The following is a 140,307-nucleotide window of genomic DNA, read 5'->3' on the forward strand; positions in this document are numbered from 1 at the left end:
GAGGTGGTGCCAACCTGTAGCAGCACAAATTTTGCTCCCCACAACTTCTCAGCAGTGGTTTTGTATCCATAGTTAAGATGCCTGCTCCTACCACATAACTTGCTGTGTTACCTGCTAGTGACCCAAGTGTTTCATTTTTCTATCATGGAACCCAAGGATACCAGCATTATTTCTTACAAAAAAGTGCAAAACTGCATGTCAGGACTCAGAAATATGTAGGATTTGCCTCTAAGTTAGACCTGTATTAAAAAACTAAGGTGGACCACTTCACTGTGGTGTTGTTAGGGCTGTCATCATCCTGGCTGAATCTTAGAGCTAAGAAAGGCTGCTGTGCTTTATTGTACCCAGGTGGGTGGTAGCCTGCTTGCATTTTTGGAGAGTCTGGATGAGATGCTCACTTTGGTGAAAGATACTTGAACAGAATCACAGTGCCCATGAGCAGCAGAGTTAACACTCAGCTAGCAAAGGTCAAAACAACAGCAGGGAATATTAGAACTATAAGTAAGCAAAAGGGTGTTACTCTATTTTCTCCAGGATCTGGCAACATCGATCACAGGGGAATATCTTAACTTCAGAAAGGGGACTTTCTTTCTGCTGTTTTGCCCCCAACATGGTTTCTGAGCATTTAGGTAGCATCCCTGCTGTGCTATTGAAAGTGGGGTCTGTTCCCAGGGTTCTCTCTTGCATTTTCAAAGAGCTCTTGTTGGCTAATAGCTTTCTTTAGTAAATGGGCCTTACAGCTTGAGATCCTTTCAGGTGACCCTCTCTGGGCAGTGGGTATTTTTGCTTCTAGGAGATCTGGAAATGTGTTCAAGTGTCTGTTCCTTATTTTGTAGTACACTGCTCAGTGCCAAATGCTGCATGCTTTACTTGTCTCCAGCTGTTACATGTGCTCTCTAAGGGTTTGGACTAACAGTTTTTAATTCCCCCTCTTTTTTGCTTTTTCTCCTTTTTAAAAAACATGTTTTAACCTGGAAGCACAACAAAATGGCTGGAAGTATTCTAGACCTTTAAAAAATATTTACTCTGTCTCTACATGTAGTTCTTATGCAAAAGATTTTGAAATAATTGGTGATTAAGTCAAGAGCTTAGTTATACATTTAGCCATCCTGGCTAGACATTGGCAGCAGCAGCCTGACAAATATTATAGAGAGGTCATCTTCCTACTAAAATAAACTCAAATTATTGTAGAATCAAATAATGCAACTTCAGCTTACTTTCTTGACATGAATCCCACACTGGCTTAGTATTCATCTACTATTTGACTGGCTTTGTGCTTTCATCAATGGTTTATAACCTTTCTTCTCCTTCCTCAGATTACCTGCCATTTTTCCAGGACTGTAAAAGACCCTGAAAACTGCAGTGATTTTTTCTGTTCTGTTGGGTTTGGTTTTGTTTTTTTGTTTGTTTGTTTGTGGTTTTTTTTTTGTTTTTTTTTTTTTTAATGTTTTTAGAGTTGCCTGACTGTAGCTGTAGAATCTAGAGTCCAGACTCCTGTTTTCTCCAGGATGGTATAACCCCCTTTGACAAAAGTTTTTACAGGTAGCTCAACCCAAGATACAGAAACACAGAGAAGTTAATAGCTCAACATGTGGAACCATTCCTCAAGCGCTGCCCATGTGCACTTTCTTACCCTGTGGTAAGTGGGGTTGGTTTCCCTGCCTCTCAGTAGAGATGGGGCAGCTAACCTGGGTTGGCTGTGGGAAAGGCTCAGCCTGTGTGCAAGCCCTAATCAGAGAGCAGCTGACTGGCTGGAATTGCACACTCTAGTTTACATTGTGGTAACTATTGCTGTTCATGACCCCCTAGGTATTTTTGGGACTGCTTTTCCCTGGTTCCCGCTCGTTGTCCCCATGCAGTGCTCATTTGGCTGGGATTTGTTTCTTGGCCGGTTGTGGAGATCTGCTGCAGGGCTGAGCCTTCCCACCTCCTCCCCTCTTCACCAGCACCTCATCTGTGTTGACATCCTCGGACTCTTCTGTTTCTCCTGTGTCCCAGGCAGCTGACTTTCCTTGGTTTTCTTCCCACTCAGACCACTGTCTGCCTTCCTTGCCTTCCCTGCAGTGCAGTGCTGTAGTGTTTGCTCTCCCCTGCTCCTTGCCCTGGAGAGGTGGCGGTCTCTGCGGGAGCACTGTGGATGTCCTAGCACATCCTGGACCCTCTGCAGTTCCACTCCATCTTAGTGCCTTACAGCTGTACTGCTGCAGACTCAGGAAAATCCATACATCACTCCATCTTCCTCCTTTGTTCAAGCTGTTTTCTAACAGAAAAGCAACAGCTTTCTCTGCACTGTAAACCCACTGAATTAGCAATAACCTTTATAGTTTTGCTGCTGTTGCTTTTAACGGAGAAGTGTTAAGTGTCTGTGTATTCCTACTGGGCTACTGGCCACCCTTTCAATTTCTAGTGCAATTTTTCTCTCGACATTCAGAGCTGCTCATTATAAAAACAGACCAGGTATGTTGCAAACTTTGGGGTAGCCTTAAATCTTATTGTCACTTTTAGGATATTCCAGCCTTTGCTAATGGAGTTATTGTTTCTTTCCACTGCAGCTGATTCTTTCTAGTCTGACCCTGCCAGTTGCTAGTCAGCCCTGCGCAACTCTCAAGCAGGGATTTGTTAGGTGTCCTCTGCAAAGGACTGAGAGAGAAGCAGGAACGGGGGTGACAAGAGGGACAGGGTGAAAAGGACAGACAGGAAAACCTGAAGTAGGTGGGTGGCAAGGAAGCTGCCTCTGATGGCAGTTGTCTCGTGTGGGAGAGGAGCTATTTCCTTTGTTCATCTATGCTGCCTGCTGGCATTTCAGACATGTCAGTGGATATCTTCTCATGGTGGCAACATGGTATGTGGGCCTACATGTGGCAGAGAGTGTGGGGAGGCAGCTGACCTTTGAAATCAAGATCAGCAACTGGAGGAAAAACAAGACCACTCTACTATCTGCTAATGTGGACATAGAACCTTATTGGTCAACCCAGCCTTAGAGCTCCTTAAGACTGTCAGGTGGTTCTGGGGCCACCTGGGCCACCTTCTGCTGTCTTTGAGAGTATGGCTAGTATTATAGGATTGGAAGGGCCATAGGGAATGGCTAGAATAACCCTGTTTTGTGTAAGAAAAGCCTAGGCAGTTTAAGAACCTTTCAGCAAATGAGAAAGCCTGTTCAAAATCTTACAAGAAGGAAAGATGTTTTCAAAAGCCTTAAGGTAACTCTTGGCTGGGTGATCTATGGAGATCATGACATGCCCAGATGGCCATGATGCCCACCCCATTTAGCAGCCTGTTGACCAGAGACATAGGTATAGGAAGGGTTTAACTAAAAGAGGGGCAGGTTGTGTCGACAACAGGGTAACTCCCTCTCCCATGTCCCAGATCAGTTTGAAGCTCCAAGGACTTCAAAAGTGGTATTGGCTGACTACCCTGCTGTAGAGCTTTCATAAGACCGTAGGTGGGATTGGGCATCTCTAGTGAGCCACCTTGCAAAATCAACAGAAGAAACAATCTACTAATGTACTGCTTATAGCACTGTCCACTTCCCACTGTCCTATCCATCGTACAGGGAGCTTGTGGCAAGCAAGTGGGCTCTGGCAGGTGCCTCATATCCCAGTGGGCTAAACCAAACTGCCCTCAAGACTGCTGTGGGGGGGCTGCTGAGATGCTTCAGCTGCTCCCACTGGAAGGGTTTGGGTGAAGCAGCACTATGTTTTCACTTGCCAGCTAGCTTGTGAATCATTTATAGTCAGGTTTCACTTGTGTATTAGCCGGTTGTTTGGCTGGGCTGGCAGATAAGCAAGAAATAACTGAGTAGCGACACCCTCTTATGCACAAAATACTTGTCCATCTTTCTCAGGCTGATATGGCACAGAGGATGACAAGTTCTGTCATACCTCACCTAATGCTGTTCGTCCTTAGATGGCAAAGGGATATTTCTACTTATGCTGCTATGCAAAATCTCCCGCAGGAGATCAATGTTGGCTCTTATTGGCAGGGTTTACTATGAAAAGCGGATATTGCTTGCAGTAAGCTAAGATTTTTATTCTTTTGCTTTAATTACTTGTACTTATTTTAGACTCATATGTGTTAAGGAGATGCATATTGAGAATTTTGGTGGTGTTCAATATGCTCAGTTGCCACTAGCTATGCACGAATGTGGGTATCTGATACTTTTAAAGTTCACGCCTTAAAGGAGCATGCATGTAAACAAATGCATGCAACGATAAACAATGATAAAGTAGGATGTGAAAAGTGGCTTAATTTCTGCTCTCAAGGTCTGTATGCAGTGCAAGTGTTGACCTATCTAAAATTATTGGTACCTGGAAATCTCATGCAAGAGACCAACTGGGTGACTTTCCTGATCTCTCCTATTCCAAGATTAGACGCATTGGACTGTTGCACTGCAGGTGGATGTAATAAATTTGTGCGTCACTCTGACTAATTCTTCAGCCAGAAGGACGAAGGGACTTAGCATTTTAAACATGAGTCACCGAGATACAGTGATGTGCAGAACCGACTTCCTACTAGAAAACAAACATAGAAACCATAGATCTATAAGATGACATTTTTGCCAGTTCTAATGTCCGTACTTTTCCAGTACCAGGTGTTTTGATATTATTGCAATTATTCCAGTGTTTTTTGAATATTTGAAAAATGGTAGATTTCTAATATATTGAAACAGTTCTTGTATTACTGAAATTCAGTGAGTTGGGCTCCCAGCTTTAAAAAAAAAACAAACAACCCCCACCTTGGTTCCATCTAGTTCTTCCTAATCCAAGTTAATCTAATGGAAGTCACGCAGTGAACATGTTGTAAAATACAAATATCCCTTAATACTCCCCATGCGCCAGGACGAGGGAGGAGAAAGCATTCAACTGACCCAAGCTTTCACTGAGACTGCTCTTAAAGAACCAAGGTTGTAGTCAGGTATCATGAAATCAGAGGTCAGTTTGCTTCCCATTGCAGCGTTTTAGGGCTGGACAGGAAGATTACTCCCACAGTTCCTTTCAGGGTTGTTTGGCCCATGGACAAGACTTGTGTGATCCAAAGCCTGATGGTTGAGTTACTGGCACAGAGGAAATTTGGTTTCAAGTTCCTACCTTGCCCAAAGCAGACTTAATGTTTTTCATTCAAACCTTTACTGTGTTTGAATCTGGGTGACTTGAATTTAGGATTCCGCATGCCAAATGCAGTATCATGACCATCAGGGTATGGAGTATTTGTCTTGAAATGGAAATATTTCCATTAAAACCATAGCAAAGCAACCTACATGGATGAAATCATGTTCCTTGGCAAAAGTAATTTCTTAGATGAGATTACTTTTTTGAGAGTAGAGCCACTGTAGAGGTGGTGCTAGCTGAAATACAAATGCACTTGGGTCATGCCCTTTGCCCTTCTGGAAGCTGAGAAAAGTCAGTAAAGACCCAGGTGTGAAGAGCTTGTGACACCTGAGATTGTCCACGGCCCAGGACAATTTCTAAAAGAAGTAGCACCAAGCAGGTGCAAGCCAAGTGATCATCTGTCCCTTGGCCCAGTGCATTAACACAGTCCTTCCTTTGTGCAAAGGAACAGATCACCTCACCTTTTATGGTTGTGAAGACTGGCCAACATACTATGGATGGCCGACTGACAGACCAATCTGAAGCCAAGCTATTTTGTGATGAAATTCATCAGTATGAGTTGTCTGTCCTAAGAATAAATTATCTCTGGACAGATCCTGAAGTCCTCTCAGTCTGTTTTTGTTCACCTTTTAGTGAGGCAAAAATGCTGTTGAAGCCAAGATTTTTTTGGTTTTCTCCCAGTGGAAAACAGCAATGATGTCAGGATTTGGCCTGGTAAAATAATGGTAATTCCCTGCATTTTATAAGCTCTGTTTATGTGATGATCTCAATCTATTTAAAAGATGTTAATCAGGCTTCAGTACCTGTGTGTGAGCTGGATGGCAAGTGGATGTTTTGCAAGCTAAGGCAGAAGGAAGGTAAGGGCTGCGCCTGTGATCTTCTTGTATGCTGACAACCTTTCAGTCATTTTTGCAAATGGTCTATTGGCTTCAGTTGACTCTCCTCAATACTGACGAGCCAAAGAAGAAAGTACGAGGAGGTGTGTATATATATTACATTATATTTATACATAAAATGGTGGCTCAGCACATCCCTGTGCAGGCGGGTTTTAGAGAAAAATGTAATGATTCAAATGGCTAATTTGAACTTTGCTAAAAGCAGCTAAATGATGCCCCTGCCCTACATTAAACTATGCTGCTATCAAAAAGGGCAAATGCCAAGTACTTGTGGTTTTACAGCTTTCAAATAAATATTGCTCAACCTCATAAAAAAGAGCATGAGAACAGTGAGTGGATTTTTCCTTTTCTTGTTTGTTTATTTCCAATATGCTTTACAGGTAAAGGGGGCATTGCTGTTGCTCCTTCTCAGGGTGTCTACAGAGCATTCAGCTGTGAATGCTGCTTGACCTCAAATCCAGTTAATTTGGTTTGGCATGCTCTATCTCAAAAGGTTTTATGGGCTGGCAGATAGAGCACCCTGGCAGATCTGCCTTGGAGCTGCAAAGTTCCATACCCAGCTGAAACCTTCTTTAATTCAACACTGTCATTTTTAAATAACAGTGCAATTGCAAAACAAATTGGCAGGTACTTATGAACTGAACGCTGCCTGGGGCTCTGTCTTTTCATTTTGCTGACCAGTGCGCCTGGTCTTCAATTTAGAAAAGCACCCAGTAGTTAAAAAGCACTGGTGAAACCTTGTAATGCAGAGTTAACCTCACTGTTCATGGAGAGGCGGATGCTTGCTCTGACTTATTGATCCTTACAAACTACTCAGCTTCATGGTGGAGGGCAACTTTTAAAAATGAAAGTGCTCCAAACTGCCTGTTACAGCAACCACCTGGGCACGAACCTTCTTTCCAAGGTTTAAGCATTCTGCCCCATGTCCTGTGTGAAGCTTCAAGGGATTTTTGAATATTAAACTGGAAGTCCTTGTTGGGTCACCGAGTCCCAGTTCTCCGCTGTCTTGAGCAACCACCTCACGTGTTCTATTTCCTGGACAGTAGATTGCATCAGATACATGTGGGCCATCTCTTATAAATCAATATAATTCTGCTGAAGCTGATCTGTGAAGCTCCAGCTTTTGCTGTGTGGCTTTTTAAAAGTCCTTGCTGCTACACCTATACATCTGCATTGCTGTCTCCCTGAGCATAGTAACCAGAGGCTGAACAGGATCTTTAAAACAAGTAAAGGCATTCAGGTTATCTCACAAAGTCCTGCGTTGGCATTACATGAAGCCCTTAGGTTGTCAGTCTTCTATCAGTCCGTCTAAGAGTTAGTCAGTTTATCTGCCTGTAAGCCAAGGTGATTTGTAACGATATGGCCAAAAAGCCAGTAATTAAGTGCTGTGTTTGGAATGTTGCCTCACATGAGCTTTGATGACCCAATGGAAGATGGAGTTTTCACAGGTTGAAGTCTTCAGCTGGTTGTCTTGTAGGATAGAACTCAGAAATCCCAATTCTAGCATCTTTGCAGACATTTCAGTTGCCATGGGCCAGGATGATCCAAGTGTGGATCTACGAGAAGGAGCATCTCAAAACAATGTAATTCTCCAACATGGTCATGTGTCATATAGCGTGGGCCTGAACTGTGCTGTGTTTAATGGGCATCCTGTTTCACACAATTTACTCTGCAATGCAGCCGCAGAACAGAGGGTGCCTTGCAAACGCTGCGAACATCTCCAGTCACAGGACTTTGGGAGTTACACCACTGAGGGGTGATGTTGAGCTGTGGGGACAAGGGGAGTATATCTATACATTGTGGGTTTCCACTTACCTGTGAGCTCTCCAGACCTTAGCAGTCACTGTGGCCATGATAAATCCTGTTGTGGGTGCTTGAGGATGGTGTATTTTACTGCTTAGGTGATGCCATCACTTCCTTAAGGGAGATCTGCACAGGACATTTATGAAGACCTTTACTAGCTAGTTAACTGAAGTAAAAGCTATTGTAGTCTTTGGGCTACAAGTGATCTATTTCTGAACATTGTTTGGAAATGTATCTGCCATTATTCTCAATGGAGATGGGAGCATAATGAAATCTTCCTCAAAAAGTTTCACATAAAGCACTAGGAACTCTAGCACTGGACAGAAAAGGCAAGGATAACACAAAGGACTCTCCTTGCCTCTTTTCTACCAGCTAAGGCCACCGTTTGGAAAATGGCTTGAGAAGTCCCTTTTCCCAATTCACAGCATATATATAAGCAGTAAAGACTTCAGTCGGAATACTTCAGCTGGTTGTCTTGTAGGATAAACAGAACCCAGGAAGCCCAAAGGAGTCTCCAGAGTGTTTGAAAGTCCCTAGTACTTGCTGCTGGTACCTATATTTATCCCTAGAACTATATGGGATAAGATACTTTCCCTGTTCCAAAATAACCTCACTGTGTATTCATCTTGAGTGAATGTATCTTCAAGAGTACTGATTTTTCAGATGGCCTTTGTTCACTCTAAAGGACAATTGCATTTAAAAAATAAGAGAGAGACAGGCAGACTCGATAGTTCTTCCTCCAGAATAATGGCCTCTGTAGCTATGAGAAAAGGCACTCAGCTTGAAAGGAGACATAGAATTTCCTGACATAAAAATATATGTGAATAGGGGATATAACAAAAAAAGATTCTAGTTGTTGTCATTCAGCAGGACAGAAGTGTTTGTGAGAATATTTGTGCAAGAATTTTATGGCTAGGCATGTAGAATGTTGAGGTTTTGGTCACCTGGTGTGTACTTGTCGTTTTGCCAGCACTGAAAGAAATGTCTGGATATACTTCTTCATTAATTCAGTCATGTTGGTCCTTGTAATCATGAAAGTTCATGCAGTGTGTTATGACTCTGAGAAAAGTTGAGGAACCCACTGCTTTTTAAGGCAAAATCTTTTGTTTCATGGCTTTCTCAGAAATGTGAATCATCTAGCGTTGGGTGAGTGTTTTGGTCAGTTGTCTCTGCACATTGACCAATTCAGCTGATTTATGGCCACATGAAGTCTTCTTGAAATTTCTGGCTAAGTGCCATAAAAGTTCTAAAACAGTCTTCGAGGTTTTGAGTCCCTCTCTTTCTCCTCTAGGGAAGGGAAGCTTGTATAAATGTGGTTATTCTGGGAATGCCTATGGTTTTAATTTCTCTCTCAAGGGGGTATAGATGTCTTCCAAACCTAGTATTGAGAAAAAGAGCCATAGGAATATCTCATGAAAGAAGATACAGCTTGGGAGGCTAGTCTGCATTTTCTCTTTCTGAAGTTTTTTGAAGGAGAAGATATGAAGCTGTCTGGAAATCTGTCACCTGGACACTGTCTTTCATTTACAGGAACCTTTTTTGCAAATGAAATATTAGAAGATAGAGAATTCATTCCAGTGTACCCACACTGAGTGGGTGGAAGAGGTATGTGAAAATTAAATGTGTTGTTTGGAAGCTTCTCTGGATGCTCCTTGCTTTCCTGGGGGGAGGAAGGACCTAGAACTGTTTGGTCCTATCTTTTTTTTTTTTTCCCCTTAATTTGCCTCAGGAAGATCTATCTACCATTTCTGTCTAAGCAGCGTGCTAACATGTATCCAAAACCAGCTCTGTTCTGAGGGCAGGCTCGTACTTGCTGGCAGGTAGGATACAGAAACATTCCATAGCTCTCAGTTTTAGGCTCTATTCACACTACTTCAGTATTCCCTTTTGTGCATCTTACATGTCAGGCATATCAGCACACATCAAAATGATTTATTTTTGCAAGTATCTCCCTCAAAAACCTGCTACCACACACACTCATTGCTTTTCCCATCTGACAGTGTGAAGCTCTTCAGAAAGCCCAGCTTTGGAGCCAGGTGGTTCTCTTGCCTTGCCTTATCAGGCAGTGAAACTATTGCTTCCCTTTGCTTTGAGAAGAGCCAAAATGCCCCTGTGGCTGCTCCCCTGGTAGGCTCAAACCACCTCATACTGTGAGGAACTCTTTCCTTGTTGATGTTCTGAGTGTGACACCAACTGACATACTGAAGAAGAATGAGACTACTTGTGCTTTTGGGAACATTTCTCCAAAGGTTGATCAGTTTGCTGTTCTGGGGCTTTAGTCATAATGTGGAGACATGGGCTATCGTGTAAACAAGGGATCAGATTGCTCTAATGGAATATCATTTATGAACTGGAGAGCTTGGCTGCAGATGAAGAAAGTGAGAAACATAAGAGTAACAAATACCCAGGTCTTAACAAAACGCTGTTGTTACTGAGGTTGGCATGCTTAGCTATAAATTGGGTCAGCGATTCCCTCCTGGCCCAATCATGCAGAAGGAACTAAGGCACTAGGTAGATGGAGGTATTAGTCTCCTGCAGTCTTAATGCTGAAAGAAAATTGTACAGCCTGTGTTCTGCAGGGCAAATGATCCTGATTTTCTCTTCCATTCTTAAAATCCAAGGCACTGACCTTCTCAAATGCATGACTCATCTATTGCCAGGAAGGTGAAAGTCCAACTATTAATGACTTGCTTCATTGTATACAGTCTTCAAAGCCAGACCTCTGCAATCAGCTCAGCTGAATGCTTTGGATGTCTTCCCATCACTTGATCCTAATCGTGGGTCTGCACCTGGTCCAGCTTTCTGTTTGGGACAATATGGTAAAAATTTATTGTTGGACTTTTTTTTTTTTTTCTTTTAATTGACTTCTTCTTCCCCTCTGAGTTAAATGAATGCTTTATAGGATGAGAACTGAACAATGTCAATGCAATGAATTGTGCAGGAGAGCCACAGGAATGGCTCATATTCAGGAGAAAGCAGGAGTATCCAGCTGTGTCCTGCTTGCTTACTTAGATGTCTTTGGCTGGAGGCGTGATGTGTGATTCAGACCACCCACTCTAGGCTCTGGCTCCGTAGGTTGTCAAAGGGGAGAAGAAATCATGAACCCAGCACATCCCACCTGTAGAGTGCCTTGCGCATCCTGCTTCACTGACTACACAGGCGATAGGCATTTGGCTGTCCTGGGCACTACCTGGTTTTATGTGTTTGTCACTTTCTTGACCTTAAACACTTAAAACACCTGAGGTATGACAGGATGAAGTTGGAGTGCACCTTGCCATGAGCACTCCCTATTGGCGTTTGCCTTGCCATTTCTCAATTTTGTCAAGGGCAAACTCTACCTGGCCTTGAGGGACCATTTCTGGAGGTAAATCTGCCTGAGGCAAATCCAGGCAGCACTTCAACTTCCTGCACACTTTTTTGTCTTGGTTGGTTGGTTTTTCCATGTTTTGTTTTAAACTCACCTTGTTTGGTTTTTTGTTTCTCTCTTTTTTTTTTTTTTCAATTGGGAAAGGTATCAGGAGGCATGGGGAGACTGAGAAAGCACTTTGGAAGTGATCCCCACACTTTATTCTTTAGCCTGTGGAAGTAATGGGGACTTAGACCTCCATTGTAAGCATCCCTGTGCACTTGCAATTGAAGTGAGCAGCAGAGAAAACTGCTATAACAACTGTGGGCATGAAGGAAACCTGCAGTTAAAGGCAGCTTATCTGTTAGGGCTTGCCCAGCTGCTGGTTATCATCCATGTTGCATCTGGCTTTTCACAGTACATCTGTTTAGCATAAATAACAGGTTTTTTTATTGGAGTCCTATGGTACATCCAAACAATGAACAGAAGAAAAAAGAGAAACTGTAAATAAATTTTACAATGTCAGTAAGAGCATTCACACTAAGAGAAACTATTTTGAGTGAATGCCAGTTCTTAATAGATTGCTATTATTCTGGTGTTTTTACAAAGACCACAAGGAAAAAAAGAAGAAAAAGCCCAGAAACGGTTGAAAAATGGAAACACTGAGTGTCACTGCTCAATCACACCTTTTAATAATAAATACTTCTAGGATGTTCTCCTAGCAAATTGGTGCCAAGATCGTTTTTTATTTTTTCTTTGGGTGTCTATCTGAAAGCCAGTGGCATAAAAAATGACCATGAGTCAGCTGGCTGAGCTCCCTGTCCTGAGTGCTCCCTGGGCAACTGTGCTTCAACCCATATTACCAGAACTGGGTCTGAGCAAGCTTTCTGGCACTGTGAGGCTCACCTGCCCAGCCCAGCACTCAGCAGAGGTGCCCGCACCGACTCCAAACATACAGGCTCTGCCCTCAGAAGGAGGAGACCCCTGCTGCCATTGCTTACCTGATGTGCCACGCTAAGGACCAGCAACACTTCACAAGACAGCAGGTTTTGCTAAGGACTTTGCCCACAGTCTTAATTCCCGGTTATTGACACCTTGTTTGTTGTGATTTCTCAGAAATGGGATCTTACAGTCCAGTTTACCAAGAACTCTGCTCAACGATCCAAATCACCTTGGGGATAAAACTCACCCTTTCTCAAACATTATCTCCTGGCTACTCCTGGTTTACCTCCTTAGGGCCCCATGGACTTTGCAAGGAAATTTCTAAATCTCCGTCTCAGTGCAGCTGCGTGGCAAACCAAAGCTGTGGGCAGCACACTGCACAGTGAGAGCAGTCTTTTCCCACAGAGTCCCTGTTGCTGAGCATCATGGGGATAAGAGGTTCACCTTTCAGGGGTCCCAGAAAATCTTCTTCTTTTTTACCTATTTTGAAACTTTTTTAGTGATCAGTCTATTTTATCTGTGTCTGTTTTAGAGGCCCTGTGTGTTTACCTCAGTTAATTCCTGAGTGCAGGGATTCTGGGAAGCTGAAGTCTCTGTCTGGTATCTCCACACTTAGGGGAGACTTTCATTGCTAGAAAGCCCCCAGCACCGTAGGAGTGGGGTACGTAATGTGTGGCTGTCTTGGAAATCTTACATTAGAAATATGGATGCCCTATCTGGTGTTGGAAAATCAAGTGTTAGGCTGACCATGAGAGACGCTGATTGAAGGTCATGGCCCAACAGGCAGGCACAAATAGGGGTGTATTGGAAATAATGAGAGAGGAGGGGGCCCTCAAGCCACAGCATTGCCATCATTTGCCCTTCCAAGATTTGCAAGCCTTGCAGATACAATAATCACAAGGGGTATTGCTTCCTTGTTGGGCAGGATTTCCTGGGCAACACGGCTATGCTCCTGCATGGCGGTGCAGTTGGCATTAAGGTCTGGGGAGATCTGGTAACCACAGACGAGAAGTTGGGCTGTTTCCAGTGCCTATGTCACTGGTAGCTTGGGAGGACCTTGCCGTGCCATCCTCTCTCTTTCTGACATGGCGTCTGGAGTTGCACCTGGAAAGTCTGGGGTTTGTGCAGAAAAGGCGGGCTTGCCAACAGTGAGAGGGCTCATCCCCCAGGTTCATGAGGAAGCCAGCTCTCCTGGTCATGGTCTGCTGTACCCACCACAGTCTGCCAGCCAAGCAAGTGGGCCTGGGACCTGAACAAGCCCTTTTGCCTTTTTGCACACTCTAGAGGTGCTTTTAGAATAAAACAAGGCCAGAACCCAGTGAGCCAAAGGGAATTAGAGACGTTGTATGTGCTTGTATCTTGCTTTGCGGGGCAATTCTAATGAGTAATTGGTTGCTAATTATATGTGCTGCTTTGTGGTGAAACATCATGGTACTTTGATATTGACCAAGAACTGAAGGTTTCTGTTGTGCTTACTTTTGAAAAACTTTTGGCCTGCTGATCTGTATGGGGTATTTTGTGCCTGATTAATCTAATGTATTGTCTTTGGTGAGTGTTGATTTACTTGCTGAATTCAAGATTGATTTTAATGAAGCTCTTAGTGCATGCTGGTTTGGGGACACAGGGTGCCATGTTATTGGTTTGTCTAGATTGCTCACTGTTTTGTTAGACTTCAATAAGAAAACTTCTGGCATAGAGACAGCTTCCCACTTCCCTACAATTGAGTAGACAACAACAGAGCTTAAACAGACAACAAACTTTATTAAACTCACATGTACATACATAACAAGTAGAAACTTTAGAGCAAGCTAGTCTGACCCACGGGGCAATAGCAACAGAAAGTATGTTCTTCTTTAACTCCCAAACCAGGTGCAATCAGGGAAACAGCAACTACAGCTGAAGTGCCAAGCTGTACATCAAAAGGGAAAATGAAATGCAGACATCACTGAGGATATTAATATCTGCTCTGTTCTTCACCACCAGTGTTTCCCTACATCCTTTCTCTTTTCCTACATCTGGGGCAGGATGTTGCCATCATAGAAGTCTTCCTAGAAGAAGGATAGGGAAAAAGCTCAGAGTGCTGGAAAATTCCTCATGGAGCAAATTGTAACCAGGGCATAGACATAGGATGCTGCTAGACTTTCAGTGTGAAGCCAGCCATGGCTCTTCATGGTGCTACGAGTTTGCTGTGAAGTTACTGAAATCCAGAGGGCTTGCAATGGCATCACAACCATGACTACCTGTGGCGATGCAGCTGAAGCTCTGGTGTTTGTTTTTCTTTTCCCTCTTCAGCAGGATATGGCTGTGCCCCCTGGATCAGCAGCTGCATGTTTGGAAGAACATCCTGCTTGGACAGAGCAGAAGTTAACTAGGGCTTTTGGAGCTGGTAGTGGTTACGCTGGGAGTAGACCAAGGGGAATATTTACTTTCCAGTTCCAAACAGGAAACTATAAGTGGATCCAGCTTACAGGGAGTGTGGTGTGGGAGGACATACAGAGACATGAACAGGGAGAAACAAGAATGCTGGTGGAAGACTTTTCCGCCCTTGAAATGCATGGCCACAGTTAGCCCCCATTAGCAGTGAGGTAAATCACAGCTCCATACCTGGAGAGCACCTGTGAACTGCTCTTACCTTGGGAAATGGCATTTGGCCCTTCCAGGTTAGACAAGCGGGTGGTGCTGGCAGGAACGTGAGCATCAGTTCTTTCTCATTTTTCAGAGAAGACACACACTAACTTGTCATGCTCTCTTTAATTTGATTTTGTGTGACAAACAAGCCCAACTGTTTAATGTCCCGTGGACAAGAAAGAGAAAGCAATTGCTACGTTATTTGAGGGGAAAAAGCCATTTGCTTTGCTTCTGTAAGCAAAACATGAATTGACACTTCCAGGGTTCAAAGGACCACAGAATTTTCTACAGTATCAGTTTCCAGAATGCTAATGTTTCTTTTTTAGAGAGATTTAATAGCAGGATGAGACAAAAGGATACGCAGCAGGCCTGAAAGGTCCTTCCTCTCCTGAGTTGTCCCCATCAAGTCAATGGGTAAATGTCTGTGGAAGAGGACCACACTGAAGTTCTGTTGGTAGGTGAACAGCAATGCTTACCAAACAAGGCACCCTATTCAATCTGGTTTCAATGATTTAAAACTGAGTTAGAAAATGTGAATCCAGGCAGGAACTTGGCATTTAAATTGAACACTTGAGATGACTGAGCCTTTTTTTCTTAATGCAATTTAAAAAAAATTATAATCCTGAGGGATGTGAAAGGAGTTAGAGCATGGAGACGACATGAAAACAGAGTCCTTTCATATGCTGCTTGACATTTCAGTAATTCTTCAAGCAGCATTTTTGACTGTTTTAAATGCAGTTTTCTTAGCCAAGTTTGCAGCATGAGAAGACTGAAGTTTAATCTTTTCAACATACACAGTCTTGGTATAGAAATAGCTCTTTCCTATATGTTTGTGATGTCCTAGTGTACACATATGTACACCTGGCTTCAAGCCTAGATGATACTAGCATCAGAAAAGTTCCAGCTGATGCAGTAACTAAGGCATTTGGCTATGTCATGGCCTCAGGTGATCTTGAATGAAAGGGATATATATATAGAGAGAGAGAGATAAAAATGAAAGTGTAATTTACATATTGGATATTTACAAGCTATAGGATATATACATAGCATAGATAAAAAGTAAGTTCATTTAGGAGTGTTTCTAATGATAACCTGCTTCATGATTAACAAGATCAGCAAAAAATTCATGAAAATTTTCTTCTTAATAGTGCTAGGAAATAATGATTAATGTAATAAATCTGTATTAATAATAGAGATCTGACATAGGCATCAGGGGATTAACCTGGGCCTCGGAAGCTCTCTCTTCATTTCCCTGCACTCTTCGACGCTTCTTGACTGACTGCTGATAGTATCAATTCAGTATTTGGTTATCTGACTCTTGTTAAAATCAATGGTGGTAATGTTTGAGTGTGCTGCCAGCAAGTGCAGGAGTGAAAAATATTCAAGTGGCTTTTCAAAACTGTGGGCTGAGATACCTAAGAAACATTTAGCCCAGAGGAGCTGATGTTGCTGATCTTCAAGCACCTAAGTCTATGCATTCAGCAGTGGTGATGAAAAAGCCATCTTGCCACCACCCTCTTTCCCAGATACCTCTCCACTACCATCTGACCACTATAGGTGCACCAAGATCCTGTACAGCTCTCCCATGCTGCAGCTGGGGTTAACTTCACTCCCCAGTCCAAGCCGAAGTTCCTCAGTAGAAGTCTTGGTTTCACCACTCTAAATGGCTGCCATACATCTGTTATTACTGTTATCATTTGTTATTCAATTTCCCCTTGGTTACACCTCTTATTTTCCCACCTAAAAATGGTGACTTGGTAGGTTCCAAGTTTTGCTGAGAGCTTCCAGCTGCCTGGCTGTCAACACTGAGAGCCAGAAGGTGCTACTTCTTTTTCACTCATGGTCATAGCGTGGATAAACACAAAACCTTCTTGTGTTATGGGTTGAAATCATAGTTATGTTTTGTTTTACCTTCTGCACCAACTCCATAGAAGCTGTGTAGTGTATCTCCATCACTTCAGTGCGCAACGGATGGATCTAGTGCTTATGTTCTGTGTGTAAGCACTCCCTGCTGTCAGGCACAGAGTGGATGTTGAAGCAACTCCAGAATAATGTTGATAGCTCTAATATTGGTCAATGGCTCTGAGGTCATGTTCAAAACACAGAGCATGAAAAACATCTAGGGTGGGAGTGCAGATGTCTTACTCATACCCTGTGCAGCTTCTTGGGCCCAGGCATTCAACTCTGTTCCTCTGAGTCTCAGTTCATTTGCTTTCAAGGCCATCTCCCAGAGCCATCTAATTGTCCCCAGGCTCTCTGCAAGCAGCCTGTATGCCCAGGCTCTTGGGTCACAGCAGGAGGGAGCACACAAGCTCTCAGGGCCTCGAAGGGCTAGCTGTGACCACAAGGAGTGGCAAAATGCAAGAGTTTTGCTATGTGAGCAACATGCACGCACTGTACTGACTGTTCCTAGTCACCGAGGACAAAAATTTCCCCATCCTTGGCTTTCTCCTTTCCTCCGCACTGGAGTGCCCGTGTATCTCGGAACCTACAGCTTCAAGTAACACTCCCAAAGATCTCCACCAGTGAGCTGGGTGGTCAAAGCTGTTTACAAGAGTCATATTGTCTGGTTCTGCTCACATGCTTTAAGTCCAAGGCTATTCTTCTTCCTCTTATCTGATCACAGTTCCCCAGCTGTGCAGTATGTGCCACATACAAATTCAGAGAATGTAATTTGTTTTGTTGAAAAGCAACCCATGATACACTCATTGCCTCTTCCTCTTTCAATCCACACTTGCTCACAGTGCCTTCCTTGCCCCTTAATGCTCTCTGCTCCCTTGGCATGAGCATGCATCTTCATTTTTATCCCACTTTAGGTCCCACTAATAACTCTCTCACCAGTGCACCATGAACGCACTGGAGGAGAGCACAGGGGTGGTAATTCAGGGCTGTGGTGCAGCCCTGAATCCCTTTGCAGCTGCAAGGGGATGCTCAGATCATCCTGGCATGTCAGCATGCTGCTGGCAGCTGTGCACCATCTACCAAAAACAAGTAGCCCTGCTGGCATTCAGCTGTGCTGCTAGTGCTCTAACACAACAGTATCATCAAAATGGCTATTTGCAAGCTTTAGCCGCAGGCAGGTATCAGTTGTGCTGCAGTTGTTTGCCACTTGAAGCAGGATGGTGGGCTCAGAACTGCTGGTGTCCCAGCTAATCTTGCTGTGCTGTTATCAGTATCATATGTGGCTGATGGGAGCTCTTGTGAGAAGTCACCCTTGTGCAGCATGATCTAGTAACTCATAAAGTTACCATTGTATGAAGAAACGCATTTGAACTGAAGCTTCAGAAGGACTTGATAGTGAGCGGAACATCTGGCCATTAACTGTGATCAAGCCATTGAATTTACTAACTTTCTGCATCATGGAAGGATTTCTTTTGCAGTTTTTTGACATTTAGTACTAGAAAAATTACTTCCTTCTGGTGAACTTTTTAGGTGATGAAAATAGTGGGAAGCTTTTGTGAACTTTGAATCAGGTACTTAGTAAAGACAATGGTCATAGTAGTCATCTGCCCTTAAACTCAACTTCCTGACCTACTCACCTCTCTGTAAGACATACATTCCCTCATGCATGGAGGGCTGGATAGATATGGCTCAACTCTTCCCCTGTAGCATGACCCAGGCACATCCCAGCTGTTGGTAATAGGAAAACTCAGCTCATTCAGCCTCTTTGGTCATCTGCCTTAAATGCTACCCATGTGAGCCTGAAGTATCAGTGGGGTTTGTTTAGCTGGGGAACAAAAGCAGGGATTGACAAAAGTAAATTTTACCCCATTTGTAAATGCATATGCACTGGTGAGTGTGAAACTGGACTGGGGTGGATAAGCCCTTTTGTCTTTGTTTTTATCCACATGCCTTATCTTCCCCTGAATCCCACAAAGTCCTCTTTGTTGGCATGCCAACCATTGCTTCCTGACACACTTCTAGAAATCCCTGCTGAGTATATATTGTTGTCTTCCTAAGAAGGTACAAGTGCGGCACTGCAGTTAGAGTCAATGTGTACATATGCATGGCTACTCATTAACCAGGGCTATTTTAACAAAACTTTTAACTTCATCTTTGATTGCATCAGCTGAAAGGTCAAAAGAAGGTGCAGAGAAAATGAAAAGCATGTAAAAGGTGGAGTGGCTTTGTGTTGTATTAAGGGATCTTCTATGCCTTTCTTGTTATGTAAAACCCATCAGAAGGAGGGGGGAATAAACAAAAGAATTTTCTTCTCAGCATGTGCTGGGACCCAGCACAGCAAATAAATGCATTGTTAGTTGAAATCAGTGTTTTGGTTTCTCCCTTCCTTTGTGAGATGCTGTAGAGGAAGCAGATTAAAGATTGCCAGCTTTCTGGCAAAATATACTGGTGGCATCATAATGACTTCATTATGGCCTCTAAATGAGCTAACAGACTAATAATGTGCTCAGGAAAAATCCCACATTATGAACATGCAAACAGGTGTATGGTTAACCCCTTCTGTGGCACCCCTTGTTCTGAATACAGCTACTGCAGCTTAAGCCCCATTTCAGTGCACTACTAGCTGGGCAATAAAGGATTCAATTCAACAGCTGTGTGCCAACTAATTGCAGCTGTATTTTCTTCTGAGTTCATCTACAATGCAAACAACATGGCAGTTGTTTGTTTGTTTGCTTGGCTGGGCTGGCTGAGAATGCTTCTGCAAGGTGGAAATACCAGCACAATGGTGCAGAGGCTCTGCGAGGCCCTGCAGCTCAAACCTCCTTTTACTAAAAAGGCTTTCAAAGTGGTTTATATGACATACCCTTCCTTTGGGTTTCCCTTATTGCTTTACATGTTGCATAAAACATGTTCACTGGAGGAAACGAAGACTGAACAGTAGGCCAGATCCTTCTGCCCAAACTAATCCTCTTCCTGCCTTGCTGATGTCTCCTCCACCTCACCTTCGGCATCCCTGGGCTCTTATTGTTCTCATCACAAGTCCTGTAGCCCTCCTGCCCCCTCATCTCTGCCTTCACCATTTCTGCCTCTACTCGTCTCTTGCTTAAGTCTGTTCATAATTTTTAATTTCTGAATTATGTAAAGATGATCCAAAATGTCCTTGTTAGCTATATATAGCTCTTCCATGTTTTCTTTTGAGGTTTTTTTGCACATAGTAATGTGGACATTATGGTTACAGAATGAGAGCATGGAAGAACAGGATACACAGGATGTTCTGCACATGCTTGGCAAAGCCAACATTTCCAAAACATGTGGGACTTTTATTATGTGTGAAGACAAGCTATGAAACGTGTTCAGGCATCACTGATATGGCTCAGAAAACTGAGCTCTATCTGCCATTAATAATCTTGTACAAGTATCTATTGCTGTACAAGTAATCTTGTACAGTAATACTAGTCAGGACCTGTTAGTGTATGGTGGGGTGTACTCATATATTTGAAGTATCTAGGGTGTAAAACAGTCTCTTATATCTGTTGCCCAGGTCTCCCTGCATCTGTCAGAGGTCCAGAAATCCAAACAAACATAGGAAGTCCTGAAATATCCTAAAAAAGGGTGGAATTTCTAGGTGGAAGAAGAGCATGGGTTCAGAAAAACATGAGCACATTTGAACAAAGCCATCTTTAACGTAAGCCACCTTTAATATACAGGCATTTCTATCTTCTTCCATGAATATTTGAAGTTACGTATCCTGTTTTCTGACAGGTTTGTCTAACTTTGGTATGTGACAACATGCAGTATCCAATGGAAGCTCTTATGTCATTGGGATCATATATATGGCCTCTTTCTCTCCTGTATGATGTTTAATACGGAGTGCATTCATAATATGGATTATATGGTCAAGACAAAGACTCTTCTAAGGTCTCTGTCTTTTGCCTTCTATTTTCATGAACTATGTAGGAGTTTTGTATTTTGAGATGCCTGTTCACCTGACAGATGTGGCTGAACTTAGTCAATGGATACAAAAGTTATTAAACAGGACGAAATATGGACACTAACACATGGATTGTAGGACCATATGGGAATTATTTCCTTGGGAAATGGGACCAAAATCTGTTAGTCTTTTGTTCCTGCTCTTCTACCCCATGAAGTGCCACAACACCCTTTTCCCGACCTTACTCTACCCACCACCCTACCCAACAGTTTTTTATTGAGAATGTAGTCTAAGGAATATTGTGCTCACTCTGCCAACCCTCTCTGCTCAACCAATACACTGATTCTTATTCCCTATTATAAGCTCCTTGTCCACACTGCCCTGATGGAAAGATGCTTCTCTCCCTCACTGAGATTCTTGTGGTATCATGTTTGGTGATAATTCACCTCTCACCTGCCTTGTTATCAGCATCTAACGTCAGTGTTAGAACTTCAATCTGAGTTCTTTCTGTTCTCATATATAGTGCTCCTTTGCTCGGGAAGATTCCCAGGAAAACCTGCAAAGTTACTTCATTATGTGTTTTCAGATTCCCCTTCCCTGGTCTTCTGTGACAGCAGCCTGGCTGTGACAACAGTGGTACACTATGACTGCTGCTGACTGTGCCCTGCAGTATTTCCTCCTTACTTCTTGGCATCCCTAATCTACGCCCATTCATTGTCTTCAGTCACTGTCCATAACGCCTTTAGACCAGAGTTTAGCCAGAGGGTTTGCTGTTCCTAGCACAATGAGATGCTAACCTAAGGACTGAGTTTCTTAGGCAACATGGTATGACAGTAACTAATAACATCCCATGGATAACAGTAGTAACAAGTCCAGCCATTTCCCAGCAGAGGAATGGTACATCAGGATCCTTTGTGAATCAAGAACCACACCTGAAAAAGAGGGACCCATACCATGAGTTAAGCTTCTACAGCTATGCATTCAGCCCTCTTTCTGCATGTAGGGCAGTGGAAGTATCCAGGAAACTAAATGGTCAACAAACTGGTTGGAAGGACCATTGCTTAAATTGGCCTGCTGCTGGGAAAGTACAAGAGAATGGGGATGACATGTCTGAATACTAATTATTCTCCAAGGCCAAGATAACCAGGAGATGTCAGAGCAGTGCCTATCAATCTGATCCACTGAATGTCACCAACCCTTTCTTTAAGAAACAGCATCTGCTGATGTATTATTGCTGATGGCTTACACTTGCAATCAATTTAAAATTAAATTAAGAGAGGACTACTCTTGCAATTTTGATCCACTTTCCCCCTATTTCATAGAATCATAGAATGGTTTCGGTTGGAAGAGACCTTAAAGATCATCTCATTCCAAGCCCCCTGCCATGGGCAAGGACACCTTCCACTAGACCATCCAACCTGGCCTTGAACACTGTCAGGGATGGGTTAACTGTGGGGAACCTGTTCCAGTGTCTCACCACCCTCATAGTAAAGAATTTTTTCCAAATATCTGATCTAAATATCCCCTTTGTCAGCTTAAAGCCATTCCCCCTTCTCCTGTTGCTACACGCCCTTGTAAAAAGTCCCTCTCCAGCTTTTTTTTAGGCCCCCTTTAGGTACTGGAAGGCTGCTACAACCTCTGCCCTGAGCCTTCTCTTCTCCAACCTGAACAACCCTGGGTATCTCAGCCTGTCTTCACAGGAGAGGTGCTGCTGTCCCTTTATCATCTTCATGGCCCTCCTCTGGACTCTCTTGAGCAGGTCCATTTCCTTGGTTCTGTGGGTGGCATATATTAAAGACTAATTAGAAGCCTCTTGCACTCACTTTCTGAAACCTTATCACTAGTCTTTGATAAGCAGATTAAAACCACCTCCTTTGCAGAGCTAAACTGCAGAGCCCAGGAGTCTAGTTGGCATGCTTCAGAATGGACTAAACTTCTTAAATAGCAGAAGCATTGCTTCACTACTTTTATTGGTCAAAGCCATGACAACTAGCCCTCTGCAATGATAAATTCCAGGGTAGTCTGTGAGCCTGACTGATGCTGAGTTACCGTGCTCCATGCTGTCCTTGCCAAAACTGATGACTATATGCAGATGTACATGCAAGAAAAAGACATCTGGGACTCATTTATAAACAGCATATAACGAACAGTTCTTCTGTAAAACAAGCTATTGTTTATTTATAACTGTGTCATCACTTCATCTTTTTAGGGTTTCTGTAAGAAGTGGGCAGTTGCCTTCAGCAAGTACATAAGTGGCTTGGCTGTTCCATGTAAAGTGGAAAACAGAGAGAAAAGCTTTATGATTGAGGGTGAAATTTAAGGTGTGAGTGGCTATTATCCATATCTTCTACTTCTCTGAGTAGACTGAGGGGTAATAAAGTGGTTGACCTAGTATGAATGATTCTTTTGATGGTGTTCTACCTAAACATTCATTCCTTTCAATCTATTTTCTTACTTTAAAACTACTTTTTAATGTATGTAGCTTAGGAGCTATTTGTCACAAGCAGAGAACTCTGGCTACACACAGGTACCATTCATAAATAACAAAGTCACCTTGGAAGAGTGTATGGATTTTCTTTGGAGACACAAAGGAACTCTGTTTATTAAAACAGATAATGTGTATTAGAAGCAGAGAGTCATTTTCTTCTGCCACTGAAAATATTCAGGCTAGGATTTTCAGATTGATTCAGGTACTGGGCAGCCTTAAGTCACTTGGAAAATGGTGGCCTGTGTATACTGTTATTCAGGAAAATGACCTGAAGCAAGTCTGGGCTTAGGAGGCCTAAGGCCAGACTCGCAGTGATCCATACTAATTCTACTGGAGCAGCCTAAATTTATAGTGGATGGAGATATGGCTATGAAGGCTGAGGCCACAGCCATTAATTTTTTTGTTTTTCCCATTTACTGCCAGGTCTTCAAGAACCTGGTGAGCAGCTCCCGTTCTCAGTTCATGACTCCAACCTGGTTGCACTGCAGACTTAATGGACCATGTCTTCCTTCTTTTCTGACATTTTTCTCTGGAACATAGAGCCAAAAATATAGCACACAATGCACTGGCTTCCTGTCCCAATCCTATGAATGCCTTACGGAGATAAACCAGCTTTGCTCCCTGTAGTGTGTTTGCATAGGGTTTGGATGCAGTGTTCCTATACGGACAATGGATATATCACCTGGAAAAGCAGCTGTTTTGCATATGATCTCAGCTACTGAGACATTCAGTGCCAGAATTGAACAGTGTGGCACCCATAAAATCTTTCATTCATGCTAGTATAAAGCTAAGAAGCAGTTGAGTTTGCATGGTCCAACTACCTTTCTGTTTGCCTGCTCTAAAGGTAAAACTTGCCACCAGCATGGAGAACATATTCATGAGTGAAAGTTTATTGATAGGAAAACAATTGAAGGAACTGAGCACTTCCCAAAAACAATAAGTGGGCTTTAAGGAAGGTATATTTGAGGGCAAAAATTCTTGTTACTGTGCAACACCCCTTGTGAGGATACAACACCCAGCAGAAATATGCAGGAGTAAGTGGGAACAAGACTGTTCATGTAGAAGAAAACAAAATTATTCTGTAACAAGCTATACTGCAAGCCTATGTCCTTTGGAGGTGATAACAAAAACTTCCACTAATTCTGAATAAGGTTTGGATGAGGTTTGGACACTGCAGCAAGTACAAACTGAACACGACATGAAAGCCAGGTCCTAGCAGTAGGATCACCATTTTCATTCAAAAAAGTGGCTGGGAAATGATGTTCACTTTGGGGAAGGCTCTTTATTGGAGAGCTTTCATCATTACTGGACTAGTGTAGAAATGAGAACCATCATCCATACTGATAAGAATAGTACAGATTCTCAAGCACAAATACATGCTTACACTGAGACGGAAAAATGAAGTAATTCGAATTAAAACCATCTGTGATGGTATGAAGGAAAATAAGGGGGCTCTCAGAGAATAACTTGAAGGGAAAGAGAAACTGAAACATTGTTTGGAGAATGTAGGGCATCCGTGACAGCTTCCTGCCTATTACACACTGTAAACATGGCAATCCACTGGCTGCTTTCTGCGCTTGAGAGGAGAATCTGCATTTCATCTCTCAGCATTCTTTCCTGCCCCCCTTGGACTGGCTTCAGTCTGTAATGCACTCACAGGACATCATTTTAAGGAAAACAAATATTGAGGGCTTTTTGTTGGTTTTGTTGGACTATCTTTTTCTTCAGAAAGAGCCTAGCATTGACCTAAAGCTGATCCTGGTGAAGTCAGTGGTAAAGTTCCCACTGACATTTCATTAGTGAACAGTTGTAGTATCACAAAGGCTTTTTGAAAACGCTGCCCTATGCATACCAAACAATAAAGAGTAAACAATGCAAAACAGATCCTGCAGTTGAATCTGTTTCTGTCCCAGTTTCTAGCCCAGAAGCAATAAAAAGCATGTACAACCAAGTGAAGACTCTGGAAGTGATGGGGTGGGGAGGTGTGCAGTCAGTGTATTTTACGATCTCCTTCCAGTAGAGGTTCAGAATAGTCACATACTGACTTTAAAAGAGCTGTCACACCATGTAGGGATGATCTATCCATCCTTCAGGTTTATTTACCTGTATCTTCTGATTTGGGTTAGAATCATTCAGGCCACACTAAGGTAATCTTTTTTTCACCTCCTGCTTTTTTAGTACTTTAAATATTAGATATCCATAGCTCATTAACCTATCAGGAAACTATTTTTTCCGTAGTAGTTTTCTATTTGTATTATGAGGAATAAAACCCATGAGGAGAGCCTTCAACAGGTCAGCTGATATTTTGATAAATATTATGAGGTCATTTAGAGCAGTGTTTTTTCAATGTCTCCCAATTAGTGGACCCCTACAAAATTTATAGCAGAGGTGAAGCATGTCATAAGCACAGTGACAACACTTCTACTCAGTCACTTTTCCCAGATCCTTTGCAAATGGTTCACATGCTACCCATCAGCCTGCAGGCCAGAGGATGGTCATCACCAATTCAGAGGCTCTTTTAAGGCTTTTGCCCTTGGGCAGTGCAAAGAGACATCGAAAGAGACAACCGCTGTCCGAGACAAGTGGGAAGTTAAGCAGAAAAGATCTGAGTTATGAAACACAAAGAGGGAAGAGACTTTGAACTCTTTTTTTATTTTCTAATGATTGCCTGGAAATTGACATTTTTTAAAACAAGATTTGCAAAGAACAGTATCTGTAGTCTCTGTTAGTCCCTCAGACCACCTCAATCATTATTTGCCTCTAGGGAGGCCAATCTGTGGATATTAAAAATAGCCCATATTTTGTCAAAAACTTGTTTGTATGCAAAGTCTTTTTTTTTTTTTTCTGTATGAAAGGCATTTGTGTGCTCTGTTTCAAGTTCTTTGGTAGACAAACTCAGCTTCCTGTTCCAGAATGTTCCAAAAATAGGGTCTTGGTTTCCCTATTTGTGTAAATACCTGTCTCACATGAATGTTAGTGAGAAGTCACTAATTTATGCTGAGAGAACACTCTGAACATCTGAAACATTGTACGTGTCACATACTACTATTGCAATGGGCCAGATCCTTCAGATTTGGTACACTAGCGGGCTTTGAATAGACATAGAAATTCCATGTGCCCTGTTCTTAAGGGTCACATAGGCACAGCTAATTCATGTTTCTTTCTAAATACTCAGAGGGTGCATACATGGGAGGACTGGCCTCTTTCATCTGTGTTTAGACATGAACCCAAGTGCTCTGCGACTATCCCCTGGTGCAGCCACAAGAACCCAGAACTTCATGTCCTAGAGTGCTTCACATTTTGTTACACATGATGAGTCAAAAGACAGGTATGTACATTTCAGACCACTGACCGGGCAAAACAATACAGACAAAAAGTCAGAGGTAATGCATTTATAGTGCCTTGCTTCTTTAAGGTCTAATTCAAGAGCTTTTATGGGTTAAGATGTAAGGCATTTGTCCTAAATCAGTATGGATTTTGTTCATCATCAAGGCATGCTTTTTTCTAGTATGCCTGCCTCCCCCCACCCCCTGTGTTTCTGGCTATTACTGTATGATTTTCTCATGGCTCAGTCCAGGAGTTTTCAAGCATGTTCATTTTCCAAATGACATATTTTCTAGCCCAAATACTTAATGACTGTGGTGACCATGACACCAACACCTTCTTCTGTTTTACTTCACATCTTTTTGTGCAGTACTGTTGGTTTATTTCCTGCTGTTGTATGGATCCTCTGTCTTTTGCTTACTCCGCAGGCTCAGCAACCTCAAAGTGCTCTGCAAACCTGTGCTGTTCTTTCACAAACTACACTTTGGATAAGGTCGGCAGCTGCCTCTTCCTAGAAAGCCAAGGTGCTTCCTATTAGTTGAGTGACTGTAACTTCTTCCCAGGTGAGGCCAGAGGGTGTTGTTCTGGCTGAATTCTGGGCTTGCTGGAACGCAGGAGATGGAGTGCTGTGTTTTAACATGAGAACCGGTGACTTCCCATTTACAGCACCATACTGAACACAGGATTTGCCCCTGTGCCAGCTGTGCAACCCTCCCGTGGGTTTCCCTCTGGTGTTACACCCCCCTTTCTCAGGTGTGATCCCCAACTGTTCTGCAAGAAGCGAGTCATTGGAGATCACCTCACAAACTTGTACCTTATCTAGGGTCTATCAGGCCTCTGTAGCGGCTTTCCTGTGGGTGAATTCTGTGGGATCCAGATCAGGCACTTAGATAGGAAAAAAGATGTCCACCTGTTTTTGGGAGGAGGGGATTTGGTCTGAGCAAAGGGGAGCTGTTGGCTTTACATTTCCCCTTGAAGTGTTCAGGTCTGTGCTTGTGCAGGGTGAGAGGCCTGAGATGAGATCCCATCCACGGCTGTTCATTTTACAGTCCTATTAAAAAAAAATAACATGGGGGAATTTTCTAGATTCCATCCAATCCATAATAACTTTTGAAAAGTTAATTTGCTGCAGCTGCTTTATAACTTCTCCTAAGGCCACAACTCAACATGATTACACAACCGCAGTAACTTTTATGGCTGAGTGGAAACACTATCCTAGTTTTGTTGTTCTACAAAAGCCAATATTTGGTTTTAAGATTCCCTTGGATTTTTAATCCACTTTGCTAGGAAATCTCACTCACCACCAGTATTTTTAGAGCCATCACCTGCTTTTGTACCTGCTTCTTGCCACATAAATTGACAGGTCTACTGGCGTCCCCCCCCCCCCCCCCCCCCCCAGTCCTCAGTCTTTTTGGGTATGAAATACGTCATTGGTGTCTCCAGTTAGGCTTCACTTTGGAGGTCTTAATGAGAACTAAGATTAGATACCCTGCTTCTCTTCCTGATAACCCCCTCCGGTGTAAGAGCAGTGTGTTGAACACAGCAAGCAGCTGGCCAGCCTGTGGGTATGCTTCCCCAATCAACCAGCTTTGCCTGAGGAGTCTGTCAGCAAAAATAAGAAGAATATTTCTATTAAAATACCATACAGTGTCTGCACATTGAAAATATTTTTACCATGGTAGCATACATGCCACTGCCAATAAGGGTGTATTGTTGTTATAAGTTGGCTGTTAAAATTCAGCCAGCACTAAAAATTGCCACTGAAAGTCGCAGCCTAGAAGGTATTTGTTTATTTTGACAGGTTATTTAAAACAAGGAATGAAAAATAATTGGTGGGTTTGGACTTCTACCTTGCATTTTTCTGTTTAAAAAAGTACTAGATTGCATTTTCTGGTGATTGTATCCTGACAGAAGGCTTATATCTTGGGGGAGGTGGTGAGAACAAACAAGCAGGCAAATTCTGGGGTTCCTTTTTTAGGGGAAAAAAAAATCTAGTTAGTTTTCAGGATGAGAACAACTTGCTACGCCTTGCTGCCTAGCAAGTGTTGAGTTTTGCCCCGCTGAGAATACAAAAGGGATATTCAATGACTATCCAAATCAAGTATAACTGCAGGGGTATAATAAACACCAGTACAAACGATCGTTTTTTGCATTTCTTGGTCTGGATTAGGGAGTAGAGCGTTGCCACCTATGACATGCTGAGCCTCTGAAAGGCCTGAAGAGCTAGAAGTGTGGTCCTGGGTCCTCTTCATTTGTAGGTGAAAGTTCTTGGCTTAGACAGATGAAGCCCAACACGATCAGCCTTGTAAATGAAAGATGGGCACCTAAATTCAGATGTAGATAACTGGCCTGACATGAGCACTCCCCCCAGATTTGACAGGGGGTTTGGCTGGCTGTATAACATGGCCATATAGGTGCTGAATCTGAGACGCATGGGCTAAAGATTTTAAAAAAGTGGATGCCAAAAATAAGGGTCCTAAATCTATACTTACCCAAACAAACAAACACCTGATTTTCAAGCTGCTGAGCACCCAGTGGCTTGGCCCCAGGTTTGAATACTTTGGCTTACGTGACTTGTCCAAAGCCACACAGGAAATCTGCTGCAATTCCAGGAATAGAGCAAAGATCCTGTGCTTTAACCGCAAGCTGGCTATGTTTTATTTGTAAGCAGTCATTCCCACAAGGAAGCTAAACCAGGGATCTCACTGCATCTGAAGTCAGCAGGATTACCTACTGCTAATGAAGTTGAAAGACGTTCCTTGTTCTCTGAGGAAGTAAATTATGCATGAGACCCCAGAGCAGCAGCAGCTGGGTGCTTTGAAGAGCCAGTCTCCTTAAGACACACAAAATTAGATATCAGAGCTAAGGACAGTACACTCACTTCTGCGTTGACTACATTTCAGGCTGCTGCACAGGCTGAAACTGCGCAGACTGGAAGAGCTGTTGTAGGCACAGAGAGGAGAGGTGGAGCATCTGCTTCATTTTCTTTAGGGAGCTGCTTCTGGGGTACCCAGCAAGACAAAAGCTCCTCTTCCCACAGCTGATCTATTTCTCATTGATAGCTGTTAACATGCTGCTTTTCAGCCATGTGAGGTGGGCAGTCTAAGAGTACTTATGCCAGTCCTGGCCTTGGAGACATCACTCCTGGTCCCTACCTGCCATTGCCAATAAGGCTGCGGAGCCAGCATCAGCCTCTGTGTCACACTCTGGCTCTGAACCTGCTCTGAAGTCTAGGCTTGCCCCCACCACCATCCTGCCCTATTTGCATGCATTGTCAGAGGATTGGTGGCCAGGAGGGCTTCTGACTCTCTAAAGCAGAGGAATTTGGAGTTCAGTGGCCAGAGCCCTGGCTCCAACTTCTTAGGCAGAAGCTCTTCCCTGCAAGGGTGCTGAGTTGCTGGCACAGGGTGCCAAGAGAAGCTGTGGCTGCCCCATCCCTGGCAGTGTTCAAGGCCAGGTTGAACACAGGGGCTTGGAGCAAGCTACTCTACTGGAAGGTGTCCCTGCCCATATGACAGGGCTGGGAGGTGGAGCTGGATGAGCTTTAAGGTCCCTTCCAGCCCAAACCAGTCTGGGATTCTGTGATTCTGTGATTTTGTGATTTTGTTCAATACCTTTAATACTGGAGCTAATTCTTAAATGATGTGCAAAATGAACCACAAATGGGCTGTGTTCAGGAAGGATGAATGAGCCAATGGGCAGCAAAAGTGGGGTTCCTCCCAAGGAGGGCATGGATGTGTAGGTCATGTTGTATGGATGAGAAGTGTGCTTGAATCCAGCTTGTATGTCCACCTTACTTTGCAGTGTAGGGATGATCTTAGGCTGCTTTTAGAAGATCTCCACATAGACACAACTGTTCTTATGCTAGCAGGCTGTGTGTGGTGGATGATACCAAGCATTTTCTGACCAGCTGAGTCTGAAGTTGAGTCCTAAACTGATATAAGTAACTCTTCATTAATGATATATTGCTTTATGCTATCATGGAATTGAACTTTTATGAAAGACCTGGTTGCTGCCTCTCTAATTGCACTTAACATCATTTCCTATGAATACCAGAATGGATTAAAAAATTTATGACTTAAAAATCTGTTATTCCACGTTGAGGTTTATGCCCATGTTGTGGTTTAAGCCCAGCCAGTAACCCAGATCTTTAACTGTTTTATGCAGAACTGTTGTACAGGTGAGGAGGTGCTGCAGGAAAAAAGGGTTGAGCCACAGGTTTTGTAAAGAAAATGCTGAGAATCTCTTCAGGGTACATGCATTTGACATCATATATGCCAGACAGTGGTTTCTAAATGGCATCTTACGTAACTCCTGAGTCAAATAAGATAACAAAAAGTTCTGTGTTGCAGTCAACCAACCATAACTAGAAACTCTCTGAACATTATACTTATATACTTATTGCTAAACCAGTAAGAACAATTACAAATTACAATGTAGAAAATGTTTGAGCATTCATTACCATATTTCTTCTATCAAGGCAAACCACACATTCCTCTTAGACACATGTCAAATGTGCGGCTTTAAAGAAAACGTTCTGTGAGTTATCTGAGTATAAGGAGCATCTGAGTAAATTTCTTAATTGCTCGGATTGCTCAGTGCTAATCTGAATATATTTTCTTCTCTCTTAAGAGAAAATACATTGAATATTGAATCCTGGACTAAGACCAAACATGGAAAATTTCAGGCTATGCAGTAATATGAAGGAGGGGGAGGAATTGTAAGTGACAAGCGGGTTATATTGGAAGTCCCATCTTGGTTTCAACAATAGAGCTGGTATCTTGATACTTGTGTTTAAGAAATGTGGATTTCCACATACTAACCATCTTTCATGAATTACTGCAGATCTGACAAATTTGAGTTATTGTGCTCCTCCTGGGAGATTTTTAAAGCCAATTGTAACAACAGATTATATGAAACAGCTGGTCAAACAGAATGAGGAACCAGTTCATTGGCATTTGATGAATTAATAAAACCACGCACAATGCAAATTTCAGCAATAGCTAGCAATTCTCCAGGAGAATAGGAACCAAAAAGAAAGGAGCAGAAATCATACTACAGCAGCTGTTTGGCCAACAGGTAGGAGGTGATTATTTCTACATGGCTAAGGCTTGGAAAACTCTTGCAAGATTCCCTGGAAAAAAAATCCCTCTCCTTGCAACTTGTGCAAATGATAACAGAAGAACAGTGCTTAAATGAATTTCTGGCTATTCTTTTGAGAAAAAGCCAGTGAGAGAGAAAAAGGTTACACATCAGATTGTCTGCTAATGCAGGGACAGAGAAAAACAGGCTTGGGTGTCTTGTGGGGAATGAGTAGCTGTAGGGACAGCAATCCTTTTGCTGTTTGCCTTTACAGTTCCAGTGGCAAGTGGAGACCTTTGAGAATCAATGACATAACTGATTCACCCAAAGTTAAAGCATTAACATACCACCATATCAATCGTTTTGTTTTTTGGGATATTGTCTTCTTGAATTTTATACAACTCAGAGGATACAGCTGCTGTTCTTCCCGGAATAGGAAAATTCAGAACAATGCTAGAAATAGCTTCCTGAATCTTTGCAAATAAGGGTTTCCAATCTTCCTGAGGATCGTAATAGTCCCTAAGGTTGGCAGGAGGAGTTGTTTGAGAAGATTTAATTGCCTAGCAGCGATGGACATCTGATTCAAGGCAACAGTAGTTCCCAAAAAAAACCCTTTATTAACTCTAAATAATGATCCCCCAAAGCACGTGAATGTGTCTTGAATCATTCTTAAGAAAAGGAGTCAAGACAACTTCAGCATGTTCAATTAATTGTTCTATTTCAGGAAAGAAGTCATCAGGAAGTTTTTCAATACTATACAAGGATTGAATAATTACAGGATCCATATATAAATGAGAAATAATATTGATTTCAACATTATCACAAGGTACAACATAAAGCAACAGCAAATACAGTAGTAAATATACCCTGGTTCTGAGCTCCCACAGAGGTGCGAGTAATCTCCATGACTATCTGAAAAAATGGGTAGAAGTTTTTGGCAACAGCTATAGCAGTAAACTTTATTGTGCTAGCATTTTTCTATAACGGATCATACAGAAGTTCCCATGTAGGAGAATATCTTTACCAGGGAAAACCTGAGGAACTGTAGGAAGGTGAATCATCAGAAGGAGTTGAACAACCAAATGATGAAATTAATAATAACGAATTATCAGGACTATATGGCTTAGACACTAGAGTACAAAGGGAAAGCAAGTGGGTACAGTTGAACTGATGCTTACAATGCGTTCTCTGTCACCTGCATCAACTACTACCCTTCATGGAATAAAGAACCATGTGGATAACAGTGATTTTTGAAAAGCTTTTGATGAGGCCAGTCAGCATAGGCAGTTAAATAAATGAGCCATTGGATAAAATGGAAAGAGAAAACTGGGGGAACTCATCAGTGGGATCCCACAGGGATGTCAGCTGGAACCAGTGCTGCCCATCATGCTTAGCAATGACCACTAGTGAAATTCCAGAACCGTTCCTACTCAAACAGTACAAAAGTCATGTATGGCTTTACACACTCTAAAATGAACTACAAAGAGGTTCAGAAGGCACCGACAATACTGCATGACCAAGTGATAAAATAGCATACGAAGTCCAATATTCATACATGCATGATATTGCATACAGGGGGAAATAAACCACCCTAGCTATGAATGGAGTGAGGATCTGCTGAGCTGCTGCTGTTGAGAAAATAGGTCTGGGAGTGCACAATTCCCTGGAAAGCCAACTCAGTGTTCAGTGGTGGTCAAAATGAGAGAAAGACAGGTAGCAATGACTAGAAAAGAACTAAAACAAAACACAGAATAGATGATGCCTCTGTTCAGGTCCGTTATGGTTACCACAGCTAGAAAAAGATAGAAGGGAGGGAAATAAAGCTGCTGAGAAATATTGAATGATTTCTGTAGGGGAAGAGACTACTAGATTGGAAAAGAGATGAATGGTAATGTAGGTTCATAAAATTATAAAGAATGAGGAACAGGGAAGGATTACTCATTGTTCCTAGTAATAAAAGAAATAAGGAGAAACTAATAAAAGTATCAGACAGAGGTTTTGAAACAGACCAAATGAAGGACTTTTTAATTCAATGTGTAATGAAGTTGTGAAACTCTTAATCACAACATATTGTGGAGGCCAAAGTTTTAAATCAGTTGGAAGACAGATGAGACAAATTCATGTAGGATAGGTTTGTTTGTAGCTGATAAACACTGGCTACAGCCTCCGTCCTAAATGGTAAATCACTGATTGACAGAAACAGAAGGTGTGTCGGGGAAGAACTGTATTATATGCCCTGTTTCTTACACTCTTTCGACAGAAAGAACCTCTCACGTCTTTGGAGGTAGCAAGTTGCTCAGTTACAGCAAAACATATCTCTTCTTGGTGTAAAGAAGTGGTTGATGTGAGAGTTTTAGGAGGTGGTATTTTCCTTCTGTAGCTCTTGCAGACATCTATTTGACCTTCTGTATATATCAGTTTAAAGATATGTACAACTGAAACAGGAAATTAATGACTGTTTCAGTAGCTGCAGGTAGTCTGAATCTCTACCTTCCCATCATGGCCAGTTCCATGCAACGGAGAGACCTTCTGGGGGGCAAACTCTGAACAGTGTCTGTGTCACAAAAAGTAGCTGCAAGTCACGAGCAAACACGATCAGGTTTTCTGGGAGGGACACTTTCCCAAGACTGTCCTCAGGCTGTGGATATCTAGTGAGGAGATAGATCTTGAGCCCTGCTCTCGGCAAACAGTGACATGGCAGCTTTGTAAGAGGAAGCAGGCTCTACATTTGAAAAGTAGGTGTTTGAAAGGAAGGGTCAGGTGAATCCCTGAAGGAAACCTTCCATTCTTGAGGCCTCCACTACTGTTTGAGTGGTTGTGTGTTTGAGTATATGTGTCTGCAGGTATCTTGGATTGCCTTTTCTATCAATTCAGAACAGGTGAACCTATATCCATAACCTGTGTCCTAGTCTGTGTAGCAGGGAAGCTTGCTTTCATCTGTGGTTTGCATGAAATTAGCATGGAGCAAATTTGAAGCAATAAACACAATCCTTTCCCAGTTTTGATACTGGACAAGTTGATCATTAACTAAAGGTTTATCTACTTTACAGGAAATACATTTGGAGGTCTTGCAAATGGAGAAGGGGTTGTATTGAACCCCTCAGGGCAAACACAGCTTGTCATTGCTACTGTGGAGGTAGCCTTCATGACAATAAGACTGGCATTAAGACTTCCTCAGGTATTAACTGCAGTGCGTATCTTTATTACATACAAGATTTTCTGACAAGACTTACTCATGCTGTCATTTTTCTTTGCATCAAAGGAACAGCTGTGTCCATAGGAGCTCTACCTCATCAGACTATTTGCTGCCAGATGCTAAAGAATCCTTAAGGAATCACAATAATAAGGTTGAATGATGACAGGAGGGTTTGTGTTTGTTTCTGTGTGTTTCTGTCTTCTACAGCACTAGGGAGATCTTACCCCAGCTATGGACATATCCTTGTTCTCTGACAATAGCTTGTTGCCATTATACTGAATGCAGTTACTTAACGGCTTAAAAGCATAAAGACTACAGAGAAACACCTTGGAATTTCTGGTAACTTGTTAAAGTGCATTTAAAGGCAAGAAGATGTGTTTGACTGATAATATTGGAGACTTTCTTCAAACTGGCATGTTTTTTCAATCAGAACACAAGCTCCACCACAGCACTTCGGGTTCTTTAGCTCTCGCCAGAACAATCCAGAGTACTGCATTGTGCATGACATTTTGAGGCATAAGACTGTACTAGGAGAAATCATTAAAGACTCAACTCATTCTCCTGCAATAGGTTACATTATTGTTATTACCCAGATGGTAACAGTATGTGAAGGAGAACAGAGAGCCATATAGGACTTAAGGCAATTAAACTTCAAACTATTGGATCCTTTCGCTCTTTTAGTCTGTAGTAATTTTCAGGAGTGACCTGGAATAGTTTTTATGCGGTATCTCAGTGGAATAGCACTCCACCTCCCACCAGCAAACACTCTGAATAATTTAGATGTTCCGCACCCACGCAATGAGGATTTTCAAGCCAAGTTTTCAATGGATATTGCACATATTACTTTTTTGGGGAAAATGGGCTTTATATTTTTCACTAGATGTAATAGAGTTTCATTTTTTTAACTCAAGACTTCCTTAGACACATCTTTCCTCACCAAATCTAAATGATCTATTGGGATCTATTTGATGGACTCGGTTGTGACATTGTCCAATTCTCAATGTGAATTTATCTAGGATAGAAAACAGTAGTTAGTCTTGAGTCTGAACTCAGTTAACAATAAACACTCCATTGAAACATCCACAAGATTTTTTTTCATCATGAATAAGCCCAATAAATTCTCAGCTGTTCAAAATACGTGAGAATGTGTAAGAAAACGCTGCAAAAGCTATAGGTTGAGAACCTAAGTATTCAGTTACCATGCAGAAAGTCAATCAAGGATTTTCCCCAGGAGACTCTGCTAAGCTGTTTGGCTGGTTTACGGAATAGTAGTCAAATGTTTCAGGCCTTGAGCCTTTTCTAAAGTTATTTTAATAGATTAAATTGGAATAAGGGAAGCTATTAATTTTTCAGTCATATGATCTTATATTTACTCTTGTAATCAAATCACATTCTCGCCCCCTTAGTTTTACTGAAGAAATGTGAATCTCATACTCTGCCTACAGTTAAAAAAAAATTAAATTAGAGTGAGTTTACTTTATATGGAATAGATTAATCAAAATGCAGAATTCCACTAATGATATTTAAATATAGTCACTGTAAGCCAAACATTGACCTTAGGTTAAAAGATTTTTATGGATTACTTAATGGAGACCCATTTATAGAGCACTATAGAGAATTCTAAATCATGTAGATGCAGGGCAAAATGAGATGATTAGAAATGCAGCAATGAACTGCCACAACCATTGTCATGCCTTGGAAATGGTATTATTTTAAATTGTGCCAGCTGTAGAGCCTCTGTAAGCATAATAAAAATGGTGGTAAAAAGTAGGAAAATTACGACTTTTGGCTTCCAGACAGTAGAGATTTCCAGAAGGTAAACACAAAGTGTATTCCATACGCACCTCAGACCTTTATACATCCAGCATGCTCTTCTGGCCTTAAACTCAAGGTAGATGTGTGAAGGTAAAGATGCATGTGCGAAAGTGGCTGCCTGTCTTCATCTTCCTAATTTTCCTTCTTGTGGTAGTAGCAGTGTCAGTGATGTTTCTCAAAGGCACAAACAGATGGTTAGCTGTATAGCTAACAAAAAAATTACAGGGAATTAAATGTTTCCATGACAAGCCATGGCACTGAAATTCTCCCCAGAAAGTGATAGTATATCATGGCTACCATGATTTTATCTACCTTTGCTTACAGTAGGTGCAGCATTGATGTAATTTTAAGTCTGTGGCAGGTAGAACAAGAGTGGTTATTGGTATTCACAATGTAAAGTTGTAGTAAAGTATTCAGGTGAGAGGATGATCAGTGTGTACAGCATCAATGGACACGACTGAAAGTGAGCAAACTTGAAGCAGGTGGATCTGGCACTCTCACATGGTGGGTTTCTTAACATGGCCCTATTTTCATTGCTGTTCCCTGTAATTGCCTGTGCAAGTATTTCTCTGGACTTCAGTGACATGCAATTGGCATCAGGAGTTACTGTGACAAGCAGAACCTGCATTTTTGTTTTTCTTATCTACCAGATGTACACCCATTAAACTCTTAAAGCTCATACATTATCACATGTAGTTTTTATAATAAACACAAAGATCAAGCTTTCTTTGCCTTCTAGTCGATTTGCAACAGCAAACTCCTTTCCTTGCCTTGCTCTATTTTCGTCTTACTCTCAGTTTAATGCTGAGTCTTGTTTAGCTAACATTTCTGAGAACTGGAGGCAGAGGTGGGTTGGCATTTTCCTGAGCTCAGAAACGGCTGAGCTAACCAGTGAGTGAATGTGGGCCAGATAGCTTCAGAATAACTGCAGTGTTGACGGGCCAAAGTTGATGTGCTGCATCCCAACAGTCCCTTGCAGCTGGGCTCACAGGAAACTAGCCTTTAAATTATTATCTGGGTTCAGTCAAGTCATTATAAGCCATGTTAGTTCTTCACTGTTTTATCTTTCAGTGCAGGAGCCAACTCTTCCAGGTTCAGACATGCTCCTTGGGGAAACTCATGTTGCAGCACTGAAACTGAATTGAAACCCTCTATCTGTCTGTCTTTCCAGACCTAAACCAAGATATTTATGTCCCACACCTCACTGAAACAGTGCTGTGCTGAATTCATGGATCCCACAAACTTGCATGGATGTGAGTAAGCAGAACTTGCCCTTGACCAACAAACTGTGAAGCTGAGTCAGCCCTTTCTCCTTCCAGTCCGTCACAACTTGGTCCATGGGATGGCTTCTACTGTTCTCCACCTCACCCAGCCAGCACAGCTTTCCTGAGGTCTTGGGATGTTATCTGCTCATGGGAACAAGGGGGCAAGTTCCTTAAGGGGCATAGGGGAATGCAGATGTGCAGTTGGCAACTAGTCAGGACACCAGTGCTTGGGTCCAGGACAGGGAAAAGGAGCAAGACAAGCTATATGCAGTATCTGATTCTGGTTTATCTTTTGTACAGCCAGTCCATTGACCTGAAAGACCTTACAGCCATACTCATCTGTGAGACAAGATCTCCTTGGCCTTTGCAAGGGAAAAGACACACATCTTAAACCCAGGTGAAGACTAGAGAAGAAAATGTCAGCTGCTCCCGGCCATTATTACCCCCTTTGCTGTGCACTGGGAACCAGGAGAAAAGGTGTTTCCACCATTGAAATGACAGCACCCCATTTGAAGGGAGCAGCGGCAACCTTGAAACAAAATACAGTGACGATGGATGGCAAAAAGATCATCCTGAACTAAACTAAACTCTGGTAAGTAGATCAGCCTGTGCAGAGGAGTATGATTAGCCCACAAAATGTCAGGCTTTGCACATATAGAGTAAGTATGACAAAAGGGGAGCAGCCTTGGAGACAGTTACATGTTCCCAGGGAATCAAAGGAGGAAGGAGTGGAAATGGGCAACTGTAAATGCAAGTGACCCTTTTGCTGTGCCCCGTGTCCCACCCTTCTGCTACAATGGGACCCAGGCCAGCAGTGACTTGTGCCATTGTTGCACAGTGGAGTCCTTCCTGTGCAGGTGACTCAAGAAAATCAGATGTGCCAAGAAAAGACAGGGTAATTAGTGAGACGACAAGAGAAAGACACCTCCCAAACTTCCCACAGACTTTCAAACATCTCCTGGTTTCCCCAGACCTCATTGTTTCCATCCTTGAGGTCATGACATGCAGTTTGAACAGCTGCACTGATGTACACCCACCTCAAGGGGCTGTAGTGTGGATCTGAATGTTTGAGAGTGCATAAATACGTGAGACCTCTGTGTTAGATGATCTCTCATCATAGAGACATATGTCCTGTTCCCTTCCTCAGCTGCTCTTTTGTTCTGCCTTTGGTTTCCACATGTCTCTGTGAAGCTGAAGAACAGAGAGAAACAAGACTTGGTGAATGCACAGCCTGATGCCCAGAGCTGTGAGTGTGCAAGAAAACTACCCGCCAGAATGAGAAAGGGTCAGGGAAGGTTTGGAAAGTTAAGCATTGTACAGGATCATGGTGTAGGGATCTTTCAAATCTAATGGACTTGGGGACCCATGAAGTAAAGAGGAAAATTGCAAAAGCAGATAAAATATTGCATATTTCATCTATTCTAAATCAATTGCCTACTTTTGGTCATATGAGTCACACCCTAAAAACACTTGTTTCGTTCTTGCCTAGTTAGTGTGAGCAGTTTCATGCAGGTTTCCATACTGTATATACTAAAGCTAACAGGATCCATCTCCCCTGGTAATTATCTTAAGTACAAGCCCAGAATGGTTGGCTCCAAGTAGCTCTTCGCTCATAAGGCAGCTCATACTGTGAAGTAAAAAATACTGCAAAGTGGAAAGGACAACACAAGAGTCCTCAGCCCAAAGGGAAAAAAAAGCCGTGCACCTCAAAGGGACTTGAGATCTGGAATATCATTTTGGCCATTGCTCATGGATCTCTGCAGTCCTTCTTCATCCTATCCCTCTCCTTCAGTGAAGAAGTGTACAGGGAAGGGCAAACTAACAAATTGCAGAGAGCATGGTTTGGAGAAAAAAGCCATCAAGCAGACAGTGACCAAGAAGGAAGAGACTCTGTTAGAAAGGTAGAATGGGGAGCACATACTTCTCAGCTAACAACTTTAGAAGTTCCATCTCCATAAGACTCATCAGGGACCTTGTCCCAGAGGTGGAGGAGCCTTTTAAACTTTTCAGTTCTGCCTCAGATAGTAGGGTAATTTTGTCTTAACATTGGCACACTACAGAGTTCCCTATGGAATATCTTGAAGCTACACAAACACAAATCCTAGAGAAACAATATTTAGTTTTCTAAGACAATTGAAATATTTTTAAGACCAACCACTGTTTTGGCCCAGGGTATGTACTTTCTGCATGGCAATCTCCAATTTGTACCAGATGCAAAGGTATTTACTACACATACCCCAAAGTGCACAAGTTCCTTTGTCTTTGTGTTCAGTTAACCTCAACTTCCATTCCACATAACTTACTTCACCTCAACTATGTTTCTTGGAATAACATTGAATTTTGGTCAGTTCGTTGTTGGCTCTGTTTGTCTTTGGTGCACTGCGCCTTACAGGGTTGGCTTGAAACGTGAAACACTGTGGAGAAGGAATCCAATATGGTAATACAATAGTTTGCCTACTACTGCAGGAATAGTTTCCATTATAGCCCCTATTTTTCACACTCTCCTAACTTTCCAAAACACTCACCTTTAGAGATGGAGTTTTCCATGCTTGGAGTTTGCCTGAAGGTTAAATCTGCCTGTGTGAGTAAAAGCTTTAGCAAAGACATCTAGTCACTTCTATGTTATGGGAGAGTGGAAAAAAACCCTAAATTTTTTCCAGCTTGGGAAGAAAAATATCTAACCACAATTCTAAGAAGGGCGAGAGCAAATCTGCTGAGGGTTGAAATTTGACAGGCACAATCAGTGGAGAGCCCAGTCATATGTTACAGACCTTGCTCTTTGAACTCATCTCTATGTTTCCCAGTGTCTATAGGGAGCTATTTGTGTTCAACAGCCTGCAGGATAAGAGCACAACCAACCAGTCTCCCCAACTGCCAGCAACTAATTTCTGTTCCTTTTTTCCCATGTAAGCACAAAATCAGGATCTCTATTAACATCTCTGTTCCCAAGGGTCTAGAAATGCTAAAGTTAAACTTCTAATTGTGTTAACTCAGTCTTTTGAAACGTGTATAAGATTGTGAGTAAAGGAGTTGTTTGTCCAGTTAAACAACAAGGACTGACTGGTATTAAAAGAGTTGGCATCTTTCTTCTGCCATCACTTTTAATTTTCCTGCTTAAAACGTCTACCTGATCTCTGTGAAGGGCTTGGAGCTGTAGTAGCTTCTGGATCCTACATGAAATATGGCTATAGAGGTAACTATCTTGTGACTACAGCTGGTTGTTGGATTATTACCTTCATGAAGAAGTTGTCTGAGTTTAACACCAAGCCATTAAAAAAAAAAGGAAAGAAATCGATGTTTCCATGAGAGCAACTTCTTAGCTAACACATTAGGAAATCTAAGAAATAACACCTGAACTAGAAGCTGTGAAGAGGCTATGTGTGCACAATGTGCAAGTCAAAAAAGTCAGAAAGATCACCATCGCTGTTGAAAGTGCAAGCTGCATTCACAGAGATCTCACTGGCAGAGAGACTACATGGGAGGCCCAGGAAGCTAGGTTTGCTCAGGACCAAGAGCAATTGCAAGCTGTAGGTGAGATAAAGGTGCAGGTTTTGTCATCATTTTGGGAAGTCAGACATGCATGGAGAAGGTTTGAAGCTTTAAAATTAAACATCATGCTTCTACATCTAGGAAGACACTTTTAGGTCACCTACATCAATGAACAGTCATAAGCAGTTGGTCAGAAATTAGTAGCTTATTTCATCAGTGGAAGTGCTAAAAAGTCGCAGCTAGGAGGTCTGGCAAGAGCCTTGACACTAGGCATGTGCATGGTGAGACTGGAGAGAGGAATGTCCCTGCAGCCATGAAGCCAAATGCTTTCAGTAAGTGTCCTGATTTCAGCCGTAACAGCTAATTTTCTTCCTAGTAGCTGGTGCAGTGCTGTGTTTGGGCTTTAGTCTGAGAACAGTGCTGATAACACTGCACCCTAGGAATTACTGCAGTAATTCCAGAGCAACAGCAGTGAGTGAACACATCTTCATTCTTGGCTGTTATCATTGCCCCTGGCTGTATCTGCATTGCTCTTTAGATGCTCCAGTAAAGAAACTAGAGCACCCTATCTGTCTCTTTGTATGACTTCCATAGTGTATGGCATTTCTCCCATAAATCTCTGCAGCATTTCAGTCAAGCCGCCCTTAACACCCTTAATACCCAGTCAAGCCCCTCTCAGTCTCAACTTACCTGCCTCATGCATATCCTTTTAGCTAACCATGCTTGTGTGCGAGGCTAGACTAGATGACCTCCTGAAGTCATCTCTGACCTGAATTATCCTGTGATCCCATGACCACATTGCAGAGCAGGCCTGCTGTCTGATATGTGTGTGGCACAGCAGATTACTGCAGTGTGGCCAGTATCACTGTGGAGGTCAACACGGCCATACGCTGGGTGTATTACTCTTCTGTTCCTGCTGTATAGGACATAGCAGAGCATCTTCCCCCTTTTTGAGCTCATAGGCAGGATGTGTGATGTCTTACAGTGTCCCCTGAATATGCAGTCACAAAAGGTTTGATTGTACCTGTGCCTCTCTTGGTCACTCTATGTGGCCCTTGAGCACTCCAATCAGAAGCTTTGACTGTGCATGTTGTTCTAGTGCTTCCTGGAAGTTCTCTGCCCACCACCCACACTCTCAACTGTTGACACAAGATACCAGTCTCCACGATGTCATGATCTTCACCTTCATCTTTATCAGTGCTGTGTGACCCTCTGCAGCCTCCACCCAAATGACCATGGGGAGTTCAGCCACATCCTTAGCTCCTGCCAAGTGTATCTTTGGGTGCCTGAAAGCTGCCTGGGAGATAAGCTGGGTGCAAGCCCTGGGACACCTTCCACACCAGCCTGTCCTAGAGGTGAGCAGCTGGTGCTGCCCAACCTTAGACAGGGATGGGACATGGTGGGGAGGGTGCTCTGTCTATGAGGTAAAACACCAAGGGCCAGGGAAGGACCATCCTACAGGTCAATTTGTCCAGAGGAAGGCATGCATTGTAAAAATCCTTTCTGGTTGACAAGTGTGAAGCCTTTTCCTGTGGTCAAGGGACAGCAATCTGCATCAGTCTCACACAGAGAAGCTTCTGGCAATAAATTCCTGAAAGCCAGCTCCCATTATATTGCATGTCTGGGACCACTGGCTCCATGAAGGGAGCGCAGCCCCAGGAAAGATATGCAAGCTGGTCAGCCCTCTCTTCCCTATGCCGCCCCTTACTCTGGGGACCAACTCACTTGGTCCCACTTCTCCCACTGTGAGAAACTCCAGCTGCAAGTACTACTTGCAGGCTTGGTACACGGAGGCAGAAGGTGCAGAGAGGACCAATAGCAGCAATGGGTTTGCCATAGAGATCCCCCTGCCCTGCATGCACCCTGCAGGCCTTGCTTAATCGGAAGGGAAGGAATGAAAGCAGCTCACATGAGGTACCACGCAGAGAAGAAAGCTCCTCATTGATCACTGGGGCAATGTGCAATCCTGGAGTCATTCATATTCACTGTACCCAGAAGAGATGGGTCACGATACTGGGAGGAAGGCTGGGAGCATTATCACAAGCCACATGCTGGCCTGGTTTTCTTCTTAAACAAACTATAAGTAAGTCAGACCTCAGATCTCTCTGCCAGCTATTCATGGCAGCAACTCTGGGCTAAGGGCTATTTGCTCTTCTGCTTGCTAAAGTCTGTGGTATCACAGCCTGTAAAAGAAGGTGCATGAGGCATCTCTCCCTAAAGACAATAAAAACCAAGAGGACTGAGGAAAAACAGAGCTGAAAAAGAGCCCCAGGGCTCTCAGTTACCCCGCTGGCCCCACTTCAAGGAACTCTCTGACCCTGTTGGCCTGATTGCCTCTAGTTTATGGGCTCAGCCTTGATGTTGAGGACATAGGGTTGAGCTTCCTACCACTTTGCCTGACTGACTTCCTGCAGCCACAGACAGGGGCCCTCGAGGAGGACATTGTTGGACTGATCCGATCAAAGCAGATCTGATCTGATCTGTAGGCGAAGGGGTGACCTGAATGAAACAATCCAATTGGATTTTGTAGAGGCCTTCTACCAGGAGAACTCTCAGTGCAACTAAGCAATTTCTGGCAGGCATTTTCTGTGATAGTTGTCTGCAAGGTCACTGTTGCTGCATGAGGTACCACTTGCCCTCAGGTCCGCTTGCTCCCCCTAATTTACTCCGTGGCCTCCAATGGACTTTCTGGCAGTCAAGCTTTCACCTGTTGTTCTGCTGGGAAGGGTAGGATGCAGGGTTTCTCCACAGTTCAGGCCTGGATCCACGTGTACTGCCCACAGCGATTAGACTGTGCCGTCAGTAATGAAACTGTGTGGGGCAACTTGCCTGCACTGGGTGAGGGAGGTTAGGGAAGCTGTGATTTTCCTGAATATGACAATCTTTTTCACTAGGATGGCAGATGCAGGGCAGAAGTCCATGTATTGCTGTGTCTTTAAGCCTATGTGGTAAAGGAGGGAGTGAACATTTGGTTTTCAGATCTGATCCCTAGTGCTTTTCCTCTGGCTTTTCACTTGCGCAGCTAGGGCCACAAGGCTGTGTCCCATAGCTCTCCCTTGTGTTCCTCCATCATGATCCACCAACATGAAGTTATATTGCTCAAAACCAGACTCACTGGTTCCCTTCTTTTGCTGCTCATGGTGGTATTTTTGCGGGTCATCCTAAGGAATAGGAGAATTCTCAGCAAGTTAATATGGAGCAACAAAAATGGTAGCATCATTTGGTGACTCCTTAGCAGAAGGGTCCTTGATGCTAAATGGACTGACTGATGGTGGCTGGTGGTGCGACCTTGGTAGATGGAGGCATGACATGGGTACCTAGACGAGGTAGGGCTGGTGGTCTAGCCCTAGGGGCAGACAGCTTGCTGCCAGTAAGCAATGACCCTAGCCAAAGAGTGACTATTGCTGCCAGGCTGGTGATGCATCCGTAGCAAGATAAGGCCCACTGTCACATGTCACTGCCATCCTCTCTGATGACAGCTTTCCTTCGAATCTGCTGCAACCTACTGGTGGGTGAGGAGTTATCTTTCTCTTATCAGCTTTCCTGTCTGTGGGCTTCCTGAAAATTTTCATACTCAAAGAAGTATCTTTCTCCATCTCAAGATGGTTGCTCCTGCTCTTGGTCTTGAAAGCATCCTGTAACTTTTTCCCCTCTGCCTGGCACTGCCCTCCAACTTGCATTTCCCCCAGTGACCAGTCTGGCCAGAGATCCCTTTGTATCCCATGGCTACTGCAACTCTGCTCTATGGAATCATAGCCCTACATTGTATTTCTTTCCCCCATACCTCTCCTCCCCATTTAAGTGAGGGCTACATGGGCCTTATAGGGCCCCAGGGCCCCATCCTCAGGTGTCAGGTGATGCAGAGATGTAATTGAGAGGACCCTGTGTCCTACCCGCAGTGCCTAGCTTTTGAAGAGACAAGCTGTGTTTGAATGGATAAAGAAGGGAGGTAAAGTATCATGGCCCACATTGCTCTACACTTCTGGATACATGTTGGTGTTCCAGCAGTGTTGCTGCCATGCGCAGCGTATCTGTTGCAGTCACACAGATATGGAGGTGTCCTAAACGTTGCTGAAGTGGGCTGGGCGCTTCTGAAACACCAGCTTCTGTATGTGCTGGGTGGTCTCAGGTCTGCAGGCCCAAGGGAGGTCAGGGAGGTTGCTTGCTCCCACCCTGCAGGGGCAGCTGAACCAGCTTGATGGCAAGGTGGGAACTGCTTTACCTCCATCCCTTGGACAGGGAGATATTAAGGGCAGAGGGAAACAAAGCCCCACATTATCACTTATTGCATGGGTTTGGGAGTGTGGTCCGGTAGGGTGAGCCTCGATAGACATGAGCCTAATCAGGTTCAGGTCTGCTATGTACCTTTGTGAGGACCTGTCAATTGGCTTGCTTGTCCATTTGTGAAATGGCGCTAACACGGCTTACCTTTGTTTTCAGTATGTTTCAGGTCTCAGCATGAAATGTATTATGCAAAAGAGGGAGGTTTCTGGTGTTATTTCTTAGCAATGAGCAGCAGACCTTGAATTTTGACCTTTACATGTTGTTGGAGGGGTTTTTTTTTGTTGGATTTTGTTGTTTTTTTTTTAATGACTCTGTACTCGCCTCACCAGGCCTGAACTGAGTGGACCGGTCGCAACTGAAGGTCAGAATCATTTTCCTGCCAACTCTAACCATGTAAGTACGGGTTTGAGCGGCGCTGGAGGGGGGTATATTCATGGGCATGCAGACGAGCTACCATTTGGACGTGTTTCTGCTGGTAGGTGGAGAGCTGGAAGTACAGCGCTGTGGGGACACTGTGTGGTCGCTGCAGAAAACGGCACCCGGTATGGGTGAGCTGAGCCTACGGCTTGCTCCCTCCTTGGCTGCGTGTGGGCAGAGCGCAAGAGCAAAGACGCAACGTGCGTGTCACCGTCGGCGAGGAAACATGAAGTGCCAAGTCGTACGGTTATCTGGCCCTCGGCTCCAGCCTTTTGGGTGGCCAAGCTCAAATGCTGAGCAGCTTGCAAAGAGTTAAAATATTGATTCCGTTTTCCGCACTGTGAGTCCTGGCTGCCCTCAATGTGCTCAGCTGGATTCAGAGGAAAGGGTAAGTGCGTCTCAGCCAGTGTAAATCACGCCTCCTTCTGCCTGGCTCCATCTGTAAATGATACCAGCCTAGGCTCGGCTGCCTCCAGAGTAACCCCACGTGTACAAGCATCTCTCTGTGAGCATTAACATAACCAGCAGAGTTATTCCTATGCTGTCCTCTACACACTGCAGTATTCCCAGCAAGCTTGTACAGCTGCAGCTGCCCTTCCACAGGAGTTTCTCCAGTACATTGCAGTCTCCTAAATTCAAGCCCCATTTCAATGAATACCTCATACATAGACTATGTATGCACCAAACCTGAAGTTCAGTGACTGATTCCCTACAGCTTATCATCTAGCTGGAGGGATGCTCATGTGTTACCGTGTCAGCAAGTTATTATTCATTAACTCAAGTGACCCAGGCCCACATGTGTGTTTATCTGCTGCAGGTGCTGCTATCCTGATTTCTGAATTAGAGCAAGCCCTGAGGAGGGACACTGTTTTGATGTCCATGGGCTAACCTCTGGGTTAGTCTGTCTCTGAACTTTTCCATATGTGTACTCAGGAGCTCCTGTCAAACCTCTTGCAGCAGCCAGTGGTAGGGGCAGAGGGAGAGTGCTGTCCAGAATACAAGAGTATTTCATTAGCGCCCTGTCTGTAGACAGAATCTGTCACCATGACAGCTAGCTAAAGAAACAGCAGCAAAACAAGGAGTTCACCAGCTTGTCAAAAGTTTTAGGTTTGGATGAGGTTTTGACAGACCCATCTCACAACTCCTCAGTAGCCCAGGCACTGTGCAGACTGTCCCTGGGCTCCTTCCTCCCTCTTCCCAGCCACCTGCCTCTATTCCCTTTGCAAGAGTAAGAGGAAATGTTTTAGTCCAGGGTGTAAGGCAACTAGATTTCATAATGGAATTACTGTTTTCTGCCTAGGTCTTACTGTGATGCTGTGCAGGCTCTGAATTTTGATCCCGGTTCTGCACACACATTTCATGTATTTCCCTGATAAGAGTTGAAGGTGCTCTAAAATTTACCAGGAACATTGTTTTGGGGTTCCAGTTAACCCAGGAAGAGCTCAGATAGAGTGATATGAATCAGAATAATATTCTGTTGCAAAGATGACTATAAGCTCCTGAATTCTTCCAGTTACATGGGGTAGTTGGTTTCAATCCATTATTAATGATTCCTGAGACAGCATTTGATCTCCAGTTCCACAAAGTCCAAGACTGTTCAGATGAGCCTTTGGTCCTCACTCATCTCATTATGTGAGCTTCAGCCACTTGTGATATGATATTAATGACCACTTAAAAATTCTGCTCATCTATGAATTAATGATAGGGGTCCTTGCTTAAAAGAGCAGGTGCAGTTCTAGGACACTGTCAGATTTGTGAGGACTCCAAAGCAGACTTTCATCGTGCACATAGCATGAATGTTCGGTGTAAGCTAGGGTTTTGTATAAGAATTAGTGTTTTGATGCGTGTTCTGTGGCGGATGGCATTCATACATCAGTTTCTACGTCAAAAGGTATTAGCAGTCAGTGGCTCAACAGAGACAGCCACAGCCGGGGAGACGTAGTTTCAGCTTCTTGTCCCATCAGAGAGTCATTCAGTGACCAAACCACTCAGCTTCTCATAGCTATTTTGGTTCCTAGCTCCCACTGATTTTGAAAGGTATTACACACCTCAGTATGCTTGAACATCTACTCTTTCAGTTGCTTTCCCGAAAAAAAGTCAGCAAATCAATGTTTTCATTCAAACTGCTCAAGTCCATAGTGTTCCTGTTACCAGAACGCAGCCCACAGATACTAGGATAGAGCACTGCATGCAGTCCTGCAAATGCAGACCTCCTGGGATGGCATATCTAGAGGCGGCTCTGTGCCAGCAGCCAGGCTCTATCTCTGGGTAGTGTGCGTCCATGAGTCTGGGTCTTCAGAAACCATGTTCTTACAATTCCTTAGACTTGTATCAGCTGTGAGATGCTGCAGGGTACCGCTCATGCTGTTCCTGCCTGGTGAGATAAGACTCCCATCAAAGTTCCAACTTGTTACAGAAAATCTCACACCACATGCAGTACGTCAAGAAGCTTCCAGATTGTTTAGAGTTACAAGAGCAAAACTGTATCTGTATTTTCAGCAAATATCTTCTGATGTTTGCTGAAATGATATGTGAGCTTTAAAATAGAGGTTCTCAAAAGATGCCAGCAAAAAGAGCGGTCACTGTTAAGACCAAGCTGGTGTTGTGGTTAAAGCATCTTTGAGACTTCCAGACACAAATCTATCAGTGCAAGCCAAATAAGCAAAATGCCTGTAACTTTTCCAGTTAAAGCACCACCTCTTCCTATTTGGCCTGCCTGTTTGTTTCATAGTTTTCAGCTGCATACATAAAACCTAGGAAGAACTTATTCTGGGTCACCATAAGATGCTGACCTGGACTTTACTACTGGACTGATATCTGAAGATAAAATTTCACTTCTTTAATAAGACTTCCGTTGGACTTTCAAAGAGGAAATGATCTTTAGAACAACAATGCCAGTTAGAGTTGGTGGAACCTGCATCCTCTGTGGTGTCCCATGTGCTCCAAGAGAAAAAGTAAGGAACATCCCATTGTCCTGATTTACAGAAAAATATGTCTCTGGAAGAGATCAAATCTGCTTTTGCTGGCAAAAGTGACCCAGATATTTTTATATCTAATCATGTTCCTTTTTATTTATCATGATGTTTAGCCAGAGCTGTAGGTCAAACAAACGGCTTTGTGCTGTGCGCCAAATGTAGACTGATATGGAGCCTTTGAAGTAAGAAATGTGAGCTGTCTTCTCCCCACAGATTTTGGTCCTCCTGATAAGTGGATGCACAACTGACACACCACTCTTTGACCCATTTATGAGCACTTCACTGCTGTATTAGCTTTACGGTAATTCTCAGAAATTAGGGGAATACTTATCAAAAGTATAGAAAACTTTGAATAGAGAAAGCAGAATAAAACAAGTTTTACAGATCAGTTTTAAGAGAAAGCCTGTCCTTGGTGAGAGGTTTGGGACTTCACTTCTGAGAAGACAAAATTCCTCTAGGTGAGCCCTGAGCTATGGAAATTGTGTTTTTATTTTACTTACACAGAATATAGTTCTGAGTGCGGGCTGGCAAAATCAAACCCCAGAGATGGGGTCCCTTCCAGTACATGGCTTTTTTAGTTCAATCAACCCATCCACATTATTACATCTGGATTTTGAATGTTTGGTGTCCTTCTGGGGGAGGTTCAATTTTCTGTAAGGAACCTCTGTTTTTCACTGCAGGCTAGGATCAGAGGTGAGCTCATGACACGGAACTGAGATCTCAGGTCAAAAGTGAATATATTGACATGGAGAAACATGCACAGTTGAAGTTCAGCTTCTTACACAGATATATGGATGTATGAATGGTCTGCAGCATTTGAATCCAGGTTCGGATATAATATTTTGAACCCTGTCTGAGTTGAGGGAATTGCAGTCAGAAAGGTCAGCTGTGTATCCTTGTCAAGCAAGGCTCCTGAATTATGTCACTGGAGAGATGCATGATGCTTTTTTTACTGGGGATATCCTTTAGGCTAACTTCAGTGGAGACACATACGTGCAAAACCAGGCAAGCAGTCTAGCCCTTATAGTCTACTGATTCCTTGCTCCACAAGGACAACAAGCTGAAGTTTGTCAGCTCTGAAAGCATCTGGAGCAGGCAAGGAGGAGACAAACAGACAAATAGAAACCCACTTGAATCCAGACTATTCCCTTTAATATTTGTGGGATAAACTGCTAGCTTTTAGCTCAAATCTGGTTGTGTCTATTATAACCAATTTGCATTAGGAACCTTTTACTCTGTTTTCTGCCATTACAATAGCAATAAGTACTCTAAGATCCTGGATCACCCTCACTGAGTTAGATAGCTCACAGTCATGCTGCACACGAATGTCTTAAGACTCCTGTCCTCCATCATATGGATACCTTGATTGATATACATATGAATGTATGGTTGATACATCCAGTCCCTTAGTTCACTCCACTATGTGGGCCTTGCACGTTGTTGAATGTACCCGTCCAAGCTCAAGTACAGTGCTGTTTTGGGGCTGGAGGGTTGCACTTAATGAGGCTCACAGCTAACTCTGGTGATGGAGATGAGTGATGGTAACAGTAAATCTCTGCATTGCAAGCACATGAGGTATGGTAATCCCTGCAAAAGAGCACAAAACTGGAGTTTGATTCAACACATTAGACTGGAATATGAAGCTACCACTTGTCCTAGAGAGTTCATGGTACTGAGCCCAGATCTGCTGCCTGCAACCTGCACACTGCTGTACTCTGGTGCCTTCCATGCTGCTCTGGGCAGCTTCATCCCCATCCAGGAGATACCAGCATGGGGACTGTGGTAACCCCACTGAGATGATGAGATTTCTGAATGATCTAGGTCAATGCACAAGCAGGGTAAGCTACTGCCAAGAGACAGAAATTTTCTGAACACATTCTTACATGAACCACAACAATTGCATACACACAAAAAGGTGTGTGTACTCCAGTTGTGCAGGTCTGCAGATGTTTTGCAACACTGTGAAAAATCTGATTTATTTTAAAAGTGACTGAATTTCTGTGAAAATGGTAATTTCCCCTCTTTCTTCCATCTCAGAAATGGCCAGTGAGAGGCAGCAGCAGAAATGCTGAACTCATCCTTCTCAAGAAGGTGCTTTGAGGATCCACATATTATATAGTCCTGAAACTAAAAGAAAGCAGGACCAAAATATACTTCCATTACTTTGGTGGGATAAATGTACATGCCATGCCACGATGCTTGCAGCATATATTCCTGGCCACCAAATTCACAGTATTTTTGAAATCTAAGGTGAATCAGCACTTTAGCTTCTACTGGAGCCTTCAATGGAGATGCCAGAATATGGCTTATAAACTGCCGGATGTTAGGAGATCCAGGAGGGTTCATTAATCAGATGGAATCCAATTAAAAGATTACTTTCCTTTTCTCCAGATAGCGTGCTATATAGATGCACAAAATTATCTGTTAAAATCCCTCAGGCAGCTTACCCGGAATAACCTTCTTCTGGATCCACTCCAGCTCCCAGTGGAGGCTCTAGCTCAGGAAATCATCCTTATTCAGAACAGCACTTAAGCTCTTGCTTAAAGTTAGGCATGTACGCAAGAGCCACTTCCCACAAGGCTGTATTTAATTGCACCCTAGCTGCCTTCCTAAATTGAGATTCATGTCAACGGGAAGGTTCCTGCTGATTTCAGAAAGCTGGGAAGAGGCTGTTGCCATCTCCATGGAGTCACTGAACATCTTGACCATGTAAATACCCACAGAGTTATGTAGCGCATGGTATCTCTAAAATCACACATTCTTTCAGGCCTGGGAACCATCTGGGGGTGGTTGAAGATGTGTGACCCAATGGATCAGGGTTCCCAGGAGGGTTGAAGATGTGTGGCCCAACAGATCAGGGCTCCCAATGGCTTCCTGGTGGAGCTGGTTCCAGATGGGGAATGGCAGGGAGCCAGCCCCACTCAGAGTGGGGTCAACACCAGATCCAGAGCAGGCAGGTGCCAAGGCTGGGTACCAAGGAAGGTGTGGGAAAGATGTTGGCATGGAGAAGGTGTGCATGCATGAATGGCATCTGTCTGCTGCTCAGGAGTTGAGGGGGTTTTCTGCTTGAAGCGGGAGCTGAACGTGGGCCAATTGCAAGGCCAGTCTGTGCAACTGGATTGCGGCCATATAAGCAAATGGCCCAAGATCAAGGAAGGCTGAGGAAACAAGAAATGTGCCTATGCTCACACAACATATACCAGGTTAAACGAACAATTACTTCCTAGCTCATGTGCTGATACACTTTTTTCCCTTCCTTGTCAGTGGGCTTGAAATGATCAGCTGCCACTTCTTTTTAGAGCTTTCAGCATTATGTGGGGCCTTGGGATATGTTTTGGCCTCGATGACCTCTATGGACTGTTGTGTGTAAACCAGATTTTTTCTGCCAAAATAAATATCAGCATAATGTAATTTTCTCTGACAGTGGAGCTGGGCTCAGAACATGCCACTGCATGAGGTTCTGTAAGGTGACTGCTGTGGTTTTCTATTTCACTAGAATGTCCTGAGCTGCCCTTTGCTTCCCCTTTTACTATCACTTTGTAAGCAGTATCAACTGGTTCCACAATCACAGGACTCTACTGAAGTCCAGAGTATTAGCAATGAGTATTTCTATTAGGCTGTATCCAGGTCTACAGGTTGGGAAAAATAAACAATGATGATGTGCATTAAATCCAAAATACATAGCAGCTCTAGACCTAACTTGAGATTTCTGCAAAACACTGAGCCACAGTGACCATTTGATCATATCAACTAACAAACACTGGCATGACCTGTGCTGGGTGCTCTCCTCATCTTCCTCATCCTCCTGTACTGCACACAGGTTGCTGGTGCCCAAGATGCACAGTAACAAAGCTGCTCAGTACCACAAGATTAATAGCTTCCAGCATTCTTTCCTTCCCAACATGGGAGGCAGAACCATATGGACTTCTGTGGCTGAGGGGCACCTGCTAAGCTCAAGCAATGTGCTTGCTCCTTAGCACCAAGGTTTTGAACATGGGGCCCTACCAGGCAGCACACCAGAGGCTAGCAGCCTTTCTCCAGTCTGAGATCCAGGGCCAGCAGCAGCTCCATCAGACCAGCAGCATTTGTCCACCAGGTACCTGGGTGGAAAGAGGCTTTGGTGTACTCCTAGAAGAAGGGCAGTGAATACTGAGCTTGCACTGAGGACTGCATCTGTACAGGCACAGATGAAGTAAGTTGAGCTCTGTTCTGCTCCTGCATTAAATATCACTGATTTGCATCCTGACTTGCTCTTATCAGACTCTCCAGTTTAAGCTCAGCCTCTGCAAGCCTCAAGCTGTATTTTGGTATCTCCAGTCCATTTCTCCTCCTTGAGTACTTAGTAAAACACTAAGTTTTAAGCCTTTACAAAGGCTTAAAATATAACAAGGGCTTAAAATGTAGAAATGTGTATGTCTGTATGTAGGCATGCATTGGCATGTAGGTATACAGACAATGGTGAAGTTTTAAACACAAGGCTGTTTAACGTGAGACTGTGCTGCTCGCAGGCACTTTAATTTGGCTCCTGTGCAAGAGGGACTGGTTTGCACTAGGCTCTGAGTACAGGGAGACAGGCATGCTATTTGGCAAGCACTTTAATTCCTGAGGGTACCTGCTGGGAAGGCATGCTGCTCTGACAGTGCTTCCTCTCATGGCCTCTGAGAAATGGGCAGTGAGTGCTGCCCAGCTACCTGCCAGACTTTCAAAGGAGGCAGAATCATCTCATGGCCATGCAGGTCTTGATCACAGGCGAAATGCATCTGGTAGGGGAAAGATCAAGTGTGAGGTAAGGCAGAGTCTTTCACATGTGGCTGCAAGCTGGTTTAAAGCACAGAGTGTTGTTCTGGAGCATACGAAATTGTCTGTGTAGATCTATCCACTGGACAAGTAGCAGGTCTTCTGTCAGGATCTGCAGTGTTCAGTAATACCAGGAAATGCTTCCAACAGAATTTGAAAGGCCCAGAAGTGTCCTGTAATTTTTCAGACACCCAGGGGCTAAAATTTAATCCCCAACTTCAGCCTTCTGTCTTCTAAACAGTATTGATTTAAAACATGTCTCGGAACACATCCTTACTAAGGAGTTGCAGCAGTCGTTCTGGAGAAATGGTTGAACTCTCTTGCCTGTGTGAATCAGACCACTTGTTTTGCTGAGGAATTATGAAAACAGATGATTCACTCATATGCCACTTTTCAGCAATGAGCCCATAAGTCTGCAGACATGTGAGTGAACAACATCAAGCCCTGTGAAAGTGGGTATTTGCAGTAACTGGAGCTCCAGTTCAGGCTCTCCTTGCTTTGTTCCATCCAAATTCTCCACTGGCTTCTGCGAACATCAGCTGAGCCAGGAGTGCAGAACTAGCTTGCTTATAATCTGGGCCATCCCCTTTTTATTTACCTCATCCCATCTGAAGCTCCATCAAGTCATGGCACCCTTGCCAGCAGAGGGAAACTTCTGATGGGCTCATCCTTCTGACCTTACATCCTTGTGACCTTTACATCCCTGTGACCTTTACATCCCTGTGATTTTTACAGCCTTCCCTTTGTTTTCTCTGATGCCTAGTGGACAGGTTGATCCCTACACACCTTTTCTCACTGACCTCTTTCCTGCCTCTCCCTCCGCTTTAGGAGACAGGGTGGGGAGGCTTTGTAAAGTGAAGGAATCAGTCATAGGAATGGGCAAACCTGGAAGCCTAAGGAAAAACATAAGCATGGGGAAAACATGTAGTCATGCTTCCCCCCAAAAATCTTCAGCAGTCTGCTGTGACGTGGCATGATGTCATTTTGCTCAAACACCTTTGATAGGTTTTTCTTCTCTAAATCAAACTCTTTTACATGCTTGCCAGCTACTCGTATGTACAGTGTCCTGTGGCAAGAAGGTCCACAGTTTATAAGTGCACTGTGCAAAGAAGGGGACCAGGTGCTTTTGTAAAGACTCAGAGACTCAGGATTTGGATCCTTCTTCTAAGCCACCCTCTGTGGTTAGAATATGAAAGGAGAAGGAATGAGACTTGAAGCACCAGTGTTAACTGTGCATTCAGTAACACCCCATCAGAAGCTGTGAGCTGCCCCTGCCCGGAGGAGCTGTTGCAATCAGTGACCTCTGTCAGTGCGTGATCTCCTGCCAAACCCGTAGCTTGTTGCTGTAACCCTTACTCTCCCTTCCGTCTGCTTTATGAGGACAGGGCTGCAACAAAACGTGGTTTCAGCAAGAGTGCCTCTCCCAGTTTCCATTCCCCAGAAGCTCCTCAACACTATAAGCACACTCTTAAGGAGACCTGAGGCCTCAGTGAGTTTGGTTGTAAGAAACAGCTTTTTGCTAGAGAGTAGCTGTGGCATGATGCGTGCTACCATTGCACATCTGTGCTGCAGTGTCTGTGAACTGCTGCCCAGTGCAATCCCAAACAAAACCTCAGGTCAGCTTGAGGCCAAAGCACATACTTTTGGCCCTCTCACACCTCCTAGGGTCTGGCTTGCCTGTCTCTGGATGCCTTGCGGGAAAGTGGAGAGAACATATAAAGCACTGTTTCATTTCCCTAGCACCTAAAGAGCCAACACACATGGAAGCAAGAAACATTCATCTGTCATCATGTTCAGCTGTGGACGTCACTGGAAGTCAAATTGAGGCACTGGTACAGATGACATCTAAGTGTTAGAAAGGGGTGGGTCTCTGCACAGGGCAAGTGTTTCTTCATGAGAACAGCAGTCACTACCCTTAATATTTCAGAAGGTCTTATTCTGCCTGTTACTTGAAGGGCACAGCGCACACTTCTTTAGTTAGTCTTTAGCTACACATACAGTGCTTATCAGAGCAAATGCCAGGACAAAATGACCTCAAAACATTTGAGGCTGATGGATCATGATGCAAACTTATTTCCAGGACTAGGAATGTAGCTATCAAGCACATAAGCATCAGAGCAGGGGGCCCAGACCTCAGTGTAGGTGGGGACATTAGAGAAACCATTGGTACTAGTTCAAACCACTGATGGCAAATGACCTGTGGTTGTCAGAGATACTTCACAGAAGCAGAGAGCAGGTGGGCATAGCTGCTACCTTGCTGTGTCCACTGCCCTGGGTGACATTTATACACCCGACACTTTACTACCATCTCTCCAACTCTTTAACTGCTCTGCCTGAGCTATTAACTGTATTCCTCCATAAGGGTCTGGGGGTGTGGGTGAGAAGCAGAAGGCAGCAATGTTGGGTAGTACAAAGAGTGCTTGGCGTGTGGAAGGCAGGGGGTGTGTATCTGTGGAAAGTTTCTTTCCTTCTCGAGGGACACACATACATGTATTCAAGGTGTGACATCTTCCTTTCCCAGCCAGAAGGGCACTGTCCTCAGACTGTGGTGGTGGTAAGAGGTGAGGCTGGGAGCTGACAGCCTGATCAGCTGCCTGGGCTGCAGTGAGGATGGGGTTTCCATGGGAGAGGTGATCAGGTGTATGGCTGTAACAGGTAGCCCTTGTTCTGGTGTTAGCAGACAGGAGGGGTGCAGTGCTGGCAGCTGATGTGCAGTTTCTCAGTAGTGCATGCAGGCATCGTCCCTGTTACCCATGCTGGGAATAGAGGTCACTCAGCAGCTCATGTTCTCCAGGGCTGATGTGACGGTGCCCTTTACCTGCAGCGTGTTGGACAATGCTTCCCTCAGAATTATCTGTCCCAAGTAAAAGCTGTCCCTGTGGAAAAAAAAGCCATAATTGTTTGGAAAAGTGTTTAATTTCCCTCTTACTTTCAGAAGGGTGATCTCAAACAGGCTGAGGAGACAATTTCCCTAAGTCACTTTAAGCTAAGCATCAGACATGGTGAAATAATAGCATTTCCTTTTCTCATTTAAATGCTATGTGCAGGCAACACCCTTACTTATCCTCTACAGCTTTTGCAACAGCAACACATAAAACCATAGCAACAAAGCTGCATGACTGCAGTCTCCACCTGGCCATGATTTCTCCAACCTTGCAGTTTGGGCTGAGGGGAGCAGTGCATTTCTTGGCAGGGTGGCAGGTACTGGTATCTCACTTGCAGTGCAGACCCGGCACCAGAAGCAGACAAGAGTTTGGGACCCGACTTGTTCTGCTTTTTTCCAAGCATTCAGTGTTGGGAAACTGCTTAGGCTGCAGTCTCTCACTGTCAAATGCATCCTGATGAGATACATTCTTTTCTCATAGACACAAAGGGTTTTCCTTCACAATTTTGCTTAGACTTGTGCTGCATAACAGAATATGGTTAAAATTCACTTTTCTCCTGAATGCTTTTCCTCTCACTTCTGTGGTGACTGGAAAATGTTGCTCTGTCAAACATGATGAGACCCCACCTGCAGTACTGCATTCAGCTCTGGGGCCTCAAACACAAGGATGTTGACCTGTTGGAGTGAGTCCAGGGAGTGCCATGAGCATGATCAGTGGGCTGGAAAACCTCTCCTATGGACACAGGTTGAGAGAGTTGGGGTTGTTCTGCCTGGAGAAGAGAAGGCTCCAGGGAGACGTTAGAGCAGCTTCCAGTACCTAAACGGGGCCTACAGGAAATCTGGAAAGGGACTTTTTACCAGAGGATGTAGTGGCAGAAAAAGGGAGAATGGCTTTAAGCTGACAGAGGTGAGATTTAGATTAGATGTAAGGAAAACAGTCTTCTCTGTGAGGGTGGTGAGGCACTGGCACAGGTTGTCCAGAGAAACTGTGGCTGCCCCATCCCTGACAGTGTTCAAGGCCAGTTTGGACAGGGCTTTGAGCAACCTGGTCTAGTGGAAGGTGTCTGTGCCCATGGGCAGGGGGGTTGGAACCAGATGATCTTTAAGGTCTCTTCCAACCCAAACCATTCTGTGATTCTGTATTTTTATTTAGCCACAAAGGACTATTCCAGATGTCCCTCTCCACCATCTGCACTTTTCATTGTTTCTATATACAAGGTATTAAAGACAGTGAATCTTGATGTGGGTTTCTGAGGTGACAAAGGAGCAGTCTTCAGACAAGAAGTTATTCTAATATTTAGAGATAGGTTTTACCAGCTATGAACCTTTTGGGGACAGCCTGTCAAGATCCCTCTGAGTAGCAGCCAACCTTCCAGCAGATCAGCTGTTGCTCTTGGCTGTCACCCATGCCAGTTGTTATGTGAAAGGCTGGGGGTTAATACCTTTGCAAACTTACCCAAAGTGTTACAATAGGTGTTCAAATTGCATAATACACAATGAAGTTTCAGGATCTCTAAGAAAAACAGAATACTACAACTGTTGATCCAGCAAATGTATTTACCAGCCAATAAACACCCCAAAAAATAGGCTAAGGATGAAACCTCTAAACACTGCTCCCTGGAAGATGGAAGAGCAGTTATATAAGAAATAAACAATAGCAAAAGGATTTCCTAATTTAAAAAGAAAACTCAACCTGTACAGGGCAAGACATCAAAACTCCCGGCTGTGCTGAATACCATACCCTTGGGAAGGAACAGTGTACAAATCCTAACTCTCTTACCTTGGGAAATAAAATAACATCCATCATGCATGGGGTGGATGCAGAAAGAAGATCAAATGAATAAGGATTTGCTTAGAGGAATGACAAACAGAGGTAAAGTTAAATGTTAAAGAGGTGGAAGTTAAAGCTTCTGGAGATGTGATAGCTTACACCTCCTGATCCATTGCACAGGCTCTGTCCAAGAGTGTAAGAAACAGGTAAGAGACCTAGCAGTACAGCTTCAAAACTAAAAATTAAGAGGTGACATCTTCAATTACCAGCACTGCTATGAGAGACCAGAAGGAGCTGGAAAATGTACCAAGATGTAGTGAAAACTAGATTATAAGGAAAAAACAACATAAAGAAACAGTTCAGAGTTAATTAATAGTTGTAATCTTGAGTAATCATAACAGGAAACATTTCAGCAGTAACAGTTAAAGTAAAACTATAAAACCTAGTGGTCTTGGTAGGTCTTTTTGTTTTACAGGGTGATCGCCTGACAGTCAACTTGAAAAGCAGCAGACAGATCCAGGGACAGAACTGCTGATTTCACTAATGGTCTTATAAGCGAATGTGTAAGTACCAGAAGGAATCTAGGAGAGCTATCAAGAAGGTAAAAACCTTAAAGCAGTGGGGAAACTAATTAAATGCTATCAGCACTCTATGTATCAGTAGTTAGCAGTACAACATATCAGTAGTTAACGGCTAAGAAGATTGTGTGCCAAGTTTGTGCATACAAAAGCATGAGGTCTGAAAGGCAGTGAATAGTACAACATTATGATTTAACCAGAACAGAAGAAATACTGAAGGAAAATTACATAGGTACATATGAGAGGATGTTCATACCTCTCCAATAACCATACTTAACAGCTATATCCTTTTCTTTCTAAGAATTGACCCTATAACCAACACTTCTATAAAGAAGATGGCAAAGGTTGTGTAAAATATATCAGCTGATGATTTAAAATGAACTATAAAGTTTGTCTGTTTATAGTAAAGAATATGGGGAAACAACTAATGGAGGATTGGAAAAAAAAGTGGCCAAGTATACTTGTAAAAAGTCCTCCAGATTTCTTGTAGGCCCCATTTAGGTATTGGAAGACCACTGTATGGTCACCCCTGCGGCTTCTCCTCTCCTCTCCTCTCCTCTCCTCTCCTCTCCTCTCCTCTCCTCTCCTCTCCTCTCCTCTCCTCTCCTCTCCTCTCCTCTCCTCTCCTCTCGTCTCTCGTCTCTCGTCTCTCTTCTCTCCTCGTCTCTCTCCTCTCCTCTCCTCTCCTCTCCTCTCCTCTCCTCTCCTCTCCTCTCCTCTCTTCTCTTTTCTCTTCTCTTCTCCAGACTGAACAACCCCAACTCTCTCAGCCTGTCTCCATAGAGGAGGAGCTCCACCTCTCTGACCATCTTTGTGGCCCTCCTCTGTATAAAAGGTATGACTTTAAAAATTCCCCTAGAGTCAGTGAAATATTCACATCTAATGTCTCGGCATTTCTCAGCAGGTGAGGGCTGTGTCTTAGGAGTGGGGGACTTGATCCCAGGTTCCATCTCTTGGCAATGGTCCTGATGGTCCTCTGATTACTGCAAACTTGAGAGTCAGCAAACTCTGAGGGACATCCCACTCAGAGGGAGATGCTGGTTGCCACCCACTGCAGTACAGGAGAGCTCAAAGGGCCTCACTTTGAACCATTATTCACAGGGTTGCAAAATGATTGGCTTTAGTCATTAGTAAATTTCCATACTGGGCACAATCCAAGTTGGTAATTACTAGGAATTTTTCAAAACTCCAGTAACAATGGCACTGTTCCACTCAGGCTACGATAAAGGGAAGGAGTGTTCTAAGGCTGTCAAGGAATGACTGACTATCCCTACTCTTGCTTCCCACCTTAGCCAGGGAATGGAAGTCCCTACTACAATCAGTGCCTTCCTCCTTAGCCATGCAAGAGCTCCTGGTATGGGCAAGGGACACTTCATCGCTCAATTCATTATACAAAGTCTAAGGTCTGGCAGAAATTCCAGAGATCATAGAGCAGCCCAGAGGATGAGGTGGGGAAGTAAGATGCACCATCGCCAAAATACAGAAAATTGAGCACCTCATTCCAGTCCTCTAGATAATGATCTATGTATGCTACATGTATGCATGCTTATTTATGAGTATCCCTTTACGAGCTTACAATAGGTATTGCAAAATCTTGGGAGAGATGAATCGCTAATGAACTCAAACCCTCCTATGAGATCTGGGCCTAATCACAACATCTTCAGTATGTCTGCTACCTTCTTCACCATCTCACCAGTAAGACTAACAAAGGATTTGTAAAACAGTCAACAAATAAATACATCACTGCACAGTCACAGAAGGATTATCAATAATTAAAGTTACAAACAATTATCACTCAGTTCTGAGCCTATTGTACATTGAAAAAGGAAATGTCTTCCTTCAAGACCACAGGGCTGCTACATGTGAAAATAAATCCAATTGTAATGTTGTTTATATTGTTAAATACTGTACATATTTACATGTGGTGTACCTCCTGCTGATGACAATACCCTGTCATGGGATGGACCCATCTGCTCCACAACACCTAGGAGGCAAAAGCAGATGTTGCCACAGCACTGCCTCATCCATGAATTGTCAATTGCTGCAATGGAGCTGGCAGATGGGTGTAAAAGCTCTAATCTCCTTGGTTCTCACATACCACCCAGCATCCAGATCTGTTATGGGTTGTCACTTTCTCTATCTTGCCCATGACAGCAGCCCAGCTAGTTCTAGAGTCCAGACATCTAGTCCAAAGCTCTCTAATATGGCTACAAGGATATTATGAAAGACCATGCTGAAACCTTGCCAAAGCAAATATAAACCACCACTACCACTCTGTCTTCATCCACTGAAACAGTCCTCCCATTATCTCACAATAGAAAGCAGTCAGCTTGATCAGGCACAGTTTGCACTTGGTAAGTCTATGCTGCTGTTTCCAATCACCTTTTGTTCTTCACATGCCTGATAACAGCTTCCAGAAGGATTTGTCCCTTAATTGTCACATGGTTTGGGGTGTGGCTGATCATCCTTCACCTCCCTGGACCTTCACTGCCCTTCTCAAGGATGAGCATGACATTTGCCTTTTTCCATTCACCAAGGGTTCTTCCCCATTACTATGACCCAGCCACTCTTGTGTACAGATAGGAGGCTCAACCAGGTTCCTACCTCTCTCCACTGAGATCAGGAGCATTTTACTTAATGTTAAGTCTCCATTTAGGAGACTAATATTAAGGCAGTCACCTTTCCTGCTCAAGATATTTGGCTGCCCCTCCTTCTTTTTAACCAGTTCCATGCTATCTGCCCTTGATCATCTCATTGCTATAAAGACTAAGCAAACCCTGAGCATATGTGACCTTCAAGGGGACATGCAGCACAATGGGATTATTCAAGGACTCTTATAATTTCATTGAGAACAGAGCTGGCAGTTAAATTTCATGTCTGTTTGACAACCTATCCATCTCTTATATACGTAGGTATGACTGTGTGCGTGCATGAGTGTACGCCTGCAAGTATTGGCTAAACAGGACTGACCAGGAACAGATGGTAGAAGAGGTTGGTTGAAGGAAGGATAAATCCTTCCACCCAGTTATTGGCAGTCCATGGCAGCAGTTCCCAAGCTACTCTGCTTGGGAACCTCCAGTGCTATGGCTGCTCTCTTACTGCCACACCGAGGCTCACATCCCTGCATTTGGGAGTTCCTCTAAGAGCATGCTGGTGGTCCTAGGTGGCTTTATTGAGAAAGGACCAACCAGCGCATGTCTCTGGCTACATGATGCGGGAGGCTGGGCTTGCCATAGTCACTCTGACTTATGGATTTCATCAAAGCAAACAGAAGCAGCTTGCCAGCTACTTCGACTTTGAGGGCCAAGCCGAGGGCACATGGGAAATTGCCAGAGAGAAGAAGGGGATCAGAGAAGAAATATTGCCAGCAGCTCACTCCCGTGCTGGGAGATGCTCATGCACAGAAAATTATCCAGAAGCAATGATAGTAGTAACCATGACAATGTCAGAAGTACAGCACTAGCAGGGTTCCCTCAGGGATTAACACTTTTCCACACCATGAGCATATCTCCCTTTTTCTGACGTGTGCTGTTGTTCCAGTGGTAGTTCATGTTTGCTTTATCTTCCTGAAAGCAGAGCTACCTGAGAAATTGCTTTCTCTGTGAACTGCAACCAAAGTTGCCTCATTTCACTGAACACACTGCTATTTTCTAAGACGTGACTCAGAGCCTTTCAGCTGGGTGTCAGCATGTGCTACTTGACAGAAATGAAATCAGCATTAATTCCACTTTGTTTTTCAGTAAGTTTTTGTCTTTTCCTGCTCCAGATCATGAGTGAGGTACATAGGGAGCAGAGCTCAGAGAGACTGATCCTGGCTGTGTGTGAGGACCTGCTTCTCACAGCAAAGGCTTCATGCATGGGTGGGTCACTAACAAGCATGATCTTGGTGGAAGAGAAGGAAAGGCAAACTGTGGGCACTAAGTAGCCTGACAGCTTGGCAGACCTTTCTCACTGACTGCTCAGTTCTCAGCCTTTCGTGCCCACACCAGCCAAGGGAATCATTATTATTATTATTATCATCACCATCTTCTTCTTCTTCTACTTCTTCACCATCATCATCATCATCATTATTCTGCATAGCTCATTTTTACTCTTCTTCTGTATGTGTCAACAAAGATCAAGCTGCACCAGTGCTTACCACTGGGCTAGGAAAGCCCAGCAGTGCTCTTTTGCAGTACAAGAAATTGCAGTAATAAGCATAAAGAGTAATACTCAGCATCTGACAGGACGACTGATGTAAGCTGTCAGCCAATATTTGACTTTCCAGGTGAGATTAGATTTAGCATTTAATTTAATATAAACACAAAGCATGCAGTACAAGGCACTTATTTAACAGACAGTTGCTTACACCCTTATGCAGGCTGGAGACTAAAACTTTAAGCTCTCTCTTCTCCTTACAAGAGTGTCATCATATTATCCAGTGGAGTTTTAAAATCCTGAGTGTTAATCCTGAATCTCATTAGAGAAGGTCACAGGAAAGGTAAGTTTCCGTTGGTAACTCTTTATTATTGAAAAAGCACAGTGATTTTTGTTCTGAATTCAAGGAAAATGCAGATTTTAAAAAGTTTCAAGACAGTCTGCATTTGGTTTTGTTCATAGCTTGTTTACTTTAAATAGGTTACCTTTATCCCCTATGTTTGAGTGTGAGTATATAATTGCAGAGATCTACATGCATGTGTACCTGCGCCCTTCCGTGTGTGTGCGCACGCTGATGTTGCAAAGCTAGTTCAACAAGTAAAAGGTAGGTAGACTGCTGAACTCCAGTTCAAAAGACACTGCAATTTCTTATTAGTGATGAAAACTCACTGTCTCTTACCATAGTCTGCAGTAAGCTCATCACTGCTTGAAGACTGCACTGAGATCAAGTGACTTTTCTTGGAAGCTTTTGCCCTTTGTGTAGGGTTTGGTTGGCCTGAAGCATTAAAGGACAGATATTATAGAGGAGCACCAGACTGAAATGCTGTAACACACCCTTCACTTTCTGCAGGCTAGGAAGCCGCAATCCAGTGAAACCCTCCTCTTTATGTAGGAAAGGCAGAGGACGGTGGTACTTCTCAGAGCTTCTTGAGAACTCCTTCACTGGAGTCAGTATGTGCCAGTTTCTGCCCCAGATCTAGCTCAGTTCAAGCAGGACCAGATGGATCAGGGAGAGTGACTGGATCAGGGGACAATCTGGACTGACAAGCAATCAACTGCTGAGTAGGTATCTCTCTCTCATCTCTCCCCATTGCTCTGTTCAAGGGTTAACAGCCTGGGACCCTCAGTAGGACCCTTTTCCCCTCTGCTAGCAATACTAGCAACACTGAAATCAGGCCTTTGAGAATGTCTCCTGTGGGATGGAGACCTGATTCATGCTTTTCTGAAGAGCAGCTGGGTCTGACTGTGGCAAGGTCTGGAATAGCTGGAAGAGGGGCAGGACAGATGTGGCTCTGCAGCACTACTCAGCATCCCTGCCCCTTTGGGATGGCTGACCCTAATGACCCAAGAAGCCATTTCAGGTATGAGGGCTCTGCTTCCTTGTCCCTTCTCTGTCTATCAGGCTACCATTTAGGAGTTAGCTGTCTGGCTATTATGCTCCCACAGACTCATCTAAGATTGTATGGGTACACCAGCCTTCACACCAGATGTAATGTTTGACACCAAACAAGAAAGGGGAGTCACATCCCTCCCTGAGAGATCCTAGGAAGCTGCCTGTAGTGGCAATGTGCCAGCCTTAACACAGGACCCAGTATGTGCTTTGTCTTCTGGGCAAAATGCTTCTTCACTCAGTGTTTTGCCTCAGTAGGGAAGGCAGGGTGCCTCAACCCCTGTAACGTGGGTCATGGGGGCCCATGCTAACTGGTCTTCACCAAGGTGTATCTGGCTTCCCACAGGCTAAAAGTGACCCAAGTGAGAGGAGGTATAAGACCTCCTTGGGTCTCTGAACATACTGAACCTCTCAGAGATGCATATTCTCAGCTTATCTAAAATTAGTACTGCACTTTCAAGTGGCAGGTGGAAAGTGCTATTAGCCAATTGTCATAATGCAGACAAAAGAAAGCAATGTAACTGTTTCAGTATAGATATTTACTTAAAATAAATACCATGTTGTCTTTAGAGCCATAACTTGCAAGGATGAATGAGATACAAAACTTCACTTGGGCAGTAGAAGATATTTTCAAGGAAACTTTTCTCACTTACATGAATGGCTGGAGGAGAAACATGACGGAAGCAGCAGACAAATTGCAAGCCAAGGTTGATGCTGAAAACTTTGACTATGTTATTCTTTATTTAATGGTGATGATTGGGATGTTCTCCTTCATTATTGTGGCAATCTTGGTGAGTACTGTGAAGTCAAAGAGGCGAGAGCACTCCAATGATCCCTATCATCAGTACATCGTTGAGGACTGGGGCGAGAAGTATAAAAGCCAGGTTCTGAATCGAGAAGACCTCAAGTGTGTGATCCACGAAAACCCAGGTGCAAGGGACAAAACAAGCCCTGGATCACCTTGACTTTTTGACAACATCTGCAATGAGGAAATCATAAAGCCACGTGCAGGGAACTCACTGGAATTACAAACAGATGTGAAACTGTTTGTTAAATTAACAAACAGGACAATGAGAAACAGAGTGCTGAGGAAATCAACATTACTGCTTCCCATGAGGACTCTGGCATGGCTGCTCAGGGAACACCCAAGAAAAATGCGTGATTGTGCTTTGCTTTCATACTCTGTTCTTCAGGAAAATAAAACCAAGAGAATGAGCGAATGACTTACTTGACTTTTTTAAGAATTTTTTAAATCCAGAAGCAGATCTGGATGTTCCCAGAACAGAATAACTGTGAATTAGTGGCCAAAAGTGTTGATTTAGATCCAAACTGTATGACTTAAGCCCAACTTAAAAATGTACAGTAAAATACCAAAATCTCCATTTATTGACTGAACAATGTGTTACGGTATGAATCAATCATAGGAGGTAACCTCTACCTACACACATTTGTTCAAAACTATTTTCTTAATAGTTTTTCTCCTTTTTTATTTCACTATTCCTTGGCAGCAAAGGTTGAGCCACGGCCTTTTGACAAGGTCTGGTTTATAGCAGTAGAGCTGCTAAGCTCATGTCCTAGTTGTGTAGGGCAGCTTCCAGAGGTTCATTATCTGTCCTCAAGTCCATAACTGGCCAACCTGTCTCTTCTGCTGCTCCTTGGTTCTCCAGAGTAATGTCTATCTGGGGTGCAAGCCGTGTGATGGAAGCGTTGGTTACATCCCATCAGCCAGGGCTCAGTCTAAACCACTGAGATCCTGCCTTCTGGCTTTCAGAGGAGGAATTTCTAGACCCAGTTACCAAAGCTGTCCCATTGCCATGCTTCCTAAGGGATTTCCATGGTAGGTACTTGTTTCCAATGGCTAGGAAATGGGTTTTCAAGATGGTTTGTCTTCTCATGTGCTGCTGAAGTATCACAAAGCCTGCTCTTGGGGAATAACAAGAAGCAGAACTGGTGACACTTCTGGTATTAAAACATGCTTCGTTTTGTAGGTTTAGCTCCTATTCACGTTGCCAGACTTAAATTGCTGAAGCTAAAAGTTCCCATGCCGTCTGTCTATCGTGTGGGCTTGTTGTTTGTTTTTAGACAGTTTTGGCTGAAACACTTCAGCCATGTCTGGCACCACGGTTCTAACAATTTTGTTTTGCTCATCTTAAAAAGAAATGAAAAGGGCTTCTTCTCTTGGGAAGCTTTGGCTTGTTTTGGAGACTGGTCTCCAGATTGGGCACAGTAGCTGCTGTCATGCTCCCGATGTGACTTTTGCTGGCATAGGAATAAGCCTGTGACATCCCAGCCTGCAAGGGCTGGGGAAGACTTGTCAGGTCCCAGAGCACAGCGTTGTGGGGAGCCTCTCTTCTCCAGCATGTGCCCTTTCCCCCACCTCCCCGGGTGGTCTGTGGCTGCCAGCTCCCCTGCTCCCACCATGGGTGTGCTCCACAACTAGGCTGCGAGGCTTCCCTTCCTCTCAGTGACCACCAGCTACAAAAACAGATATTGGGTTGCAAGATACTGGGCTGCACAGAGCGGGCAGCGGGGCCACGCTGCCCTCATGGAGAGCCTCTTTTGGCAAGGTACAGCCGGAGGACCATGCTTGGGGCACTTGTACGGCTGCACCAGCATCCCCAGAAGCTGCCTCGGACCCGCTCGGGTCCTACTTGCTCTGGTAAAAACAAGCAGCAGCTGAGGCTGTTGCCAGGTTGGATGGGTCTTTGAGCAACCTGGTCTAGGGGAAGGTGTCCCTGCCTATGGAAGGGGGTTGGTTCTGGATGATCTTTAAGGTCCCTTCCAACCCAAACCACTCATTCTACAGGGACCTGGCCGGCTTTGCCCTTGCACCTACACCCCCGGGGCATGTGGGAACTGTTTTACCTCACAGTTATTATGTCCGGGGTAAGAAACACGAGGCTGTTTCTGCTCCGGCCTCAGCCGGCGGCCGGGACACGGTGCGGTTGCGGGACAGGCGCAAGGGCACGGCAAGGGTACGCGACCGCTCCGGTCCCTGCCCCGCCGGTGCCTGCCGCGGCCGCTCCTGGGAGATGTAGTTTGTGGCGCCCTGCCGCCCGGAGCCATGGCCGCGCTGTGAGGTAGGAGACGCGTCTGCTGGGCCTCCACTCACACCCCTGCTCCGCGCGGCCGGCCGCGGCGCCCTGCGGGTTGGAACCGGGCTGCGGGGCGGCCGGGAGAGATCGGGCAGGAGCGGAGCGGCCCCCGTTTCCCCCCGACCCGGCCCGCGCTGCTGCCTCCGGCCTGCTCGCCTGCCCGCCAGCCGCAGAACCCTCACTCCCCTCGGCCTTCCCTGGCCTCCTGCCTGTTCTGCTGCCCCCGGCTGGAGCGTACCTTCCTTTGCCCTGCCTCCTGCCCCCCTTTCTTGCTTTCCTGCGGTCCTACCCCCCCCCCCCCCGTCTGCCTGCCCGCCCTGCCCATCGCCCTGCCTGCCTGACCCTGGCGTCGTCCTGGTTCCTGCTCCGGCGCCTGGGGCCTGAGGGTGTGCGAGGCGGCAACAGAAGCTCCCTCGTAATAACCTGCGACCTCCCGGCTGCCTCTCAAACGAGGGACTGTGTGGTTTAAAAGCTGCTGGAGGCATGTTCGCTGGCCATAAACCACGGGCAGGCATGATACAGCGGTCTCACTGCAGGGTACAGGGCAGGGCCACCTGGAATTGTGCTTTACCCTGTATGGATCTGCAGAGTTTTTGTGTTCTAAGAAAAAAAATGAAGTGAATAAGTACGAAAGAGGGATCTGAAAATATCATTTGTTGATAAAGTTTGGTATGGGTTGCTGGCTGTCCTGGGCATTGGTGCTGCAGGGACCAGCGCAGGTGCCAGGGCAGAAGTGGGGTAGGGATGGAGGTGGGGGGCTGCCAGCCCAGCAGACCCTCTTAGGGCAAGGTGGTAGCTGCAAGCAAGGGCCTGCAGCTTGCCCCTGGTATGTGGTTGAAAGGATGCCCTGGGGAGCCACGGTGGAACAGTCAGATGTGCTGCTGACATTTTTAGTTTTCGTTTGGTTTGATATGATTTTAATCCAGGTGCCATGATCAGTATATCCCATCTGCTCTGTTCTTATTTTACAGAGTTTGGAGCATGTGAGGAGCTGCCAGAGGAAATCTCTAATTTTAATTTCTGCTTCTTCAGGTATGAATATCTTATATGGCTTTAGGTTTTTGATGTTCCTTGAGTTGGTGTTACAGAATCATAGAATCATTAGGGTTGGAAAGGACCTTAAGATCATCTAGTTCCAAGTTTACAGACTTCTTACTGTTGTGACAGGACAAGGGGTAATGGGTTAAAACTTAACCAGGGGGAGTTTAGATTGGATATAAGGAGGACATTCTTTCCTGTTAGGGTGGTGAGGCACTGGAATGGGTTGCCCAGGGAAGTTGTGAATGCTCCATCCCTGGCAGTGTTCGGGGCCAGGTTGGACAAAGCCTTGGGTGACATGGTTTAGTGTGAGGTCTTCCTGCCCATGGCAGGGGGGTTGGAAATAGATGATCTTAATGTCCTTTCCAACCCTAACTATTCTATGATTCTATGATTCTTCATCACTGACACTACTGTAAACTGAATGATTGCACAGGTCTTTTTATGGAGTGATGTCTTTACCCACCTACACATAGAGAGGCAGTAAATGTGTGCAAGTCTTAGTGCTTCTGACTTAGTATGACTACTGCGTCTTGTGGCAGTGGTCTATGAAAGATTCGTAGCACAGCAGCTCTGGCTCTTGGTTGCTTCCACTGTGTTTCTTTGCAGCCTGGGCTGCAGCAATTTTGCTTTTCCATATTGCTGTGTTTTCCCATGACCCGGTAGTCTTTTTTTTTTTGTTTAAGGAAGCTTGATCTTGTCTTGCAGATGTGGAGCCTGAAGCATAACACAGCATGTCACATATAGTGGTGGGTCCTCCAGTGACTGTCCATGTGGGAAACACTGGCTTTGCTTCCTGAAATGTGTGCATTAAAGAAAGCAGTAATGAAACAGGTGGAGTGAAACCACTTTTCTAGCTCAGGACATACTCAACCATCGCACCATTTTAAATGCAGTCACATAGCCCTAGTAGCTCACTGCTTTCTGAGGCCTTGGGGCTGGTGACTGTTAGAGCTTTTTACAAAGTGGATAAAATGGAGTTGCTCAGAAATCCCTAGTAGACAAAATAATATCTTGAGTCCCATTTTGTTGGGTAGATGGAGTTATTGGCAGGCTGAGTGAGGCATTCAGCCAAGACAACTCAAGTGGGTTTGTGAGTACCCAGATGCCTGTGTAGATGTTTTCTGGTGCATTCAGGCCAGTTGATACTCTGCTGCTGCATAAGCAAACAATGGCATGAGTGGCTGGGCTGTGATGTGGTTGCTGTGGTGGATTGGAGCTGTAATTCAGTGGCTGAGAGACCTGGATTCAATTCTTTGCTCTACCACAGACTTCCCATCTGACTGAGGCCCAGCTCCTCAGTCTGCCTGGGGTGGTCTGGCTTGCACAACACAGCGTTGTGCAGAGATCCTGGGGCTGGTATCAGCCAAAGTCTAGCTCTGGGACTTGGTGCAGCCCTCCCTGGGAGCTCTTTAACCCTGCTGAGGATAGGGCCGTGTTGGTGACCCGCTTTGCCTGCTCTGGACCAAGAAGACCTCACACCATTTGAAGCTAATGGAGGATTGCTAGTACAGCACTGAGGTGTGTGATACAGGCAGACCTCCCTTTCCCATCTGCAGTAGTTTCTGCTTCACAAAGGAGGTAAATATGCTAGTGATTGTGAGGTGCAATCATGGTGAAGAAGGTCATCAATACATGTTAGTGTGATACTGTTTTATCCCTACTCTGCATAGGAGTCTAAGTACGTGATGGCTAGCTTGTGGAGTCTCAGGCAGGGCTTCAGGCAGAGGCTAGTGCTCCTGTTTCTTTCTCACGTGGCTCAATACGAGACCTCCTTGCTTGTGAGTGAAGGTAATAGTGACCTTCTGTGGGGCCCAGTTTCTGTTCCCAGTAGTGCTGTTTGTTAAGGGAGCTTACATTTTCCTGGAGAACGAACAATGCCTGACTGTAAATGTGTTCTGAAGTCCTATCTGTGCCTTATCTGTCTCTGAAAAGGCAAACATGAAACTTCAGCTGTTTATTTGCTTGCATGCTTTTAAGATACCACAACCTTGAAAGTACAGTGTCTGAGCTTTTGCTTTGGAATTGATGACGACCTCAGTGCTAGCAAATGTTTCTCAAATGTGAAGTGAATCCTGCCATTTTCTCTCCTCTTCCTACTTTCTTCTTCCTATCCCATGCCCCAGCTCCACCTTTTTTTTCTGTCCTGGTGTTTCAGCTGTATTTAATAAGGTCTGGATCAAGATGGAGACCAGAAGAGTCAAGAGACAAAATGGGAAGAAGTGCTTGACCACAGGGGGCTGATGGCACAGGATGTGGGAATGCAGTGAGGAGAGAGTGGTAGCTTTTCTGCTCAGTTCCAACTGCAGAAGACACTGTGAGGACAAGCCATCAAAAGTATCAGCTCTTACAGGAAACATTTTGGATCAAAACACCACTCTTCAGAATAAAAGGAGAATTCCTTTCCTTCCCGTCCTTTGTGACTTCAGTGCAGCTACTACTGGTGGATACAGAATTCAGGCAGATTCAGGCTCATGTCTCAGCACAGCGGAAATATTACAAAAGTGTTGCGCTGAATGCTTAAATAATTGGCTCACAAGCAAGAGCATTCACAGGAGTGCACACTGTGATACACATTATACACTGCTTCTTGCTGGTGGGACAGTACCCTGCAATCAGACCCCACAGATGGGCTCACATAATGTTTGCTGAGTCAAAAACTTTTTCTGTACATAAAAAAATCACTAAAACCCCATTTTCAGCAGCGTATGCCAGATGCTGGCATGTGTTTGAATGGCTGAATTCTTGCCTTTTTACAACATGTTGCAAAATTGATTCTGACTGAAGCACAGAATTTACAGCAATTTAGGAGAAGAGTGAAGGCTGTTGCTGATGAGCCTCCCATCTATGTCAGCATTTTGAGATGAGGACACCCTAGTTGGGCAGTGCAGTCCCTTCAGATCAGGCCAGGCTTGTGTAACTTGAGTTTCATTGAGAAGCATGTAGCTGTCTGAACCATGCACTGAGAATGTGATTCTGCTCTAATGCAGGATTTTTGCTGTGCCCATCTAGCAGGGGACTTTAGCTCTTACCAGTCACTGAAATTCTGAAGAAAAGATCAGAAGTTAAAATGCTTTATTTTTGGAGGTGTAACGCTACTGACTTGTTAGTTCACAGTTGCCCTGACATTTTATCAACAAAAGGGAGCTGCGCAACTTGGGATCGACACAATAAAAACTGAATGACAAATGAGCTGGCCACACCACTGCTTTAGTTCGATCTCAGTAACAGAGATCTCATGGTGTCTCTCAATGGGGATGTTTTCAGGGTGGTCTCTGCAGGGTGAGGATTTTGCAGCTGAGGGAAGAGGAGAGAGGAGGACAGCCTAGCTGGAGAAATAAGGGCATCTATGAAGAAGCTGGCTTAGCATTGCAGGAGCTGCAGGAACATTTACTTGATTCCTTGTTTCTGAAGAAAGGTCAGCAGCAGCTATTGTGGTGTGGTGGTGATTTATTCAGCCCAGCTGCTGGTGAAGGTCTGGACTGAGCTGGAAGGCTTCTTCCTGCTTTTTGACAGTGAATCTGTTGTTGCACATACAGGAAACACCGAGAGGGGGTTAGGCAGGGAAATATGCTTAATTTGAAATCTGGTAGCTGACATGGTGTTAGTGCTGGTGGAGCAGCAAGCAGAGACTCGAGGGCAGTGCTGTGGCTGCAGCCTTCAGCATCCCCTCTAGCATTTCTCACCTCCAAAGTTCAGCTCTGAAGTACATGTTGACCACTCAAGGGATCCAGTGAGTGGTTGGTTTGCCTTTGTGTTATAGGCTGCATGGAAAATGCAATCTATTAGTAAAACAGAGAACTGATAAATGATACTAGATACTAGGATTCATTAGGCATTCAGGCTCCAAACAGGGCAGGTGAGCTTAAAAACCACAAGGCAGTTCTGGCACTTCTGACTGCTAGATCTCAAACCTCAATGAGGCGGTGTGATGTGCGCATGTGTCAAGCTGTTGGAAACAGCCAACACTGTTTTCAGTTTGGCAGCTGCCGGGATGTGCTGTACTTGGTGGAAGCCCAGCCTGCTCTGTGCTCAAGCGTGGCACCTGCCCAGGGCCTGTCAGACCCCTGTCCTTCAGCAGCATGGATGTTGCTCCTGTCACTCAGCGCCAAAAGGCAGATGTAGGTCATTTCTGGACTGCATGGCTCTGAGACGCTGCCAGGCGTTTCACAGCAGTGAGTTTGTCAGGTGCAGGGTTGACGTGTTGAGCAGAAACAGGTTGGCTAATTCGTTTTCAGTTTCCTTTTCTTGAAGATGCTCCTGCCCTGTTCTGTGCCTGTACAAGTGTGACACTCATCGGTGCGGGGTGCACCTTGCTGCGGGACAGGCAATACCATCACGAAGCCAAGATGGTGGCATTTAACTGGAAGGTGAGGATGTTTTGCATTCATAAACGGGGACTCAGAGGTGGCTGGATGTTTATGCATGTAGGATGTGGTTGGTTTGTCCTGTGTTTAAAGGTGGCTTCCTTGCCTAGGTAAAGGCTGTTTAACCACCACACTCTCTGCACCTCAGGGACAGAGGACTGCTTATGCTGTCCTTTCTTGCCATACATGCTTGCACCTTGTGTGTTGGCCCCAGTACTTGCTGTTGGGGCCTCACACTTGTGCTCATAGGCAAGCTCTGCTCTGCTTGCCTCTGCTCCTAACGTATTCCCCTTTCCAGGCATTTCTCTGGCTGTTCTTCCCTAAGCTCCTTTCATTATTGGAGAGTGTTTCTCTGCTGTGTCTTTCAGTGCACGGGGGACATAAACACTCTGCAAGATATGTGCATTTGAGCAAGTATGTCATGCATTAACAATTTAACATGTTAAAACCATTTATCAAGAAAGCCAAGTCTTGGCTTTATCTTTCTGGTGTTGCAGAACTGTGCTCAAAAGAGATTGCCACTTACAGAATGTGGGGAGATTGACAGAGGATGATGGGTTTTTGTAGAATTAGAGGGGAGTGTCCTGATGTCAAAGGTAATGTGCAACTTGTAGAGATCGGTGTTATGAAAGACCCCACCTGATTTGTGGCCTTTAAGGGAGCACACTAATGGTGTATGGATACAAGGGTTTTTCTAAATTCAGTAATTTGACAATGGCCCAACAGCTTTATGAGGTGCTGGGAAGCCTGCTAAGGGTACAGAGGCGTACTGGGAGGCTTGCTAAGAGGGAGCTGGCACTGTGAACCTGCAGTGCACCACTGAAAGGCACGACTAATCCTGCTGGTCAAGTGGCTGCTTGAAACAGTGGCCTGGGAAGTTCATGTGCCTTCAATATCCTACTGGAACTGACATCTTTCACTGAGTGGCTGTGCCACTCATTATATTTGTATTTTGAGTTCAGTGTTATTCTGTTCCATTGGTATTGTTCCATTTGCATTTTACTTTCCACTCCATGTGCACTTACAGTAGCGTGCTTTTATAACATTGAAATATGTTGTGCAATTTTGGTGATTCCAGGCATTAAAAGCTCCTGAAACTGAATGATAGGAGGCTGTGGGTTTTTTACTTTTCTTCTAGTTTAAAGGCATTTATCTATACCTTCCAGATCTGGTCAAGTTAATTGCAAAACTACCATGGATTAAAATCTCTGGGAGCACAGAAGTGTGTTTGGTGATAGCTCATATGGATCTGTGCATATGTGTAATTATGTGAGAACTGTTCAGAAGTGTTTCCACTTCTACAATTATCCTAAGATACTCAATTATTCCCCCTTTTTAGCTCCAGATGGTGCCAATATTCTGTTTGCTGTAAAGCAAGCAAAAGCAGCAAAGACCAGTTCAGAGGGGCTGTGTATATAAACTTGAGTGAACTTGTTTTCGCCTTTTGCCCTAGACGTTGATCTGCCTAAAGTTTCCTGCAGGAAAAAAAGCATGAACAGAGGAGCATTGCCATTGCTTTGAATAATGCTGTTCCTGTAGGAAGCTGTCTAGCATCCCAATAGATTCATTTTCAATTGTCCAAGTGTTCCAGTAACTGCCTTAAATACGTTATTTTGCATTTCAGGCTTTGGAAAATTTCCCATTGCTGATGTACATTTTGGCAGCTAAAACATTGATTCTTTGCTTGGCATTTGCTGGAGTAAAAATGTACCAGAGCAAAAAACTTGAAGAAAAACTGAAGAGGCAACATGAAGAGAAATTGAAAGCAGAAGCAGAGAAGAAGGATGACTGAAGAGTCTTTCAGGTATAGAATTTGTTTGATACCTTGGTGTTCGATAATGGCATTGACACGTTAATCCCATTACGTTTTGACTTGAATGCATTTGGATCATGCGATTAGAACTATCACCGTCATCTGAGTTCTTATAAAGTTTGTCTCCTGTGATGTTTCGGTGTATTTGCACACCTGTATCGTGCCCATTCTTTGTAGGAATTGCAGTTCCCACCAGAATTCTTGGCAGTCATGGTTCATGGTTTAAGAGATCTTAGCACAGTATTCCTTCTCTGCTCTTTATCTCCACCCAACCAATTGCACAGGAAGTCCTGATGTTTAGAGATGGTTAAATTGGGCAAAAAATGCATGTGAGGCATGCCAGATGGAATGATACAGTAAGACCTCTTGGCTTAAGACACATACTTAAGATAGAAAAGAATCTGCCACTCCATATTAGTTAAATACATGATAGGTTATAGAGAGTTCAGCTGAAAGGGCCAAGTCTTATGCCATGGAACTTCCCAAGGTATCAGAAATGCTACAGAGTATGCTGTGTAACATCCACCATATATAATTCACTGAGAAAAGTGGACACCTTTCTGCATAAAAAAGCGAAGTGATTATTATAAAATTTCCTAGTTTGGGGTTTTCATTTTACATATGCTAAAGTCCTTCCCTCTGTTTTCAACGTTTAAGCAATCATTGCCCTACTGCATCAAGTCCATTAGCAACATGAGTGCTGCCTAGTGCTAAGATGATATTCTCTGACTTGTTTGGTATGTGATTTTTTTGTATCGGTTTGTTTCACATCTTTCTGTTCTGCAGCAAAATGGGAATTCTATTCTTGCCTGCCCTTTGGAAGCTCAGTGGGAGGTTGATGTAGTGTTACTCTTTATTAAACTAAAAAATTTACTTTCCCCTGTTGAGGTCATCACCTCACATCTGAAGAGAATTTCAGTTTTAGAAATGTTTACTAATTTGTTTTGAAACCTCTCACTTTTATTTTTTTACAACATTGGAAATTTTGACTAGAAATGGGGCCCTGGGAATGACAATAGGAACAAAGTGGTTCATACATGTAGGAATAAGCAACAAAACTAAAGGTGTTTTTCAGTTTCCTGTTTACATCAGGTTGAGGACTTTTCTCTGGGCAGACTTCTACCATTTTTAACTTTTATTTTGTATCAGTTTCACTAGCCACTGGAAAATGCTGTGAGAACACTGCTTTCTGATTTTGCAGAGTCAGTTATATGGAGTTTTGTTGCTAAACAAATGAGAGATGGGCTGCCCTGCAAGTGAACAAGCCTGCCACCTATAACGAGGAGACCATACCGTGCTGTGCATGCAGCATTGGGTCCCTGGGAGTTCTCTTTGGCAGAGTCCATAGCCCAAGGGATTGCACGAGGGTAACGAGCTTATCCCACAAGACCTCTGTGTCCAGCATGTGACATTGGCCTTGAATGACTGGCTTTAAAGAATCCCTGATATTGCAGTAAATGCCCTACTTGCCCAGTCACCCCACGTTGCGCAGCAATGGTCCAGTCTTTCCTAAATTCTACCATCTCTTGGGCTGTCTGCCATGTCTTTCTATAATGGGCTTGCAAGAAGGGGTGAATTCTCCTACCCTAAAAATGTCCACCGGTGTCAGCACCTCAGGCCTGTGATTAGCTCTGATTGCAGCGTGACACGTGAGCAGGAGGATTTAACCCATGTGCTGCCAGTATATCATGCCTGTTCTCACTGCTGATTCTCCACCCTGTAGATTTTCTGACACTTGGCAGCTTGCACTGGATTCCTTTCCTGGAAGAACGAAGCCTTCCTGTAGATGAAGGATGTGTCAAAGGAATAAAACCCTCAAGAGTAACATTCACTTAAACTGTATATCAAGTTTTATATGTACAGTGAAATAGCTAAGCCTCTATTTATGCAATAAAAAATCCTTTGTTAAAAAAAGTAATGGCTTGGTTGCTGCTTACTCAAATGATACAGTTACAGCAGCAGGGCAGGCAGTTTTTAAAGATTAGCTGCAAGCAGGTGGCTGATTTTAAAGAGAAAACCGCTCTGAATTCATCATGGGTGTGTACACGGTTCATGGACAGACAGAAGGGAATGGGGAGGGCTCTGTGCAGCTTCTTTAGAGCAACTGCTTCCTGCAAGAGTGTAAATCTGAGACTTGTGGACCCTTTGTTGAACCCAGATGAACAAACCCAGGAGAGCGGCTTTTCCATTCAGGTCTTTCTCAAACTACTTTCTGCACCTAGGAGTTCCTCAGATTAACACAAACCGGTATCACTTTTGGCAACATTTCATGCTAGGAGGTTTATTACACTGTTTTGCTGTGCATAGTATCTGGAAGCCTGTATGGCTCTCTGCTACTTGGCCTATGAAGCAGAAAGGATTTTCATTAATATTGCTAGCTATTCCTGCATGTCCTGTCCCATGTTAGCATGGAGGACAAACTAACTTCATCTTTGTAGGTTAATCAACAGAGCAGGGTTTTTTTGCAGAAGTAAAGGCTTAGGCATGTGTGTCAGTGCCAACAGGTGCGTCTCCCTTCATGTTCCCCTTCATGTTTCCATTATAAAGCAGTTCCTAGATCCTTGTGTCTCCTGGAAGTTAAGCTGAAATCTGACAGTGGAGCAGGGAGAGGAGGGAAGAGGAGAGGTGGGGGGCCCTTGGTGAAGCCTTGGGGACCACCAGGATATCGTAAGCCTCTGGGATGGCTCGCTGCTGCCCAATCTCTGTGACTGCAGGATGAGGTGCCTACTGTGGTCACACCAGCACAGGCTGCTGCGATGTCCATCTCTCAAGTACTACCTGACTAGGTTTGTGTGCAGCTGATACGGCTGATGCTCAGAGAGCTCTTGCTGTGGTGGAGTTACTCACTGGGAGCTGCAGTGATTTTTTAAATCTTGCTGTTCATGCAGTCACCTTGGTGACTGGGGAGTATAAGTATTGCAGAAACCCATTCCAGGGATGCAGCAATAATCCTTCCTGCAGAAGCGTCAGGACTGCCAGGGTAGGGAGTTCTTAGTGCCATTGTAAACCAGCAGTTCCCCTCTACCATCTCAGCAGTCATCTATCTATGCAAGGGTGAAATTGGATGGTAATTTGACTAAATGGCTCTTCCATGTTCAGTGAGAACTGACTCTGCTAACCACCTCCATTAAACAGCTGTTGAGCGAAATGCACCAAGGTACTTAGCTAAGCCACAAGCCCAAACCAACAGGAAATTATCAGTCCTGTGTAGTCTCCACCAGCTTCAAAAGCAAGCAGTGCCTTGGCTCCGGGCAGTGACTGGTTGCCTTTGCATATTGGCCCCAGTCGATTTTTATAGACTCTCAACCAAGAGCAGATTTTTCTAGACCAAAATAATAGTGCTTTTTTTTTTTTATTTTTTAAACTGAAAGCAGGGGTATTTTCTGCTTCAATACAGTTGCTCTTTAAGCAGTATCAGTGGTACACAAGCTCCACTTAAAGCAAGTCATTTAGCATCAGAGCAATTGGGCACCATTTAGCACCCAAAGCAATCAAGACTGGCATTAAAATGAGGTGGCCCTACCTTGCCTTGTGTGTATAAGGCTTTAAATCTGGTCCAGCCTGGCTGCTTTTGTCCTTAACTTTGGAGTAGGGAGACGGCATAGATAACCCCCAGAGCCGGCTGATTATCCTAGAGTTTTCCTGACCTCAACCAATATCTTACATACCAGGGTAGAGTTGTGATCTACGCTATCATTGGGTAGGTTATAGCAGGAGCATCCTGTGTGCCACAGTTGCGGCTTTGAACAAGAAAATATGCTGACGCTGGGGGGAGACAGCAGCTCACATTTGTTTCAGTTTCTCGTTCAGAAACCAGCTGGGGACCTTGAAGTCTGGTTTCTTACTGAAAGCAGGGTTATGTGATTAGTCCGAGGAAGTTTAGAAGAGGAACAGAGAAATAGATTCTTCTTTTAAACTTCCAGAACCTTTCTGAGTGCTTCTACAAGTGAGAGCAAGGCAGCAAAGATAAAGAGCCTTGAAGTGCTCACAATGGGTGTGCAGCTTGTTAGATTGCAGGGGATATACACAGGATCCTCGAGTAGATGTTCCCATCCCACAGGGCAAGCCAGACAACACTCTTTTGGTGCCTACAGAACTTCAGAGTCCCTCCTTCTTCCCTGTTGCATAAAAATACTCTTCAAAAGGAGCATCCATGTTGTATAGATGGGCAGCTTAACCTTGCACAGTGCCTCACTTGCATAGGTCTTTCACTACCAGAAGCTGTCACTGTCATCAGTGCCAACTGCTGAAGACAGAAAATAAAAGGATTACTGGCTCTTAAACTTCTGGTGTTCGCACCTTTAGGCTTTCTTTTGGTGAGATGAAGGCCATGTGTTTTTAAACAAAGGCCAGAATCCTTGTTTAGTAATAAAGAAATAAGCTGTTGGGTGTTTAAGGGGGAAAAAAAACCCTCTCTTAGGTGCTGTGGTTACTTAAGTGGCTGCTGGAATAGGTCTTTTCCATCCTGAAGTAGCTCAGTGGCTGAGAGTTATCTGTGGTCCTTAAAGTGAAAAACTAGAAGCATTTGACAGGAGTGTTTTTGCATACTCCATTTTAGACTTTAGCTAAAATGAACTCAGCTTGATTTACTACCACTGAACACTTTTAGTCTGAAGGCCATGAGACTTTTACCAGAAACACAACAGCACTGATGCTGGAGGAAAGCAGAGCTCTCTGAGCAGTGCCCCAGGGCAGGAGAGATTGCTCTCAAGCCACTGTGCTGCAAGTAAGGGAGCTAAATACTTTTAAGCTTTTCAAGATCATAACATGCAAACAACTGTTTCCAACATTTCCTTCCTCATTTTTTCTCTTGGGTTCAGCAATTCCAACTGTTTTTTTCTTACTCTTCTCAGTAAAGGCCCAGATGGCTAATGTTCCATCTCGGGTAAAGTCCTTCAATGTTCTCTTTGATCCCAGCTCTAACCTGTGACTCTCAATCAGTATGTCTTTCTACCTGCTGACTGTCAACCCCCTTGGCCTCGATTCTGGCCAAACAGAAGCACTGCAGCCCCCTTTCCAGCTCTGTCAGGGGGGAAATCAATAGACTAAGCTGAAACAAACCTCATGTGTTTCAGCCTTCACCAGTTCTTCACAGTCTTTGCGAAATAGCTTCCAAAGATGCATCAACTTGTTGCACCATCTCCCTATTTATTAACTGTGTACTAACCTCAGCCTTCGAGTCAAATTTAATGAGAAGCTGATAGACCTCACAGGAAGGAGTTGACTACCCTGTGACAGTCTTGTGTCTGACACACTCCTGATAAAGTGGAAAGCAAAGAAATGCACAACCTACATGAGCGTGTGGAGACAGGTCAGGCAGAATTTCTAAAACCCGAGTTTAAGTTTCCCTCCTTGGACATGTGCCAAAAGCCATTTTGACTAGGCTGGCTGTACGTGACTGTGGGGACTTGGAGGTAGCTGGATATTTATGCACAATCCATGTCAGTCCACGGTTTGGCTTTGCCTTTTGAAGCTGGTTGGTTTGGCTACTGGAGCAAGCCCAGCATATAATCTAGACTCAGATGGGCCTTGATTGGCATATGTGTGTACCAATCTTGGGAGTAATCAGAGCACCAGCTGGCCCTTCTCCAGTGCAATACAGAAATACCGGGTAGTTGCCAGAACAGTTACCCCGTAGCAACAGGCTCCTCATATGTTCCTGTAGAGAAAAAGTTTGTTTGGGCACAAATAAGTGATTAGGCATGTATTCATGTGTATCTCCATATGGCACGGATTTTTCCTTCTGTGAATCTGATGTGGGAGTTATTGAAAATGTCTGTGTGTACCAGCATCAAAGGCTGCCTGCCTGCAAGACTGTTTCCAGTCTATCCAAAGGCTCTTGAGATGGCTGTCACAGAGCAGAGAATGTAAATAGTTTCTTCTGATTTAAAGGTATCTTGGAAAACAAAGATACACAGCATGAGTGATTATCCTTCTTTATTAATCTCTTTTTTTTTCCTGGGCTTCATCATATTTGTTGGGTTTGCTCTCCAATGCCTCAGCTTCTAACAGTGGCACTTTCCTAGTCCTGTGGCTCTTTGGACTTACTGTGACTCATAGTCCTCTGGCTTAAACTCAGGCTAATTTCCTGTCTTAGTGTTTCTTATTGATTTGAGGAGGCTTAGAGCTAGCCAACAGGAAATGTCAGACACTGACGCTTAAGTGCTGTTTAAGTCATATAAATGAATATAGCCCTAACATGTATTTGTTTTCAGAAACAGTTTTCTTAGTTTGCATTTCCTACATAGAACATCATTCCCTTTTGTCTTCTTTCCTCTGTGCAAGTCTCTCCATATCTCCTCTGCATAGTCACTGCAGAAGGAAACATCAAGGAACAAGTTCACAGAGGCTGGGTTTTGAGCAGTCTTGGTTGCCTTTCCACTACCTACCCACCCAGCCTTCTCCCACCACTCAGGCATGGCACAAAATAGGCCCCACTCTGCCTGCTCAGTCAACAGAAGCTCAAACCTTGTGTCCTATCATTATATCCCTGGCTTAGGCCTCTGTGACCCAAGTGCATTTGTCCTGTCTACACCCTGGACTGCAGCATGCTATTAGGACAGAGGGCTTGAAAATAGGGACAAAAATGCGTTGAGCCAATCAGTGCAGGCTTCCTTCATGAGCTGGAGGAAAAGAAATGCTTTTTTCCCATGAAGATGAGGCTCGGAAAAGCATTTAGAAGTAATTAGTCAATGAGACATCATGAAAATTCAGGTGATTTGCATTCCAGCTAGCTCGGAGCAGAGGGACATCTGTTATAGCTTCTTCATCAACATATGCATTTGCATCTTCCTCTCCTTTTTATGCAAAAATACTTTAATCATTTTATTCTGGTGGTGTATTTCAGGCACACAGGGAGAGTCCTTTGTTCCCCAGTAGGAACAGAGAGATTTGCTTTGACATCCTGCAGTGGTCAAGTGTACAAGAGCAAACCTGATAAAATAATAAGTACTTAAAACCCTATCAAGAAGATATTAGACTCATGCATGTTATTTCAAGTGCTCTTGAATAAGGTGCATGCTATTTGGTAACATCCTCCTATTAGCTTGTTTAGTCATATGTTAAAGGAATTGCTTGTCATCCTAAATTACCAGTTGAGTCAGAACCGTATGAGCCACAATATTTTTCTTCGGTGCAAAGGATTACAGCGTTTTATAGAAAACATGGGTTGTAATTACGCTTTGCAGCAGCAAAGGGGGAGGGAGGAAGAAAGAAGAGGACTAATCTCAGAGGATTTTTTATAAAATACCAAAGTTCATTTGATTTCAGATGAACTTGGCTCCTTATCGTGCCTAGGGGTTTCCAAACTAGAGCTGGGTAGAAAAGTTTCACCAGCCCCCAACCTCCCACTTGGAGGCTGGGAAGAGTGAAGGTGTTTAGTGAGGCTTTCCCATACCTTTGCAGGAAAAGGATGCTTTCCCCTTTGTCTCTAGGAGGTGTGGCACCAAACACTTCCTCTTTCCTCATGCTTGTTTCCATGAAACCTTCATGGAGGCTTCATCCTTGTTTTACCCAAGAATACAATCCAGAAAAGACTGATAAATCCCTGCGACACAAACAATTTCCTTTTGATACTTCCTTATTGCTAAGATGGATGAAAAGCAGGTGATTCTGTACCTGGTCCCATGGACTCCACTGTGAATTAGGGTTGGCAGAAGACAGCCTACCAATGAAGAAGTGTTGCAATGCAGCTATGAATCTGCAGCTGTGTAAGCCATGACAGCAGAGACTGGTAAGGCTGACTTGCAGTGAGGCCTTACTGGGACTGGGACTATGCTCCCTTGAGCTTTGGTCTCATTCTTCTTCATGTGAATCCAGAACACAGCAATGAAGCCATCAGGTTTGTGCTGATTTTGACTATAGCACGCTGTTACTTCAATTAGTACACTGACAATTAGCATAGTGCAGTGTCGTGGGGTGAAGGTAAACAGTCATTGGGAAAATGGGGTGTGCATCATTTATTTCTTAAGAAAACCAAGCTACAGTGCAATTACTACCTACCTGGTGGTAAAGAGGCACCGGGCCTGTTTCTTTCCTCATGCTGATTTCATACCACTTCATATTCATTGATATTTAGTCAACCAATTGCTGCTTCAAGCCAATGTGAAATTCTCTTCAGGCTCATGGTGTCAGAACAATAAAAACAGAGTCTCCCCCCTTTCCCCTTTCTTCTTTCCCCCGTGCATTTGAAGCAACTAATTTTCCATTCTCTGCTGCATCCAGAGTTGTGAAAAATGAGCAGATGTCTTTGCTGATGAATATGAAGTGAATATGATTATTTTTCTCTGCATATTTACATCTCAGCTCTAGAGAGTTACATGTGTGGATTTTTCTGAAGGTAGACGAGACTCCCTATTTTAGATATCTCTCTACCACTCCTCATCACAATGCTTGTTCTGTTGGTTTCCACACACAGGAATAAAAACTGCACAGATTTGCCTCACTGTATTGAAATGTTTTAGTGAAACTGTGAATCATAACTTTTTATGATCTTAGTTCTCTTAGAAGTACACAATAAACCCATACCCAGTAATGAGCAACACAGAGATTGCAAACTGGGATCCACTTTCGAAAGACCAAATTGTTCAATGAACTTGAAAAAACTGCTGTTAAGAAATACTTCTTTTCATTGCTCATAACTAAAGTTTTGAACTCAGATCCGTGAGAAATCATTGCATCTCAGTAAACACTGTCATGGATAAAAAAAATCTCCAATGATGAGTGCCATATTTTATCCTGAGGGACTGAGCTCTTCAAGCTTTAAAGCCTGAACCAACTACTAACTGTTAGGCTTCAAAAGGAACTCCCCTTTTAGGAAAATATATTTTACCTGTCACTGAAATGTTTCTTGCAGGCCATTGTTGCAAGCAAGGTACTCAGTGTAATGAAATACTGAGCTGATATCAGATGTTAATGCATATACGATAGGAAAGTCATATTAAATTCTTCAGACTTCTTTAGGCTGTGAATTCTGGTGCCAGTCATGGTCCAGCATATTCCCTGCTCAGGAGCAGATCTCCCATTGGCATCAAAGACAGGCTTGACCTACAGAATTGACTTTGCAGCCCAGGCTTTCTCAAAATTGAGGGCATTTGCATCTGAGGTGTGGTCTTATGACTCCCATAAAAGAGGAATTTGTGCAGAAGGCTGGCTAAACTAGATCTGAGGCATGCTTTGGCCCATTTTTTTGATAAGGGAAATTAACTGTCCCTTCACAGCCCAAACATAGCACATATCAACCTAGTCATGGAATACTCCTAAAATGAAACATCTGCATTTAAATCTTTTATTAGTGCTATTGACATGTGGTCTGTTAGGTTTTTACACTCTTTGAAGGAAAGAGGTTGGCAGGGCTGGAGCAGGATAGCTCATTCAACACTAATCAAAACACATCTGAAGCCTGACTGCAGGAAGAACCATTTAAGAAAGTGTACCAAGGCAGTAGTTCTCCCATCTCTTCACTCTGTTAAACGCTGCGTTCCATTTGTCTGGGGTCATGTTCTCTAGTCCTTTAACAATCAAATCACTCAGGAGGATACACCTATAGGAGGGGGTCCTCTCAATAGACCTCAGAGAAAAGTTATTCCTGTTGTTCATAATAAACCACTTCAAAGAAGACCAGGCACAAGAAGCTCATGGCCATTGGCTCTAGCAGCTTCAGGGCAACACTTAATGCTGACTATGTGGATTGCTGGTAGGGCTGGCAGCAGGGTTTCCATCTCCGTCTCCTTGCCATCTTTTGCCCCCACACACCTCAGCTGTGTTTTATCCCTCGTCACAATTACACACTTTCCATGGGATGTAGTCAGAGACTCACACAACTCCTGAAAAGCCCCATTCTGCTGATGGGTGGGCAGATCACCTCTTAATAGAAGTTTGTACTGCCAGAGCACCCACCCTTGGCAGCTGCCAGTGTGAACAAGTGTCCATATCGGCCAACGCAGGTCGGCTTCCTCAGATGATTTTTCTCCTGTTATAAGACTCTCTGGAATACCTGTTTCCCCTAGAAAACCAGTGTTGAAGCCATTGAACTGCAGCGTCCTCAGAGATCTTAAATACTTCAGGCACTGCTGCTTTTGAGCAGCATCAGAGCAGCCCCTGGGAAGTATATGCCGGAGGAGCGGATTTGCGAAGCGCTGCATGCCTGTATGCTGGTGTCTCAAGACTCATGCAGGATGCTTGCAGAGGTCACAATGTGCCCGTTGTCCCGGTGCTATTCCACAGTGTAACAGCTAACCTGCAGCAGCATCACAGGGGCTTTCAGGTGGCTGATTTAAAGGTATCTTGGAAAACAAAGCCTAAGCTTTGAGACCAGTGGTAGAAATCATTTGCTCCTCCCTGGTAAGTGTGTGCCCTCGTGGAGGATGTGGCCTTGAAATCCCCCAGGCAGAGGTGGGGGATGAATCCCAGGTGTCTTATTATTGGGGAAGGAGGACTTCTGGACCCCCATACGCACCTCTCTGATGGGCAGGCCTAATCTCAGCAGCATTGTGAGGTGCTGCATGGTGCCTGGCACCTGCCAGCACAGCAACCTGTGCGAGGTCCACCATGCTCAGCCTACCCAGCTCTAGTCCTTGGAGAGAGAAGAAATAAGTGATACCTCAGACGTTGCTTCAGGGTGCTTTAGGAGTAATTTGTTTCTGGAGTCCTCTTAGGTTCCCACTTTGTTCTCCCAATTCTCCGTTTTGTGCTGGCCCTAGCTATGAACCTCTGAAGGACCTGCGTTGTGCCTGACACCATCACCCTGTCTAAGGGTGAGCAGCACCTTCAGAGAAATGGAGGAGATTATGAGGGTAAAAGAGAACTGGTCGTGTGGCATTGTGTGAACACACAGGCTGAAGTGAACGTCAGAGCAGAGGGTGGACAGGTACCACCCTGCTGCCATGGCAAGTTGCACAGGGATACAGAAGCATGTGGCACAGTCAGGGCTGCAGCCAGCCTGTGGAGATGGAAGAGCCAGGGGAAGATGCGTACAAGTGTGTGTGCAGGCACACTGAGAGCAGCAAGTGTCCATCTGGGGAAGTTTATGAAGCAGCAGAAAGTGAAGACTATTTTGACCCATCTGATTTCTTACCTGTCCCTCCTTCTGCATGGAGATGCATATACAGAATTTTACTGCGGGACCAATCCTGTCAGTACAAGACTTGAATTGCTTACACTTAGCTGTACCTATGAGGCTGGGAGTGAAAGCTGGTAGCATTGTCAGCCTTCTAGATGGGGCTGAGCAACACAAATGTGTCAGTCTCTGTTGATGGCACGCATTTCCTTGCCCACCTCTGAAACTGAGATACCCGACAGCCCACATCATTGCCTCTGGAACAGGCTTCCTTCTTTCCAATGCAGTGTGAAACTGTGAATCAAAAAATGTCTGAAGATGGACATGGCCAGTGGGGTCTAGCTCAGCTGTCTGGATGCTCTCTCTCCTTGCTGAGGCAGATGAGTGGTGGGGCACATTATGTTAGCAGCATCACATGGAGAACAGAAGTCTAAAATTTAATATAAGAAGAAGTGTTTATCCCCAGAAAGAAGCCTATGTGGTTTGTTAGCCAGATGCATAACGATGGCAGATTTGGACTGCACACATATGAGGAAAAATATGTAGTACATATTCACATGAGAATACAAAATAAAATAATATTGACTCATCTGTATTGGGTGATACACTTTTCTCTTTTACTGTTAGTTTTTGTCCTTAATAGATGTATACCAGGACAATAATCTGACATGAGTAGTCGTACTGGAGTTATTGGGTTATTAGTTCTGAAAAGCACATGTTTAGAGGCCTAATTAGGGCCTGAGGTCCCCCAGAATGTGGATTTACGGACCTCACTTTTCAAGAACTGGATGTAAAGTGTCAAAAGAACTACCTGTAAAGAACTCTTATTCCCTAATTCTTCTTGGTGCCTGTGACACCCACTGGAACCACAAATCATATTCCCTGTTACCTAAATTGAAGGTGTCATTTCCTTGTCTCCTCCCAAAGAGGATTTACTTAATTATGCATGAGTTGGAGCATGCCATCCTTGAGACAGACACAAAAAGGACACCTTGCTTTTGTTACTCTTGCTTTCTAGCTACCTTCTGAATGTGAATGGACACCAGTAAGAAGCAAGTCAGGGGAGCAACTGTGGTAGCATCCTTCTGAATGTGAATAGATATATGAATGTGAATGGACATCTGAATGTGAATAGACATCAACAGGAGGCAAGTCAAGGAAGCAACTGTGGTAGCATCCAAGCAGTGTGCCCAGATATGAAAGTGGAGTAGGGCTTCCCCATCCTCTCCTCCCTCTTGTCCCTGAGACCTCCTGGCCATGGCTGGCTAAGGAGAGCTCTAACACTGTCTGTCCTGTTTCTCTGAGATCTAACCCTGTCACCAGCACCAGGCAACAGCTTTGTGCTGCTGTCAATGCAGGCTGATAGCCAGATCCTAGTGCCCAGTTTATCTGTGTGCTCTGAGACTACTTCATGAGGCAATCTGAAACACACCAGAAGTGGTCAAAAGCACAGTCCTCTTCTGAACTGGACCACACATGCAGGTACCACCGGGGCTGCTCGGGAAGATTAGGCTTGATGTTCCTCAGTTTGGACTCCCTATAGCAAACCATTGCTCTGTCACTCCAGGCTTTTGTGGTTTTGCAGCATCAGGGCAAATGCTGAGTGACAGAGCCTGCTGTGTAGGCTGAGTGCTTGTCTGTAATTTCATGTGCCAATGAAGGGACTTGGCAAGGGAGGTGCAAACCAGCTTTTCTACCTGTGAGGCCTTAGGCATGGGCAAGGTTTGTGTCACTGTGTTGTGGTTCTATCCCGGAAGGATGTGGTGATGCTCTTTTGTCAGGTGGCATCGCTGTGCCTGTGTCTTTGGCTGGCCCTGGCTTCTTCAGCCCCCATGAATTGGTTTAAGCCTAACTGGTTATGGAAATACCAATGATAATGCAGCTGATATTAGTGACATGGGAGGGATGGACTACTTTCATGTCTTTTTTGAAGTAACTATTTAAGAAGTGGGTTCTCATTTGTCTCATTCATATACTTATATGACATAAACCCACCTGTTAACCTGCTTTGAAAACCATTTTTCATGGTCCCAGCATCTCACCATCATTTAAAGAACTTGGCAGCAGACATAAAGCACTAGACCAAGACCCCAGAATACATATTTTATATCCCGTGCTACCTTTAGTCTGCTGAGGTACTTTTTGCCTGTTTTCCCTTCCACTCTGGGTCTACATGTCTACTCAGTGAGCACCTGGGGTGAGGGTCTTTTCCTTCTTTTGCAGTTTTAAACTTCTGCCATTCCCTAGCAAGGCCAAACAGTGCAAAATCATTGGCACAGCCAGAGTGTATTTGGGATTTGGGAAAGGGCACTTGTGATTGCTCTTATCCTTCAGACACTGCACTGGAGTCTCCTGCTCTCGCCCTGCTGCCCTGCCATCAAGACCTGCCTCTGGCAGTAAGGCAGTGCCCTGAATGTTGGGAGTCTGGGCATCAGCACTCAGCAGGGTCAGCAGCCTCCTGCTCCCCCTGGGAAGGAGGTGGGAAGCCTGGCCCTTGCCTTATCCTCCATCACTGCCTGGGTACAAAAGTTGGGACTGAACAGTGACACACACACACACCTCTCCTCCCTCCAATGCACTTTTTTGATGCTTCACCAAATTCTATTGTGCCACTGAGCTAAATAACAGATTTACCAATTACCCACGAACAAAGTCCCTATTAATGTAGCAATTAGGCTACAAATTATCAGTTACATACTAATTACCCATTTCAGTAGTAATTATGTGATTAGGTTACGAGTCACCACATTCTATACACAAGCTAAAAATCAGCACAAACCCTTTATTTTAAAATGCCAAATAAAAAGATAATGAAATACAGAACATAATGAAATACACATAAACAGCAGGCATGATGTTAGGCAAACAGTGGATGATTTTACTGCTGTATTATCTTGCATGCAGCAACTAAAATGAAGTTGCTAACTTTGAAATTCAACATTTTATTTTTACCCAAATAAAATGTTTTGTAAGTTAGGGGTTTTTTTTCTTTTTTTTTTTTTTCCAAACCCAACACTTTATTCTACAGGGAATTTGGTTCTCTTCTAGTCTTATATGGAGTGAAAAAAATTAGGATTCTTTTTCTAACAAATACCATATCCAATTTAAATAATCCGTTTTCCCTCCTATTTGTCTGATGAAGTCCTGAACACTACCTAAAGTCAGTCCCATGTCAGGGTAGCATTACTGGTGTCAAATAATGAGACTTTCAAAAAGTGTATAATTTTAGCTCTTAGCCCCTTGTGGGGAACCAATAAGAGAAGCAGGTGCCAAAAATCAAAGGTGGCCTCAGGATGGAAACAGAAAAAAGATGAAAACTTCAGAAAATAAATGAAGCCCCTACCTAAAGTGAGAGCCCTAAACTCCTCAGAACAGAGCTAGAACAACTGCTGGTGGTTTCCCACAAGGACCAGCACGACACCTCGTGAGGAATGGTGAAATTTGTATTCCAGCATTAGGGACTATGCCAGGGTTGACCTAATCAGCCTTCCCGTTGGTGGCATCACAGCCATAGGTTTCTTGGCACTGTTGCATGGTTGGAAAAGTTGATAAACTGGAGGACTGATAGACAGGAGAAACTGTCACTACTGCTAGAAGCCATGATGAAGTCTCCTCTCGGTGCCGGCACCAGGCAGAAATGGATCCTTCTCCAAAATGGACAGGGATACTTGCTACCTTCTCGGAACACTTCCACATAGGTAGAAGGAACAAACCTAGAACTGCAAATGTGTTTTTTGTGCTTTCAAAGCACCTCTCATTTTTCAGGTCTGAATAGCTGAGCTGCTGTAATTGGAGCATGGCTACTGAGTGCAGTCAAAAGCAGTGAGCATAAATAGCAGATCCTGGCTCAAACCAAGCAGTTGTTAAACCAGACATGGTAATGAAGCCAAAGGCAATGGGGTCCAAAACTAACTCAACTGCTTAACTGGCTTCTGCTGGAGACAGTGTCTGAGGAATATGCACCTGTCCAAAAAAGGAGATGTCTGTGTTGGAAAGCCGAATCTCTGGAATTCAAAGAAGTGTGGAAAGCCAAGAGAGCGGTGTGGATTTCATCTTGGCTATCAGCTGGAATTATCAGCCTTGGAACATGTCTTACAAGATCAGGCTCTGGAAACTCCCTATAAGGAAATGGCCCACATGTAGTAAATCATTTCCAGGCAGTTGGCTTGGCCCAAACAGTGGCAAAACCCCATAATAATAACACTATATCGTGGCAGATGAAGATAGACACATTAAAAAGAAAAAAAAGAGAGCAAAATCACAGTAGCAAAATGTGAAGCTACAGAGAGAGTAAAAACCTGCTTAAGAAATGTTAGGAAATAATGTTTCCTAGGTTACAAAATAGTTAAGATTTCTTTTCCTGTCAGTAGCAAAAAGCAAACACACAAAGCTACATCAAGGAGGCTGAGTGGAACCAGCAACACCCACCCCACAGACACACAGTTTTATGGGATTTTTGCTTCTGTAACGAAATGCCCTAAAGTTCTTGGAGTACCTGCACCACCAGTCTCCAGTCATTTTGATTTGCAGACTCCAGACCTTTTTCCAATGAATGTGTGGACCAAAAATCAGAAGCTGAAGGTTGCTGCCAGCATTTGCCTCTCCACAGCTGCCTGCCCTGGACCCCTGTATGTCAGGGCTCCACAGGACATGGACTGAACACCTCCAAGTGTGTGATGTGGTGGACAAACTCCCCCTTTCTTATGTCTTGCTGGCCTAAAGAAGACATCCTAAAACCATCATGGCACTCCTCTGCTTACTGTCTACCCCCTGAGGATGAAGCAAGGGCTGCAGACTCAGGGGAATCTCAGTATGAGCGGCTTAGCACTAAACACTGAAGGAATTTCTTGGGGGCTATTTGAGACAATGGTAGCACAACCCTGAGGGCTACAGCTGTGGTTTGTCAGCCCCAGTGCTGTCCATGTGGGCTTGGGGAGGGACTCTGGAGAAACATCAGGACTTCTTGGTCCTCCTCAGTGTCTTAGGGTTTATTTAGTATAGGGCTGGCATGCAGGGAGAGAGCTGCTGAGAAATGCATGACCACTGTCAAAAACCCTTTGCAGACAGAGCCTGCCAAGCAAGTAGACAAGTTCGACACATGCTTCCAAACCCTTGGAATAACCCTCCTTCCATAAAGATCAGACATGGGTCAGCTTGCCTCCACCTCCAGGTGCCTGCTGTGGTGGTGAGGGTGCACCCCATGGCCAAACTGGCTGCTCTGACCCACCAGATAAATAAGTGAATGAGTAATAACAGCAAACAGACACACCAACAGTGCCCCAGCTGGAAATGTACTGGCCCTGCTCGAAGCAGCAGCATGCAAAGGAAGGCCTTCCATTGTCCTGAGAGACAAGCCATAAAAACAGATGATAGAAACAGCCATGAAAGAGCTGGGCCATCAAGGACTTGATTTCCAGCTTCTTCTCCAACAGCCTGGGGCTGTAATAACACAGGTTGTACTCGGGTACCTTCGCAGCTGCACGTGGGAAGCTTGCGCAAGACCGGTTGGTGTTTGTCCTGGCACAGCTCCTCAGTTTCTTGATTTCATGAACAAAAAATATCCATGTTTAGGCTCTGTACACACAACGGAAAGTTAATAAAAAGAAGACATTTTCATACATTTTTCAGGGCTGCATCTGTGCTTGGAAGCTCAGACCCAGGGTTGTTCTTGCCATCCTGCCTTTGCAGCTCCAGTAAGGCAGCACTGTTGATAATAATGAAAGTGTCTTTGCTGTCCTTTCCTGGAAGCTTCACCTGGCTTTTCTGAGGGTTAAACTTCCCAGAATAGAGATAGTCCATGTAGTTTTCAGGCTTGCTGGAAACAATATTGCTGAGCATCATGACAAAGAGAAGAAAGCCGAAAAACCCAATGATTATGAGGATATAGAATGAGGCCATTAACTCCTCTTGCATCTCCAAGGCTGGGTTGCTGAAATTATTGAACCGAAGAGTCTTCTTTTGTTCTACAAACATGTGGAGTAAATTCGGCATGACCGAACTGCCGTTCGTGTGGTTGCTGAAAGCCATCTTAAGCTTTCACTCTGGCTGCAAGAGCTAAGCAAAACAAAAGAACCAACTTAGCAGGTTAATGCACACCTGTACCTTCTACTCAGGTCCCGCACACCGTTTCCTCTCCTCTGCTGTGTAGCTATCTGCACTTGGCTATATCCTTTAGCTGCTTGTCTTGCATGCAGAGAGCCATGGTGAAAGTCAGTGGCAAGTTAGCACAAGAATTCAAAGAAACAGCTTTCTGCATGAAAGATGTATGTACATGCACAGGCACATACTACTCCCTGAGACTGTTTTGCTGGTGATGTACTGTCAAAATCAGGACATGGTAATAACACTGCCAATTCCAATGAGTATCTCAGTGGAAATAAGATGATTCGTTCTAAGGTACCGGTATAATTCAAACAGTAACACCACAAAGGTGAGAGAGAACAGTACTGCTGTTATAGCTCTGGCTCCTGAATGGAGCTAAATCATCCACAGTAAAACCTGCTGACTTGAAAAAGAGCTGTGGAAAGGAACTAAACGAATCCAAACCGATGCAAGTTTGTTATCTTGTTGAGAAGGAAACTTGAGAAATTATTTTCTGCCAAATTATGTTTCTTGAGGTTGTCTTTTTTTTTTAATGAGTTTTTTTTAAGTCATTTTTAGCACAAGAAGAGCTTCAATCATTGCCTCTAAGTAAACCATGAAATCTTTCCATTCTGAAAAATCCCAAGATAAAAATTTTTTGACTCCATCTCCCAATCCCACATCCAAAAAATAAACTTTTTCTTTTGGCAACAGCGATTTTCCAATTTTGATGTAAATCTATGTATAACTTTGGGCTCTCTGAAACCCCTTTCTTTGGGAAGCATCTGATAATCTTAGAAAACCTTTGTATAAATCTGGTCCTGCCCAGTTGTAAAAAGCAGCCAAGAGTTTCATTCCAAATCTGCAACTTCTGCTGATTTAAAGTCATTCACTTTCCTTGTTGCAGTTTTCCTTGCTTTTCAGCCAGCACTGATAAACCTGTGTAGCTCTGATGTTGCAAAGAGTCTGTACGAATTGAGTCTGCACCCCATGTATTGCAGCAAGAGCCCTGGTGGTTTACAGGACCTGCAGATTTGACCACTCCCTTAAATCTCATAGAAGAGACCATTTAAAGAGCTAAATAAGAGTAACAGAATAAAAAGCTCTGAAAAATTTCTGATGGGGACTAGGGAAAGCTCCCTCAGGGCAGCTCTGCATGACAGTCACTCCAAAGACGTTCGGCAGTGTTAAAATGAGGGTTACCCTTGAAGAAGATAGTGACCTGAACCCCAGGTCTGGGCAGCTGGCATCCCTGGCAGGCAGCCTCCTTCCCTTTCTCATCCTGCTTGCAAGCACTGATGGCAAGAGATGTTATGTCTTCTCTCCTTGTGCCTCACACTGGGATGTTCACTACTCCTGACTCAGGGAAGTCAGGCATTTCCTCTCTGGTCCAGCTCAAATAAGCCCATCCCCAGACCACTGAAGTGCTGATTGGGTGTCTGAAATTGCCTGAACATCCTGGATGATTAAGGTTGTCTATTCCTGGTTAGGTTTCCTCCTTCTTGCAACGATTACCTTTTAATGAATGTGTTTACTCTGCTGGCTGGGTTGTGACTGGTCTGCCTGGAATCTATTAATGGCCAAATAACCACGATGGGAGCTGTGTGGGTTAAGTGCAGAGCTTACATGGGACCCATTCACAGAGGTGTGCAGAGATTTACAACTGCAGGATGGGAGCTGGAGCTGTACCTGGGGGAATATAATGAATTGCAGCAACAGTGGGTGTGTGGGACCACACAGTTCAGGTAGAGTACGGCCTTTAGCTAACCAGGATGTTTTGGTCTATACAGAAAAATGGAAAAGCAAGATTCCTTCCAGATTCTAAGCCAGATAGAAGTAAACATGCACTTACATCTTCTCTACTCTGCCCAAGGTCAATCTGACTACATCTACTTTGGCTGCCGGAGAAATCCATAATCACAGCACTTTGCAGAAGTGAAATTTGTCTTGGCGTTCCCATTTTCAGAGGGCACAATGTGAAAAAAAGTGATTTATACCTTGGCTGAAAACTAGGTGATAGTTTTATCCTGAGAAATATTAACTGAAAGTGAATTGACTTTCTGATAACAAGATTTTCTCTGTTGCTTCCCAAACCCACATTTCCCTTCTCTGCCTTCTCCAGCCTGTTCTGCTGAACTGGCTGCCCTGGGTTTTTTGGCTAATGCCATGATAAGCTACCCACATTGCAGAGGACCAAAGTTCAGAAATATACCAGAACTCTTCTTGATAGATGAATTTCCTAACTTTCCACAATCCCGCTGAAAAAAAACCCAAACAACCCACCCTCTATACTTCCCTAAACTATCTTGTACTCATTTGCCACAGCTATACTCATTTTCTATCCTGTAAAAGTGAGACTAAGCTTCAATCGCTCTTATCCATGTATATTACTCCCAGTGCCTACCACTGTCTGCGTTTTGTTGAGGGGCATTATATTGCTTTATGGGTCACCTCAAGCTCTTCTGCAGAGCCCTGGAGACAGGACAGTGGCTAGATGGGCTGTCCCTCTAATGTTCAGGAAGATGATATCCAGTAGGGAGCTGCAGCTCCACGTTGCCATTTGGAATCTCTTGGCATGGGTTGCCCGACTCCTGCCGCCACTGGAGTGGGACTGGTCCTTTAGTTATGTGAACAAGTTGTTAAATTGAATACAAAAGTACAGTGTTTTGACATGCAGTTCCTCAGACACTGTGTTCTAAGGAATTTCTGCTCTGAAAAGAGTGAAACTGGTTATATGTTGAGCTGGCATTCAAAATATCTGCCAGTGTGGGTATCGCTGAGCCACTTCACTGCATGAGCATCCTGTCCAGACAGAAAACATTTTTTTGGGGGGGGGGGAATATGCATTTATGCTTTTCTAACAGTTTTTCCCTCCCACACAAAATACAGCAGAAAACCAGCTCGTCAGGGACCAATCTCCAGAAAACAATAATGAGAGGCTTGAGGCAAATGGCATAATGAGCCGAAAGGCCACAGTATTGCCCGTTAACTTAAACAGACGCCTAATTTTCCTTAGGCCAGGCACACAGGACATTGGGCATTTTTAACAGGCAGGTTGTGCAACACTACGGGAAGGCAGAACCTGAGTATGAACCTCAAAATGAGAAAGAAGTCTAGAGTAGCATTTGCCTTTAGCGGTAACTAGGGGAAGGATTAGCAACTGCAGTTGTACCACACCAGGCCCCTCTGAGAAAGAAAACAGGCTTCAGATGGTTTTGTACAAATAAGTCTGTATGTCATCTGTCTGTGTATATGTATATTCACACCCCGACACTCACCCAGACACAGACAGTGCTGGAAAGATACTGGGATGCCACATCAGTACTCCCCCAGGCTTCAATGCATCTGTATTGCTGCTTTTTCCCCATCATCATATTGGATACACAGGTTAGAAATCAGCCTCTTTTTCCATGATGGGACTCATCTCCTTTCTACCAGCTCCTCTTTCCAGTGCTTTTCCACAACCTAAGGACTGTTTTTCCATTTTGACCATTTTCTCTGTATGTTCAAGAGTGTGTCTCACACACATCAATTAGAGATAGGCATCACCATCATCTGTCTCGTGAGTAGTCATAAACCCATGCACACAGATTTGTGTGCATAGACTTCTCCCCTCCCAACGCACACAAATACACACTAAAACAGAAAAAAACCCACAGAGCTAAATGTATAATGCCATATCTAGCTATTTATTTTTTTAAAGAAAGGACCAGTATCTTAAGTGTTAAACAGAGCTGATTTTCAGAGAACAGCAATTCAGGAAAAAAAGATCCACTAAATATATCCAAAATAAAGGAAAAATTGAAATGAAAATTTAAACCAGTACCTACTTATCACTACGATCAAGAAGTCGCAGACAACCCAGGCACCATAACAACAGCTATGAAAGGTTGTACCTATCAAAGAGCTTACTTACATTCAGATCTGGCTCTGTCCTGGGAGCAGCACCTCTTTTAGCTGTCAGGCTTGCTCCCAGCTGACCAATGCATTTAACTATTTAAAGAGCATAGGAGAGGAGTGGCCTCTGCTTCTCGCCTCTAGCAAGTAATCACAGGCACATTATGCATGAGGGAGTGTCAACAAAGCAATGTGGTAACAGGATACTATGGGTCTGTGAGGCTCCTACTGCATGGGGGATCCAGGCAAATGGTCATCTATATTCCCTTACGATTCAGGGGATGAGAATAACGTGGATGAGGACTCAGTTGCCTCAATACTGGGCAAAACAAACCATAAAGGCTGCTCTGTGAGTGTACTTGCTGCTGGACAGAGCCCATGTAAGAGCAGATTGTGGGCCTGGGGTGATGTTTGGTTATTCACCACAGATCTGACATTCTGAAGTCAGTGACTCTCAGAAGTGGGAAAGAAAATAGCTGTATCCATAGTGTCCTCCAGGTGTGTTTGGCTGATGCCACCTCATCCCACCAGAAGAAAGAGGCAGCGCAGTTGTGCTGCCTTGTTCAGTGCACACCTACATCCCTGCTTGTCCTGCTTTACCCTTCTGGTGAAAGCATGGGGAAAGAAAGTAGCCAGGAATAGGAAAGAGGATGCTGGATGAAGCAACCTTGCTATCATTCATCTTACATCCTTCTGCCTCAGCCTTATATCCTGTTCTGCCAGCTGGGCATGGGTGTTTTATTCCATTAATACACCCTCTCTCTGGCAAAACAGCATGAGTTACAGCCAAGTCCCCTTTCAAGATCAACACATAACACCATCCATGGCTTGCAACATCTCCAATTTAACTCAGACTTCGCCACTGGAGCCAAAGATGACTGCTGGCATGGTGTTACTTTGTGTAACCAGAACAAGTGAAGGCAGCTGAGTGATAAGGAGAGCTCAAGCTAAAGATAAACCAGCTGGTTTTCCTTCTGTGGAAAGCAGGAGGGAGGAAGACAGCTAAAAGTGAGGGTAAGTAGGGCCCCATGACAGCAGGGTATGTCTGCATCAGCTACTACTATTAAACTGCAGTCAGACAGATTCATAAATCTTGCCGTGGGTCTCAGTTCAAACCACTCATTTTTTCATATCTAATCTTTGCTGGATAACACACAGTGCTTTGAAAGCATCAGCAGATCATTGGGTGAGCTGCACCTTTGGCTAACAAATGCTGAAGCAGAAAGACAATCCGAACCAGGGAGCTACTGGTTTGGAGGAAAGGAGACCCGAAGGCTCCCAGACAGCAAGGGTAGTAGGGCATAACCCTCAGTGTGGCCACCCTGCCAATCTGTTTTACAGCCAACCCCACCTCTTGGAGCAAAATATGGTGTGAACAGTATTACTGGTTTGAAGCCACCATCCCCCTGAGAGCCAAAACCCAGCAGAGAGCACAAAACACCAGCAGGCTGCTCTGTCTGGTCTGGCACTGGGCAGAGCCGGAGACCCAAGCTGGATGTGGATGGGCCCTCAGGACACAACAGAGCTGGGTGGAGATGCTGGCTAAGGCCCTTGAGCATCATAGCTTGGTTAGTGTGGCCCTACAGTATGGCTCATTAGCTAGCTTCTCTGCAGGGCTTGTCAGATTAAACCCAGCGCTACACTGAGGTTCCTGTCTTATTTCCAGGAAGGTGGAAGAATCTTGGTCAGGGCGAGGGGAAGGTGAGAGGCACACCTTGTCTTCTTGCCCCATCAAGCATGGCTCCTTTGCAGCTCCTGTCCCACACCTCTACCTAGCTGGAGCATGGAGATGGAAAACCCACCTGTTTCCATACCTCTTCCAAAGTTTGATGGTCTTTTTTCTTAAAATCAAAATCAAATGCGAATGTAAAAGCGTAAACACTGTTAACAAGCTCTGTAGTGAAGATCACTACCTGATCACCTGCACAGCATGAGGCTGTGTGTATGAGTGACACAGGCTCAAGCATACACCAAAGGTGGGATTTGTTTCACTGCCTGGGATTCTACTGAGAGCTTCCCTACTCAATGAGAAGAGTCAGATAGGCTGGAAGAGTGATGAATCCATCTCTCGGCACAACGTGCCCTCAAGAAGAGCTTGCTTTCTAATGACTGTGATTAGTGTCAGCCTCTAACCTGACGACAGTAAAAGTGCTGTGAGATAGACTCCCCCCTCAGCCATACCAAGGCAAAGGATGCAAGATTCTTACTTGTCCTTCCTAAGCCAGGGCAGCAAGATTCCCACATCACTCAGAGGAAGCATCCAGACACCATTCCCAATACCAAGAACAAAGGAGCTGGGGTAGTGTAAGATGTCCAGGTGAGGGGAAGGGCAGAAATTAGGAGAGTGTGTCACAAGGCTGGACCCCACTGCAGTGTGGATGGAGAGAGACATGCAGCCACAACCATGTCCCTTGACCAGGAACAAGCACTCAGCACCTGCCTGATGGTGATAGTCTCCTTCCTCCACCCACAGCCCTGGAAGTCTGTGCTGGTGCTAGGGGTCACCTTTCCTTAAAAAGGAAGGAGGGAAGGAAGGAAGAGGTTTGGAGCATGAGTGTAACAGCTGGGCTGGAAGTAATTCTGGCAATCTTTCAGTGAAGGCATATAGACCCCAGAATAAGCTGGGAATTTTCCATCAGCTTTACAGGAGGTAAGTCAGGGCACATGAGCTGAGGATCTGATTCTCTTGTGATTGAAGTTTCTTTGATATAAAAGATAACGTAATGAAAAAATACACACCAGCAAGGCTATTTTGTACAAATGTTAGATGTTAGAGTATTGCCTACTCTATAGTGAGAATCACACACCCACCCCCCCCAAGAAGAGGTTTAGGAGCTGGTGGAAATTGAGCTAATCTCCATGCTTCCCCTCTTCTAGGACCAAGGACACCTGGAAGCACATGCAGGATATGACCAAGGTGGGCAGACAGGTCTTTAAAATCTAGTGGGTTGAAATGAGCCAGGAACAGAAGATTCATCATGCTATTGAAGCACCTGGACAAGCCCAGATGAGCTTCAGACTAGAAGCATTTCCCCCGCACACTTTCCTCTGCAGTGTGCTAGCTTGTTTTCCATGCTCTCACCCCCATGGGATACAAAGTGGATCATGTCTTCAGGTGATATTTCCTGTTGAGCCAGGACAACCTGCCTGCCTCAGAGGAAGTGGGATGAAGGAATGTCTGGATCTAAAATGAGTGATGGAGCATTCCTCACATGGCCAAGTTCTTCAAACAGACCACGCTGGTCACTGGGGACAGTGGGTTACTGAGGCCCTCAGCCCCATGTGGCCGTGACTTCCTCAAAATCAATCTAGGTCATGCCCTGACAGGCATTAACTCTAGGAATAAACCATCCCCAAGGCAGAAATGCTGAGGGGTGCCCCTCCCCCAGCAATTCTCCCGGGGTTGCTGTTGGCTAGAGGACCCCAAGGTGTCCCAGGGGCAAGCACGGCTTGCCACGAGGCAAGGGCACAATGCCCATGGCATGGTGCTGCAGTGCTGATAGGAGACCTGTTCCATGGGGAATGGGGGAGCTAGCGCTGGAGGAGAAATATGTTGAGTTTGCAGAGAGCTGGCAAGAGCTGGGGAGCATTTGTTGGAGTACTGAGGTACTATATGTAGAAAACCCCCTCGTAGGACCCTGGTAGGGCAGGGTGATGATCTGCCATGTCCTTCTCCCAGCTTCCTCTCATTAATGGCTGAGTCATCCTGGCTTTCTAGAAGAGGCTGGGAAGGGGCACTCACTCGTGGTGGCTGCAGGTGAGCGCTGCAGGTGATGGCCGCAGTGCAAGGCAGTGCACATTTCCTCTCTCGCAGGTCAGACTGTGTGTGTCATGAGTCGCGTTGCCCAAGTTTCTGTGTCTGAGGACGAGCCAGAGCTTTCATTTTGCTGTTGCAATAACAGGCCTTGGGCTAGTCCTGGTTGTCTGGTGACCTCTTCCTCTCCCTCCATGCTTAAGTGTAGGTGTGAGAAAAAGCTCATCTGAATCCCTGAGTATTTATGCAAAGCACCATTGCAGCCCTGATCTTACACTGGGGCTAAGGGGAAGCAGCATGGTCCTGGCATATCAGCGCATCTGCTCAGGAGTCTTTGCTATGTGCCCATGCAGTGCACCTCAGTCATGGGGCTCACTTCTTCTTAGCCTTTTTTTCCTACAAGACCTTTAGATATTCCCAATAATCCTCCTCAGCAATAGGGGTGAGCCCTGAATAACTACTTGGACACTGAATACATCAGATGAAAGAAGACAGCTTCTGCCTTCTGCAAGACATGCAGTGTGAGTGTGTGAATCAGCAAAAATGACGTTATTAGGTATTTTGTTATGAAGGATTCTGATGATAAAAGCATCAGGCAGTTAAGTTTAGGCTCTTTGTTTCTTTCTTCCTTTTTTTCTAGCTTTATCAACATTTATTGGCTGATCCTTACAGATGCCTTTAGCTTTCTCTGTATTCCAGTGTATCAGACCTCTACAGCTTTTGCTGCTTTCCCACCGTTCTCAGACTCTCCCTCTGCAGAAGTGCTGCTGTGACCCCACATCACCAGGAGGCAGCTGTGGCAGCCAGCGCTGCCGGGACCCGTCCTCTTGCAACAGAGTGCGCTTCAAAGGCATTGCCAAGCACTGCGAACTCCTCCATGCTTCATCACTCAATTCATTTCACGTGCAGGCTCTACGTGTATGTAACTGCTTCAGGAGTTGATTGTCTCAGAGTTTTGCTGCTTGTGACTCACCTACAGACAGTAAAACTCTGGATATTGCCCTTAAATTGTACCCGTGAAGCAAAAAAGACCCACATTTGCTGTGGTCCAGTGTTCACATTTTTGGCTCCTATCCAAACACATGGTAATACGATTTGAGTAGTATCACCCCCAGGACAGCAATAGGAGGGATTGCCACTCCCATCCTGTGCTTCATATCCTGTTTCCACCACAGGCTACACATTAAGGAGCTGTTGCAGAGGACAACATCACGCTGGGACAACCTGAGCCATCCCGCGGCTGTGGCCTCTGACTGCTGGTGACACCAGAGGGCAAGCTGTGCCTTCTCCACAGGAGGAGGCGAGCTGAAGCCGGAAAACCAAGTGCAGCGAACACTGAGGAGTGGCATAATCTGTGATGAATGCTGAAACTATCCGCAGAACTTCACAAGGGCCTTTTTTCCTCCCATGTTTCACTCCTGATTGCAGTTAGCCATCACAGTAGGTGGAAGAGGGTACAGAGAGGGCTAACATCATTGGAAGAGAAGTCGTGTTTGCTGCCCTGTGATTTAGCTGCTGGCAGAGATGCAGCTGTAGCTGGGTGGTTACCCCTCAGGGCATTATTTCTGGACAATCACTGCGATGAGCTTCTCAGATCCACCTTCAGCTTCTAAGACCATAGGCTGGGCAGCTGGGAACAGCTGTCTGGGATATGCCCATAAGGCCCCCAGAATGGAAGAAGGAGGTGTCACAGAGGAGGAGTATTTGTGTAGGGCCATGATCTAGGATACGGCCACACATGATGGCAGGGAGGCAGGCAGTTTGACTGGTTGCCCCATGTTGTCCATTGTAATTGCCTGCTTCCTCTCCCCCCTCCCCTGAAGATTTCCAGATAAAATGTGTCAGCCTGAACCACCTGCGATGGGATTTAACCTCGTAGGTGCCGGCTTGCCCCTCTCCTTGAATGGAAACTAATGTGGAATAAAGCCACAAGCACATCTGATAAACGAATCAACATCCCTTTTCTGCTTTTCTAAAATTTCACAGACTGCTTAATCCTCTTTGAACCCCCAAAAGGGCCAATGGCTCCTGTGGGTAAATAAAGAGGAGAACCTGGATGCAGGGTAGTGCACCACCTGTGTTGTTTCCCACTGAAGGAAGCTTGGGAGGGAAAAGAAAAGTTACCTGGAGCTGGAGGAAGGAAGCAGAAGCTGGTGCCACCAGTGTGGCTGTCCTGGGTGTCTTAGTGGGAGAGCTGGGAAGCAGGTCTGGAGTTTTGACATGGCTCCTGGCCCCTTGGAGCAGCTTCTGGATGGATTCATTGCCATTTATCTTGCCCAACAGTTATCTCTGCTGTTATTGCAGTTATGCCTTGGCCTCCACATGCTGTTGCCACAGAATATCAAACACACACCATGGCAATGTGGTTTTGTTTGGCCAGGGTTTTTTTGGGTTTTGTTTTTTTTTTTTATACTACCATAGAACCAGAGAATGGTTTGTGTTGGGAGGGACCTTAAGATTCATCCAGTTCCAACCCCCTGCCATGGGCAAGGACACCTTCCACTAGACCAGGTTGCTCCAAGCCCCAGCCAACCTGGCCTTGAACACTGCCAGGGATGAAGCATTCACATCTTACCCGGGCAACCTGTGCTGATGTCTCCCCACGCTCAGTGAAAATTTTTTTCCTAATGCCTAACTGAAATCTCCCCTCTACCAACTTAAAGCCATTCCTGTCCTGTCACTACACGTCCTTGTAAGAAGCACCGCTCCAGATTTCTTGTAGGCCCCCTTTAGGGAAGGCTGCTATGAGGTTTCCCCAGAGCCTTCTGTTCTCCAAGCTGAACAAGACCCACCCCCTCAGCCTGTCTTCATAGGAGAGTCCTCCAGCCCTCTGATCATCTTCTTGGCCTCATCTGGACTTGCTTGATCACAGGGTGTTAGTTTACATCATATAACACTGTTCTTCAGACCAGGCCAGATCATTTCCTTCACAGGGCACATGCTGGGATGTGGTGATACCCTATATCGTAAGGTAATGCCATTTTCTTTGATGCTGGTGAGTCTAAATCAGGGTGAGATCCTTTTCTGCTGCTGTCAATGGCAGTGCTGCCATCAGCAGAGACATTGCCATTGCCTGTACTCCTGCCCAAGCCTAGCCAGGGTGGTCTCCAGGGAGAAGAGCTGCCCCACGTAGCCAGGGTGGACACAGTCATGCTCCCCTGGAGGGACATGGGAAATGAGAGAAAAACAGGTCAGAAATCTGGCCGAGGGTAGTGTGCCCTGGAGATACCTGGTGGTAGCTCCAAAGGGTCTGTCAGTTTCTGTATTTTGGTGACTCATATGGGCAGAAATAAGGAGCAACATGCACATAAAGAAATCCAGCAGTGACTGTTTAATATGAACATGTTGGATTAAAGAATTTGTTGAACAAAGAAGACCATGTCTCTATCGCCTGTGTTCCACAGTTAGTTAGCCAACACCACTGGGAATTTGGATTCGCATGAACCAGTATGTTTTTCTTCTGCTTACTTTTATTCAAATTGCATTTTATTCTGCTACAATGCCTCTCCCAAGGTCAGGCTTTGGATGAAAAGACTATTGGGTTGTTACTGTTAAAGATGTCCCTCTTTTTTTGAGGGAAAGCCCAGCAGAGGGTTAATTCTAGGTATCAGTCCTGTCACAGGCTGCCCGAGAGTAAATCTCTGTAGCTTCTTGGTTGGCAGAGGGTGCCTGACTGATGAGTGTGCTGGTTTGTCTGTTCCTGCACTGTAACTCTGGCGTATTCAGATGAAAACTAAATAAAAGTATGCGGAGGGTTTGATGGTTTATTCCATGCCCTCTGCATGCAGCTATGGGCCAGAGCCACCCCTGAGTGCCTGGGAGCTGGGCTGCTGGGGGTGAAGCTGCTGAGGCACCTGCAGGGTGAGCTCAGCTCAATCAGCCTGGAGAAGGGATCTTGCCTGCAGGTGCAGAGGTGGCATGAGATTGTTGTTTGCACTCTTTTCCCGGATTTGTTTTGTGTTGTTAGGGAGAAAGCTGATATAAAGGCTTGAGAAAATATTGTCAGGGCAAAAAGTCCCATCAGATTGGAGGTCTCTAAGCCTGCTGTTGCCATGGGTCTGAGTAAAGACCACAGGCTTGAGTCATGTGTGAAGGACAGTGAACCAGAACAGCTGCTGAATCAACTGTTCCCCTGACAGGTTATCCTGCCACTTGAAGCTGGAGGTCACAAGGAAAAAGGAAATTGGAGCTCAGTCTTTGGGAACAATGGGCTAGATCCTCCACTGATACGGCCCCTTTCAGCTGGGGCCAAAGGGTTATGCTCCTTTCTGTCAAGCGAGGACCTGTGGACTGCTGGGGAGGGAGGTCTGAAGGCCAGAGGTTGTGGTTTGAGGGGAAAGCTGGAGAAGGGGGGGATACTGTATACTGCTGATGGGGCTGTATCAGGTAAGCATTACCTCCCCAACAGGTAAGTATGCTGTGCTGAACAGCAGCTGCCAGTCAGCCCCTGATCCTCACGGTTAAATCAGAATGAATGCTCACATCTGGGCTAACAAGCTATGCTTGTATAAGCATACGAAAGCTACCACATCTGGAAACAAAATCAGAACTATTATATACTAAGAATCCATTTACCAGACATCAGTCAAAATCACAGTGTATTTCTGTGAAGGTAGGCTGTGGTCATGTGGCATACGTATTGTAAAACTGCTATCACACTCATCGAACCAATACTGAACTAACCATTTTTTAGAGCAAGTGCTCTCATGTTAAAGTATCCAATGTTATTTTGCTTGGCTTTTATTCTTGGAAGGTTGGTGGCCCCTAATCCAGTGTGTGAATTTTGTGGACTAAGCAGAGATATTATTTTGGCAAGCTTGCTTGCCCTCTGAAAACAATGTGCTGTAGCCCGACCAGAAGCTCTGGGCCTGGCTGGAGAAAGTATTGCATTGGAGTCTTTGGCCTTTCTTCTGCTAGATCAAATCAGACAGTCACAATGTTTACTAGTATCCATGCATCTTCCATCAATACTTACGTATATCTTCCCTTTTCTTTGATCTGATGGACACTTGTGGGTGCGGTAGAAAGCTGGCTTTAGAAACAGCCCTCCTTGCAAGCCCTGCCCTAGAAGTACCAAGAATTCGATTTTGGCATGGTATGGACTTTGCTTCTTGTCATTTGAAGGTGATTGACTGGGACCATTTCTCTGCTTGAACATATCCATGGCTGTGTGTGGACAGCTCTGGTGTCTGGGAGCAGCCTCCTGCCCACTGCACTGGTGGAATGCAGGGTGACCTTCCGCAGCCTCCTCTGCCCAGCAGTCACATTGGTGCTGGTCCCTTGAGCAATGTCTTGAGAAAGGCTTTGTGGAGGTTTCACATGCGTAAATGGTGGCTGCAGCTGGATGAGGAGATTAGGGAGTGAATCTGGCATAATGATAACAACGTGCAAAAATGAAACAGGATGCCATAGAAATATTGTATAAGATAATTCCAGTTCTTGGCTGTAAAGAATGTTCTGCTTGCTTCTGATTGCTCATATCTTCTATTTTTATCTGTTTCCTTCACTTGTCTTTCTTTGTGCATGTTTCCCAGTGTGGCAGGTCTGACCCAGCCAACTGCAAATAAAGATAACACTGATAACTATAAGGGGGGGGGTGGGGGGGTGGAACTCACTTCACACTCATTGCACGCTTGGGCTGCTTTTTGCTAAAGTATTTTCCAGATGGACTACTTAATTCTAGAGGTTTCATAGAATCAACTAGTTTGGAAAAGACCTTTAAGATCATCAAGTCCAACCATTACCCCAGGACTGCCAAGACCACCACTAAAGCATATCACTGACCACCTTATCTTGGCAGTGTTTGAACACTTGTATCTGCACCTATGTGGATTTTTGCTGGGTATGATGAAAAGCCAGCTGCTGCAGATGCACGTTCTCCATGAGACAGGAAATAAGAACCAGGGTCTGAAGTTCTACAGGTTGACGAGAGGGGAGGGAAGGTTTTGCAGTGAAGGCAAAGGATAAACTCTGTTTGGTCTTCCTACGAGAAGGCTATGTATCAGGCTACAGAGCTGCTACAGATCAGCACAGACTTGCTTTCCTGAGCTCTGTGCTGCCTGGATGTAAACCACTTCTCATCATTGCTTAGGGCATATTGGCCTCCATCTCAGCACTGCACCCGTGCTTTCTTACAGCTGGAGCTGGCATCTGGCCATCTTAAAGCTGAGCTTAGGCCACCCATACACTCTCCGTGTGAGCCCATGCAGATGTATCCTCTGGTAAGCATACTCACACTTCGGCAAATGACTGCGTGCTGTCAGAGAAGGGTATGCCGCATGCACCAGCTTTGCAGGCATGGCCCGAGTACATATGCTCTAAGTTTTCAGGGGGTGCAACAGTCACAGTGTTGCCCAGAGTCTGGGCAACCCAGACAGGTTTCTGGGGCAGGCAGGAAAGGGTAGAAGAGGGAGAGCTCATCCTCCTGTGAGTCAGTAGCTTCATAACCTAGTGAAAAACTGCCCTGGAGCTTCTTCCACCAAGGCACGAGGACTGACTTTCTCCTCCAAGAGGTACAACGCAGCATCTTGCCCACATTTGTGCTGTACCACATACATTCATCAATATTTTATTCTTGTGGCTTTGTACCACACAACTTCCATGTTAGTCTGCAACTGCACAAAGCAGAACTTCTCAAAATATACACAGGAGAGAACCTGATATATTGGACTTTGATTTTGCTTGAGACCTTTTTGCTTTACCACCGCATTGCTGTTAACAATGTAGGGCTTAAATTCAAAATGCCAATTCTGTATAATTCTGGCATTTCTATGTAATGCAATTTCTATTACAAAAAACATAGGTAGCCAGAGAGAAATACCTCGAGGTATGCTCATTAGGCCAACAGGCAGCAAGGCTATTGACTAGAGTAAGCCATAGCTGATGAAGCCAGGGACTTTAGCTATTGGGGCCTGGAGAAAAATAAACATCTGACAGCCTCCCTGGCTATTTTATGTCTCCTGAGCACAAGCTTTTGAAGTTTGGGCAAAGAAAGTATAACACTTGCGTAATGAGTTTAAGATTCTTCAGTCTCCCCAGCAAGCAGGAAATGTGAGCTGTGTGTGACAGTAATTACGTGATAGGGTTGCTGATGGCCTTTGGTCTATGGCAAAGATGATGAGCAAATCAAACATTTTTAGGCTCTCCTTGGCCAGTGAATGGTCTTTCTCCTATTACATGAAGTCAGAGATGGGTCCCATGTCAGCCGTCCTGCCTGAGTCAGTGGTAATGAGAGAGGAAGTGGGAGCTGGGTTTACGAGCCCTGTAGGATGCTTGGCAATGCAGGCTGCAACTTGGCTCACACTTTACATCTCCAAAACTCTTTGTACATAATCCAGAGCTATATAGAAAGGGATTTCAGAGCCTTTTCTAGGAGTACATGCAGAAAAACCTGGCTGACCCAAACCACTAAGATCTCTTGATATACTCCTGCCTCTCCTGTGATTGGAGTGGTTCTCTCTAGCCTTAAAAACAATCTGCATCAACAAACCATCCCATGAGGGCTAACTGCCCAACTGATGGCTTGTGCAGAGCTCCTGGGAATCAGGTAGGCAAAAGACCTTCTTCCCTTGCTGGGGAGAATACTACCCTACAGCTATTTCTCCCCTTTGCCAGGCTCATTTCTGGCAGGTGGTGCAATAAAACCCAGGCTTGCCTGGTGCTGCAGAGGCTGCAGTGGAAAACTGCCCAAAGGCTGCAGCCAGGATCACTGCACCGAACGCCAGAGACAAGCTTGCCCAGGGTATTGCAAACCCTCTAGGTGAGGAATCTCTTCTTGACATTTTGATATTTCTCCAGGTCTGGGTGTAGCAGGAAATATCCCAGCACCCAGGCCCGGCTCTGGTTAATAGGGTGTAGAAAGGGGATAGATGGGTGGGTGCGCATCAGGTGGTGTCAGCGCTCTTTCTGTGAGCTTGTGAAACAGGTTAGGAGAAAAGTAAATCTGAGGCCACAAGCTTGGTTTGCAATTCACATTTTATTGTTTGTACAGGTGAAGAAAATAGGGAAAAAAGAACTACAGGGTAACGTGAAAGCCTGTGGTGGGAGTTCCCAGCTGCCACTGAAGGGTGGTTTGTAGCCTGGTGGTGCAGGAAAGTGTTACGAGAAAGGCATGATGGTCCCCCTCTTTTTTAAAATACATAACATTGCAGTGCTGAAAAAAAATGATGAAGCCAGCTAATGCTGCCAATCACCCTTGTCACAAATGACTGCACTGGAGCTAATAAAATAAAGTGACCAGCAAGTGCCTAGACCCAAAATAGCTGAAAACACCTGGGATGGAGGGGGAGCTGCAGGAGGGAGACCTTTTGACAAGCTTTATGTTCAAAGTTTTATTGTATTTTAAAGCCATTTTTGATGCAAGTTTAAGCATTGTCAGCGATGCTGCATGGGCCTGCCTATGGAGAACTATAAAGCAAGAGCATTTGAACTCTCACAAGTGAAGGGAAATTAAGTAATAAACAGACTGCATGGTGAGATCCCAAAAGAGCAGTTGCCCAAGCTGAGAAGGCAACATTTTTCCAAAGCTTGGCTTTAGTTTATATTCCCTTAGAGGAAAAACTGACTCGGATAATTAAGCTGGTGGTGATTTTCCAAGCTGTTCAAGACACTGAAAATATGTATCTTATCCTCAGCTTAATGGTAGGCACCACCTAAATACCTTTCTTAAAAAATACCCTGCAGTTTTAATTGTCCTAAGTATTTTGGGAACACAATTATGGCTGGGATATTACTTTAGTGAAAGTGCAGTGCTAAAGAAGTACGTATGCATGGAAAAGGGATATGCTGTGACTGGTATCACTTGCCCATCCAAATACTTGGCCAGCTATCTACCCTTGCATTGCCTTTGAAGTGGCTGCTCTGCACAACTTTCTTTCAAGCCTTTCCCACTTCTCTTTCCTCTCCAGTACCTAAAAATGGGACGTGTATCTGCAGAGCAGAAATAAAAAGCCCCTTCTGCCCAGGCCATTGCTTTGATTCCAAATGTGAAAACAGGCATAAAATTGGCAGGGTTGTTATTTTGAGTAACACGACGTCCAGGGGAGCCGTATTTCTCTCTTTCAACAGAGACAGATGAGAGCTGCTGCTGCAGAAGCTGAGTTCAGCTGCCACCATGCCTCCATGGCTCAGCAGACGCGGCCTGCCAAAGGAGGGAGTAAGGAGGCCAAGGACAAGAAAACCTTGCTGGCACGATCTCCTGTTGGATACTGCAATAGATAAAGAGCTATAGCGAGGGAGGCTGCTCCTGGGAGCTGGAGGAGCTGCTCATGGTCTTTAAGACAAGCACAGGCATAGGCTGTGTCAGTGATTAAATATCAAACACTTTGTGGAGCTGTTTTTCACAGAGCGGAAATTCACTTTCCAACCCAGGGCTAGCATTTAGGTCTCGTGCAATAATTACAGGTGACTGAAACTCTCAGAACATTACACACTTGCACGGCGTAGACCCTATGGGCTGCTGAATCTTTGTACAAAGGTAGATATTGCTGCCAGGATCAACCCCCATCCATGAGAAAGAAAACCAAAAGTAGCTGGCAAGACCAATCTGGGGTACCTATTGGGAATTAGGGGCAGGGACTAAAAAGTTTCCCTCCAAAGCCAGCATTTTTCCACAGAAATGGTTTTCAGAAAAAAAAGTGATTTTTTTTCTGAAATTTTATCTCAAAGGGTTGCACAATTCCAAAAGAAACAGGTAATCCACAGCACTGTACAATTTACAGAGTCATTATTCTATGCTGGACAAAAATGCAAATCAAATATTTTAGCTACTTCAGATCTTACTTGAAAAGTGTTGCTTAAACGAAACTTGGCAGTTAAGGCCTCTAGCTTGCATTTGATCCAATTTGGTTTTAATTACATGGACTACTGCAAGCGCTCACACTGGCAACCCCAGGATTTGCTTTTTTCATTAGGTGAATCTGATGAGTCCATGATACTCCCTATGTGTGTGTCCCATCCTCAACCTTACATTGATTGCAATAAGGTTCTGGCGGCTGGGCACTTCTGCAGCACCAGGGCCATCACAGATGCACCAGCTTCACCATCGGTCCATGGTTATTCAACCTGACTGAGGCCAGTGCCTGTGGCTCTGCAGGTGGGCAAGCAGCGAGCCTTGTTTGTGGCAGATATCGTTCGGGATGTCCCTGTGCAGAGTACAGTCTTTTCTCCCGTTTTCCTAGGAAGACTTTGCCTCAGGAATCTGCGTGCTTGGCTGCTCCACGGCCAGCTGGTTTTCAAAGACACAGCACAGCTTGTAATTTTCTATGAGCTTGGCTTGAAAATACTCCCTGTCCTTCTTGTGCCAAATGTCTGTGGCAATGTAGGTGTTGTAGGGGTCACGGGAGTTCTCCAGCCTCCTGGCACGGATGTTGGTCAGCATGACTCCCACTGTGAAGAAGCCAAAGAGGCCAATTATCAGCAGCACATAGATGATTTCCAGGTTGTTGCTGGCACTTACGGCCTGGGAAGGTGCAGAGCTATTTGTCTGCTCCAGGTAGTCTTGAAGCAGCTTGGAGAGAAGTGAATTCAGGGCTGTGTCATTAGACAGCACCAACATCTTGTTTTCCTGTCCTTCACACTTCTTTCTTCCTTAATGGTTAGTTTAGCTAGAAAAGAATAAAATTAAGGGATGTGCCATCAGATGAAGACATGATTCCGTCTGTCTCCCTTTACGGGCTCCCCTCCTCAGCAAGAAAGCTACCTCAGGGCCTGTGCAGGGACAGGGTGGCTGGACTGGAATGGAGGGACCCCTTCACCTCCTTTGTCCAAGCCCGGCTAGCTGTGCTGAGTCCATTCCCTATAAACACTTGCCTCACAAGCTCCTCGGTCCTCACAGTTGGTCTGTGGTGGTGCCCAGCTGCCCTGGCTGTTGGCCACTCACCCAGATACCTCCCATGCTGCTATTTGAAGCCTGTGACTTTCATCCTGAGCCCCCACAGGCATGAGGAGTGTCTCACTCCCACTCTACAGCAACTGCTCTGGCTTTGAAGTTTGTGATCATGGCTTCCTTCAGTCCTCTCTCCTCTGCTTTTAGCTTAAGGATTGAATTCGGAAACAAAACTTCACTGAATGGAAATCACTCAGTACCTGCAGCAAGCTCCTCCTGTCCACCCCTGTTGAGGAGTCCTGCTTTTCTTCTGCAGCTCTCATAATGATCTATACCATGCAAAACTGAGCAATCAAACCTCTGACAGAAATGTATCCCACACTGATTTAATGCAAACTCCCAGCGGGCATTTGCCGAGGTTGTGGAAACAGAGGGAGTCTACAGTTAATTGCATACCCAGCAATGGAAAGAAAAAGCACATCCCTTTATCCTCTTTCTTACAGGTTAGCAGTTCTTCCCCAGGGACTTCATTGTTTCCCCCCTCCAAACTAAATTGCTATGCAACCAGTGTCTCATTGTCTGGTTAGGAGGACTCCCATCAGCATCACTGCAGGTCTGGAGCAAGGCAGAAGATGGTAACACCAAGAAGCACCTGGACACCCAAAGCCTCCTAACCACTGCACTCTGCATTGACAGTCTCACACAACAAGCTGAAGAATCCTTTTCCCCTTTCCAATGTCAGCTATAAACCAGTTAAGAGTGATCCTATCAGCACTAAAGTCCCAAATCCTCAACAGCAAGGCAACATGACTGACAATATCTCACTACAGTGCCTAATTTAAATGTCTCTATAAAACTGAGACAACAGTATCCCTCTGGTTGTGCCCCTAGCACAGCTGAATGAGGTACTGTTATTCAAGGTGACTTCCATAACAGCAATCTTGTAGTCACATAAGATGGCTGTCAGTGCTTTCTACAGTTTTAAATCTGTGAGAGCAGGCCAACATATTAGCAAAAGCTTCTCTAGCATACTTACCTTTTGTTCTTTTGTTTTTTTTTTTTTTGAGAGGCACTGTATTACAATCATTTATAATACATCAAGAATGAAATGCACCCTTGGGCAGAAAGCCATCAAAAGGCCTAGGCAGCAATTACATCCCACTGTGACAGCGACATTAATGATGTATAGATGTTGTGCGGGACCTCTGCATGGGAGAGAGTTTAGCTGTGCACATAGCCTGCAGCTGCCGGTAATGACACTGCAGTAGATGAGATGTATCTGGAGGCTTCTTCAAGTTGTCTGTGCCTCACTGTGGCATAAATGCTGTAAAAGCAGATGCTGAGACAGAGGAAGCAATAAGAGGACACTGATCTTATGACCTGCCACCCCTCATATGAAGAATAGTTATTTACCTGGTGTGTTCTGGGCTAGCGGGTGCTGTTGGCAGCCAGGTGAAATACACAATGAATGCAGACACAAGTATGATCAAACACACTTCACAGAAATTAATTGCTAATGGAACTGTATGTGGTGGTTTCAGTGTGAACCCTTTGCTAGACTTCTCTGCTGTGCAGTCATGGATCTGGGGACAGGTCTCACTGAAAGCCAAATGCTCAGCCCAGGATGACGAATTCTGTGGACAAAGCCCTGCTCTCTTCATTATACAACCCCGGGGCACATGAGTGGCACCAGCCCACACCAGATGACAACAGGGTGCTTCCCCTGGTGAGTGGGTGACCACTGGGAGCCAGGTCAGGCTCATGGGGGTGCAGACTCACCCTGCTCCAAGCAAGCAGTTCCTGCGATGCAGTGCCTCGCCAGCAGGAAAAATGAGCAAACGGACAGTATGCCTTGGTGTATCGGCTTTAAATAGAGCCGAACCTGGGGGTGGCAGAGTGAGACAAAAATCAACGTTAGAAAACAATATTCTGCTCCAATTTATTTGTTCAGTTGCATGAGTCAAAGCTACAGGAAATAACATCTTGGCAGTATGGGCTTAATAGTTAAAATCTATTCACATTTCACAGCTGTTTTCAGATCCTTTAGAAAGGAAAGGAAGAGAAAAAGAAGTTTAAACCTTTATCTGAGATTACTCCTCCAAAGCATGTAGAGCATGTCAACACTGTAAACTGTTAAAACTGCTAACAAGTCATGGCAATAATAACTTTAAGATAAAAAGAGGAATTTCACTGGATCTCTCAACTTCTTCTGGAAGGACAGGGGAATCACTTCTCATAATAATTTTCAGTAGCACTGAAGACACTTCAGATGCTGATGAAATAATGTTTTGAGGCTGGATATCCTCAACTACCTCTCTATATTCTTTTGGGAGGTTTCTGAGGATTGCAAGGTACTGCCTACTTATGGGTTCCTGAGCTAGAACCCAGCAGGGAGCTGAATGGCCCCATCTCCATAGCCACATCAGTCAGCAATAACATGAGAGGTTAAGGGAGGGAAGGGGCATGCTCCTGCTCCCCAGGAAGTCTCCCCTGAAATCTCAGCAGCCTAACTGCCTCACCCACCATTGCACAAGCCCTGTGCAACTCCACTGAAATCCGTACTGGGACCAGTTTAGAGCCACCTGTGTCATTGGTTTGCTCCATGGCAGATGGTCACATCTCACTGTCCCCAAAGCTCTCTGTTTTGACCATAACCAGGGTGGCTTTCTGCTTCCCACTATTCCCCCCAGCTGACTGCTTATGGACTGCAAATCATGGTCAATGCCCTTATGGGACTCCCCTGAGGAGCTCTGAGTAAAATCATACCCACCCCAAAATTAGCATCCTGGTTTACCCAGGCTTCATCCTGGTAAACCAGGACCTCACCTGGGGTGGTGGCTCCCATCCCACAGCAGGCTTCAGTGCATGCCCGGAGGGTCACTTGGGAGGAGCAAGCGCTGAGCAGTGAATTACCTGTTAGAAATGACCTGGGGCAAAACTGAACAGTTCAGCAACTTTTGCACTGGCCAGTGACTCGGAGGGAATTCCCTAAGGTTGGCAGCAACGTGGGACACATCCTGCTCTTGCATGCATTGCTGCCTCTCCATCCATTACAGCAAATACAGGTGACAGATCTCCAAAGCAGAAGTAATGGGCTCAGTGCAGGCTGCTTTCCAACACACAGGTTTCCCAGCAGTGCAGGTGTATTGATGGCATAGCCCAAACTCATCTTCCACCAGGTGTCAACAACGACCTGAGTAACTGCCTGTGGTCCATGGTGCCAGGCAGCACCACTGGAGATGGCCCTTGCTCACTGAGCCTTGTCCCTTTCCTCACTGTCATCTGCTGCTTGCCCTTTCATTCTCATGCCATGGATTTCTTGTTGGAGGTGGAGAGGGACCTCCTCTGAGTGATATCTTCATGGAGAGCATGTGATTAGCAGTCAAGATGCCACAGGCAGGTTTCTGGAGTTGGGAATTGAGTCTAGATCTGTCTCTAGGAAACAGATCTACACCATAAATGTCTCTGTGTGGTCAGATGGGTACAGCCCAGAGGCTCCTGAGTAGATGAAAATGGGTCCTAGCCTGCTTATTTCCAAGCACACCAGAGTCTGTTCACACTGCTCAACTGGCGCAGCACCAACTCTGAGAGCCACCTCCTGAAGGAAAAATTGAGGCATCCCTGGCAAAGGGCATCTGTCAAGACTGCATTTTGACAGGTAACAAGGGGAATTAGGAAAGAAATCTTCAAGCCACTAAGGTCCCTTGGTTTAAAAAGGCTGTGTGTAACGAAGAGCTGTGACAGGCAAGCTCAAGGAAGACCTGGTTACTGCTAGAGCTATGGGACTGGAGGATGGAGATGCATGGGCAAGCATGGATAGGCTTCATGCACCTGGTGTCTACCTGCAATCTCAGAAAACATCACCGAGGCCATGTCTCTCCAGTACAACCATACTATGAGAGATCTAATACTAATCTCTTGAACACCCAAACGTTCACAGCTATGGAGTGCTAGAGCTGCCAAATGCAAGTCCATGAGGCTGCCTGCATGATGCAGAGTCTGACCCCAGCTGGGTCTGAAGGGAGGTGAAGCTAAGGTCCTGGAGAGCATGCTGTGGCTCTCTGGGTGCTGAGGCAGTCATGCCCACTGCTGCTGGGGAGGTAGGACTGTGACAGGGATACCATTACAGAGCTGTAAATTGACATTTGAGTTCAAATAGAGCAATTTGCAGCTGCAGCGCATCTGGCATTTAATATAACTTCCGTCTATATTATAAATGTCAGAACTGACTTAGACCTGGCTGATTCCCAACAAAGGCAAAGCAGAATAGGCATCTCTGATAAAAAGCAGGCTGATGGCATCTCTGTGAGCTTGGGTGCTGCTGCCAGTGGAGTGCACCCAAACCAGCTGGAACTGCTGGCTCCATCACGGTCCTTACTGCCCCTGTCTGAATTGACCTCCTTTCCAGCAAACGAGCTTCAGTGAAGCACATGCTGTGAGATGCTGCTGGGTCCTGGTCGACCACTGGGGCAGGCAATTTAAAAGGAAAAGAGACAATTTTCTGTCATGTAATGTACCTAGTTAATGTGATATTCGGCTTTGGAGCTCAGAGGGAATTTTGTCCTCAAGCATTAGGTGGGCAAACTGATTTGCTTTGGCTGGATGTACTTTTCTTCCCTACTGAGGTTAAAATGTAGTATTTATTATGTAAGCAGAGGTGGATGTTAAATGACAGATGTTCATCTCCTAAGCAATTTTCTCAGCTCTCACAAATCAAAGGACCTGCATTCTAATTTATACTGAGTAAACACCTCCAGCAATCTCTCCCTCATATTACTGCCAAAAGCATCAGTAACCAAGCACCAGAAACCAAGGGAGTCTGGAGGAATACATGCATACCTTTAGAAAATACAGTACTCCAGCAACTTCTCATGAGCTGTTAACACACAAAACCACCCTGCACTACGCTAGTAACGAAAGATAGCACAGCACATCGCCTACCTCCCTGCATTTTCTGCCACACTTCACCACCATAAAGCAGTGGATCTGCTGACCTCTCTGGCTCATTTCCCTGGCTGTTCGTTACAGAGGTGAGTAGGATCAGACAACTTTCTGGAGGCCAGAGCATTGCACAAGACAGACCCATTTCCTCCCTCCAGCTCCTGGAAATTTTGCACCAGTGCAGCATCCAGGATGCTGTGATCCTACCACAGATGAGCCAACACTGCAGCCCAGAAGCAAGCAGGGCTGTATGGGTAGGTCTGCAGTTATACACAAGACATGCACACCTTCTGCAGTCCCTACCTTTCTCTAGCAGATCTGTATCCTCTTCCAACCGGTCCTAGGGCCACCCATCCCTACCCACCCGAGCAACGCTTCAGGTCCTTGTTTCATTTTAAAAAGCAGCACTCATGCCGTAGCATACACTTGTTTCTTCCCAAAAGCACCATTTTATCTGACCACAAGGCAGAAACTTAGCCCTCTTACACACACTGGATATGCATCATTTTGAAGCAGAAACCCCAGCAACCTTCCTCAAACAATATACAACCAAGTCTATCCTCCCAGACAAATGCAGATGCCTTGGGCTTGCACCCAGCCCAAAAGAGCAGGCAAACTGGCACGGCTGTAGCAGCAAACAAAACCTGTCGGACAGAGCCCTGGCTCCCTCTTCTCCATCAGTTCAGCTCTGCTGCTCCGCAGCTCCGTGGCTCTTGCAGCCTCCCAGTTCTCCACCACCACCCGCTCTCACCACCAGCCCCTCCTGAGCGTCGGTACAGACCTGGCAGCGAAGCACGGCCGGGTGCAGGGCTCCAGCCCCTCCAGGGGAATGAGAATAAGGAGGATGTGAGCCCTGGAAAGCCCCCGGGTGTGACAGCCTGGGTGTGAGCGGGCTCCTGCAGGGGCAGCAGCCTGGGTGTCAGTGTCCCCTGTCCCAGGATCAGAGCAGAAGGTGAGAGGCAAACAGGGAAACACGCGGGCTCACCCGGCTGGGGGAGGGCAGGAGCCCATGGCGTGGGTGCTGTCAGACGGCCTCCCGCTGCAGGTGCCGGCTCCACATGGGAGGTTCGGGGGGGGTACCAGGGCAGCTCCCATGCTGCAGCCCATGGGTGCCGGCAGGGCAGTGCAATGGGAGCAGAAAGAGGATGCTGGGGTGTTGGGACATCCCAAGTATTGCTGCCCTTGGCACCACACAAGCTGCTCATGCACGCTGACACTCACCTCCCCGCTCCACTGCACAGGGCACAGACACACCATGCCTCAGGTCTAGACAAGGGACTAAATCTGTGGATAGGCGCACAGGGAGGTGTTTTTAGAAACAGCAAAATCCCCTAGGATTAGGAGTTATGGCAGTGTAAGGTGAGGTCCATCTTCTGGTGATATTACAGCCTTTGGGGTGTGAGAAGGAAGGGGGGAACCATTTCCAGGGCTGCCCCTCAAAACCAACATAAACAGCTCACTGCATGGGGGACTGGCTATCTCCTGTCCATCACCTAAAAAGAACAACAAACAAACAAAGAAGACCTATTTTCCATTTGAGAAGGAAGTGTCTGTTAGTCAAAGCGAGGGTTCATTGCTGCCCACCTGAAACCTACAATGAATTTATTGTCTTTGCAAGGCAGCTGCATGTAAGCTCATTCAGATGATGCTGCTGATGTGGGATAACATGCTCTCAGCATCCCTGGGGTTCTGGAAAATCCATATTTGGTGTGTCCTGTGGTCCCTAGAAGTTCCCTGCCTTGAGACCTGCAACAGCCCACAGCAAATGAGGACTAGGATGGCCCCTGCTTGGCTGATGCTCCTCAGCTTTACCATGTGCTGTTGCTAGGATGGGTGCTAGAGACGAGAATTTAGACGGTGATTGAGGTATTGAAATGAATGGATGAAAACAACGTCTTCATATTTTCTTGCAACATCACCCAGAGCATTCTGAGACAAGAAAAACAAGCTTTCCCTGGGGAAGGTGGGAGCATGTGACGGGGAGGAGCATCTGGTGAGTGATGAGTCCCCTGCCACTTCCCAGGGCAGGTGAAGGGTGGGTGTCATCCCACCATCCCAAATGCAGCAGGGAGGTAACCAACACAATAAGGAGTGAGATAGGTGCCTGGCACGGAGTGAACCCCTTCTTCAGGGGCACAATACATCAACCCCACAGCAACACCACTGTGCCTCTGGGGTTTGCTTTATTCTTATATCGCAAAAAGTTGATATTCAGTTACGTTGCTAAAACCAGGAAGAGATCTGTGAATAAGATCCCACTACCTAACATCCTGTGATGGGGAAAGAAATGCTTTCCCTCACACCACAGCCACTGAGCATCACTGAGCCATGGGGTACCCCCAGCAAAATTTCTCCAGCTGATGCAGCTGCTCCATAGGGCTGGGCAAACCAAAGCAAGGATTATTTTTGGGAGCTCTCAGGGCCTGTGTGGGATCTTGCCTCCCCGCCATCACACCAGCATGGCTCCATTGCAGCTCAGAGGAGGATTATGTCTTCATTAAGCGAGAGCAGACTCATTTTGTTTAGAAGCACCTGTGTAACTCCTATTTGACTTTGGTGGGACCCGAGAAAGCGTCTGACAGGGAGAAGATTATTTTCCTACAGCAATGGCAGTATACAAAGGCTAGCTTCAGTGCTACAAAACCAAGAAGTTTCTTTGCCCTCCCAGATCTGTCAGTAGCTGAAGGTTTCATTTTCTTTAGTGCAATGACGACATGTGGAGTGATGGGATCCCTCAGAAAGCAAATACAGGCTTTCTCTGGAAGGTGATAAACGACATTTTGCAAGCACAGAGGTCTGCAGACCTCTTGATACCATATTTCTGTGGAGGTCTTCTGGCTTTGAATTGGTTTTACTGTTGTTTTGTGGAAAGAAATACTTCATGGAAGTAGGCATGGGGCATAAAGAATACAGTTTCGGTGAATCATGCTTTTTCTTAGAAAGGTTACTGCTGTGGCTCTTCCACATAAACAGATGAAGTCCAACATGTTTCTGCCCAGATCACTATCGCTGGCACTTTCCCATACGTATCACGTTAGTCTCTCAAAATGAGGGGAAATCACATGAAAGATATGACAGCTCGCTCTTGCAGAGTTTTGCTGGGCTCCCATGCATGAAGTGAAATGGCTGGTCAGGGCAGCCCAGGGGAGGCAGAAAATCTCACAAGGTGCCCTTGGTCTCCTTTGGTCCCACAGTGACATGAGCTCAGCTCAGCTCATGACTGCAGCTGCCCGCTCGCCTCTGCTTCCTTATGGAGGAACAAAGGGGACAGGAGGATGGCTGGGGCTTCAAACATCTCCAGTGCTGGAAAACAGCACTGTCTCCCATCCTGAGAACGTCTCCCCACCAAACAGCTCTATTGCTAAAGTCTCGGCAGGCCCCTTTGGGATGTGACCTCTAATTCATCCCAAAGGCTACAGAAGTGACTTTGGATTGGGGGTTATCCAAGTCATCTTACAAAGGACTTTCAGGAAAACCACAGCACTGACTTTCAGCAAATGAGGTTTGAGTCTCATAGCCAAAAATGAAAGCCATTGGAATGCACATCATGTTTAGCAAACGCAGCCAGGAGGGTGATAGTAATTCACTTGCTGATATCCCAGCGCTAATGCAAGCACATCTGGTCCTTAAAAGCCAGGGCGTGGACCACCTGCTCCCCTGTGTTTGCACAACCTCTGCTATTAAAATACCACAAAATAAAGGTTCACTTGGCTGCAGCAGCAGGAGCAATGCTACAGGTCAGAGATGCAGCTGGCACAGGTCTGCGAGGCTGCAGCAGAATCAACAGAGCTGTGTGAGTTTACACCAGCTGGGGAAACTGGCCTGCAATTTGCAGCCCATCTTTGAAATACAATTTAGAGTGAAAAACCTCCACAATGTTAAATTATAACTACATTGACACCTGCAGCATTTTTTGAGAGACAGTGCATAGAGATGCTTCCCACCCCCATAACAAGGTTAAAAGCAATTCTGTCACTGAAGAGTCATTCATAGATGGCGGCAGATGCACAAAAGGCTGGAGTGCTGTATTTTTATAATGGTGATGATTCAGATGAGTCATCCCCAATCAGCAAGCACTCACTCCGTTAATGACCAGACTGGGGAAATTTGGTTTAGTGGTGACTGATGCTGCAGTTCATTCTTCTGACTGTTCACCAGGTGTTGTGGGAAGGCAACAACATTAGCTACACGTTCACATCCACCCCGGACTCCATCTCCTGTGAGCAAGCCGCGGTTGTCAGCTCCCACAGTACCATTGGCCTGGACACAAACCTCCAGGATTTAGGCAGGTGAGGAAGGTGAGACTCTGGGTTGTTTGCATCTCCTGGCCCACTCCAGTGCTCTGTGCAGCAGATCTCCCTGGGAAACCACTGAGCAAGGTAAGGTAGCTCCAGGTAGCCAGGCAGAACTCACTTGGATCACCACTTTGGCTGAATGCACTAGAAGGCTTCATTCTCCTCCACTTCTACAGAGGATGAGCATCGTGGAGGTCTGCACAGTTTGTGCACAGCCAGAAGGAGCAATCAGCTCAAAAGCCTCTGCACACTTTTCCCCCAGGTTGTCTAAGGAGGATTATGTACTTGTCTGTTACAAAGGTTTACGCAAAGGTGGGGCTACACGCACCTTTTAAAATAAAGGATTATCTTGAGCAAAGTACAGCTAAAATAGCACCTCAGGCACATTTTGAAGCATGCTGTCTGAACAGCTCACTTAACTCAAGTGGAATTACAAAAGCTATATGCTCATAAAAATAAAACACTATGAGAAAAGAGCTACAAGAACACTATAGTGGAAAAGAACCACAGAGCCCTCCATACCTTGATGCTGGGGTCATGCTAACACTTTCTGGTGAATGGAAAATACTAGAAACTTTCTCCTCCTTTGCAGTACACAGAAGTTGAAATCTGCGTCAGATTCCATTAGGAAATCCAGATGGCATTTTTCCAGAGCACACACAGAGGTACAGGTTTCAGGATGTACAAAGTATGGAATGAGAGCATATGACTGAGCAGGATTCATTGTCACTTTTTCCACCCAACCACATAAGGAACAAGATAGCAAAAGAAAACCTCCAAACCCCAAACCTAACCCACCAAAAACTATTCCGTGCTTAGATACAAGTTTCTATCTGCAATTCACTGTGCAGACTCTGCTGCTGCTGCAGTGGTAAGCCAGAGATGGTCAGATGTCAAGCAATACCCATCACGTCTGAAGCTCAGCACCCAAAAGGATGCAGCACATCTGTGCTGCAGGAGAGTGGTCAGTGGTTTGTGCCCCCTTTCTCTACAGCACGGCAGCACCCGTCGTTGAGCAACGGGTTTCCAGACAATGCACCCCTTCACTAATCCATCCCTATGCAGTGCCCAACTCCCCATACCTCACCTTGGAGGAGGGAAGAGAAATGTGGGCCTGACAAACCACAATCCAGACTCAATCGGACTCAAAGGTTATACTCACAAAGCACATCCAATCAAACATGATCCCCAGTCTCGTGAAGAGCCCACAGCTCTTAAATGATAGCCTTCCCCAAAAAAATTCCAATGCCCCAAAACCTGCATGGGCAGCATAGGGTTCGTACTGACAGTGACCCACGAAGAGCTGTGGCATCAGGCAGGAAGGGCTTTTGGAAGCCACCACAGCATCACTACATTGTTGGAGATTTATTCATCCTCTCAATATCTAGAGTATTGGAAAATGACTAACAAGTTTGCATTGTTCTCCTTTCGCAGTATGTTGATTAAGCAAAAATAATACTGAATCTCTGGCTTTTCCTCCACCAAATAGAACAACCTCAGAGAGCATTTTATACCCACACTTTTACCAGCAGATCTCCCAATACACAAGAAGTAGCAATGTTTTATGCTCAGAAACTTATTTTGCTGGCAGCGTTGCCAGAAGAAAGACAGCTCAAAGATCCTCTAATGGTGCAGGAAGAGAGAGCTGTCCAAACGCCCTCTCTGTTCTTCCAGGCATTTGCACTAAATTGCTAGGTAAGGTCGGAAAAGAAGGGTCCTCCATGCACCAGGAGGGACGCTCTCAAAAACGCACCCGTTCAGGTGGAGACACAGCTCATGGGGGAAGGGAAGCCTTGTATCCTGAAAAGCAAAAGAGAAAAATACATTTCCATAAATTTAGCTAAAATAATGAAACCCATGTACTCACTGTCACCCATGCAACCCACAGCTTCCTGTGCTTGCGCATCACATAAGGTCCAACCTTGCCTGTGTTATCAAGGAAGTTTTACAGAGGCAGCACTAGTCCTGGTGTTTCTTCTCTTTTCTTAAGCTCTGTGCGTTTTACAGTGCAAGGCTTCTCTCTAGCAGCAGCCACATGCATTTTCCTGCTGTGCTGGTTTTCCCCTTGAGCAAACACCAGATATGAGCAGAATGAGCAAATTGCCACCCTTCAGAAACCTCTGAGATCCTTTGACCCACAGCAGAGCAAGAAGGCCAGGACTGCCCCCAGGACGCAGGACGTGCTTTCTCTGGACACGCAGCTATGCCCATGCTGACCTCACTGGAGCACTGGCATGAATTTGCACTGTCCTTACCCCAGTTTTGCATGGATTTAGACATGTTGACATGAGTAAATTTTCTCCCAGTTCAGTGTAAGGTAAGTCAGAATTCACACATCATCTTGGGAGCACAAGTCAGAGCTTTTGCAGTTGGTCCCAAAATACCTTCTCCTGCCACAGCAGAGCCCGATCAGTCCAGTACTGACGAGGCACTGAAGCATTACCCAACCACAGCATCAAAACCTGGCTGCTGTCATCCCAACAAGGGTCTACACAACAGAAATACATAGCCCCTTCTCTCCAGCATCTCTCCTGCTCTCCTCTGTCTTGAGTGAGTGCTGGGCACAGCCCAACCCTCTCGCCATCCTGGCACCCCATGTCCCATCAGTACCTCTCACACCCTGGGTTCCTTGTCCCTGCAGTTTGGAAGTGGTGAGCAAACAAACTGCCTACTGGTCAATCCTTCTGTGAGTCAAGGAGGAAAGGCTTTCTGCATCTGTAAACTAAACCAGACATGAAAGGCAAGCATGAGCCACATCACTTCAATAGAAGTGATCCCACGGGGCCCTGAATATTAGATACCTGCTCAGGATATATAACAACTTCTTTGTAGCTTTATAGGCTGAAGGGCAAGATCATCCCTTGGTTAGTACATAAGGCTAGTACACATAGGTTATCTTTCTTCTCTGATCACAACCAAGCAGAAGGAAATTGAATCCTGCAGCTTAGGAACAGAAGGTACAGAAAAGCCAGCCCAAGAGTGTTTTTACTACACCTGGAGCCAGGGTTTTCTGTGAAGTTCCTCTTTGCTTTAACACACACGTTTCACAGGAGAAAAAGCAAAAGGGCTGACTCAGAGGATGTGAATATCACATAGGGCACTCAGCATCTGAAACACCTTGAAGCAAAGGTAGAAGCTGTGTTGCATTTATTGCAGGAAACGTTGACCAGCTTCTACATGCAAAGAGCCATAGCTGCTTGATTCCATTTAACCCAATATCTTGAGTGGCCAGAGCATCTGTTTAGGACGAACTGGTATGAAACCAGTGCCAAGGTAGGCAGCCTTTGGCACAGCCTCTCCATACCAGCAGCTGCAGCCACAGGCACCACTTGCATGTCATCAGTTGTTAGACAATTCCCTATGCCCTGCTGAAATTACAGACAACAGTGACTTACGTGAATTAAGAACATTAAAACAGTTGAGGCATTTTCCTAACTAAAACTACACACAGACAAAACCAGAGGTAGCACTGAATAAGCATAACTCCATATGGAAATTTCTGCTTTGCTGTGGCACTGAGCCTGCTCATTCAGAATCACACACAGTACCTCTGGACTCTGCAGGGACTGGAAAGGAGAAGACCTTGACCACAGATTTTTCTACTACTATTGCAGCTGGTGCTGAGTTCAAACCCATCCCACAGAGCATCTCACACCATGTCTGTCCCTGCCGCACCTGAGGACCATCTGCTGCTGTGATAACATGGCTGCTGCCCAGTTTGTTCTCTGATTTGGAGGAGAAACACGAGCTGCAGAGGCTTGAGCAGCAAGTGTCTGCTCAACTGGTGGACAAGAAACCCCACTTTTACCAAACATCATTAATTCTCTTCCCTTTCAAATAAAATCAGATCTTGTTTAATACCTACCTGGAGTTAGTGCCCCAAGTCCCTTGCAGACTGTGATGCATTGGGGTTAGGAGCTCGCTGTGCTGGCCTGGGGAAAACAGCCTGCCTGCACACATGAGGCTTAACCAGACTTTCCGTGGGCTGAGGTTATGCAAATTCATTTAATCAGCATTTAAATCCTTACCTCAGATCAGGGCCTGCACCATGGAGGTGAGGAGGAGAGCCTCGAAACAAAGCTTAACACACAGGGTCTACTACTGGGCTGCTCCATTCTTCCAGGTGGGTCCTCCTCTTCTTTACCTGTATTAGCATCATGTGTTAATTGTAACTTCCTCTCAGTAGAGATCTTGTGTCTCACTTACCTAGGAAACCTCTCACAGAGTTTAGGTGTGATGTGTTTAGAGGCAGTGATGGTGATACTTGATTGATTTTGAAGTTACATCTGTCTTCAGTGGGTTTAAAGAACGACAGAGCCTCCCAGAAGTGCCAGAGGCTGTAGCTCCGCCTAATGACATTACTATAAGCAAACCTCAAACACATGCTGGATGTTAATTGTGGTAGATGGGCTGTCACCACTCCAGTCAAACTTTTATTGTCAGTCATCTGGAGACATGAGCCCAAGGCTACTGAAAAAGGCAAAGCTGGAGAACTTACCAGCTAATGGCTCAAGTGGTTAGTAGTCAAAAGCAGCGATGGGGAGAGTAATATCGAAGTATAGCCCAAGAGTTTCATACCAGTCTGCTGAGATTAATGCCTGTATGCTTCACGATACCTTTATTGCCAGCCTTAAAATGCAGCCCCTCAGCATATTGTCCTCTTTTTCTGTGCAGACACAAACGAAAGAAAGGGAGACAGGTTTATCAGTCATGCAAGTTCAGCAGAGAGCTCGGGAGAAGGAACCAGCTCTCTGAAGTTCAGGAGACTGGCTGACAGTTGTGGTTGTGAAAGGCAAACCTACACAATCCAGTGGCTTTCTGAGAGGCACAAAAGCTTTTCATTTTATACCATTGGCTCGCCAGAAACCCAGAATGTTCTTGTACTGCCACCTCTGAAGAGGGGAATTGATGGACAATAAAAACTCTGTTCTGCTGTCACCGCCTATAAGATTTACACCTGTAAGAAATTCTGGTAAACCAAAGTCAAACAGGTGTGTGCAGGAAGGGACCTCGTACCTCCACAGTGCCCACCGGCAGTGCATGGATGCCATGGGTCAGTGGGTAAGGAGCGCTTCCCACTGCGCTTGCTCACCAGGGCTGCTGCTCACTCAGGTCCATCACTCTGCGCTCCTCCTCTTTGCCTGGGTTTGTATATGCATGTTTATACACACAGGCTCTAAATATGCACACATAGACATTTTCTCCACACACCAAGTATTTTCGTTACTTTAGGCATTTTATTTCCTCCTAGGCAAACAAGTCTTCCCAGTTTTATGAATTCCCTCTCAAAACAATAAGCTAAACACAGAGTGAAACTGTCCCTCCTTAAACCAGGCTGCCATGCATTCCTCCTGCTTTAAATAAGGCACTACTGCTAAACTCATAGTTTCCATTCTTTCTTGGTCAACAAGCAAGGCTGAAGCCCACACTGGTTCTCAGTCAGAGCTGAAAAGCAACCTCTGTTGCTCCTACTTTGCTTGTTGCTTGTAGTAAGCCACGCTCTAGTGCAGTCCGGGGGTAGCACCACCACAAGTAAATGGTGAAGTGACCTTAATCACAATGTTTGTAGAAGGATTTTACTTCATTACTGACATGTTTTAACAAACTACTCTTTTTTGCTTTTAAAAAATCCTGGCTGCAAAACTCATAGGTTTTGAAAAAGTTGTCATGGAGTCCTGGTAGACAGCAAGCTCAATATGAGTGAACAGTGTGCAGCTGCAGCAAAGAAGGCCAACAGGATGCTGAGTCCCATGGTAAAGATGAGGAGTAATGGGCACAAGTTACTCCTGGGGAGATTCCGACTGGACACAACAGGAGAATTTTTCACAGTCAGAACAATCACCCATTGGAATAATCTCCCCAGGGAGTTGGTGGATTCCCCCGTGTTGGACACCTCTAAGATTCAGCTTAAGGTCAGGGTGCTGGGACATCTAATCTAGGTCATGCTTGCCTAGAAAGGTCGAACCAGATGATCCTTGAGGTCTCTTCCAAGCTGCTGTTCTATGATTCTGTTTCTCTATGGTTCAGAATCACCAGCACTGTCAAAACATCTGAACTCTGTTAGCTTCCTGCCACGCCAATACCAGGCAGAATCGTGCTCAGCTCTCAAAGCCTTTTGCAGGTACATCCCAACAACAGCAAAGTCCAGGGAGTCATTGCTGACTCCTGTCGGTCATCCAAGCCCGAATCTTCTGTCACACACAAATGAAGATGCTTGGGTGTGAGATACCAAATGCTCCATCTTGCTAAGGTGAGATCCACCATGCGCCAGGCAACAGGTCCGTTTTATTTAGGGAACTGTACATAGTTATAACAAACATCTTCCCCAAGCTATGGCATTACTCGACCATGCCATTCATAATGTAATGACTAATAGGTTTTCTAATTTTAAGCTTACTTTGTTTGTTCCACACTAGGAAATGGAAAATGTGAATTCCTGTTGTTCAACTCTCTTCCCAGATATAGTACATTATTCCTTTTGTTTGGAAAGTTTCGTTTCCAAACACTATCCATTACTCAAATGGTATTAATGCAACAAATTTACTATCCAAATACTTTCCAGTAGATCTCACCGAGAGGATATTTTTTCTGCTGTTACGAGCAGCTACACTCATGACAAAAAGCCCCACTTGGTGTCACATTTTAACCCAACTGCTTTAAAAAATATAAGTGGGATTCTTGCCTGTTCAGGAGTTTTAACCTCCAGCGGTACCTGCAAGCACCACAGGAATGCTCCAAGGCAGTGAGGATCACTGGAAACAACTCAAATGTTTTAGTACCTTAGTCTAGGGTATTCCTTGTGAACCAAAAGCATTTAGTTTGAGCATTACAGAGTATCATAGGCTGAGTCCCCATCTGGCTATCCCTGTCCTACAATACCCCAAGAGCAGCTCAACTTCTCTGCGAGGTTTTCCTCCATGCTGGGAAAATAACAAGTGATTTGAGGTTCCTTCCCCCCGTGACTGTTTGGGAAGCACCATGCACACCCTGATGAACAAGGCAGAGCAGGCTGCCTTCAAGTCACGGGGTGCCTGTGGCCACTCTGCTTCTAGTTCTGGCCTCAGGCAGCTTTCACCAGCTCAGCCACCACGGTCCCTCTCAAAAAGCTTAGTACCATCCTCACTGCATTGCCTGTGAATAGCCCTTGCCCCTCCTGGACTAGCAGCAGGTCTTATCCAGTGACGCAGAGAAGGAGAAATCAGGTATTTGCTGTGAATTGCCCCTCACCTTTCTGCCCTTACTCATGCTCCCACGCTGCAGCATCAGGAACAATGAGGGGCTTGCTATGACAACGGCTGGGAGGTGGAGGAATACTTGAGTCTTTCCCATAGGTGCTGCTGTTTGTAAGTCTCCTCCACTCAGGTCTGTGCTAGCAAAGGTAATCCTTAATATCTTTAGCATTTCTTATCCTTCGCATAATGTAATAAGGCTTCTGATGGCAAATTCATTAAACACGTTGACAGCTATGATTTAACTGTTGGAGATGAGATGACCTCTTGAAAAAAGTCAAGAGAAAAGCGTACCTTAAAGTCAAGCTTTCTAGGACAAAGCAGTAGCATGAAAACACGATTTTTGCTTACTCTATCACACCTGATTTCATCTAGTCACTACATCTCAAGTTCAAAATTAACCACTTGTGTTTCCACATAAGACAAAAATGTCCCTATTGTTTGTTTCCCTTTGAATCTCATCCAAAAAGTCACATGCATAATTACATCAATAGGCGTTCATGATCTGAATGCTGCTGCATCACACCAGTGAACAAACCAGGACACCAAAATTGCTTAAAAAAAAGAACAAACCAAAACTTCAAACTCAAGACATCCCAGTTCCTCCAATAAAAATAATAGATAGCACATAGAAAAATAACCAAGGTATTGACCCTTTCCTTTTTAACTAAGGCTGCAACATCCAGAACGCAGTTGGGATCTGTGTCCCCTTTGGCTGGGCCAACACTCAGCCAACAAAATCAGTAATGCTCCCCATCACCTGACACCCCACAAGATGGTCTGCTCAAGCACATGAGTCCCACACCAAAACAGAGGTCACAGCAAGGCAAAAGTACTTGTCAAGTGAGGAAACACAGCATGACTGGACTTTCTGGACAGAGACAATCCCTTTGCTCTCTGTACAAAAGGAACCCTGGGCAGGACAGCAGGCACCGAAGCACCTCCAAAATGACAAGGGCCGTTTGCACCACACTGACACAAACAGATCCAGCAGTCTGCAAAATACAAAACATTGATATCCCCTCACCCAAACCCAACCTGAGCTGTGCACTTGTGCCACCTGCTCCAAGTTACACCTCCCTCAGCAAGCACCCTGCACCAACCATCACCCATGCGTCAGGTCATGAGGCAGCTCACAGGCTGACACCCTGACACCATTCTTTATAGAGCACAAGGTCTGCGCTTGTCAGGCCAACCCTCCAGTGCCACCCAGATGTATCAAACCAAAGCTATTCTTTCTGTCAAGGTGGGTCAGAATTTACTTACCTGGCCCAGCAGCAGTCAGCTAACAAAGCGAGCTGCATTCAGAGCGAGGTCAGTGCAAATAATTGAGGGTTTTTTCAGCTATAAAGGGGAAAGAATGTTTCCCCTCCCTCCCCCTGCCAATTCCACCCAGAGCAAACCAAACACAAAAGCTTTCTGTTCTGTCTTCGAAGTAAAAATCCCCTGGCATTTCAGTTTGATTGATAATGTGCAGTTAACTGAGGTCAAAACCATGGAAATATGTTGATTTGACAAGGACTCCAAGCATGCGTCTATCACCATTTCTGTGATTGCACATGTACAGGAACATCTCTTCTGCTCCATTTTCTGTAACAACTAATTATAAAGAGAAGAAAAAAAGAAACAAATATATGGGGTAATTCCCATTAAGATGCTCTCAGGACACTCCTTCACCTGCAGTCAGGTCATCGAAGCTGAAGGTAAGAAGGAGGGGCCAAGTCCTGACCATTTGAAGTGCTAAGAAACAAAGAAAATGGACTTCCCCTGGCTGGAAAAGGTCTTCGGATGAAATTAGCCAAATATCTTTTTAATTCAACCTTTAATAGCCACAGAATTGTGTTTCACCAGTGGGAAGGGCAGGGAGTAGCACTTTACAGCTCCAAATCCGCAAGTTACAATTAAAAGGCTTTCAAGCAGTTAAGTTCAGCTTCCACAGCCAGAAAAACTTTAGTCAGCAGCTGTGAGCATGGCTTCTAGTTGTAAGAGCTTAATGCCTGCTGGGTTGAAAGTGCTGGCTTGGGACTCCGAACATGCTAGGGGCCTGACAAAGTGTTCAAACTCTGCCTCCCATCTCCCCAAGGTGAAAGTTATGTGCTTTCTTAAGAGCTAATGGAAAAAGGAAATCTGATAGCAGCTGCTTGTGTTGAGGATCCATCTGCTGCACCACATAGAACTCTGACACCCATTTTTAAGATGCACAACACGGGTGTGCGATTTGTTGGTAAAGGAAATGATCACAACAGGCTGAACACTCACACACTTGCAGGTTTGGACTTTGTCCAAACAAAAATTTGGCCTAAGCTGGAGCCAGCTCATTGTTGACACCAAGAGAACTCGTGCAGACATGATTCAACAGCACATGAGCTCAGGTGTTTATTGCATTTGGTTTTCTGATGTGTTTACAGGCCTCTGGTAATACCCTGGGAATGTCACTGCCATGCTGGACAGATTGGGACACAGAGCTTGAGAAGAATTCGGACCTCTGTAAACAGACCTTGTGCATGCACCAGAAAGTCATCCTACATTTTCTGCCAAGTGTTTAAAAGCACTTTAAGAGTTTGATCAGTGCAAAATGCCATTTCTACCTCTAACAGATATGTTTAAACCAGTAGTTCCACAAGCAGCAGGGTGAATGGAATTTGCTTTCATATGCATTACCTGGTCTACAGTGGATGTTTTTGGTACCAGAAAATGGTACAAGCGTCCCACGAAGGCAAGACACTTGTGTGCATTTCCCTCCCTCATTTTGCTTCCCAGCTCCACATCAGCGTTCTGATCTCATTATTCGTGTGCCCTCATCAGAGCCATTAGCAGCTGCCTCTCCCGCATCTGACTATTTATCATCTTCTCATGGAAGCCCCATGTACCTGTCCTGATAACAAGATTACCTGCAGTATGAGCTCTACACATGGTTTCTGTCTGAAGCTCTCTTTATGGGGTTTGTTTGTGGAGTTGGTGCAGTATTTGCTGTGCCATCTGGCAGTGTGTAATCAAGTGGAGCACAGGGAAATTGAGACATTTGGAAGCAAAATAGAGAGCATCTGCAGATAGCAAGCAGCCTTATAGCCAGCCAAGCTGTGGTGTCATCAGCAAAAGTCTGTCATTTACAGGACCAGGCTCAGTGATTTTGCAGTGTCAGCTGAGGAAGCACTTGTTTGTATGACAACTGGGGATGTGCTGCTGTTCAGGTTGACTAACAGTAGCAAAATGGCAGCTTTCTCACTTCCCACTCATCCCAGGAAACAGGTGACAGCTCTGCTAGCATGTCCCTGGGCTATAACAAGTTACTCTGTAGGTAACAGAGCAAATGCATCTCTTCAGTGTGTTTCCTCTTCTGCCAGCAGACAGCATCTCTTTAGATGCACAAACAATTCTGTGTGACTCAGCTGGCCAAATGAAGGCACGCGTCTACTGCTGAGGAGAGGAACAGCGCTGGCATCGGCTGCCAGCACTGTCCCTCTTACCACTCACCACTGTCTCCACAGCCCAGCCTGCAGAAGTGACAGCTTCTCAGAAGTTAGATCCATTTGCACCTGCCCTGGAGTATAGGAATTGATTTCCAGTAGGACTTCATTTTCAAAGTGTTCTCTTAAATAGCTCTGAGAGCTTCCTCCACACGAAGGAGCTCTGAGCCAAGCCATAGACTGGGGGTGTTTACATTGACAACTCCCTTGTGCTCAGGAACTTACTCTTTATGGCCTCCTCAGTGTTCTCTCTCACATGCCTGAGTGTCTTGTCTTCTCCTCACACTGTAGTTGGAAGTTGCTTGAGACAGAGACCTTCTGAAGCCTGGTACTTGCAAAGCACAAACATCACAATGAGCTTTGGCGAACAGCAATTAATCATAGTTTTTAACCTGAGCAGTTCTTCCCTCCTCCTCAGCCCACACATCTGCCACAGCCCTCAGCAACCCTGGTATCTGATGAGCAACAGATCACTAAACCAGCACAGCAACACCTTGCCTCCATATTGATGTTCTCTGACATGGAAACTGGGCTATGCATAAAGCGAGCTCAAAACCACATCTGACAATGCGTCTGATGTGTAAGGGAGGCAAGGGCTGAGAGGTCAAGTGCTGAGCATATTACCCAGATGCATTTTGGAAACCTATGGTAATGGAAGGGAGTTACAGGACACGTGGATGAGTTAACTCATTGCCATGCTCTATGGAAGGGAAGATTATTTACTACTACTCCCCAGCACCACACTCCCCCAGAATGGTGCTAGTTCCTTCCCTGGATGGTTCCACATGCTGACAAAGCATGGAAAGTTCTTGCTAAATGTCTCTCCCACACAACACAATTTGGCAGAGAGATTAGCAGCATGTTACTGCACCTTCTTATCATGTACTGCACCTTCTTTATAATCTCATCTAAAGATTTTGACTTCTAAACCACCCTCCTTAATCAGCAGTGACCCATTAGAACTGCTACTCAGTGAGTACATGCTGCAACAGCATACCTTGCTCAGCAAGCTTTCTGACCTACCTACAGCAGCTATATTATAGCAGCACTAGCCTATAATTAAGATTGTGTCAAAGTTTCCATTCTGTAATGCTGCCCTGAAAGGAGAGAGTATCCAGAGGTAAGGGTACCTAGAGAACTCATGGTTACTCATCAAATTGCCTGTGGGGCTTTTGTTTAGTTTTTATTTGCTTGTTTTTCTTTAAAAATATTTTTTCAATAATATGAATAGTTTAGTACATCTGAGATTTCAACCTCTACAGCCAGCCACCACTCACCCAAATGAATTCAAGACCTTACTGGTAGGTACAGCTGTCACTTCTTGCAGATATCCTGCAGTATAAACTGCATTCTTTTCATGAGCCTGAAGCTTTTCATCCTGCTTTTTAAGAGATCCAAGGCAGCAGAAATCTTCACTCATACTACTAAGTCTTCCAGAATAATTAGGTTATCTTTTCCCTGCTTATTGCAAGCACAATGCATCTAAGTGGACTCCCTTATGGTACAGCAACACTGGTCCTTCAGAAGATGAGCTCAGCTATATAGCACAGAACATGCATGTATGAGTACCTGCTATCAGACCAAATCATGTATTCTCCATAAAACCTAAAAAAAAACCCAACGAAACCCTCTCAGAAAATGCCTAAGTCTTTAGCTTTAAAAGTAAGGAATTATTTTCACTCCTAATTTTAAAAATAATACCATGGTTGTTCTTGGCTGAACCTCAAAGCAGCAGCACTGTGATCTATAAGGCCATTAGACCTGTCCACTTGGTTCAAGTGGCAAAGGAAGGTTAGTGAAATACAGATGAGGAACTGGAGCAGAAGGAAGTAGAGGCTTACCCTCTGTGAACCTCGAAAATTAGAAGGTGAGGGAGTTGAGGGGTATCTGGTGTTGCGCGAGCAACGTAGTGACACAGAGTATGTGTTTTGGGAAAGAAAGGTGAAGTGCCAGGGGCACAGGTCCAGATGCTGGATCAGAGCTATTACTACAAAGAGGATCAGTGTGATGGTCCCTACAGCAGTGGTATTGTCAGTGAGTATGCAGAACATGGAGGACTGCTGCACCCACCATAAGGAGGCATGTGTGACGGCACTGAGGAGTGGTGGGAGGGGAAATCTGAGCAGAGCTTGCTCTGATGGCCATGTCAAACTCTCCCTGTTTTGGTTCTTCCCCACCTGCAGACTCCTCATCTCCACCTCAGAAATCCCTTTTGCCTCCTTTTCCTAAGGAATGCCTGCAGACCTGGCATAAACCAAGGAGCCAGGGCTGACATCCGGCTGCCTCATGCTCCAAGCTGCCAGGTAACCCTATCATGACCAAGAACAACTGCAGCTGCTGCTGACCATCCTGGTTAGGACACAGGCAGAAGTAAGAGTGTGACAGATACCAGTGCATGACCTGAGGTGCTTGACACTCAGTCAACTGCTGAGTAGCTGAGAGAAGGGAAATGGCGGCAGAGTCCCAAGTGTGGTTTGGCAAGGCATCTTCTCAACCAGGGAGCACAGACCAGGGGAAAGGACAAGTCCACCGGTCTTGTTCAACATCTTTGTCGCTGACATGGACAGTGGGATTGAGTGCGCCCTCAGCAAGTTTGCCGATGACACCAAGCTGTGTGGTTCGGTTGATACACTGGAGGGAAGGAATGCCATCCAGAGGGACCTTCACACGCTTGTGAGGTGGGCTGATGCCAACCTCATGAAGTTTAACCATGCCAAGTGCAAGGTCCTACACCTGGGTCGGAGCAATCCCAGGCACAGCTACAGGTTGGGCAGAGAAGAGATTCAGAGCAGCCCTGCAGAGAAGGACTTGGGGGTGTTGGTTGATGAGAAAATGAACATGAGCTGGCTTCAGTGTGCACTTGCAGCCCAGAAAGCCAACTGTATCCTGGGCTGCATCAAAAGGAGCGTGACCAGCAGGTCCAAGGAGGTGATCCTGCCCCTCTACTCTGCTCTTGTGAGACCTCACCTGGAGTATTGTGTGCAGTTCTGGTGTCCTCAACAGAAAAAGGACATGGAACTGTTGGAACAAGTCCAGAGAAGGGCCACAAGGATGATCAGGGGACTGGAGCACCTCCTGTATGAAGACAGGCTGAGGAAGTTGGGGCTGTTCAGCCTGGAGAAGAGAAGGCTGCGTGGAGACCTCATAGCAGCTTCCAGTATCTGAAGGGGGCCTATAGGGATGCTGGAAAGGGACTCTTCATTACAGACTGTAGTGACAGAACAAGGGGTAACGGGTTAAAACTTAAACAGGGGAAGTTTAGGTTGGATATAAGAAGGAAATTCTTTCCTGTTAGGGTGGTGAGGCACTGGAATGGGTTGCCCAGGGAGGTTGTGAATGCTCCATCCCTGGCAGTGTTCAAGGAAAGGTTGGATGAGGCCTTGGGTGAGATGGTTTAGCGTAAGGTGTCCCTGCCCCCAGCAGGGGGGTTGGAACTAGATGATCATGAGGTCCTTTCCAACCCTAACTATTCTATGATTCTATGACAGTGGCTGTGCTCATCCCTTTCCCCACACACCTGCCTTGCAGTCCTTGAAGCCACTTGGATCTAGTCATGGATCAGGTCACAGGTCATACAACCACCTTAAATGCCACAGCAAACCAGCATGATACTAGTGACAGCTGATGTATGTTCATGCTTCCTCCCAGTCTCCTAAGTCCAAATCCATTCACCTGCTCCTATAATTTCTCTCTGTCCTCTCTCTGCCTCTTACCACCTTCTCCATCACAGCACGCTCCCTCTCTTTCCTGAGTGACTGCCACTTGCTTTTCCTTAAAATCTCACCATACTGAATTTCATGAAAAACCCCACATCCAGAGCAGTGGTCTTCGGCATAAAAAAACCCTTCTTGAAAGCCTTCCCCATCTCGCTGGATGAAATCCTGTGCATGGCTGATGAAATACAAACCCAGTCCTTTCAGTCTTTAGAATAACTCCAGTATATCTAAGGACTGTATGTTAAGATGGCTCAGGCAGCTACCTTGGTTCAGGCAGACGTCTTATGCAGACTGGAAAAGCAATCACAGGCAAGACTTTTTTCTGCTGCAGCTTCCCTCCATCCTCCCCCCTTTACAAGAAGCAAAAGTCCTTGTAGGCACCCTTCATACAAACTAGCCCATTTGCCTTCAGACATAATACTGCATGTTATGATATGCAATAGTTTTGACCTTGAGTGCTGGAACAAGGAAGATAACTGCAATTTCCTCTCACAAGGGCTGTATTAGCGAGTGTATTCTCTTTGCATACTCTCCCTCCTTTGAATGAGTTACGGCATATACACAAAGCATCTAAAATATACATTGAGAAATAATTACCTGGCTGAACAGAAATTTCCTTGCAGCCTTTAGAGGTCACCAGCTGTCTGTTTCTGCAGTTCTCAAGAGATCAGAAACAGCATTTTCAGAATCATTAGAACGGCACGTAAGAGGGACATTGAGAAGATACCAACACTGAAAGTTCTGCTGGTTTCTAGGGAAATTAACGCACACAAAACCTCCACACGTTTGCTCTTGTGAAGTGCCAGCTGACTGCTGGTTTGTTTGCCCTTACTGTGCAGGGTATCAACCAAGGCAGGGGTGAATCCCCCTGCCCTACTACACAGAAGCACCTTGGCACCTGAACCTTTTCAGTCACTGCCGAGTACAAATGCCTCAGCACCTTACAGCTTCAAGCCATGCCATGACAGGTCAGAGCGATAAAACTTCATTCACAAAGGGGCAAAATCTTAAGAGTGGAAAACAAGAGGCATAAAAAGCTGTGCAACTGCTTTTTGTGTCAGGTCATATATTTCCCCAACTCAAGTAACACCAGGAAATCGATCATTACTTTACTTACCATAACAAAGGCTCAATCCAACACAGTTGAGCTCCAACCCTGGAAAAGGCCCAGAAAGGTACTTTATGTAGCTCATCCTCTTTGTATTAGCCTGACAGTAACTCACATTAAGAAATGCTTTTGGGTGAAGTGGTCCAAGTCAAATACACCCTGTGAATTAGCATCACTTTATAGAGTGGGTTACAAAGAGCAGGGCATCTGAACTTCATTTTTTGTGTTTGCAACCAGCCAGTTTTCACTGCGTGTGTCCAATGTGCCCCTTTAAAGCAAAAGGTTTTAACAAGAGAAGTTGAGAAAAACACTTTGAAGTTTTTCTCATAATACTTTAAATATGTCTAATGGCTATGTAATGTAAGTAATTTTTAACCTAACCAAGCTAGGACAAGGCAACCAGTAGAGCAAGTGATAGGGTGAAACAAATATAACTACATCCCAGATAGCTTCTAACTTCTGGCGTAAAATCATACCCCACTTTTAACAGGTAGCTTCATTGCTGGTTATGTTTCCTTTGAGCTACTGCACTTAATTATAAGTTGAATTTACACTAGTTTGAAGAGATATGATATAAAGACATCTGCAAAATTACAAGCATTAGCCATCACTGCAAGCCTGCAATGAATGCCGGCCTTTTGTAACTTGTTCTTCCTGTTATGTGAGCATCACAATGATGACTTTTCAGTGATGGAAAACTTATCTCCATTGGACCGCTACACCCCAGCATAAGCAGGCCATACACAAAATGCTTTATCACTTGGATTAGCCCCGTGTTACAAGTACGCATGCTTACTTGCATACAGGGATACTCACAATGATACTTAAGTATTGGAAGCAATCTGGCCATGAAATATTGGATACATGTTATGAAGTACCAAACTACACACGTTACGAAGTACCAAAGGTACAAACACAAACAGAAGTCTTCAAATCCTGTACTCTGCCCTAGCGGCCTTCTAACAAGTTGAGATGTGAAACTAGCTGCTAGCTATCTTCCAGTATTTAACCTGCCCTGAAAAGTAAGATTTCTTTGTAGGCTGATTCAAACACTTTGCATATGTGAACTTTTCCTCATGAGTAATACCAACGAAACTAAGCAAAGCAGTGTGCCACACTGCAACTTACTGCTAAAATAGCTCATGATTACCTTTAAGAAGTATTTTGCTACAAGATTTCCTATAGACCACAGATACGTCTCAAATCACCTATATTCAAATGGATTAAGGAATACCATGCTTTCATAATATAATAGTGAAATTACTTCTTCTCCACATCTGCTATTGTGATGGGACCCTTAGCTGTAGGTTGAGATCGAGATTTCAGGTTTGTTCAGTAGTATGCAATGACATTGCTTGATATTTAGCTCCACCTATGGGCACCTCTACGCACCTCTTTCAATTCATTTAAATTTACTTAATGCTTTAGGGCTCTCATCACGCAGGTCTCCCCTACTTGCCCACAAAGAAAACAAAGCAGATTCACATTTCTGTTGAGAACTGCATTCAAATTAGGATGTAAGTTGCTACTCAAATCAAACATCACACAAAGTGGTTAATGGAAAGGAGAGGAATGAGAGAAAAAAGAGGAAAAAAACCTCCAGAAAATGGCATCTTGAAACACACAAACAGATTCAAGATCTCTCTTTAGAGATCAATACAAGATCAATTCCTTAGTTTCCAAAGCATTGCTATTGATTGACTCTTTTAAACCAGGTGCTTGTATACTAAGCAGTAAGCTTTGATTTTTTTATCCTTTTTGAAGTCAGAATTCTAATAGCTTCCTCAGGCAAAAGCTGACTTACAAGCTGTAACGCTGTAACAAGAAATGGCCACTTACCACGAGCTTCTGTTGATTTCTTGAATACTACAGATACACATAATTAGAAAGACAGACTATTATTTAACTTCCTGGACGAGAGGTAGACTGTTAGGAAACAACACCAAGACGACTTGACCAAAGTCTGTTTGAAAGCCTGGCAGGTTTTGAAAGACTCATTTGAAAGCTTTAGAAGAATTAACCAGAAAAGATCTTGAGAACCAGGGGATATAAGTGTATGACATATGGGAGAGGAAGAAGTAATCGCTGGATTTTGGCAGACACCACAGTATAAACTTCTAACCACTGAAATACACAGCAGCAGAGAACTCAAAGAGTTCCAGAACATGTCTAGATCTCACAGTGCCCCTAGGCACCCCAAAAAGCACAACGTATTCCTACAGAAGTAATTTGAGTCAATGGTAATGTCTACCTGAATGACACATAAAAGACCTCTTTAGCACTTTTATAGGCTTGGTATCAGAGTAACTCCAAATATTAAGACACAACACTCAGTGGTACAAAGACTCATAGACATATTTTCTACCTCTTCCTCCAGATTTCTGCAACAAGCCTTTTTTGGAAAACCTTTAACAAGGCTCCAGGTATGAAACCGAATAAAATGGATTTGGAAACAAGAGAGTTGTGAACAAAACACTGGTCAACCCTGAAATCCTGAGTATGAAATACAAGTACTCTGTGATGCAAGGAGCCTATCCTAGCAAGCAAGCATAGCAAGTTGAAAAGTAATTAATAGGTGATAAACGCTAAACAAATAGATACACGTCAAACTCCTGCTAATACTCTTGGGCTCTTTGCACATATATCCTTGGAGAAGCTTATCCTCACAGGACTTAAGAAATGGTAGACAGGCAGGACAGACACCATCAAAATTTCCAGAGATTTGGACAATGGTAGATAGCAGCCAGCATCACATTTACGAATCTGACAGAAGTACTGAAGGTATCACCACACACACAGAAAATCAGATATAATTTCATTAGGATCAATAAAGGACACGACAACTTGAGCATTAGGGGAATGTAGGAAAAGTTCTTAGTTACATTTAAGAGGTTTCATTCAAGTGGGATGCGGTAGTAATGAAACTGCCAACAAAACGAATTCCTGGCACAACTTCAACGGCAAGAAAACATGCACACACTCCAAGTGTAGGCAGGTCCGCATAAATAAAGTTAAAAGTAAAATTTAAGGAGATAAAGGACCTGCTTGATAGATGGTACGTGATGAACTCCAATGGGTAGGAAGAACAAAAGGTAAAGTAGAAGAAAGATTTCAAGACAGGACAAAGATACAGACACGCCCCCCCCCCCCCCCCAATCCCACCCCAACAAATTCACGCTCTACAAAAAGTATCGAGAGTACAAAGTAGAAGCTATAAACACATAACAACTCTAAATATGAAAGTCATTACTGACAGATTCCAAATCTAGCAGCAAGAGCAGCACCAGACTGAAGACTACTAAGAGTTCCTGTCAGTGTCCTCCATGTGCTGTGCTGTGCTGCCAGCATACAAGACCTTTGCAAAGCCTGTACCAAAATTCTGGAGCCACAGACACTGAGCTGTGCCTACCTTGGATAAAAGAAAAAAAGTAATTTCAGAAAGGAAATTCCTGTAAACCTTAGAGGCTCTGAGTCTCTGGGAAATATGGAAAAGCATCTTGTGGAAGAAGGGCAGGAGTAAGAGCAGGAAGGAACACTAGGAAAAACTGGAGCTTCCTGAGCTGGTCTTTGAGAGGCAGAATGTCCAAAACAGAACAAGTGACACGATTGACAGAAGTGACAAAGTGCCCCCTTCCTCCCTGTTCAACCTTTCAGACTTAAACTCCCATATTCTTTTCATACCTCAGATGGAGTTTACTACAGTAAAAAAACAACTGCCAGTTACTGAAAACAAAACAAACAACCCCAAAACAGGCAAGGTAAGTGATACGGAGTTCAAGTGTGATAGTCACTACTTTATCAAAGGAAATTTTGTCACTGAAGATAAATTCAGTCCTGCCAGATCCATCCTGTCACCTACTAATCGAGTCACCTTTGCGATCTTGCTTTATTCGCTGTAATGTACAGTACCTTGGTGGATGTCTTATCTTTGTTATTACTGGTTGTTTTGTTTTCTTCCTTTCAGACATGCAAGCGGGAATTATTAGAAGTATTAAGCAGTATAATCTTCTGAGAAATGTTTCTAAAGTGTGTTGGTTAAGCTAAAACCAAAGATGACTGAAGCAGTGTGACAACTGAACTTCAGACCTAGTAAGGGAATTTCTGAACTTAAAAGTCTATGCCTAAAGGTTGTCATTTTGTATGCTTGGAACTGGGAGAAGGTTCAAGACATAAGAGAACAAGCAAGTGAGCTTTAGAGAAAAAAAATCACAATTTCAAGTTAAAGAACTTGTCTTCCCCAAGACGTTTTCTCTAGTGCGACAAAGCAAAACTTGTCTAGGCAGGTGATTATGCCCAAGGCAAAATCCATGCTGTAACTGTTAAAATGGTATGAGAGAAGAGTTGCTGGAATTCATTCCTTCCCCACCCTTGACAAGTCTGGACTACACAAGAAGATCAACTAATACACTTGTCTGGTATTTCAAATATCAAAGTTACACCACTTGTGGCTGCTCTGGAAAACAAAATCCTCATCTTTAAAGAAACAAACTTCAGTCTTACATGTTGTTGAATTCAAGGTCCTTAATGTAGCAATGCATGCTCAAATGCATAAGCCAACACCAGGAATTTATGTCACCAAGCTGTCAGCAGGTCTTGCAAAATAACAAATGCTAGTGTTCCCTTACTAGATTTATGGAGACTGTGCATGCTTATGCAGAGGGCAAATGATAAAACATGGGCAATACTTCCAAAAAATAAAATAAATGAGGTTATCTATATGAAGCAGGATGGCTGTGTTGGAATTGCTATTCCAGATTCTATCCTTTGTTAGGACCAAGTTATTTCTGTTACTCTACACAAGAAATCCCCTGGATGGCCTGCTATTGATGAGCAGCAGCACTCTGCAATTTCAGATCACTTCTGTGTGTATAGAATGACTTCTTACAAACATCAACACTTTCCAGTTGTAAGTAAAGAAGAAATGATTTCTATCCATATCAGGAGAGAAACCTCCAATGTATTTTTGCATAACGTGTTTCGTAACACAAAGACAGTAACTAGATAAAGCCATTTGAATGCTGGTATATCTTCATATTTCAAGAACTTTAAAAATAGAATTATTGATGTTGTAGAAGAAAACTGGCAAGGATATTATGAATGCACAGGGATTACTATAGAATAGCGAGATGTTGATACCTTTATTAGGAAGCATGTCAATTTCAGGCACAGAAGAATCA

General features: G+C 44.8%; 4 protein-coding genes and 2 long non-coding RNA genes across 15 annotated transcripts; 3 read left to right on the forward strand and 3 right to left on the reverse strand.

Moving 5' to 3' along the window:
• Positions 1-11,056: 11,056 nt before the first annotated feature.
• Positions 11,057-59,468, forward strand: LOC134165458 (uncharacterized). Of its 2 annotated transcripts, none has more exons than XR_009965540.1 (4): positions 11,057-11,416; positions 15,050-15,177; positions 45,829-45,892; positions 59,412-59,468. It is a non-coding gene; the product is annotated as an uncharacterized LOC134165458 (long non-coding RNA). The 2 variants fall into 2 exon arrangements; XR_009965539.1 differs by lacking the exon at positions 59,412-59,468 and adding an exon at positions 49,005-49,276.
• A 191-nt stretch (positions 59,469-59,659) lies between these two features.
• KCNE2 (potassium voltage-gated channel subfamily E regulatory subunit 2) lies at positions 59,660-65,669 on the forward strand. 3 transcript variants are annotated; one of them, XR_009965537.1, is made up of 2 exons: positions 59,660-59,756; positions 62,688-63,053. XR_009965537.1 is itself a non-coding variant. In XM_062622272.1 (2 exons), exon 2 carries the CDS (start codon positions 65,036-65,038, stop codon positions 65,411-65,413), a length of 378 nt encoding a protein of 125 aa, XP_062478256.1. In that variant the 5' UTR covers positions 59,672-59,756; positions 65,019-65,035; the 3' UTR covers positions 65,414-65,669. The 3 variants fall into 3 exon arrangements, 2 of the variants coding, with proteins under 2 accessions (XP_062478256.1, XP_062478257.1); XM_062622272.1 differs by lacking the exon at positions 62,688-63,053 and adding an exon at positions 65,019-65,669 and having other exon boundaries at positions 59,672-59,756; XM_062622273.1 differs by lacking the exons at positions 59,660-59,756; positions 62,688-63,053 and adding exons at positions 64,196-64,419; positions 65,021-65,669.
• A 1,762-nt stretch (positions 65,670-67,431) lies between these two features.
• Positions 67,432-99,401, forward strand: SMIM11 (small integral membrane protein 11). Of its 6 annotated transcripts, XR_009965541.1 has the most exons (6): positions 67,508-67,528; positions 68,470-68,575; positions 72,836-72,951; positions 74,573-74,752; positions 75,963-76,017; positions 76,485-76,675. XR_009965541.1 is itself a non-coding variant. In XM_062622276.1 (5 exons), exons 3-4 carry the CDS (start codon positions 72,931-72,933, stop codon positions 74,738-74,740), a joined length of 189 nt encoding a protein of 62 aa, XP_062478260.1. In that variant the 5' UTR covers positions 67,432-67,528; positions 68,515-68,575; positions 72,836-72,930; the 3' UTR covers positions 74,741-74,752; positions 76,485-76,675. The 6 variants fall into 6 exon arrangements, 5 of the variants coding, with proteins under 5 accessions (XP_062478260.1, XP_062478263.1, XP_062478262.1 ...); XM_062622276.1 differs by lacking the exon at positions 75,963-76,017 and having other exon boundaries at positions 67,432-67,528; positions 68,515-68,575; XM_062622278.1 differs by lacking the exons at positions 75,963-76,017; positions 76,485-76,675 and adding an exon at positions 98,673-99,401.
• Positions 84,182-85,265, reverse strand: CUNH21orf140 (chromosome unknown C21orf140 homolog). The gene is given in 2 exon segments (XM_062622341.1): positions 84,182-84,387; positions 84,390-85,265. Coding segments are annotated over 2 exon segments (720 nt in total). The 5' UTR covers positions 84,904-85,265.
• An 8,209-nt stretch (positions 99,402-107,610) lies between the features above and the next one.
• On the reverse strand, positions 107,611-123,772 carry KCNE1 (potassium voltage-gated channel subfamily E regulatory subunit 1). 2 transcript variants are annotated; one of them, XM_062622342.1, is made up of 2 exons: positions 123,639-123,772; positions 107,611-110,153 (listed from the first exon to the last, which is right to left on the reverse strand). In XM_062622342.1, exon 2 carries the CDS (start codon positions 110,102-110,104, stop codon positions 109,724-109,726), a length of 381 nt encoding a protein of 126 aa, XP_062478326.1. In that variant the 5' UTR covers positions 110,105-110,153; positions 123,639-123,772; the 3' UTR covers positions 107,611-109,723. The 2 variants fall into 2 exon arrangements, with proteins under 2 accessions (XP_062478326.1, XP_062478327.1); XM_062622343.1 differs by lacking the exon at positions 123,639-123,772 and adding an exon at positions 116,097-116,470.
• Positions 120,803-122,616, reverse strand: LOC134165500 (uncharacterized). The gene is made up of 3 exons (XR_009965564.1): positions 122,412-122,616; positions 122,221-122,332; positions 120,803-121,410 (listed from the first exon to the last, which is right to left on the reverse strand). It is a non-coding gene; the product is annotated as an uncharacterized LOC134165500 (long non-coding RNA).
• Positions 123,773-140,307: the final 16,535 nt, after the last annotated feature.

The sequence above is a fragment of the Pezoporus occidentalis genome, unplaced genomic scaffold (assembly GCF_034315485.1).
Source record: "Pezoporus occidentalis ecotype Australia unplaced genomic scaffold, CSIRO_AGI_Poc_V1 ctg24, whole genome shotgun sequence".
NCBI classification, from domain to species: Eukaryota; Metazoa; Chordata; class Aves; order Psittaciformes; family Psittacidae; genus Pezoporus; species Pezoporus occidentalis.

Excerpts from the sequence above, each read along its gene's own strand:
- KCNE2 (XM_062622272.1), top strand. The coding sequence starts at position 65,036 with ATGAATGAGATACAAAACTTCACTTGGGCAGTAGAAGATATTTTCAAG.
- SMIM11 (XM_062622276.1), top strand. The coding sequence starts at position 72,931 with ATGGTGGCATTTAACTGGAAG. Across the intron at positions 72,952-74,572 it reads TGGTGGCATTTAACTGGAAG|GCTTTGGAAAATTTCCCATT; the intron begins GTGAGGATGTTT and ends TTTGCATTTCAG.
- KCNE1 (XM_062622342.1), bottom strand. The coding sequence starts at position 110,104 with ATGTTGGTGCTGTCTAATGACACAGCCCTGAATTCACTTCTCTCCAAG.